General features: G+C 35.3%; 6 protein-coding genes and 2 long non-coding RNA genes across 11 annotated transcripts; 3 read left to right on the top strand and 5 right to left on the bottom strand.

Annotated features, from left to right (window-relative positions):
- Window positions 1-8,920: 8,920 nt before the first annotated feature.
- LOC119190146 lies at window positions 8,921-10,829 on the bottom strand. Its single transcript, XM_037441344.1, has 2 exons — window positions 10,560-10,829; window positions 8,921-10,452 (listed from the first exon to the last, which is right to left on the bottom strand). Exons 1-2 carry the CDS (start codon window positions 10,765-10,767, stop codon window positions 8,999-9,001), a joined length of 1,662 nt encoding a protein of 553 aa, XP_037297241.1. The 5' UTR covers window positions 10,768-10,829; the 3' UTR covers window positions 8,921-8,998.
- Window positions 10,830-13,399: 2,570 nt separating this feature from the next.
- LOC119190166 lies at window positions 13,400-16,432 on the top strand. Of its 2 annotated transcripts, XM_037441448.1 has the most exons (5): window positions 13,400-15,023; window positions 15,155-15,345; window positions 15,434-15,628; window positions 15,714-15,828; window positions 16,086-16,432. In XM_037441448.1, exons 2-5 carry the CDS (start codon window positions 15,160-15,162, stop codon window positions 16,319-16,321), a joined length of 732 nt encoding a protein of 243 aa, XP_037297345.1. In that variant the 5' UTR covers window positions 13,400-15,023; window positions 15,155-15,159; the 3' UTR covers window positions 16,322-16,432. The 2 variants fall into 2 exon arrangements, with proteins under 2 accessions (XP_037297345.1, XP_037297339.1); XM_037441442.1 differs by having other exon boundaries at window positions 13,400-15,345.
- A 197-nt stretch (window positions 16,433-16,629) lies between these two features.
- Window positions 16,630-25,053, bottom strand: LOC119190164 (putative nuclease HARBI1). Of its 2 annotated transcripts, XM_037441441.1 has the most exons (7): window positions 19,612-25,053; window positions 19,075-19,444; window positions 18,346-18,775; window positions 18,071-18,267; window positions 17,840-17,972; window positions 17,615-17,756; window positions 16,630-17,547 (listed from the first exon to the last, which is right to left on the bottom strand). In XM_037441441.1, exons 3-7 carry the CDS (start codon window positions 18,580-18,582, stop codon window positions 17,135-17,137), a joined length of 1,122 nt encoding a protein of 373 aa, XP_037297338.1. In that variant the 5' UTR covers window positions 18,583-18,775; window positions 19,075-19,444; window positions 19,612-25,053; the 3' UTR covers window positions 16,630-17,134. The 2 variants fall into 2 exon arrangements, with proteins under 2 accessions (XP_037297338.1, XP_037297334.1); XM_037441437.1 differs by having other exon boundaries at window positions 18,346-25,053.
- Window positions 25,054-42,703: 17,650 nt separating this feature from the next.
- LOC119190558 lies at window positions 42,704-43,103 on the top strand. Its single transcript, XR_005113007.1, has 2 exons — window positions 42,704-42,762; window positions 42,855-43,103. It is a non-coding gene; the product is annotated as an uncharacterized LOC119190558 (long non-coding RNA).
- A 428-nt stretch (window positions 43,104-43,531) lies between these two features.
- On the top strand, window positions 43,532-54,667 carry LOC119190231 (zinc finger MYM-type protein 1-like). Its single transcript, XM_037441637.1, has 2 exons — window positions 43,532-48,224; window positions 48,999-54,667. The coding sequence occupies exon 2, from the start codon at window positions 50,384-50,386 to the stop codon at window positions 51,302-51,304; it is 921 nt and encodes a 306-aa protein (XP_037297534.1). The 5' UTR covers window positions 43,532-48,224; window positions 48,999-50,383; the 3' UTR covers window positions 51,305-54,667.
- Window positions 50,946-63,446, bottom strand: LOC119190235. 2 transcript variants are annotated; one of them, XR_005112826.1, is made up of 3 exons: window positions 63,088-63,446; window positions 62,775-63,000; window positions 50,946-51,134 (listed from the first exon to the last, which is right to left on the bottom strand). It is a non-coding gene; the product is annotated as an uncharacterized LOC119190235 (long non-coding RNA). The 2 variants fall into 2 exon arrangements; XR_005112824.1 differs by having other exon boundaries at window positions 62,775-63,446.
- Window positions 63,447-71,445: 7,999 nt separating this feature from the next.
- Window positions 71,446-78,196, bottom strand: LOC119190354 (vicilin-like seed storage protein At2g18540). The gene is made up of 3 exons (XM_037442133.1): window positions 77,984-78,196; window positions 77,749-77,911; window positions 71,446-71,609 (listed from the first exon to the last, which is right to left on the bottom strand). The coding sequence occupies exons 1-3, from the start codon at window positions 78,194-78,196 to the stop codon at window positions 71,446-71,448; spliced, it is 540 nt and encodes a 179-aa protein (XP_037298030.1).
- On the bottom strand, window positions 76,500-79,523 carry LOC119190364. The gene is made up of 2 exons (XM_037442135.1): window positions 76,636-79,523; window positions 76,500-76,542 (listed from the first exon to the last, which is right to left on the bottom strand). Exon 1 carries the CDS (start codon window positions 79,521-79,523, stop codon window positions 78,231-78,233), a length of 1,293 nt encoding a protein of 430 aa, XP_037298032.1. The 3' UTR covers window positions 76,500-76,542; window positions 76,636-78,230.
- Between the last annotated feature and the right edge of the window lie 27,782 nt (window positions 79,524-107,305).

Consider the following 107,305-nt stretch of genomic DNA (forward strand, 5'->3'; position numbering starts at 1 on the left):
ACTTGTAACCAATGATACTTAATACGCGATTAATGGGTTCCTCGTCGCCAAATAGTGTATATTGTAGTGTTGTCGCCAAGTACCCAAACCGAGTTGCTGGTTAAAAACTGGGTACGCAGCGAAAATCTGATACTGTTGTAAGAATCCAGTAGATAATATATAAATTGTTAACCGGATATATAAAATATGAAGGTAGTTAATATTGAACAGATTGACAGATGACATTTGATAGTTTACTTCGCTCTGCCATGGTCAAGGCAGAGCTCAGTTGATCGCCAGTCGGCGCAGCGAATAGTCGTAGTTGCGAGCGATACAAATCTATTTGTATTTGGATTCGAGGACCTGAGTTAATCCTTTTAGCTCAGAAGTGGGATGTTTAAAAACCACGACTATTTCCTACTTAATTATTTTCACGCTTAGTGCATCCTATCTTAAGATTATTGTGTGTGCCGATAATGGACAACACTAGTAATGTTGGTACCAGTGTTGGCGCAGAAATTCGACGCTTAAACGTCGACATCACGGAAGGACACGAGGGGAATCGCGGAACAGTAGCAGAGAATCTACGTCAGACTCTAGAGAGAAACGTCGCAGAACAAGATCGCAGAATGGTAAGAACACGCTTGAAACTACGGACGCACGACCCAGTAGAAATCGCAGTAACCGTAATCGAAACCTATCAACGCTTGAACGGGGACATCAAGGAACCGTACCGAACCAAGATTTCGCACGAGATCGAGACATCATCGTCAGCGGGATGAGCGTGACGTCAGAAGCCGGTCTAGATCAGAACGTCGTTCGAGACCACGACGCCACTGCTCAAGAACGCGACCAAATGATAAGAATGTGAGTAATTCTGGTTCAAATAGTGATAAGACTCAGATGTTGCTGATTGAATTAATAAAATCAATGGCTAATAACCGCTCAGAGGGAAACAAATTCCCTATGCTAGGTAATGTAGTACCAGAATTTAATCCTATGACAAAAGGTCAAACTATTAACACTTGGATTAGTAAAGTCGAGGAGTGTGCACATTTATATAAGTGGGGCGAGGATCAAATAATCCATTATGCGCTACCCAAGCTAAGTGGTGTAGCTAAAACTTGGTATGAAACCCTCCCGTCTATGTCGTTTTCATGGCCCGAATGGAAAGTTAAATTAACGGAATCATTTCCATCAAGTGACGATTACGCAGAATTGCTCACAGAAATTTTAGGTAAAAAGGCAAAATACAACGATTCATTGGAATTGTATTATTATGAAAAAATCAACTTACTAAATCGATGCGAGATTAACGGTAAACGCGCTGTTGACTGTATTTTATATGGAATAGAAGATCGTAGTTTAAGGTTGGGAGCTAAGGCTACTAAATGTGAAGAACCGGAACAGATATTAAAATATTTCCAGTCTATTAAACAGCAATCGCGAGAATCTGATAATAGAATTAAAAGCAATCTTGATAAAAGAGTGGGGTTAAATGGTAACGGGCAAAATAATCCTACAACTACTTCGAGGGTAGTCAAGACGAATGATAGTCTGAAGCCTATTGTTTGTTTCAATTGTAACGAATCCGGTCATTATAGCTACAGGTGTGATAAGAAAATTTTGAAATGTAACATTTGCAAGAAAATCGGTCATTTAGCGGGAAACTGCCCAAAACTACTCAATAATGACAAATCCAGATTAGACGTAGATAAAGAAAAGACCGTTATGAAATTAGATTCTTTTGATACAAGTAATGACAAATATCTTATTGACTTGAAGCTGAATGACCAACCCATTCATGGATATGTAGACTTAGGAAGTCAGTGTACGCTGCTACGTCGTAGTGAAGCAGAAAGGTTAGGTATTCAGTGGTCGATAGGGCGGCTACCTACAATGCGGGGTATAGGAAATAACATTGTATTACCATTGGGCAGAGCTACAGTTAAGGTTGAAATCCAGAACATAATCGAGTCAGTTGACGTCTATATAGTTGATGATAGTGTAATTAAGTATTCTGTACTGATCGGTCATAGCTTTACCGAAAAACCGGGAATTACTATAATAAAACTAGTGATATCTTGAGGTTTGAACGAACATTGCCACCAAAGTTAAAACTTTTCCTGTCAGATGACTTTTCTATCGCGCCACGCAATACATCTATTATCAAAATAAGAAGCGATATTGATAATTATTCAGGAAGTGTATACGTAAATGGCTTCTTGCGTGGTTCCCCTGGCAAAGAGTACTACCTGATGCCTGGAGAATATAGTATAACGAATGGAATGTGTGCTTTATTAGTACAGAATGTTTGTGACTGTGTATTAAATTTTGAAAAAGGATCTTTAATGACACGTGCTTTAGTTACGGATAAATCTTTTGACATCAATATATTGGATTTCGACAGTAAAGACACCGATGAAATGTTAAACCACGGTGATCATTTATCTAATTGTGAAGTAAAACAGTTAAAAGAACTTCTTCAGAAATATAAAACGTGTTTTTCACATAATATGATGGATTTAGGATATACCAATATAGAAACGATGGAAATCGAACTTACTGACGATAGACCCGTTGTTTATAGGCCGTATAGGTTATCGTACCCGGAAAGGGAACTTGTCAGGTGTATGGTAAAGGAAATGCTCGACGCAGACATAATATGCGAGTCCAATTCCGCCTATGCTAGTCCAGTTCTATTGGTTAAGAAAAAGACTGGTGACAGGCGGCTTTGTGTTGATTATCGTACATTGAATAGTCGAACAAAAAAGCAGCATTTTCCTCTACCATTGATCGATGATCAGTTGGATCGTTTAGCCGGTAACTCATTATTTATTAGTTTAGACCTAGCGTCAGGATATTACCAAATACCTTTGGAGGAAGGCTCCCAAGACAAAACTGCTTTCGTAACACCTGACGGCCAATATCAATTTAAAAGGATGCCTTTTGGGTTAGCGAATGCACCTTCAGTGTTCCAAAGGTTGATGAACAAGATTTTGTCTAAAATTAAGTACGTGCTTGTATATATGGATGATGTTTTAATACCGGCACAAACATTTGAAGAAGGCCTTGAAAGATTAGATGAGGTTTTAAATAACCTTCGTGACGCAAATTTGACCCTCAAGCTAAATAAGTGCTTTTTCTTTTATAAAGAAATTGACTTTTGGGTTATGAAGTTAGTGGTACGGGTATACGACCCGGTTCTCGAAAAATATTCGCCGTATCAAATTTTCCAGTCCCAAAGAATGTTCACGAAGTTCGACGTTTCATTGGATTAGCCAGTTATTTTAGGCGATTTGTAAAAGACTTTTCCTTGATAGCGCGACCTCTGACTGATTTGTTGAGAAAGCACTTTACATGGGAATGGACAGATGAACATGATTTAGCGTTTGAGACTCTGAAAAGTAAACTAACAGAAAGACCATTACTCGCATTGTATGATGCAAAATTGGAAACCGAGTTGCATACAGATGCTTCGAAATACGGTATAGCGGGTATTCTAATGCAACGCAGCCTATGCGGACTTATAAGACCTGTGGCGTATTATAGTCGTAAGACTACCCCTGACGAACAAAAGTTGCATTCTTTTGATTTAGAAACTTTAGCAGTGGTAGCATCATTAAACAGATTTCGCGTGTACTTATTAGGCATTAGGTTTAAAATAATTACGGACTGCGGAGCGTTACGGACGACGTTGACAAAAAGGGATTTAATCCCCAGGATAGGTCGTTGGTGGATGCAGTTCCAGGAGTACGACTGTGAGATTGAATATAGACCCGGTTCAAGGATGTCTCATGTCGATGCACTTAGCCGTGCTCCTGTTGCTGAGTTCACCAAATTAAACAATGATCATGTGATAGACGTATTGACTGTGAATATTCAAGATTGGATTGCAACTGTTCAGAGTGATGATGACGAGATTAACAAGATTAAAGCCATTCTATTAGATACAAACACAAAGACTATTGTCGATGTTCATAAAAATTATCAGATAAAAGGTAATTATGTCTTTAAAATAACCGAAGATGGTTTGCGTTGGGTTGTTCCTAAACCCGTCCGGTAGCAGTTATTGAGGATGAACCACGATGACGTAGGCCATTTTGGGTATGATAAGACATTGAAAAGACTTAAAGCATCGTTTTGGTTCCCCAAGATGAGGAGGTTTACCAAAAAGTACGTAGCCGCATGTTTGCAATGTGCATACCATAAGATTCCTGGTGGGCCTAAAGAAGGACAATTACATCCAATCCCAAAACCAGATATACCATTTCACACATTGCATGCGGATCATTTGGGTCCATTTGTGCGTTCCCGTAGGGGCAACATGTATCTGTTAGTAATCATAGATGCATTTACGAAATTTATAAATTTGAAAGCAGTTAAAAATACAAAGACCGCTACCGCAATTCGTATTTTTGAGGAACATTTTAGTCTTTTTGGGGCACCTACTCGTCTAATTACTGATAGGGTACGTGTTTTACGAGTTTCAAATTTAAATCTTTTGTTGAAGCTATAGGCATTAAACATATTTTAAACGCCGTAGCAACCCCGAGGGCAAACGGACAAGTAGAGCGATATAATCGCACAATTTTGGATGCTTTAAGTACTAAATGTCATGAAAAGACGATAACACATGGGATGAGTGTATAGGTGAGGTTCAGTTAGGTTTGAATACATCCGTTAATAAAACTACGGGAAAAAGTCCTTCTGAATTATTATTTGGCTTCAAGATAATGAGTACATCGGAAAACAAGTTAAGTGACGTGATAAATATGACCATTGATCGCTTGAGTGGCAATGAATTGACGAATTTAAGAAATGATTCTGTTAATAGAATTGAAAAGGAACAGACAATTGCTAAAACTCGTTTTGATAAACATAGAAAATCACCGACAAAGTATTGTGAAGGTGATCTCGTTCGAGTCGAAAGAGTGACCTTTGATAAAGACAGGCTAGGTAAATCAAAAAAACTTATGCCTAAATTTCAAGGTCCGTATAGGATTGTAAAGGTACTACCTAATGATAGATATGTAGTGAAAGATACCCCATTAACAAAAAAGGTAACAAAGTATATGAAAACGTTGTTTCCTGTGACAAGATACATCCCTGGCTTAATTTTAAAGGACCTGAGAATATAAATGATTCTGATTCTGATAATAGCGATGAAAATGAAAAATGAATATTATGTTACTTAAAGTATTTAAGTAAACATGAAGAACTAAGTATTACGTTAATGTAATGAAAGCATTGTTCTGTATTATTAAATATTGTTAAGATGTCATTGTAAAGGTTTCATTAAAATTGGTTATTAAAATACGTCAAATTAATTTAATATAGTATGATACCAAGCGACATTATATAGATATAGGCTACGAGCAGACAGTGCCGAAACTGAAGTATATCCGTATGGGTATCGCACAGATGTTTGCAGATCGTGGCAGACTATACTCTATATTATATATTAATTATTATAATTGATGATAAATTGATGAACAACTGAAAATTACGAGCAGCCAGCGTTAACACGCAGATGGCCGCAGATCGTGAATTGTGAAGTGTGATTATTGAATAGAATTATGATTGAGATCAAATAGGATTGTGAGCAGTCAGTGCTTGCCGGCACAGATGACCGCAGATCACACCAGTTTAACTGATAGATGCAATCGCTTCACATAAGCTATGAGTGAGCAGTGCCGAAAAATGAAGCATGCCTGTAAAGATACCGGTAGGACACAGATGCTCGCAGATCATGGGAGACTATGTGAACAATTGACATTGAATCTTGACTTGATAGTTTAATGTATGATTTGTATACACTTTTTTTTTTTCTGTGACTAATTAGTAATAATAATTTAACATACGAATAAATATGATAAGAAACGTGACGGACAAGTGGGAGGACCCACCATGAATTAGGATGGCCGAGCTGTAAGAATCCAGTAGATAATATATAAATTGTTAACCGGATATATAAAATATGAAGGTAGTTAATATTGAACAGATTGACAGATGACATTTGATAGTTTACTTCGCTCTGCCATGGTCAAGGCAGAGCTCAGTTGATCGCCAGTCGGCGCAGCGAATAGTCGTAGTTGCGAGCGATACAAATCTATTTGTATTTGGATTCGAGGACCTGAGTTAATCCTTTTACTGTGTACTGGGCAGTGAGCGACAACAACTCGAATCTGATACTGGTTCACTTTACTGACTGGTGTCCTGGAGTAACTGAACTGATTCTGCTTTGTAGGAGGGAATTCTTCCGTATGTGGCCTCCAATACCTCCCCTTTAGCCACCCCTTACCTCACAACCGGTCTGACCCGGTCTCATTTTCTGAGTCTGGACATAACAGTTCCAGACCCTTCAGAGAGCCGCAGCTCCATCTGGTCTGGTGAACACTGATAGGCACTGCAATACTTTAATACTGATAATTCTGCTAGCAAGAATATAAATTAACTCACATTATTTATTGGTCCCTGTTTTCTCACACCGCTGCTCACAACCATAATAATAACAATAACAAGCGCTTCGCCATGAACTTGCTCACAGACCCTTTTTCAACTAACTTCGTTTCGGTCATCGGTGTTGCCAGGTCGATAAAAAAGGGATCTAAAACATATAAAATTTCGGATTCGCGACAAGTGTTCTGTGCGACAACGTGTTAGCAATGAAAGGCGCAATACGAGACTGACTATTTATTAAAAAAATCACAACCACCCGCCGTTACAATGTATGAGATATACCACAGGGTGACGCTATGGTTGGTAATGCAGCTGAGTATCAGCCCGAAGGTGTTATTCGGGCATAGTCAGCCTGAGCCGCTGCAAAAGCGCGGGCTACCAAGCATTGTCAAACGCCGGCGAGGAAAGTGCTTCCGCGCTTTGGCCTTCCCGGCGATCTCTAGTGCAGTATTTGGGTGTTTAGTGCCTGCCTTAAATATACATTTTCGAGTTCCTGGGTTACAGGAATATTTTGTTTCGTCGTAATTTATTATTTATTATATTCTCTGGTTTAACATTATTCAGTGAAATCTTTAAATTGTCAAAATAGGTAGTATAGTCTTGTACGCTTTTACTAGCGTGAGATTCTTTTATATTAGTTTTAGCACACAGTGACATCTTAAAAAGTTTGTAACACACTTCGGTTCTGGCATTTTATGGTTAAAAATTCCACTTAGTCCTTTTTTGACTTAATAATCATGAACTATTGACCTCAATTACAAGAAAGTTAGAGGATATCCATATTCTCTACAAAGTATTAAACAATTAGCATTTTTTTTTTCATCAGCTGGTGTCAGTGTAGTAGGACCACCAACATATTTAATTTTTTTTGTTTTACATTAATTAAAATTTTGCGGCGAGGTATTCCAATTTTTTTTTCGGCGTCATAATATGATGAAATATTTTGTTTTGTACGAGACTTGCGGCTATGTTCAGCATGGTCTCATCATAATCTTTATATTTTCGAGACTTGTCCATTCCCCTATAAACAAAAAGTAATACGTAAGTACCAAGTATTTGCCAAAATGCCTAACTTCGCCTCTTCGAATATCTCTAGTTAGATACTGTGTTATTTTCATCAAAACTAATAACAAACGAGCAAGCTATGAACGTTTTATAGAAGAAGTTAAAAACGAATCGGAAACATACATATCCAAAAGACTTACCTAAAAAGTTTTTTCCGCAACGAGCATTAACCAACCTGTCGCACTTTAGATTGCGAACGTAACTGTCATGTAAGCCTTTCAAGTGATACATTTATACATTTTACTGTTGTCTGTAATCTTGTAAGCCATCCACCCGCTGCCCTTAACTATAATTATGTTAGTGGCAAACTCACGTGTCCACACTGCGCTCGGGAGTTTGTTGCCAAAATCAGCTATATAAACCATCTCTGGACGCATATAGTTATATGTTGTTATGACTAACTTAATTAGTGTAATTGGATTATCCGTTCTAATTGAAATGAATAAATAAATCGACACCAAACTGACTAGAAGTCGAAATGGTCACCATATCAGAAATTCGGTCGGGGACAATAAAGATCATCATCATTTCTTATTCCAACAAAAGAAAGAACAAAAAGGAAATGTATTTTGTAGATAAGAAAATGAAGGTTGTGGAAAATTTTGAAAACTCTGTCTCTGTTGGCGACGCGTCGACCCCGTCAGCTGCGTGCAGCGACTGATCAAGAGTTCTGACCGCCCTAGGCTAATTATGAGGACGCGCCCCCGCCAGGTGTGTGTTACGGTCGGCCTAAAAAGTAGTATATTAGTTTTGACTTTGTTTACTAGTGTGGAAATTTTAACATGGTTCATACTACCTATAAAAGTTTTCAGATCGATGTGCAAGCGAAACTAACGTTGTTCTTTAATCTGCGTGATATTCAACCTTAGGGTGGCAAACCATTTTTTAGATGACCGTACATAAAGGCAAAGCACCTCACGCACTAAACGACCAAAATCATGACAAGTGACTGCAGGCTACCAAGTAGAAAACCAAATCCATGTCGTGTTTGGCCGCATGACTTGTATTGGCTTAATTTCTATAGACTACTTAGTTGTTGCGGCCATTGACCGTGAGCGTGGTCATCTAGTGTGTGAAGTTGCTTCGACTTTAAGTATAAGTATTTTTTAATTATTTAGACTTCTGTTGTTATCTTTAAAAAAGACGAGGCATCGTAATATTGAAACATTTTTGCAACTGATGAATGATTTATTTGAAAATTGTAGTAATTAAGTAATTACACAGGTCAACACGAATTTTGAGTCTGAGTTCTGTACCTCTGATTTTGATTACGTATGCCTAACTATAGAAAGAAAAAATATTTTTATCTTATAAAGTTTGCTTTTGTAGACACCAGGACGAAATTTAAAATTTCGTAGAAAAGCTCCTTTTTGTCAATTTCGATCATATTTAAAAGGAAAATATTTTATGAATTATATATTTTTATTGATTTTAATTATAAAATACGGTCTAAATTAACATAAAAATACAAGAAATGAATACAAAAAAAGCTTTAAAAATGAATACATTTGGTTTTTCTTGTGTAAAATTCCGAACTTTCTCGTATGAGCCTCCAAATGTAATCACCCATCATGTTCTCATTATATTGTCCTTGATATCGTTGTTCAAAGTTCATTATATCCTGGTGGAAGCGTTCCCCTTGCTCTTCTGAATATTCACCCAAGTTATTTTTGAATTTATCCAAGTGCGCATGTAGCATGTGTACTTTGAGTGACATTCTGCAACCCATGATTTCGAAGCTGTCAATCATATTAGAAATAAGCTCTTTGTAATTCTCATCCTTCTTGTTACCAAGGAACCCATGGATGACTGCCTTAAGGCTAAGCCACGCTTGTTTTTCATGAGTATTCAGGAGCTGTAGAAATGTTTCACTTGCCATTATTTTCTTTATTTGTGGACCGACGAAAATGCCAGCCTTAATTTTAGCCTCTGACAGTTTTGGAAAAAATGATTTTAAATATTGAAAGGCCTCAGAGTCTTGACGAAGTGCCTTTACGAACTGCTTCATGAGACCTAATTTTATATGCAGTGGAGGCATTAAAACACGGTCCGGCTCTACAATTGGTTTATTTTTGATATTATGTTGTCCGATTTGAAACTCGCTCCGTTGAGGCCATGAGTGCTGCTGGTAGTGAAGTGCATCGGCTCTACTATCCCATAAGCAAAGGTAACACGGATATTTAGTGTATCCCCCTTGCATTCCTACCAGAAAACCAACCATTTTGAAATCCCCTATCACGGGCCAGGCATACTGTTCATATTTTAAACGTTGGAGAAACATCTTAACGCTCTCGTAATTTTCTTTGAGCATTACAGAATGAGCCAGAGGAAGTGATGGAAATTTATTTCCATTATGGAGAAGTACTGCTTTCAAGCTTCTTGTAGATCTGTCGATGAAAAGACGCCATTCAGAAGAAATGCAAGGGATTCCTATTGCATCAAACAAACCTTTCACATCATTGCAGTAACAAAGTCCGTCTTCCTTCGTGAAAAATCCAGCAAATATTTCATGGCGCTTTCTTTGGTCACTTATTTTAACATTTTCCTTGAGCAAATTCCACTGTTTTAGCCGTGAAGCTAATATTTCTGCTTTAAGTTTAGGTAGGTTTAAATCTCTTACTAAGTCATTAAACTCTTCTGCATTAATGAAATGTGGCTCAACAGACGGTGACGCGATCACCAACTCGCTGTATTCGCTATTACTCGAAAACTGTGAAACCGGTAGCCTCTCTTGTGGACTAGATGGGACTGGAAAATTTTCACTATGTGGTACTGGAGCAGACGTTGATGGTAGATTTGGATATTGGATCTTCTTAGCATTTTTGCCAGTGCGACGCTTACGTGGATTAACAACACAAAAATAACAATCATGGATGTGATCGGTAGGCTCTCTCCATAATCTTGGTACTGCAAACTTCATCTTCCTTTTTTCTCCTCGGTACCATGCTGAAAAAAAAATAACATTAATTAACGATTGACACATTTTATGTATATTTTAAAAATATGTGTATAGATATATAAATGTTCCTTAAATGTAAGGAGTATTTCCTTACCTTCTAAAGTGGTTTTGCAATTATTACACGAGAAGTTAGGTGCCCATATTTTATCTTGACTTCGTACGGGCAAGTTAAAATAAGCTTCGTAGGCTTCACAAAGTGTCTTATTTGACAATAAACTAAACTTTTTGACTCTCACTTTAATGAATTCACCGCAAACATAGCAAAAAGAGTCCACGTCGTTTTTACACTTTTTCGATGACATTTTTAGGCCTCGCGATACGTAAAACACGTCAATCCTTTAGAACGCACACGCGCATACTGCCATGATACTCTGCTACCCCCTGCTTCACACCCTGAGCCCCCCCGCCCGTCTCTTGCGTCATAAATGGAACAGCTCTTCAAATAATCTGCTAAAACACAATATATTTAGTTTTCATTATATAGAGCACAAAAGCAAACTTTATTTATTTATTAATGGATTTTATGTTTACTTTTTGATATTATAATCAGGAAATATTCACTAAATAACAGACACAAAAAAAATTTTTTTTTTTTTGTTGACCTGTGTTATCAGCCTATACAAAAGTCCTTTGTCGTGCTTGAGCGTTTGCGAATCTTTCCAATCTCTTTTCAAATTTAATAGTTTGTAAAAATTCACTTTCTATATACATTAGCGAGAGCGCTACAAGTTTTTGCTAGCAGAGTGTGGAACGCAAGTAATTTTTTACTCTTTTGAGTGCTGAAAAAGACCTTTCGCCGCTGCAGTTGGTAACACTCATTGTCAAAAAAATTCTTAATATTATCTCCATATTCGGGAACATGCATGAAATATTAAAACTTTTTATTAACTAAAAAAAAAGGAACAGCCAACGTGACTCGCGGCCCACGCACCGCGCGCCGCCCGAGAGTCCCGCCCCACGCCTCTTGTACCCCCCCTTACATATTATTATTTTCGTGTCGCTAACATCCCCCACCCCAGTGTTGTTAGCAACACTCCTCATCTATTGGAATTCGAGCGACACGTGCCGTTGATCTAGTTAGTGTTCCCGTCTTCGTTTTAATTTGTACTGATCTTACTCGACCATCTTTGCTTGGGTATACCTCTCGTATGATTCCCCTTGACGCTGAGAAACTCGCCATTACTTGCTGAGATGTAAGTCGGAGTCGTTAAATTTTCCGATCTGTGGTAAGTTCGATGATGTCCCAATCAAAAAATGGTTTGGCGTGAGAGTTTCCAAGCTTTCGGGGTCTACAGAAACGTGTGTCAACGGTCGACTATTGACAAGATTTTCCACCTCCGCCAACAAAGTATTTAAAATTTCTTCCCGCGGAGCTCTTTCTTTGAGAATTACTCGTAGACTGGTCTTGACTTTGCTCCAACCGCTCTCCAACGTCCTTGACACTGCGAATGTCGGTTCCTGAACCGTGCGAACTGTAGTTATATTCAGCGGCTGCTAAATCGGCCGCTAGCCTTCGGTCGATAAACTCCACTTGTATGCGAGCCTTTTGTTCCGCAGCTTCCAGTTCTAATTTTCTCTTCTGTGCTAATAAAGCTGATGAAGACGATACTCGCGACCTGTGTGACGGCCGTGGTCGATTTTCCGCTCCTGATTTGAAGGTAGTTTCAGCTTTAATACTTTTAGCTCTCGTTCCAGGTTGCGCCATGTTGATGTTCACCTCGTCCATTCTTTCTAATTGCTCCATAGCTTCGCTAGGCTTTTCCTTATGTGTTATGCCGCGCGTTTTTACCATTTTCTGTGGCGGCGGTGTCCGGTACATTTATTCCATACAGATCCGATTCGAAGTGACCAATGTTGATTGTGCAGGTCGCACAAAAGGAAAAGGCGTTTTTAGCTTATTAAAAGGCGCATTTAATGTGTCATACATTTAAACAAAACACAGTACGGAGGTGCAAAGAGCGAACGGGTGCCACGGGTTGGCAAAACGGCGGCCCGCTTTCGACTAAAAAAAAAGGAACAGCCTACGTGACTCGCGGCCCACGCACCGCGCGCCGTGCGCCGCCCGGGAGTCCCGCCCCACGCCTCCTGTACCCCCCCTTACATATTATTATTTTCGTGTCGCTAACACAAATCTTTCATTTTAAACTCTTTATTTAATACATCTTTTATTTGCTTTACTAAACTATCATTCGATCCGAAGATCAAAACATCATCGACATACAGTAATAAATAAATCTGGACACTTAGTCCATTGAAAAGTTACATTTGGGGTAGCGTTTATTTAGAGGACGCAATTTTATTTTTTTGAAGTATAGGGGGGGTCAGTGTAAAGCTAAAACCAAGTTTGTGGGGTCCGCCAACCTTGTCCCACGGCCGCCATCTTGAAAATAGGGGTTGAAATGGTTTTTACGATGTATCTCTTAAACTATTTATCTGACAAAAAAAAATATTAACATTTTTTGTTGCAAATTAAATTCTCTACAACTTTATCGTCATTTTCAGAAGCTCCAGAGCCAGACTTTGATTTTGTGAACAATTGCTTCATCTGTGCCAAAGCGATTCAGGATCCAAGTAATTCGGATACAAGCCGACAACCGCGGGTTTGTGTTGTACGTAATGTGAGTACAAAAAAAAGTATTATGAACCTTATAAACACACGTTCTGATGACGTTATAATGGACATTGCTTAACATTGAATTTCTTAACATTTTCGCTTATAACTTTTTTATTTATAGTTCTACGACAAAAAGTTACTGAACCAAAGTTAGAGAGAATTTAATTTGCAACAAAAAATGTTCATAATTTTTTTTTGTCAGATAAATAGTTTAAGACATACATCGTAAAAACCATTTCAACCCCTATTTTCAAGATGGCGGCCGTGGGACAAGGTTGGCGACCCCACAAACTTGGTTTTAGCTTTACACTGACCCCCCCTACACTTCAAAAAAATAAAATTGCGTCCTCTAAAAAACGCAAGGTAAGGCCTAAAAAATGTAACATTTCAATAGACTAACTACCAGTACACTTTATATAGAGACAAGGGTTACACTTTGATCTTACAAAACCTTCTTTAAACATTACAGTATTAAATTTAGTATTCCAACATTTAGGAGAACTTTTAAGACCATAGAGTGATTTATTAAATTTTACAGTACTTTTGTTACCTGAATATACTCCTTCTGGTAAGCTAACATAAACATTTTCATTGATATTTCCATATAGAAATGCTCCAGTCACATCCATTTGTATTATTGGCTAATTAAGTTTAGTTGCAATTACTACAAAGAGCCTAACCGTTGACAATTTTGCAACAGGAGCATAACAGTCATTTAAGTCTAAAATACTGTCTTGTTCGAACCCTCTGGCCACTAACCTTGCTTTATATTTAGGAAAATATTGGTCATCCCTTTTAATTCTAAATACCCATTTGCTACTTACAACTTTTTGATTTTCCGGTACATCACATGTTTCCCAAGTATTATTTTCTTCTAGTGTTTGTATTTCTCTATCAATTGCTTCCTTCCACTTGGTACTGTCACTTCTCATCATGGCCTCTGCGTAAGTAATCGGTTCACGCTGTTCATTATGCACATTTTGACATTGATAGAAAACAGTTGGTTTCCATACCCGCTTGCTGGGTTCTCTTTGACCTGCCTCAATAACTGACTCTATTGAGCTGTCACTATCTTCACTTGGATTATATTCCGTTCCAGGCTCATCTGACATACTCACCATGGTTTCATTAACCTTCCTGTACCCGCGCTAAATAGTGTAACACCTGTACCCGCGCACGGTGTAACGGACCGAAACCTTAAAATCCGTAACTTTGATTTTTTTGGGAAAACCTATTGGAAACTTATATTGTATTTAAAGTTAGGGATATGTTTAATAAATTAAACCATTTTTTTTACAATTATTTGCATTTATTATTGTTGCACAGTCTTCAGAAACAGCCATTGAAAAACATTAGTTATTCTTACAAATTAAGATAAAATGAACCTAAATTAAAATTCTTCTTCAACATAACATAAAGATCTTCGTAAATCTTCTAGATAACAGCTGGTTTACTCTCCAAATCAATTTTAATTTCAATCTAAGACCAATCCGATTCCAATCTCAATAACGCTGTCACAATATTCGGTACTCTTGAAAGCAATGTTGTCAACATTGGATTGAAATTGAGATTGTCCCACGATTGTGTTTTGATGAGTGAAGTTAGTTACACACTAGTGTTGTTATACAAATTACAATAAACCGGTAAAACGTCTTTAATATGAAAAATCTTACAAATAACAAGTCAAATAAATTAAATATGATATGGATTATTTTATGATTGATGAACTTCCACGTTTCAATTCATTTTACCTGTGAATATTATTAAATTTATGATATTACCCATGACTCTGGCTGTATGCGATAGGATCGTGGCCACTACGCTATTTAGAAAAAGTGATCCTAAATGGTCTCCAATTTCAAAATACGAATTACGAATTATTGTTAGCGTTTAGAACATTCTACAGTTTGATTTTACAAATATTAACTATTTTAGTTTCAAGTGGTAAGTAAACTATTATTATGTGCTCTTTATACTTACAAAATTTAATATCAAAGTATTTTTTCTTTGAAATTTTTATATTAGTCGGTGCATTTAAAATATAGTGTTAAAGTGAATGATTTTTTTTTCTTCAGTGACAATGAATCGTCCAATTTACGCTCAGCTCGAAGGTTTAGTGGAATTCCTGGAGCAAAATCCAGGTATTGCTAAAGGGTTGTTACGGACTGCTCAAGCCAAAATCGAGACCAAAAGGAAATGGGCAACTGTAGCAACATCTTTAAATGCTCTTGGAGGAGCTGTTAAAGATGGTCAAGGATGGGCTAAGGTAACATTATCCATAATAAATCATTCTTAAATATGTATCTGCTATTTTTATGAAACAAATTAATTATAATATATTATGTATGTTTTAGTACTGGGCAGAGAAGAAATGTGCACTAAAGAAACACTGTGCACAGTATGCTGCTTCAGTTAGGCGCACTGGTGGTGGGTCGGCAGATAACTTGCCCACATTGTCTGCCATAGAAAAGAGATTGATGGCAGTAATGGGTGGCCATGAATTTGCTATTGGCGACAGACATTTAACAGTTAATCCATTCCCAGAATTGGTAACATAATATATATTAAAATGTTTTTGGTTTAATAATTTATAAAATATTTTTTTTATAATCAAAAATCACATTACTTTTTCAGGCAACCCCAGAAATAGCTACAGAACAAAATGAAGAAATACAGATATTTGAAAATATCCAACTATCCCCCATACCTACTACATCAGAGGGTGATGCAATGCAAGCAACATCCATAAGTAAGTATTATTTGTTGGGAATGCAAAACAAAATAAAAAAAACAATACATCAATCACACAAACCCTTATAAGTGTTTGAAAGATTTTTAAGTGTCCACACCCATAAACACTTATAAGAGTTACAAACCACTTAGGTGTTTTGGAGCCAATAATATTTTTGCGTATGGTAAGAACACTTGATCATTTGTTACTTAACTTGAATTTTGTAATGACTAAAGTTTTAGTAGACTGTAAATAATTATATTATTACATTTCAGTTCCACCGATAACACCTGCGCCAGTTCAGCCCACCACACAGCCACCACGTCGGCGTCGCTCTTCAATTCGGAGGCCTGTGGATGAGATGGAACGCTTCGCCAATATTGAAGAGCGACGCGTTGAAGCAGAAATGCTAACTGCGCGAAGTCTAGCTGAATTATCACAGCAAATGGGCAATATTGCCAATGCTTTATTAGCTATCTCTAATGCCATTTTAGAAATGGCTAGAAGATAAAAGGTGTCAGAGCCTTAACATTATTGTCCATTTATTTGTGAATGAAAGTAGTTTATATTTTGTAGTTTTAATATATTTTTTTTGTATGGGTTATATTTTTTGTTATGGGGTTAATCTAATGTAATAAATAAATAAAGTATATTTTAAGTTTTAGGAATATTTTAATTATTTGTTCATAATCAATAAATTATTTGACAATATTGACAATAATTATACTTTCATTTCTTAAGCCATTAAGTCAGTAATTCATTTATGAGAAGTTATACAAGAAACAGGAATTAAGTTAAAAAACATGCAATGTCAGGAATAGTAGCTAAGATAAAAGAAATTAACAAAATCAATTAAAAAGTAAATCTTATAAGTGTTAACTAGTTACAACATGAAGTTTTTATTTTTGCTATAAGAATAATGACAAATCAAGTCTCTCACATTTAAAACTAGTAATCTACATATATGCCTTATATTATACTTAATTGAAAATAATAACATTAAGACATTTAATATAAAAAAATCTCTCTAAACACAATGAAATGACAAAAATAAAAATAGTATGTTATCATTAATAAAACAATTAAACTTAAAAGGTATAGATAAAGTTGTTCCTTTTTAAATGGCACGTTTATCCTACTGTTCAACTACCTATAATATACCTATAGCATAAAAATGTGTGAGATTTAAGTATTCATTAATTACATTAATAGCTCTCAAAATACTATGTAATAAAAATAATTAAAATTTTCAACTGTACCTAATAACTAAAAATATTTAAAAATATCTAATCGCAGTTTTACCACCATCACTGATACTTCATGCTTACATTCTACGTGCCCACAACTGTTGAACTAAAACAGCTCTCTTTTCTATGCCTCGCCTTAGGTCAGCAGCTGCTGTACTAGCAGTTGAATGTTGAAATATTACATTAAGGTTGTCATGTCCATCATCTTCGGAATTCCCCTCAGGATATATTATTGTATTATCTAATTTGGTAATGCATATGTTATGCAAGACACAACAAGCATTGATAATTTTGGATGCTACATCGGGATGATAATGTAGAACCCTATGCCGTAATAAGCACCGCCATCTATTTTTAAGTACACCAATAGAACGCTCCACTGTATTTCGAGCATGGCAGTGCATCTTGGTGTAATACTCTTCCGGGGACCCTACAGGAGCATCCACTATAGGTGTCATCATATATTCCCGCTGTGCATATCCAGAATCACCTAAAAGTGGGTGCTAATTAAAATGTATTCATAATAAAATCTATGAACATTTCAAAATAATACTCACCTAATAAATATACATTTTCTCCATTACTGTTCAAATTGATTAAATGTTGTTTTACAGGATGCTGATTCCAAATAAAGCTGTCATGTGTAGCTCCTCCATAGGAAACATCTACAGACAAAATTTTTAAATCTGCATCACTTGTCTAAAAAAAAATATAAACAATAAAAGACACAAGTTTATTTATTAGAAAGTGAGAGAAAAAGATTCTTATTTTTATATACATACAATCATAACATTTTTGAAATGAAAATGTTTGCGATTAAAATATCTCTCTTCATTTTCTTTGGGTCTTATTATAGCTACATGTGTGCCATCAATACATCCTAAAATGGATGGAATATGATATTTTTCATAAAACCTTAAACAAAGAAAGTTATTATAGCTATTAAATGTCAATAATATATCATGTACAATAATATAAAGTTACCATAAAGGGTTAAAATAACTAGGTATTACCTCCTTTTTATTGCATCTCTTTCTTGGCGAGTTTGAGGAAATTTTATCCATTTATTTAGTACTAGTTGATGGTTAAGGGCTGCTGTTACATCTCGTATGGCGCGAGATACACATTGCTGCGACATTAGTGTCCCATATGTGCCACCAACTAATTTTTGGTAACTGCCTGTTGCATAAAATGATAATGCCACTAAAATCTGTAAGTTAAATAATAATATAAATGTTGAGTTGAGACGTAACTGCTACCATTTACTTAACGCAACGTATTTACTTACCTTAAACTTAGGCGATATATCACTTTTTCTTTTAGGCGTTGGCATAAAAGCCTTTAGATTTTGGTATATTTCTTGAAACAAATTTTTGCTAACTCTATAATTAGCTATAAATTCGTTTTCACACATAGAAAATGCTCGATCTGTGTATCGCATCATTCGACGGTCATTTCGCCTTTGTTTTAATTCACTTACATGTGATTTACGTATAATATGGTACATAATTGCTAATCTTGCCATTTTATAGACTTACTATTAAGTTAAAACCACTTAAAACGCAAAACAATTTCAAAAAAGTTACACTTTCGTTATTGGAAAAATCACAATCGCCAAACAATTTGTGCACAATATTAACGCAATATACTGCTGTCAAATTAAATCAAGAGTAGCGTTTTGTGTCTCGCCAATCCCGATCCCGATTCCATTTAGTTCCCTAAAATGGACACGCAATCTTAAACCAATTTGGCGCTAGTGTTGAACTCAAGAGTACGAAACGTTGAAATTCCAATATCTAGTGATTGGAATTGTAATCAAGAGTAAGCCAGCAGAACTAGGAATAATAAAATAAAATCTAATCCTCTTGAGATTCATTACTATAGCAATAGGAGCAAACCATAACCGCGTGTTCCAAACAAAAATATTTTTTGCAAGTAAGGCAGTTGTAACGCGTCTTACGGTTTTTTTTCGAACTACAAAAGCTACAACGACCTTGGCCTAAGTTGTTAGCGGTACCTGAAGATTCTGGACCGTCTAGTTTGCAGATTTCAGCACACCTTTGTCGTATCATTCTCGGTAAAGAAGTAGTTCCCGCCCATCTCCTCAACTGCGCGTCAAAGAGTTCATACGACAGCTTTTCCAGAAAAAATCTTCTTTCAATTTATTCCACTTTGTTTGAGAATCTTTCCCAAGGTAGGTACCTCGTTCATCCTCTAACTCACTCCCGGAGTCATCTTCTTGTTCGGTATCCGTATTTTCTTCTCTTACTTCAACGTGATCTTCCACCTCGCTGTCATTTTCATCCTCGTAATCTGTATCCTCTCCAGCTTCATCCAACATTAGTCTTATCTGCTCCTCATTCATTATCATGCCCATAAACGAAGCTCTAAAACAAAAATATTTTTTTTATTTCATATATAGCATAAATACTCTGAAATATCATTATAAAATAAAACTATGGTAAAAATGTATACGAGTAAACTTCTTTACAAAAAATATGCGAACTATAAAATAAATCTACGAAAATCATGAAAAATAAAAAATATTACTCACCAAAAATAATAACACGTGTACCCGCGCCGGTCTCTGGCACAGAATGACGCTCAGTTCACCCAAATGTGCCCCCCACTCAAGGTCACACGTCACGTCAATTTCAAGGTCGTATCAAATTAGGCAAGTACTAGAAAGTTCATTAAACTAGCATTAATCGTTCTTTATTTAAAATCGATAAATCATTCTGTCGGTCTCTCAGACAAACGCGCGGGTATAGGAAGGTTAAGATCAGTTGATGTATTTTCTGGTAAATTATGCAACTCATTAGTCTTGTTATCTTTTTCTTGAGAGTCATTCAATTTTATTTCGAGATCACAAGAATTTTGCTCATTTTCTAAAAAGACTATATCTCGCTTAATTTCGACACCATTCTTTTGTGGGAAGTATACTCTAAATACTTATAGTTTCTCCATACCCAACAATTACTCCTTTTTCACCTTTGCTATAACATTTCTTTATTTTTCTTTGGGAATGTGTGTGTACACTGGTGTTCCAAATGGTTTTAATTGATGAATGTCAAAATCGTTTCCACACCACACCTCATTGGGTGATTTTTCACCGTCTTTACTTCTTCCGGTTCTATTTAAAACATATACTGCGGTGTTCATAGCCTCAGCCCACAATGATTTTGGCAAATCCTTGCATGCATGGAGCATTGTTCGAGCGGCTTCAACTAACGTCCGATTCTCCCTTTCAGCCTTTCCGTTTTGTTCTGGGATGTAAGGTACACTTGTTTGTTGTAATATGCCGTGTTTAGTAAATATTTCTTGAACCTGCCTATTGATAAACTCTAGACCATTGTCAGATTTGAACATCTTTATTTTATTTCCAGTCACATTTTATGCTTTGTTCACAAAATCTTCGATACAATGCTTTATCTCGAACTTATTCTTGACAAAATATACCGATCTGTAGTTCGAAAAATCATCTTTGAAAACTACAAAATATTTCGATTCGCCGACCGACGCAACCTCCATAGGACCGCAGGTGTCAGCATGAATTAATTCGCACGTTTTCTTAGTAACGGTTTTACTAGTTCCAAATGGCAATCTATGTATTTTTCCTTCTAAACAACTCTCACATTTAGAAACTGGAGTTTGCTCCACGTCGATGTTATTCTTCAACAGTATTTTTATTACATATTCAAAATTTTGATGTGCTAATCTTTCGTGCCACTCTTGCATTGTAGTTTTAACTTTCTTAGCCACATTAGCCACTTTATTTTTATACCGTAACTCCAGGTAGTATGAATTTCCAACTCGATTAGCAATTGCACAAATTTTATTGTTTTTGTAAATTTACACGAGTATTCATCTGTCAACATGACATAACCTTTGTCTGACACACGGTTCACAGAGAATAGGTTTGTTTTTAATTCCGGGACGAATAACACTTTGTCCATGGTAGTACGAACCCATTCACTCCAGTCATATACCTCTACCGCCATCTGTCCATAACCCATGACACTAATTGCCGCACCATAACCAGCAATAACTGAATCTTGTTCGGTACTGGTAAATGATATAAATAATTCACGGTCACGGCACATGTGTGTTCACTGGCCCCTGTGTCCACTAACCACTGATATTGACAATGTTCTCTTAATGAGTTTGACACCACAAATGCGTTACTTTTCTTGTGTTCTTTGTTCTTCTTAAACCAGCACTTTGACTTGTAATGTCCAGTCTTTACACAATAATAGCACTTGTTATTTGTCTTTCAAAATTATTGTTATTACATTTACACTCGCTAAGAAAATGTCCAAACTTGTTACATTTAAAACACTTGATATTCTTTTTATCCTTAACAAGGAAAGCTGACGAGCTTGAAGACGAAGATTGTCCACTTTTCTCTTTTACTCTCTCTCTTCTTCTACTAGTAATCTTTCAACTAAATTATCCATTGTTTGTCTATCGTCTGGGACTGACTCCCATGCAGAAACAAAGTGTTTATATTCTTTTGGTAATGACATCAAAACTTTAGTGATAACAAAACTTTTCTGACACTTTTTCTCCCAACTGATTGAGTTGATTTTGTAGTTCTTGGATCTTAGATAAGAATGTTGACATCTCAACGCCTGTTTCATTTCATAACTAATGCAGTTTTATGTAGCGAAAATGTAGTTTTATTTATAGAAAAAAAGGTACAACTAGAACTGTTAATATTATAACCACCATAGTAGGCATAGAGCATAGAGTGAACACTTTATAAAGGAAATAAAAAAGGCTTGTTGCCAACTTAAAATAATAAAGGTGAAATTACATTGTATATTTCCAGCAAGGACATTATAATAACCTTATAAACGCTATAATTGAAGTGAACAGTGATAAACGGTAAAGAATAGTGATAGTGAATAAGGTAAAATTGTAATTGTTGTGTACTTATTTTTATCATAAGCTTTTGTAGTATTTATGTTTCGTATTTATTGTGTATTTAGATAGCGTTCGTTGTCAGCTTTAATTTGACATATAACACGTATCTGTGTGTTTTATGGTGAAATAAATACTCGCCAAAATTGCCAAATGCCATAGGACAATTAGCGTAGAAATTGGATCAATCGGTCGTGGCTCTCTTTACGGTATAGCCGGGACCCAGGTAAGTTGCGTGCGACGACGATGATTGGGGGCTCAAGAACTCAAGAAGCAAGACAATTCAAGACTGGAAATTCTGAGAAGAGTAAAGAGGGTGGGATGGCATAGGGCCTATAGGGTAGCATTTGGCACAGCACTTATTGTTTCTTATATACTGTTTCTTATTTGCCGTTTGCTTACACTACACTCCTACTAACATGTTTATATTAGTACAGCTTCTGAACCAAGGTTAATGAATCAATCTCATCTCATAGGCATCTACTTAACGCATTGAAAACTATTTTTTACAGAGCATCGCAAGTCCATCAAATTCGAACCTAATTGATTTAGATTTTTCTGCATTGGATCAAACAAATTGAGATCCCAATGTGACAACCAATCGCTCCGTTGGAGATATACGAGTATGTACTTGCTCACAAATTTTGTTTTCAGTTGCAGTTTATTTTTTACATGTAATATTTTGTCGAATGTATTGTAATTCATCTGAAGGTAATCACTAATCACAAAAATTACCTTCATCTTTTCGTAGATCTTCATAAAGGGTGCGAAATTCACTATATGTTAGAGAAGGAAACAATCTGAAACGCGAACAAAATAGCGTGGATTTTGAATCTCCAAAAAACGGAAACGATCCGGAAGAATTCGAAGAAAATTTCAACAAATGGACAAAATAAAACATGAATTGCCAAATATACCTTCAAATTCTGCAATTATTATGGATAACGCTGTATAACATTGAGTGCAGGAAGAAAGAAAGCCAACGATAGCAAACACAAAAGCTGCCATGCAGGCATAGCTGCAAAGACACACTGTGGAATGTGATCATTTCTTAACAATATGTGACCTGTTCAAGTTGATCAAGCAACATGGTTCTGAAAATGTTTACAAAATTGATGAAGTGTTAAAAGCTATGGGCTACGAAGTATTAAAAATTCCGCCGTACCACCCAAACCTGAACCCTATAAGTGTTGGGGATATCAAGGGACAACTCTCGAGTAATGAACTTGACAGTAATTTAGATAAGAAAACAACTGCACTAGAGAACTTATTCAACGAATTTCCTCTAAATAAATGGATAACATGTGATAGCCATGTCCAGAAAATTGAAAATGAGTACCGCGAACACGATCATAATATACTAGACGATGTTATGGATAATACTATAATAAATTTGCAAGATGATTCTTACTCGTCCAGCTGCACTGAAGGTGAAGATAATTCAAAAGAGATGGTTATCCATATTAGCGAAGAAGAAAACATACATTATAAAATAGAAGAATAAAAATAGTTTTTGCAACATTGCCCCATAAATTATCCGTGAATGAGGAATAATTGTACCAAAAATCTAGATATTGAAAAAAATAAAAACAAAAAACTAAAACTCAGTAACAGAATAAACAAATTTACATGGTAGTGACACCTAGCTGTACAACAAAGTTATGTTTTTGGCAACTCAAACATTTTGTAAATATATCTGCAGGCATATAATTTGTATTTAAATACTATATTTTAATCCAATTATTTTCAACTGCTGTTCCAAAAAAATGAAATCTGATATCTACATGCTTGCTTCTTTTATAGAATACAGAATGTTTAGTTAACAATTGTGCGATCTAGTTGTATAACAGTACAGGCAACTTTATTTTTACATTTTAATTCTAGTAACAATTTTTTAAGTAAATGGCTTTGTTTGATTAATTATTAAACATAAAATTTGAGTGGCAACACTTCTTGTAACACCAAGCGCCGGTGACGCTCGCCCTTCCCTCTTCTCTACCGGCATGGCGACGCACCGGGGCAGCGTGAATATTTACTTTATTGTTAATTACATTTGCTACTATAAATATACAGTCCATAAAATAAACCGTTGGTGTTTAATTAAACAGGCTTCCTTACTTTTTTTGCATATAGCCATACACTCAGCTTCTGTGTTTGACAAAGCTATTGTTAACAGATTTTTATATTCAAATGAAATTACACTACCATACATATTAAACAGAAATCCTGTATAAGATTTACGGTCGACACAATCTGATGCCCAATCAGCATCGGCATAACCTATCAAGTCTAAATCATCTTTATTTATTTATTTATTGTTTCGGATTACCAATAGACCGTGCACAGTAACAATATAAGCAAAAAAAAAATATATAAATTTAGGTATACAAACTAATAGCAATATATAGTGAGACTTCATTTTGTTCTTAAATGTATGATGTTTTTCATGAATATTTAACATATTTTAAACCAAAATGTTTGGTTTTTTGCAATTATTTTAAAAAACGTTTTGCATGCTTCCAATGTTTCATTATAAATAATTGTTATTCAACAGGCTAAGGTAGCAAACATTATAAAATATATCATCCAAGGGATAGTTTATATTTTACAATTAGTGTGACGTTTCTTGTAATTTGTTTAGGAAACTGTCCATGCCGTCATAGTTAACTAGTTGAGTACTACACAAAGATCTCAGCAAACTGAGTCATCGACGTTACAACTTTATCTTCATACACTCTGCTTAAGTTAATCCAAGTGTAACACGGTGTCTTAATATAAATACAAATAGGTGGCACAACCCTTGTCGATATCCGTCGTTCGACCCTATCGATCGGCGATATCGACAATAGCAGTGACACCACTAGTTATTATGCGTGGTCCGCTCACTTTCCGATCATCCTTCGTTGGGCGCCTACCTGTGTAAGTATGAAGTGACAAACTGTTGTTAATAATTGTGAGCTATGATTTTAAGTGTAATATATTAATTATGAGTGGATATAATGTTTGATTTTACTGCATTCCTTTCTGAGTCATTACAACTCAGAAGTGGGATAATTGCGAAAACAAATAGTTTTTGCATTATGACCCACACGCCAAAGAAAAAAATATAATAATATTAATTTACTGGCTTCTTTTCTTCTTCAATAAGTGAGTATACATAAAACAATGATAAGTGGTTTACATAATATTTGTAAGCAATTTAATGCAGCTTAGATGATAATTAATGAAATGAAAATAAGAATTGGTTACTAATAATCCTAATCAGATTACTTTATTATTTTTTTTACCTTCCGTTATGTTCGAATACCCACATATATTCTTACAGTGAATGCTTTGTTGCTAAAATATGTTATAAATGACTGAACAAAATACTAATGGATACAATGGAATGCTACGCATATAATATAACATTATGACATTGCTTATTATACTTAGTCTGGCCATAAATACTGTTACACTTAATTATAAAAAAATATTACATTTGAATTTCGAATCTGTCATTTTTATACGATTGTTCATTGTGTTTTCTCATTTTGGCGCCAATACATTGTAAAATATTTTGCGATATTAAAATGGTGTGGGGTGATAAAGAGAACCGAATCGCTGTGATAGCATTACACAAAGTAGGTATGGAGCCAAATGCAATTTTTAAAACTCTCCATACACTTGGTATTAGTAAAATGTTTGTGTACCGGGCTATTAATAGGTACAATGAGACCTCCTCTGTTTGTGACAGAAAAAGATCTGGCCGTCCACGTAGTGTTCGTACGAAAAAGGTGGTCAAAGCAGTAAGGGAAAGAATTCGAAGAAATCCTGTCCGAAAGCAAAAGATTTTATCTCGGGAAATGAAGATAGCACCTAGAACCATGTCGCGTATTTTAAAAGATGACTTAGGACTTGCAGCCTATAAGAGACGCACTGGCCATTTCTTAACTGATAATTTAAAGAAGAATAGGGTGGTAAAATCGAAACAACTACTGAAGCGGTACGCAAAGGGAGGTCACAGAAAAATTTTGTTTACGGATGAGAAAATTTTTACAATTGAGCAACATTTTAACAAACAAAATGACCGTATTTATGCTCAAAGCTCTAAGGAAGCTTCCCAATTAGTCGACAGAGTGCAACGTGGACATTATCCGACTTCAGTGATGGTTTGGTGGGGTGTTAGCTATGAAGGAGTGACTGAGCCATATTTTTGTGAAAAAGGTATCAAAACATCGGCACAAGTGTATCAAGATACCATTCTTGAGAAGGTAGTTAAGCCCCTTAACATCACCATGTTCAATAACCAAGTATGGTCCTTCCAGCAAGACTCGGCGCCGGGTCATAAAGCTCGGTCCACGCAGTCTTGGTTGGAATCGAACGTTTCGGACTTCATCAGAGCTGAAGACTGGCCGTCGTCTAGTCCCGATCTTAATCCGCTGGATTATGATTTGTGGTCAGTTTTAGAGAGTACAGCTTGCTCTAAACGCCATGATAATTTGAGTCCCTAAAACAATCTATACGATTGGCAGTGAAGAATTTTCCCATGGAAAGAGTGCGTGCTTCTATTGATAACTGGCCTCATCGTTTAAAGGACTGTATTGCAGCCAATGGAGACCACTTCGAATAAGCTTTTTATATTTTTAATTGTTTTATATTTATGTATTAAACTGACACACTGTAAAAGTAATAAATGTTATTTGCAGTTAACAATTTTCTTTTTTCTTTATTACAATATTTATGGCAAGACTAGGTAATGTCAGTGGATTCATTTATGTTCTTTTACCTTCTACCTATCGTGATAACTTGTTTATTTTAGATTTTTGTTATCGTATACCCAATACAATTGTAATTCGCTTTAAATAATTGAATGTGTGAGTTTCAGGCAATGAGCGATCAAAACAGACTGAGAACACCTAGATCGAGGCAATTGACTACGCCGCCTCGTGACTTCGATCGACAGCGGCGAGGGGAGCAAGCATCTCGCAGTCGTACGCGCTGCAGTCGTAGCCGCTACCGATCAAGAGGAAAGAAGACACGGAGCCGCAGCCATAGCCGCAACCGCAGCCGTAGCACTCCACGTGATCGTCGCCTCCATGAACATCGTGTCCGCCCGTGTAGCAGGCTACATGATCAGGAACGAGAATTATCGGAAAAAAGAAAACGTCTCGGGACATTGGAAGAAGAGATTCGTCACCGACGTACTCACACGGCTACACCCAAGCCATCGGGCTCAGGTTTGAACCAGCGAGGTATGTCTAAGGTTAATTCTAATCAAATTGATACGAGTGCGGTCAATGACTCAAATAATTGTAAGAAACGAAAAGTCGAGCCTTCTGAATTATTTGAGGAGTTTTTGAACATTTTAAAGGAGCGGCCAAGGAGTCGTGAAACATTTCCTATTCTTAATAACGTAATACCAGAATACAATCCGTTATCTAAAGAACAAACTATTAATATATGGCTTGACAAGGTAGATGAATGTGCCGAAATATATAGTTGGAGTGAAACACAGACAATTCACTATGCCCTGCCTAAACTTTCTGGACATGCTAAGACTTGGTACCAGGGATTGCCTTCGATTAAGCACTCATGGAGCGAATGGAAAACGATGCTGAAGGAATCTTTCCCAGCAACAGAAAATTACGCCGAGCTTTTGACAGAAATGCTTAATCGAAGGGCACGCCCTGGAGAGTCTTTAGAGTTATACTATTTTGCCAAGATAAATCTCTTAAACCGCTGTAAAATATTCGGAAAGCAAGCTGTAGATTGCTTAATATATGGGATAGACGATAGGGGTGTTCGAGTAGATGCTCAAGCGGCCAAGTTCGAAAAACCGGAGGATGTTCACGAATTCTTTAAAACTATTAAAAGTAATGCTAAGGAACAGTTCGATGATAAAAGATATAATAGCCGAGATTCATGCTTATCAAACAAAACTTTAACAACTAGCGTTTCAGGCAAAACTTATAACAAACCAAAGCCAATCACATGTTTTAATTGTCAGGAAACAGGACACCCAAGCTATAGGTGTCCGAAACCTTTAGTCAAGTGCACGAAATGCAATCTTATGGGCCACGTGTCTACTAATTGCACGAAAATAAGGGAATCTAACATTCCTACAAAGGATAAAAATGTTTTTAAGGTTTCATTTCACGACGACCCTAATGACAAGTATAAGATGGTAATAAATATTAACGGCAATCCGATTTCCTGTTTAGTAGATTTAGGTAGTGAGGCGACCTTGATACGCGAAAGCATTGCAAGGAACTTAGGTTTAAAATGGAATACTGTCAGTGGACCGTTTCTAAGGGGACTAGGCAATGTGCCCTATATGCCTGTGGGTAGTACCAGAGTTGATATAGAGGTTCAAAGAATTCTGGAGAAGGATGTAGAAGTATTTATAGTTGACGACCCATTAATTAGTTATGACTTATTACTTGGGCACAGCTTTACTGAACGACCTGATTTGCTGATTATTAAAACAACAACTGATTTGAAGTTTGAACGGGCTAACATTGCCGACCAGCTTAGGGTACCACTTTTATCATTAAATGAGACGACCATTAATATAGGCAGCATTGAATGTGTCCCAGTTAAATCTGTGAGCGACTTGAGTGGAAATATTTATGTAAACGGATCAGTTAGAGGCAATCTAAACAATGAATACTATCTATTGCCTGGGGAATACAATATTATGAATGGTTCATGTTCTCTACTAATTTATAATATTGGTCCTAAATCTGTAAGGTTCGAGAAGGATACTTTAATTACTCGGGCACGTTTTTTAGGATCTACCAAATATGTCTTTAGAGTATCAAATCATGTAGATACTTCGGAGAGCTTTAATAATAATATTAATTTTGGTATACAATTAACGGAATCTCAAAGGGAACAATGTAGGGCTTTGCTCACTGATTATAAGTGCTGTTTTTCTAGTGGTATGCATGATTTAGGCTTCACAAACGCAACAGAAATGGAAATTTGTCTTAAAGATAATACCCCAGTCGTATATAGGCCTTACCGTCTCCCTTACTCTGACCGAAAATTAGTCAAGAATATGATAGACGAAATGTTGGCGTTTGGAATTATACGGGAGTCGAATTCCCCATACGCAAGTCCAATTGTACTAGTACAAAAGAAGTCTGGGGAAAAACGACTTTGCGTTGACTACCGCACCCTTAATAATCGCACAAAAAGAGATCATTATCCCCTGCCTCGAATAGAGGATCTACTAGATCAATTATCAGGGCACTCCTTATTTACATCATTAGACTTAGCTTCCGGATATCACCAAATATCCATAGCGGAGGAGTCTCGTGAAATGACTGCATTCGTGACGCCCGATGGGCAGTACGAATATAATCGTATGCCTTTCGGGTTGGCAAATGCTCCAGCGATATTTCAGCGGACAATGCACAAAATTCTTAACAAGTCCAAAGCCGGGTATGTCATCATATATATGGACGATATTTTGATACCGTCAAAAACATTTGACGAGGGCTTAGACCGGTTGAGAGAAGTGCTAAAAATTTTAAAGGAAGCGGGGCTCACCTTAAAGATGGCTAAATGTAAGTTCTTTCAAGAAAAAATAGATTTCCTAGGCTTTGAAATCGATAGTGATGGCATAAGACCAGGGGCCCTGAAGATTAAAGCAGTTTCAGGGTTCCCTACGCCACGTAATCAACATGAAGTTAGAAGGTTCATCGGACTAGCCAGCTTCTTTAGGCGATTTGTTAAGGGGTTCGCATCAATTGTGCGACCCTTGACAAATCTTCTGAAGAAAGATGTGCCCTGGAAATGGGAACCAGATGAAGCCAATGCCTTTGAAATTATTAAAAAGCTCTTAATTAGTAGACCTATTTTAGCACTTTACGACCATAGTGCACACACACAGGTGCATACAGATGCAAGCAAATTTGGAGTAGCCGGAATCTTAATGCAACGAAAATATGACAACCCTTGGCGCCCTGTGGCATACTTTAGTCGTCAAACTACCATTGACGAGATGAAGTTACATTCATTCGAACTGGAAACATTGGCAGTTGTCAGTACATTAAATAAATTCCGTGTTTACCTTATCGGAATTAAATTTACAATTGTCACCGACTGTAATGCATTGCGCTCCACGTTCACAAAAAGGGACTTAGTGCCAAGAATATCACGATGGTGGATTCAATTCCTAGAGTTCGACTGCGATATCGAGTATCGTCCTGGTGAGAAGATGGCTCACGTGGACGCCCTCAGTAGAGGTCCAATTGAGGACGCATCTCCAGAACCGATACGTATACTCGATATCTTGACGGTGAACTCCGAAGATTGGATCGCTACCGTACAGTCCTCTGACGATGAGGTGAGGCGCATTAAAGAAATTCTAGAGGATCCTGAAACTCCAAAAATAGCGGCAGTCAACAGGGTATATAAGATTAAGAATGGGCGAGTTTTTCGCATTCTCAAGGATGATTCGCTAAGATGGTTGGTACCACGGGGAGTTCGTTGGCAGGTACTTAAATCAAACCATGATGACGTTGGCCATTTTGGTTTTGAGAAGACCCTGCAACGAGTACAATCATTATTTTGGTTCGCAAAGATGCGCAAATTCATAAAAAAAATACGTTGGAGCATGTCTTGAGTGCGCTCATCATAAGCTACCCTCAGGGGCAAAGGAGGGTCTACTTCACCCGATTCCGAAAATTGAAATCCCGTTTCACACATTACACGCGGATCACCTCGGTCCATTTCCTCGTACTAAACGCGGAAACACATATATATTGGTTATCGTCGACTCGTTCACGAAATACGTGAGCTTAAACCCCGTGCGCAGTACTAAAACAAAACAGAGTATTAAAGCTTTCAAAACCCTATTTAGTTATTTTGGTAGTCCTGCTCGTCTTATAACTGATAGGGGAACTAGTTTTACCAGCAACAAATTCAAAACCTTTATTAATTCTATTGGCACTAAACATATTCTTAATTCTGTGGCTACACCACGTGCTAACGGCCAAGTCGAGCGGTACAACCGCACAATTTTGGCCTCCCTTGGTTCAATGTCCCACGGAAGGGATAAAAATATATGGGACGAACTATTACCGGATGTGCAATTAGGCATAAACACCTCGGTCCACGAGATTACTCAGAAAACCCCAACGGAACTGCTATTTGGTAGGAAAGTCTTAAATCCAGCACAGGGCATACTAAATAACTTAGTCGATGACGTGGGGGCGATAGTAATAATAAAACAATACATGATATGAGATCTAAAGCTGGTGAATTAATTAGGAAAAATCAGGAAATTAATAAAAATAGGTACGATAAACATAGAAAACAGGGTAAGAAGTATGACGAAGGTGACTTGGTACGAATAATGAGAGCCATAGTTACAGCCCCTGGGCAATCGAAAAGTTAGAGGCAAAATGTCAGGGACCTTATAGAATTAAGAAGGTTTTACCAAATGATCGCTACGTTGTAGAAGACACTCCTTTAACTAGGAAGGGACAGAAGTACGAGAGCGTAATTGCCAGCGATAAAATATTCCCGTGGTTAAGCTATGATGCTCCAGCTTGCTCTTCGAACGAAACTAGCGATATCAGTGATAATGATTAGTATGAATTCACGTTAATACACAACTAATTATTGTTATTAAATCATGGATTATAAATATATATTACAAAAATAATACTTAGACAGTGATTATAATTTATATACCTACATAGAACTAAGTTACAATTGGGATAATGGAATTATTTAATGTAATACATCGAAGTCAGTTCGTGAAGTCAATACAGCAAATAATATAAATAAATAGCATTATTAAGACTAAAACTGAGCATATTAATATTTATTGTTGAGGCAGTTTACCTTTGAGTTTATGAGTGACAGATAAACTTATTATACATAGACGAAAAGTATTATTATTTAAGTATGTAAGCACGATTTAATAAGCAATATCGATAGAGAACTTAGATGAATAATTTTGAATATTTCAATAAAAAAAAAAAAATAATAATAATTAAAAGGCGTACTTTAGGCATTAATGGCATTCCGATTCGCGAACTAGAGACTAGCGAGGATGTCGTGTAGCGGGCAAGAGAGGCACTTCTGTATACGACCCAGGAGTGTTACGTAGCGGGCACGTGATAAGTGATTTGTCGCCCAAGAGTGTTACGTAGCGGGCATGAGAGGCATATGAACTTGCCGCCCAGGAGTGTTACGTAGCGGGCATGAGAGTTACACGAATCTTATGCCCATGAGTGTTACGTAGCGGGCATGAGAGGCATATGAACTTGCCGCCCAGGAGTGTTACGTAGCGGGTATGAGAGTTACACGAATCTTATGCCCATGAGTGTTACGTAGCGGGCATGAGAGGCATATGAACTTGCCGCCCAGGAGTGTTACGTAGCGGGCATGAGAGGTGCATGAATCTACCGCCCAGGAGTGTTGCGTAGCGGGCTTTAAAAGGTATACGAACGTGCCGCCCATGAGTGTTGCGCGACATCGCAGTTGTTGTCTGACAAGAGATGAAAGAAGTAATCCTTGTTCAGCACTACTATAATTAAGTAGTGATACAGGTTTAAATTGTTAGCTTTATTATACTGTAGGGTCTCTGTGATTATGTGTTAGATTATAATTAGCTATTATAATCACATTTATTTTTATTTTTCTTTGTAATATGTTTTGTTGTTGTACCTTAAGGCTACTACTCCCTAAACGAGGGACTCGTTTTGCGAAGGATGGCCGACTGTAACACGGTGTCTTAATATAAATACAAATAGGTGGCACAACCCTTGTCGATATCCGTCGTTCGACCCTATCGATCGGCGATATCGACAATAGCAGTGACACCACTAGTTATTATGCGTGGTCCGCTCACTTTCCGATCATCCTTCGTTGGGCGCCTACCTGTGTAAGTATGAAGTGACAAACTGTTGTTAATAATTGTGAGCTATGATTTTAAGTGTAATATATTAATTATGAGTGGATATAATGTTTGATTTTACTGCATTCCTTTCTGAGTCGTTACACAAGCTTCTTTGGCACTTTTTACGTTTCTCACGCGATGAGATACGCCGCAATTTGGCAGAATTTTGTCAATGCCTAAACCGATTTCTTCACGTAATCTTTGACTTGCAGCATATCACACTCCTCAGTGGCGCAATCTCAGAGATATTTGTGAATTGATGTCATCTTCATCGTAAATGTCCATGTTGAGTAATTCTCAATACCTTTTAGTTTCTCAAATTGAACAAGTACAAAGCCGGCCGCGTGATACATTTTGAGGTTATGTGTATCTTCTTGACAAACGATGCAATATACTTAGATATTGTTTATTTACTGCATAATAGAATCGCTCTGGGCCCAGTTCAGTTGGATGGCAGTAAAAATAATAAAGTATGTGGGCACATGCGGCCGAGACTTGTAGTGGCCAATGTTACTAAGGCGATTATTGGTATAGACTTTTTAAGCCATTTCAATTTGGTCGTAGATTATAAAAATAAACGCCTTATTGATACTACAACCTCATTGTCCACCCAAGTCTCGGTAGCAAAAGTTAATGTAAGCTTTGTTAAGGAATTGTGAATTATGTAAATATGTAAGTAATATTTAAGTAGCCCACAAGTATATTGGTTTTAAAACGAGAGTTCGGAAACTACTCTTGGATGGGTTGGCAGAATCTCGTCATTAGTTTCAGTTATGACAATATGATATATATGTAGATATATATAATATTATTTGTTTGTTCGTTTGTATGTATGTATGTACGTATTTATGTATGTGGGCATATTTATATGAAGTACCTTTTATATTTTTAATTGATTTCAGTGTTGTTTGTTAATGTTCTCTCCACTACCTTCTCTCGTTGTGTACACCTACCTCTTCAGTCTCTGCACCACCTAAAGGTTGACTGGTAGAGAATGCCTTCGACATTAAGTCCGCCTTTGTACTCTTTGTATATAAAGTGTAATAAATAAATAAAAAAATATATTTGGTCATAACGTTTTATTTAACAGCACGATAAAAAAAATGTGTGACTAAAAATATGGCCACAATTTGGCCATATTCACAGTACGATTATCGACACTTATATTTCTTTTTATTTACAAACATTTAAATAAAGGGCTTCGAGGTAATTAATCAGAGGATAATATGAAATTAGCTTTAACTGTGGAGTCAAGAGCGTTAAGATAAAAATTCATGCTGCTGCTGAGCATAACAATGTGCCAAGACGCACTCTAAGACGTTGTTTAGAAGAGTAAAAAAGAGACAATCTACTATGGGCACGAAACAACTTCTTAACTGTTGACATAAAAGATTTTGGCATCCCGTATTATTTGTTTGTGCAATGTGAGATATCCATTAACACAGCTTGTACATAGTAGATTTGGAGAACATTCTTTAATCAAAATAATATGCCAGCGCCAAATAGTGGCATGACGGTAGGGCGAAATTGGCTTTACCGGATATTTATTCTATTTTATTTTTATTTTATTCAAAAGGAACAGAAAACAGTTACACATTAAATAAGTAAAGGGTAAAATTACACATGTACTGCATTAATAAATATGTAACCAACAATACTGTTCACAGTTTAACAGAAAACTTTACAAAGAAGCAACAGACGTCTATAAGTCATAAGTATGAGAAAATCTCAAGCCTGCGATATTCAGTTTAAAATACATCAGTAAAAAGTAAGTTATAAATAGATTTTTAAAATTTTTGCTTTGTAAGTGAGAAAATAACACTGTGGAAATGTGTATTACATTAAAATTTGATATTAATCATGTCTTGAAATAAAAGATATGATTAATATCAAATTTTCTAGGCATAAATGTAAAGCAAAATTTAGAAACAGGTATTTCTGAATTGGATCAAACAAGTTATTTGGAAAGTATTTTAAAGAAATTCAATATGGAAAATTGTAAAGAAATGTCAACCCCTATGGACATCAATTTTAACACTAAAATATTTGCAAATGAAACTGTTCAAAAAGGTAAAAATATTAGAAGTTGTGCAGGCAAATAATAGGTTGCTTAATGTACGCAGCATCGGGTACAAGACCCGATCTTTGTTATCCAGTTTCTTTGCTAAGTAGATATCAATCAATCGCAAATAATGAGTTACTAACGCCCGAATACTGAAACGCTACTCAACCAACCAACTTGTCTGAGGCCTACTTAAATTTAACAGGCTACTTTATTTAAATGGCATTCTCAAACGTACATTAAAAGATTTTACGGAAAACTCAGTTGAGGAGCAGTTAATTTGCTATAGATTATAAAAAGTTTGTTTTCGTTTACATAATTTTAATAAAATGATATTTATGTGTCGTTTCACGCAGCATAATTTATGAAACATAAAAAAAAAATCAAATAACGTAATACGCAGTTTAATTAAAAATGATTTTTAATTATTAAATTCTCAACATTGATGTAGTAAATACTTTCCAACTTATTTATACTTGCCATTTGGCAGCATGATCAGTATTGACATTAGTCACTTTAGAAAAAAAAACTTCTGTATCTGTCAAATTTTCGTCAACAATTAAATCGTAGTGATTATTTTCTCTTTGTTAACAACATAATTCTTATTTCGTGTCTTACCACAGAAGTTTCTATTTTCTATAAATATAATCAATGGAGTCTGCAAATAACAAAACCCAAAAAAGGGGTTGAAATTATACCTAAATAGAAAAACAAGAACTGCTGGATATAGTGAAAAGTAAGTATTGGATTTATTTGGAGGCCCATCGAATTAAGAAAAAGGGCATTGCTCGATGCGGGCTGCTTCCGACATTCAATCTGGAAATTTTTGCGGGAGGCCTTTGTTCAGCAATGGATATCATGTGGCTGATAATGTTTTTTTTTTAAATAATTTTTAAAAATATATTTGTTTTATTGGCAGCTCTCGTGAGGAACACAAGCAGTGAGCTGTGGGCGATTAGCCGGCTGTGAAGTGAGAGGCCGTGGGTTCTCTTGTGTGATATATATATAATCAATCAATCAATCAATAATTTATTCAAGAAATAGACTTCTGCAGGCATCTATATATATGTACTATGTGTAGCAAAATGTCTGTAATAAAATTTTATATGTCTGATATATAAGAATTACAATTAAAAAATATAATAATTACAATAAAGTTTCTTCTTGCTTCTCTAATAAATATATCTTCATTCAGACATGTTGACTTTTAATAAAATTTATTTCCCTTAAAACTGTTACATACACACATAATAAAGCTAATCATCCCAGAAGGGGTAGGCAGAGGCACAACTAGTTCCATGATATGAGTACAATATTATGATGTACCATATTGTACTCATATCTATATATATGTACTATGTGTAGCAAAATGTCTGTAATGTAATGTTTATATCTCTGATATATAAGAATTACAATTAAAAAATATAATAATTACAATAAAGTTTCTTCTTGCTTCTCTAATAATTATTTCTTCATTCAGACATGTTGACTTTCAATAAAATTTATTTCCCTTAAAACTGTTACATACACACATAATAAAGCTAATCATCCTAGAAGGGGTAGGCAGAGGCACAACTAGTTCCATGATATAAGCACAGGCACAACTAGTGCCATGATATGAGTACACCATGATGTACCATAGGTTCCTACACATGAAAAATATCCTAGATGACCCTTTGATAGGTGCCTGTGGTAAAGAAACAAAGGGCAATAAATATCTGGTATTTCTTTTTATGACTGGCTAGGCTGGATCATCATTTAAATATCCAGTTTAAATCAATATGATGAATGAACATTGCTGAAATGACAATTCCTGAATTAAAAAGCATAATTTAGGACAATTCCTGAATTAATGAACATAAATACTCTTCGAAAGTGTCTAATTTCTCTCGATTTCTTCGATTGACGCTATATTCTTCTTCAGACAGTGATGATAGTGAAGAAAAAGACATTTTATTAAATCGAAAGAGAATATAATAACAACTAACACAACAATAAATATTTTAGCGTAAAGATTTGAGAGTAGTCGCAAGCACTCTCAAATTAATCTCAATTAACAGCCATATAAGGCGGGCCTTAAATAGCTGTCAAAGTTTAAGCAGGGTTTGTGAATACCGTTTGAATCAATAAGCGGACCTTAAACCTTCGTCGCCTTAAATTTAAGGTTAGGAAATAAGTGACGTTTCAGTATACCAATTTCAAAGATAACGAATGCTTAAATCCGTGAGGCCATCTTAAATATTTAAGTGGCGTTTGAGTATTCGGGCGTAAGTGCATTAAAGAGAATTTTAAGATATATTAAACATACATTAAATTACAAATTAGTTTTCAAATGTAAAGATATTCATTTACAAGGTTATTGTGATGCTGATTAGCCCTTTCCCTCCTTACGGTACTTAGAAGTACCTCCACATTTTTCGTCTAATAACTTAAGTACGAAATAACTTTATGTTAACAACAACTGACGTTCCTTTAGAGTACCGTTTCCGTAAGCCAATCACAGCGCGTTATTTGTATTACCGCGCGACATTGTCGAGAAATTTGAACAGCGAGTTACAACTGGTCGGACATTTTTTCACTTTACTGTGCGGTGTAATTGTAAAATGTTTATAAATAGAATATCATAGGTAAGTACTATTTTTTTTACTAATTACGTTGTTTATATCACGGAGTACATTTATAAAAGCTGGTATAACATATTATCACTTTATTTTATAAGAATATTTGATAAAAACTACCGTCTTACTTAAAAGTACCGTCAGGTGATTTTAGTCTAAAAAATCATGAACTTTGATAATACACATACTCGATGAAGTAGGTATTTTGGTTTATCAAACATTATTGTTTTTTCTTTTTATTATTTTTTCTGAGCTATTTTTTTATTGTTTTAGCCATTGAGATGGATATTACTAAGAATACTGCTCTAATTGAAGCCCTGCTATTAGAAGAGATTCCGGACTGTAACGAAGAGTCTGATGCAGGTGTGTCCGATGATGAAGTGGAAAATATTCAACTACCCTCACCAATAGACTTCGATGAGATTTTTGAAAGAGCTCTAGAAAATACTTTAGCCGAAGATCCGCCATCATCGCCTTCAAAACAAGTTGAACTGGAGTGCCCTGTAAATCAGGTACCACCATCACCAATACCTGGATCTAGTGTTCAGACTGATCTACCGTCTGCAAATACGTCCTCACACAGAACTAATCAGCGATTACCTGAACCAAACCGTAAATGGAAAAAGAAGGACCTAGATACAATTTTACCGGAATACGTTCTAGATACTGGAGTAATAGAAGCCTACTTTGCTCACTGTAACACCCCGACTGATATATTTTTAGTATTGATTGAAGATATTATTGATAATATTGTGTACCAAAGCAACCTTTATGCTACTCAGAGAGGCAAAGTATTGAACCTAAAAAAGGAGGAACTTCTAACATTTATAGATATGAACTTTTTTATGGGTTACAATACTCGTCCGGCGTGGAGAGACCATTACTCTTCGGCATCTGATCTCAACAATGCACTTCTCTGCAAAACAATGCCCAGAGACAGATTTGCTATTATTTTATCTCATCTGCATTGCAATGATAACTCCCAAATGCCTAGAGACTGCAAAGATAAGTTGTATAAAATTAGATTGATGATTGATGCACTCAATAAAAAATTTCAAGAGGTTTATAATGGTACTCGCCAACTGAGTGTAGATGAATCTATGATTAAATTTAAAGGTAGGTCTGTCTTGAAACAATATCTTCCTATGAAGCCCATAAAAAGGGGATACAAGTTGTGGTGTCTAGCTGACCAGAGAGGCTATATAAAGAAGTTTCAAATTTACCAAGGAAAGGACGAAGAACTGAACTCTAAATTTACCGGCTATGGCTTGGGAGAGAAAGTGGTTTTGGAGCTGACGGAACAAGATTGGGGTAAAGGGAAGATAGTTTACTTTGATAATTTTTTCTCGTCTGTTGCTTTGCTTGAGAAACTGAAAACTGAGAACACCTACGCCTGTGGAACTATCCGAAGTAATAGAAAAGGACTAGCCGGAAATATGATCGCTGATTCTCAAATGAAAAGGGGCGACAGTGATCATCGATTTTCAAATTTAATTGGATATTGGAAATGGAAGGATAACAAAGTGGTTCATTTAGTATCAAATTTTCATGGTAATGAATCGGCAACTGTGTTACGTAAAGAAAAAAATGGATCCAAGTCTACCATTACATGTCCTGTGGCTGTCAAAGATTATAATAGCTATATGGGCGGCGTAGATACAGCTGATCGTTTGAGAGCCCTTTACTGTATAGATCGCAAATCTCCGAAATGGTGGCACAGGTTGTTTTGGGGTCTTCTGGACATCGCATTTGTCAATTCATATGTCATTCATGGACTCATAATGAAACAAACCACTGTAAAAGATTTTCGACGCTCTGTTACTCAAGGCTTGATGACAATGAAAGATGTTAGTCAGAAAAGAAAGACTTCTACTGATAATACTGCGAAAGCTGGCCCTTCCAAAAGACGCAAATCTGAGTACTCTACTATAAAAGACGTTCGCTTGGGTAATAGAGGCATCCATTGGCCTACTTTCGTAGAAAATAGGGGAAGGTGTGAGGTTTGTAGTTTGAAAAAGATTCAGTCGAAACCTCATAGTTGTTCTCCTCAAATGTTCTCATTGCAACGTGTTTTTGTGTGTAAATGAAAAGAAAAATTGTTTTGCTGAATACCACGAGGTCAATTTGTAATTAAAAACCTATTTATTTAATTATAACTAAGTAAATATTGGATCTCATTATTTTTGTAGTTTCTATCATAGTTCCTAACATTGTAATAACACAAAGTTCCTGACAGTACTTTTAAGTCTAGGTCTTGGAAATAATACTTCTAGGTACAATAAAAATCTTAAAATAATCTGAGCGTTTCCTTTTACCTACCTTATTATGATAATAAAGTTGAAAAGCGGAAATTCGTCAAAAATCACTACCCCGGGTGGAAAGGGTTAGGCAGGTGATGTATTGGACAGAAAGTCCACCTCAGGTTATATGTTCAAGCTATCAAACTGTTTGATTCTGTGGTGTTCTAAAAAGCAAGCCTCAGTAAGTCTGTCTTCCACAGAATCGGAATATGAGTCAATGAGTGATGTATCTTGGCTCATAAATTTATTAGCTGATTTTAACTGTAAAAATATTTGCCCTGTTAATATATTTTGTGATGTGAGTGGCGATAGCCTACTTGGGTATGGAACGGACTGCCGAGACGAATGTCCGCAGGTTCAAATCCCAAGGGCACACACCTCTGACTTTTCTAAAAAAATCATGTGTGTATTCTTTGTGAATTAATCGTTCGCTTTAACGGTGAAGGAAAACATCGTGAGGAAACCTGCACATCTGAGAAGTTCTCTATAGGAATTTCGAAGGTGTGTGAAGTCTACCAATCCGCACTAGGCCAGCGTGGTGGACTAAGGCCTACTAAACCCTCTCAGTAGTTAGAGGAGGCCCGTGCTCAGCAGTGGGCAAGTATATTACAGGGCTGATATTATTATATTATTAATAATAAATGCAAATTCTGATACTATTAAAAATTGAAACATAGATATTCGCTACCATTTTGTTAAAGATCTTGTGAAAGAAAATAAAATATGTATTAAATATATTACGACCAACGGACAACCTGCAGATATGTTAACCAAGGTTTTAAGTAAGGAATTGATTGTGAAACATTTGAATGAATGTGGTGTAACAAATTTGAGTATAAATTAATGCTAAACTTTTATACAAATGTATCTCATAGAAAAATATTTGGTGTTGAGAAGGGGTGTTAAATTAATATGGCAACACAAATATTATTCTTAGGTTGGTAATATTGTTTAATTTTGCGGTTGGCTATATTGTTACTAAGAACGCTTTTTTCTTTTTTTTTTCTTCATGTAAAATGTGCGACACATATTAGTTAATAAAAAACTTAATAAACAGATAAAAAAAAGTTTTCATTCATTAGTTTGTAAAAGGCAAATACTGAGAACAAAAAACCTGTCATCACCAAAAAAGTACGGAGAAGAAATACGCAAGTCCACGTTGACTTTAGACTTTTTATCATCAAAAACCTATAGATATGTTAACGCCACTTATAAAAACTGTATTCCACATCCAAACCCCCTTGTAAAGTGGGATCAGCACTAGGGCATACAATCCGAAATTGCGAAATTTCGTAATTCCGGAATTTCGGAACAAATTTACCCATATTTCAACTCCAGAATTGAGAAACCCAATATCTATCTCCGATATTATTTTGATTTTTTTACGTCAGCCGACGCCAGTACACAAATCAGACTTGCACCGCACCCGCGCTTGCGTACTCGTTACTCTTTTTACAATTTGTCTTATTTACTTCAGTCGCCCGGAAACCTTCATAATGGTTACATCTACGCGGGAGCGCGCCGCAAAATGTAAATATTATTGACATTAAATCTAGTATTGTAAAAACCTACAACAGCAACAATAAAAAAGAAAAATCGTTACGGACTTTTTTAAGCCAAGTGAATCAATGGAAGTGATTATGTCTCGAAAGGTGGCACTGGATGGCACCTTTTGATTTTTTACGCAAAGCCAAGACCTACGACAATTAATTAAAAATTCTGGCTACGAGTTACTTAGGTCACCAAATACAATAGCAAGTATAGTATTAGCTCAAGCCGAAAAAATTAAAACAGACATGAAAATTAAAATATTAGAACTAAAGGCAACTGGCCATAGATTTACTTTGTCACCTGATGCATGGACCTCTATAAGAAATAAACGTTACATGAATATAATAAATTACATGGTAAAGGCTTTGGTGATTGTAATTTTTAGTCTTGGATTAGTTAAGATTACGGGAAGAATTCCAGCTTCGGCAGCATTTAATATATTGCAACATCATCTTGATCAATTCAATGTATCGTTAGAAGACGATACAATTAGCCAAACAACAGATCGAGCCAGTGTTATAGTGAAAATGGGCAATCATTGCAAAGGTTATCACCAGCTTTGTCTTGCTCACGGAATACAACTTGCAGTTTATTGATACACTTTACAAAACTTCAAAATAACAAGAACAAGCTACAGTGTCTATTCAACATGCCTCAGAAGATGCTTCCGGAAATGACAGTGATGATATTAATCGTGACCTCACAGACGAAAGTTGTTTTAAAATTTAAAACTGGGACAATACGGGCTGACACAACTTTGTACAAAGATATTATAATGACAGTTCGGCGTCTTGTTAACGCCCGAAATTAATAACCAATCCTAATCGAATGTCTGCTATCTAAGACTGATAATTCATTAGTTTTTATGGATAAAGCATGCCAATAACCTATCCATAGGTTGAGTAAGCTATCTCTAACAATAATCGATCTTTGAGAGGACGGATTACAGATCATAGATTACCCTCTGTTTGAAAATGACAGTTTACGCTCGCCAATACTACCCGTTTTGACATTTGATTTGATTGTTGTAAACAATCGCATTTTCCAATCGGACCAATTCCTCAGTTTACTCCATATGTTTTGAATATCGCTTACACTGATTTTAAGAGAAACGAAAAGGCAATGGAAATATCCATATTCTCTAGTGACAGTGACGACAGTGATTTGGAGGGACTAGCGATACTGATAGCGAAATTGAAAGTCGCGCTTCATCACGGGTAATGAAAAGCGTGAACTACATGCAGACCCTGGATGAGTTTGATTTCATGTTTAGATTAGGCTTTCGAAATCTGCTTGCCAATCATTGTTAGTTAAACTGATGCCGTATATCCGTGTTACTTCTATGTACAAGGTAAATAATTTTTGATATTATTTACAAAAAATACCGTACCTATCGAACTATTACATAGGTACTAACAAGGGGCAATTGCATCGTTTTTACAGGAACTATGGCGTTTCTCCATTCCGTCAACTTTTGCTGAGGAATAGGAAATATTTATATTATCTTTTTCAGGACATTTCATACATGGAAGCGTCGCTTCCCTGTGATTGAATTGACATTGCGTTTATCTTTACCTAAAGTTCAAGCAATAATAATTGCAACTGCAGTTTTGCACAATATTTGTCGGAATCACAGGTTAGAGAAAATTCCAATCGAAGTGGAGTTATCAACTCCTGATATTATTAATTATAGGGCACCGAGTTTACTGCGTACTTCATACTAAAAACTAAATCCTTTAAAGATTTATTAATATATTATGAACAATGTTATTAAACTTCAGTGTCAAAATATGTTAGCAACCACATTACTCACGTTCCTTTTCAAATAATTAAATAGTTTGTACCTTAAATATGACATGTACTAATTATTAATTATTTCTTTTGAGGGCTAAAATGCATAAAATATTTTTTTATTACTCCAAGTCTTATTTTTAGCATTTGGGAAAATATTTAAACGAATAGTTTGAATGGAAAATACAAAAAGCATTTTTTAATGAATGGAATATTCTGCATAGAATGGAATGGTCAGAAGGGAACGCATCTGGAAAGGATTGCCAGCGATCTATCGTTGAAGGCAAGCAAGGATAGGCGAGTTACGATATTGGCATGCCGATAGGAGAGCAATCGAAAGATAGTCGGCAATCTAAGATAGGTTTCAGTCTTGGATAGCAGATACATTATTAATTTCGGGCGTAAATCAGTACGAAAATCTCCACTTAAAGTTGACGCATTGCGTAGTTAGGTTGCCGCCATTGTTGCCACGATATTTTGAATTTGTTTTATTGCTGCCAACATTTCGTTTTTTAAAGTTTTTAGCCACAAATGATTTTTCTGATTTCACATCAAAAACTGTACTCATGAGTTAGTTTTAATAGCATCTGCACTAAACCTCATGCCTGAGTGTTCAATGGCCATGATCATTGGGCTAAACTTCTCCAGAGGTCCCGCCATGAGCAATGAGCTAATCCAATTTTTATTTTTTGTGCCGTTTCTACTAACTGTGTAACGTATACCGTCATAGACTCACTTGTTTCCAAGCGAATTTAAATTAGGGTCTTCAATAAGCTGATTTTACGCGCGTAAATGGGTGTCATCTAACAAAGACTAGCTTATTCCAAATACTTTTCACTGTGGTTTCGTCTTTGATGTAGACGTAAAGGGATGGATCAATAGTCAAGAATCATCTTTGCTCTGGCTTTTTTATCACTTTCTTAATGCATCTAGTTCCTATTCACTAGACAAGTCGACTCCTTCTACGATGAGAAACTTCTCGACTGCAAACGCTCAGTCACCATAATTTTCACGCCCCTTTAATTTTGGGACGTTAACAGAGAAATTTCCTGCCATTATGCTACACTTCACTATTTAAACTAATTATTTTATGGGGTCTAGGTCCATAACCTGTTACTTAATATAAAACTACTCATCGCGTGGTTTCGAGATAAAATTATACATATATTTTTATTTATCAATTATAGACTATTATATTATTAGGGATGACATTCTGTATCACATACAAAACGAATATTTTAGATATCCAATATTACACCCCCACTATAACTAAAATAACTTTAAAAATCTTAAACATTACACACTACTTGGATTAAACCCATGTTTTTATAAAATTATAATGCTTTTTAGCACACAAAGCCTTGGTGAAAACATCGGCTGGTATTTCAGACGTCTTTTTTATGGCCCTCGAGCACCTGGCGCCAAATTTCAGCAGCTTGTTCTCCGCCTGTATGGTGCAGGGCGTCTTCCCGGCGCATTGGAAAACCGGAAGCTCGTCCTGCTGAAAACTTATTGACATAATTTCTGTTGATAGTCCTAAATAAATAAATGTGAACTGGTTTTACATTGGAAGCATTCCAAACTATAAAAATAAATCAGATTTAAACACGTCCAAAAATGTTTTGTCTCAATATAGATGAGATGGAAAAGAGAAACGGTTTATATTGAGAAGATTAAAAAAGTTTTATGAGCGAATAGTCACTGGCTTAAATATAAACTCCGATTCGTTAGAGGAGGCAAATGAAAGTTGTTATGTTACTAACAGCCATGAATGGCAGCTGGAAAATATCTGTGGGATACTTATAGTAGCGTCCGTATCTGGCGAACAAAAATGGAATTTAGTAAAAAAGTGCCTAAAGTTAGCACACGAAACCGGTGTTTAAGTTGTGACACTAACTTGTGATGGCCCATCTTTCCATATCACCATGTTAAAAGAATTAGGATGCGATATTAGGCATAACCAAAAAAAAGTATCGTGAATACCTTAACAGTAGAATAATTCGTGTATTTCTTGACCCGTGTTATATGGTGAAACTTATTCGGAACACGTTTTGTGAATAGGAACATTTTTACAAATGAAGCCATGAAAATTAAATTTAACTTCATAGAATAATTAATTGATTTACAAGAAAGTGAAAGTTTACATTTACGCACCAAATATACGAAATCGCATTTTGGGACTTAGAAGGGCAGCGCAACAAAAATGAGTTTGCGTTACGTTATATTACGTTACGCCCCTGCTCACACATCGCTGCTTGTAAGCGACTTCTTGGCCAAAAACAACACACTAATGATACCGCAGCCACCGTACTCCCCAGATCTGGCCCCCTGTGACTTTTTCTTGTTCCCGAAACTGAAGAGGCCCATGAAAGGACGACGCTACGCCACGATTGACGAGATAAAGACGGCATCGAAGGAGGAGCTGAACAAGATACAAAAAAATGATTTTTTGAAGTGCTTCGAAGATTGGAAAAAACGTTGGCCACAAGTGTATAATATCCCAGGGGGATTACTTTGAAGAGGACAAAATAGATATTCACGTATAAATAAATATTTTTTGAAAATACACAAAATTCGCGATACTTTTTGAACGCACCTCGTATAATTTTTATTGATTGCTAAAGTGAAATTTAATTTGGAGTTTAATTTCCCGTTAGAGTTCAGGCTCCCATGTAACAACGCAAACTCTACAAATAGGAACTCAGAATTTGAATTAAATAGTGCCAACATCATAAATAATTTAAATACAGAAAAGGAGCGCTTCGAGGCAACGGTGAACCAAAAGCTTATATAATAAATTAACTTGTGGAAATTTAGACCCGCACTCAGTGAAACCTACCGTAACAATTGATCTCACCGAGGATGACTCACTATTTAATTATAATCAATCTAATGTACATAAATTGTCATAAAAAGATGATTAAATACATAAAATTAAGTAAATTTATTAAAAAAACAAGGAAGTTAGCCGAAACCAAAAACAGTTTGCCAAGAATATAGCACTAAGGAAGGAACTGTTATAACCCCCATATGATAAGAAAATAGATGAGGTTACAAAACCCTCTCTTCACAAAAGAACCCATGCAAGTGCTATGCACCATTTTGCATATATAAATACATAAGAACTAAGGATTCAGTGTTGCATGGTACCAAGGTATTTAAAGTAATTTGAAGTGCGAAAGCTGATCCTGTTGCTGTACATCTGTTGCTCAACATCATCGTCTTCATCATTATCAACTAAACGGAGCTGATCTTACTCCCATAATCCTCATGTTGGCGTTTCTGTGAGTGAATATTTGTTTCCCAAAACCGTAATTAAAAAGTGCAATCGAATTAATAGGCATGTGGCGTATCCGAACGCCACTCGGTATGCCTATGGACAAAAACTAAACGTGAGTATTGTCTACGAATAGGGAACTTACACACGGAACACGGAGTCCGTGTCTCTATACAAACAAATGTTAAAATAAACCATACAAGAAGACCGAATTTTTATTATTGTCAGCCTCAATACAGTGCTCGCAGAAAAACCTGCATCCAGCGATCCCAAAGGCATTATCGAAAATCAGAATTTCCTACACGTCGCAAACACATTGTTGCGTGAACCATACGCTAGAGGCTGCAGTGTTATTGTTTATTTTAAGCTTCCGGACACCGTTTGATAAATCTGCAACTTAGTTATATCACATGTAGAAGAAATAAAGGATATAAATGGCTCTATTAACTCTCTTCTCTAAACTATGGCTAATAAACCTGAAACAAGAGAGGAGACTCAGTGTCTCTAAGAGTGAAGAAGATTTTGGCAGAAATGTACGGGATATCCTTCTTGACATTATGCCATGTGGAATGCTTTGCAAGCAAGCTGGAAGGATATTTCACAGACAACCAATAAATTAATCGCTCCCATGCCGAGATTGACGAAAAAAGTAATCAAGTGCAAAGGGGGAAAATTTGATAAAAAAACAGTTAATTTTCTTTTTATCTTTTTTTTTCATCTGTTGTCAATATGTTTTAATGTTTCCTTGTGTTTAATATGGTACATGTATTAATATGATTATTAAACCACTTCTTTTTAATCTTTTGAACATGTTGAGTTTTATTTAATTTACCTGTATTAGATTAAGATATTTCTAATGAAATAAATAGATCTGTATCCGCCACAAAATCCCATTGCACCTTAAGCAGGGACAAGTACTGCCCCCTCGAACGTGCATTATGCACTTCCTATTCAATTCAAGTAACGGTCTCGAACGCAAAGTAATTTAAGTCTTATATTAAAAATTAGCTCAAATCGAAGAAGGACGATCAGTGATAGTGCTCACCAATCATCAGTGCTGGGTACCCAAGGAAACGAGCGCCGCTGCGAGTGCAGGTGAGTGGTAAATACAGTCCACACATTACCATCCATCGAAGGTCTAATAGTTTTCCTAAACAGTCATTACAGTGATAAAATATTGTTTTTTGACATAAATAAATTTATATACAATTGTAGATTTACATCGGTTAGACAGGGGCGTAGCTACCGCCGTATCTGCCGTACCAATTATACGGGGCCCCCGGGCCACGGGGGCCCCCAAAGTGTGTAAGGAAAAAGAAATAAAAACTTCCTAATTTATTTTATTTTACAAATGACAAAATTCTATAAAGCAATTACTTTTTATCCCGCCTTAAGCGTGCGTTCAAAAGTTGGCAACACTCTACATCGTTATGGCGGGCTGCGGGACTGCCCCGTTTTACTTACTTCATCTGCAACTCAGCGGGGAATCCCTCAATAATAAAATCGATATCGCGATGTACGTGTACGTACATACTCTACATTGGATGTTAAACCACGGAGTGCAGTGCAGTGTTTATTTACGCGTTTTATGTAATTGTGCATTACATTATCCCAGCGAGCAGATTATCCCAGCAGTGTTGAGAAAAGAAAAAGTAAACGAAAAAGGGAAGAGGTTATAAAAAAAGTGCCCAAAATTTCTTCATTTTTTCGGAGACAAGATACTGTGAGTGATTTAGATTGGAAAGGTAAGTACTACCCAACCCATTTATTCGGGGTCCGTAGTGATAAACAAGGAAATCTTTTAATTTCGGTCTGTCAATCTGTCCGTCACAAAAAGTGGTCTCCCCCCCCTCGATTTTCACAACTACTGGTCCAAAAATCTAAAAAAGATATTGGAGACTCCTTACTAATTAAACTTTTACATGAAATTGGTTTGGCAAAAATCTTAAAACGGATAAGGTTTAAAAATAAATGTCAAATTGTAAAATTAGTTCTTCGAAAAACCGAAGTACTTACTAATTTACACAAGTACTATTTTACACGACGCTAATGTGGATCTGCGTGGTTAGATACGCGTGGTTGGTTTATTATTTACCTGTAGCGAAGGGTGAATTTTGTTTTGTGGGTTCCGTGCCTCGAAACAAAAAAAAACAAAAACTGTAACTTATCTATAGGATCAATTTGTTTTGTTGTTTGTCTATCAGTCTGTATCGTATCGTAAATTGCCTGTTGAGAACTTCAGATGTGCAGACTCGCTTTCGGGTTGTTCTCGTTTTGTATGGCCACTACACTACGCGCTGCGTTCAAATAGCACGCAGGTGTAATGTAACGCACGGACGGACTGCAGGTGATTTTGTATCTACTCATACGAGCACAATCGGCGTAGAGTCTGTGTGCGTCTGAACTGAACACTCTCTAACTGTGACCCTTAATAAAGTTATTTATTTATATATAACTCTTTTTAGTTTAGTATCAAAGCATTCGTATTTATTTTTTAACGAATACTCGTTTATTTTTAGATTCTTCTGAAGCACGTTCTTCGTCAAATATCCATTCGGAAATAAAAGAAAGCCAAGCACATACTTCATCGGATGTCCATTCTGAAATTGAAGAACACCAAGTCAACGATTCTGATATATTTGAAGATTGTAATATAATTTCATCAGATAGAGGAAATTTTGGTGACAATTTATCTGAATGCGAACGAAAAATAATTTTTAAATTGGGTCCATTTAAACCACAAGGACCATTTCCAAAAGATTCAGAAAGTAACCGACCTTTTTCGGCCTATTATTATTCATATTTCAATCAGGCAGACATAAAACTTGTAAGACCATGGTTATGTTATTCTAACGTTTTAAACAAACCGTACTGTCACTTCTGTTGGTTATTAGCAGATCGTCAAAACAAATCGTACTCCTCTGCTTGGGTTAACGGTGTTTCGGTTAGAAGCAATTTTATGCAAACTATACTTGACCATGAAAAGTCACAGCAGCATATGAATGCCTCACTCTCTTATAATAATTGGTTGCAAGGAAATACCATCGATACTCTATTGCAAAGTGAAATCAATAGTAAAATTACATTCTGGAGAGATGTACTGCATCGTATAATTAATGTTATAATTACTTTAGCATCTTGTAATCTATCTTTGAGAGGGCATGATTCTGATTCTGGAAATTTTATGGCAATTTTACGTTTGCTATCTAACTATGATGCAACTTTAAAAGAACTTCTTCTAAAACCGAAAAGCGAAATAAATTATTTAAGCCCTACGATTCAAAACGAAATTATTAGTTTTAACAATATTATCTCAGAAATTAAAAAAGCTCCATTTCTGACAATAATTCTGGATACAACACAAGACTTGTCAAAAAACGACCAGCTTTCTGTAGTTTTTCGATATATCTCGGTTACAGAAAATGATGATAATGTGCCTAAAGAAATAAAAATCTGTGAGTCCTTTTTAGGATTTATAGCAGTAACCGATTGCAGTGCTGCAGGTCTGAAAACTGACATTTTAAATTTGACTAAAGAATATGGAATTGATTTGACTAAATGTAGAGGACAGGGTTACGATGGAGCAAATGTTATGTCGGGTGTTTATGGAGGATTACAAACCCTAATAATAGAGCATGCTCCAAATGCCGATTATGTTCATTGTGCTGCGCACGCTTTAAACTTAGTTTTAAACGATGATGCGAGACACGTTCGTGAAGTATCGACTTTTTTCGATAATTTAGAAAAAATATATACTTCTTTTGGCAATAGTATAAAACGCTGGGCTATGCTAAGTGACGATCCATCTGAAAAATATTTGATTACCCTTAAAAAGGTATGTCCAACCATATAGTCTTCTAGGAACGACGCTTTATTAGCGGTAAAGAATTTTTTTTTACTAATCATGAAAACTTTGTACCAACTAAATTTAATTTCAAATAAAAAAGATGAACGTGAAGAATGTAAAAATATAATTAATATTTTAGGGAGTTATGATTTCTTAGTGCTCGTTACATTTTTTTCTTCACTATTTGAAATTATTAATCCTATTTCTAAAGCTCTACAGCATGAAAATAATGACTTACAGAAATCTAGTATTTTATTAAGTAATCTTTTGAATAGACTGTGCCAATTAAGAAATCAGATTTCATTTAATGAGTCCAAAGATTTACCAAAAGAGTGGGGGGTAACAACTGTTTTTAAAAACAGTATGCGAAAGATAACGAAGCGTTTTTTTTATGAGTTTTCACAAGATGAGAGAATTTCCGACCCGGAATCCTATTTCAAAGTCAATGTATACTATTGCTGTTTAGATATATTAATTTCTCAAACTAAAGAAAAATTTCAGAGCCTTTGCGACCTGAGTAGTATGTTCGAAATATTACAACCGGAGAAACTCCTATCTTCTTCAAACGAAGAGATATTAATCGCTTCCGGAAAACTGTCGGTTAAATACAGTAAAGACATCTCAGTTAATCTTTGTGACCAATTAAAGGCTCTAAAAACATGCTTAAAATCTGAAATTCAAAAAATTTATTCCATGAAAGAACTCATTGAATTATTGCTAGTAAAATTCAATAGTCTTGCATCTAGTTTTCCCGAGGTAATCACAGCATGCTTTTTATTCTTGACCCTTCCAGTTACAACCGCAACTGCTGAAAGAAGTTTTTCAAAATTAAAACTGATAAAAAATTACTTAAGAACTTCGATGGGACAAGAACGGCTGTCAGACCTCTCACTATTGTCCATAGAGGTAGAAACTTTAGAAAAACTAAAATCATCATCAGCCATAAATGATTTAATAAATCAGTTTGCCGAAAAATAGGCAAGGAGAATGAATATTTAAAATTTGATTTTTATTTGTAAAATGGTTAAATTATGTTATGATAAATAAATATTTCTTTTCACAATATTTTTTTTCTTTTGTGAAAAATCTTTACCCCCAAACAATATAAGGGCCCCCAAAAATTTTTTTATACGGGGTCCCGCCAATGCACGCTACGCCACTGGTTAGAGACACTATGTATCTGTCAAAATTAGTTAAAGTGAACATTGCTATATTGTTTCATATTAATACAGTCATAAGTAGTATGACGAAGACCTCTAATACTACATGTTTTAGTAGTAGCACTACAAATATAAGTGTAGTAAATAATTTAAACAATTAATCATGACAACAGAGAAAGATTACTTAATATTAACTCATCAAAATATAAATAATTTCTCTGGCAAAATCCTTGACATATATTTGACGGCGCGTCTCATGAAAGTCAACGTCAAGAGTGACACCGTCAGTCACTCTAGCGGAGCGTCGTGACGACGGTAGCGAGGCCGACAATTTTTACTTGGCTTTTGGTGGTACAGAACGGCCAGCGCACTACGTTTGCGACGAATCGCTACAAAACGTGTTAATCAGTGTATCAGTGTATCAGTGTTATCATGAGTTCAGATGAAGGCCTTCCTGCGCTTTCATATTTTTTATAGAAAAGAATAATAAACATATTTTATGTTTTGAGAAGACAGGTTTAAAAGCTGATAGAATTGCATTTAGTTTTAGCAGCCGAGCATGCTTTAGTAAAAAATACTGCAAAGATTTTTGCCAGAGAGTATGAATGCTTGAATTTTTTGTGACTCCAAACTAATTCAAACATTCGAAAAGACAAATCAAAAGTGCTGTAAATAATCTAAATGGTAATGCTTTTTCTTACATGCAAGAAACCACTATATGTGGGTTGGAGGCACTTATTGGTTAACTGTACTTAGCTGGCCTCATCAAATCTAATTGTCAAAGATTGCAAGATCTTTGGAGAAATGATGGAACTGGCGTTGATATATTTCGTACCAACACATCACTGCAGAGATTCCAGTTTCTTCAAAATGCTATACGTTTTGATGACAAGCTCACAAGAGAGCAGTGTAAACAAGTAAATAATATGGCAGCCTTCAAAGCATTTTTGACCAGTATGTTCAATGCAGTATGTGCATTTCAATCACACGATCACACCTTTCCGCAATATAGTTGCCGTCGAATAGGACCGAGATTGCGGATACATTGATTCTGGGGAACACGATAGAAACTTAGCTGCAGGGGGTCCACCAGTATCAGCAAAATTTTGAAAGTGATCGATGAGAAAAAAGTTTGGGAACCTCTATAGTAAAGCAGGAGCAGGCACTACTAACGATGGTAATACGGCCCAGATTTTTCAGAAATAAAGCCACAACAGCGTGTATCACTGGAATTAATGAGCAACTCATAGAAAAAAATTATGTGATTCTTCAAACCATTGCACCTGAAGAGCGTATTGAGCTTACTATTTTTTTTTATTCTGAAATGAAGTCGCAGAACTATACGCTATATTATATATCTGGTATTATATGCCATCCAGTGTACACAGATTATCAATGAATGGAGCTGCTGACATAATTAAACATTTTAAGGTCATACCCATTGGGAAACTGTCAGAAGAAGCCGCAGAAGCACGTAACAAAGACTTCCGAAACCATAGAGTAAAACATTCCCGAAAAATAAATAGAATACCGACAAATGAGGATATCTTTCTTACATAATCTTTTTTTGTCGTCTGATCCAAAAATCACTAGCCTTAGATCACGCATGACAAAAAATGTTATGATTCTCTCTCCAAAAGCCAAAGAGCTAAAATTTATTAATTTAGAGAATAATTTAGAAAATTTACAATATACATAGTAGTGATAGTAAGTAGTTCTGGGATAAGCCATTTTTTAATTAAATTATTTATTGAATTTTTCTCTTAAATATTACTAGTAAGTTACCAATAAGCTTTAATAATTATCAAAAGTAGTTTAGTTTAAAGTTCTAAAGTTTCTAACTTAGACAGTTTTGATATACAAGCTATTAGAAACAAACAACTGCTTTTTTCAACCACATACCTGTGTGAAAAGGCATTCTCTACTCTTGTTTATACAAAAAACAAATACAGAAACAGATTACAAGTAGAATCTGATTTGAGATTACAGCTTAGTAGCAACATCAACCTGAATATCCCTGATTTGGTTGCAAAAAAGCAACACCAATCTTCACATATTTTTTTTTTTCATAATAAACAGTTAATAATAATAATAAATGTTTTATTTGCACAAACAAAATATAACAAATAGGAACACATAAATACTTAATTAAATTATTATTAGTATGTAATGTTAGTGCTTATAACTAATTTAAAACAAAACAATTGAAAAGGGGCCCCAAACTAGGCAATGCCTGTATATTGGGGACCAAAATATGAATATAATGTAATTTAAATAATGTTGTTCTCTACTTTTTTTAGTTATAATTACCTTCTGTATTTTTTTTTATCTGTAATACTTAACTAAAATAAATACCTAATCTGTTTTATTTGCTGTTAATTTTTTTGAAAAATTGGGGGCCCGTGAAAGCTGTGCTTGATTTCCTAAGGGTCCGTGGACTGAAAAAGGTTGGGAAATGCTGCTGTAGACTATACTGTGCTTGTGCCTCCTGTTAATTGTGCCTTCTGTGTTGTGTGTTGGACATTATAATTTATAAACTGTATGGAGTACTTTTCTTTTATACCATAGACACATATAAAAATAAGGTGTGCATTAATTGTCCACCAGTCACTGGTGATCATAACTAAAACCCCTATATAAGGAATTACTATTTATGGTGTTATAAAGTAAATGTTCAAACAAGACAGAAATCATTCCACAAAGAAGACTAAGCAAGTGAATACTTATTGCCCACAATGCCCTAATGAACCACATTTCCTCCTATCTTGTTTCAACGAGGAACATAACAGAATGTACCTTTTCTTTGGCCTCTCTGATACTTTACTCTCTAAATTATTATTTTTTAATAATTTTCTAAGCTGTATATGCCCAAAATGTAATTATTTCAAACAATAAAAAGTTTTTAGAATTTCAACCCAAGCTGAACATAGTTTTTTCGGGGCCTTGTCAGTTAATTATAATAGATAAAAACAAGCTAAAAGTGCTGGACAGCTCCATGAGATCATTTAAATTACATACTTATGGTGTCAGTCACCCGGGACTCACATGGTCTTAATAGGTACCATATCTGTCAAGCACCGGTGCCTGACATGGTAGGTTACGTTTTAAGAAATAGAGGACAGGATCAAAATACCTAGTCTTGCCATAAATATTGTAATAAAGAAAAAAGAAAATTGTTAACTGCAAATAACATTTATTACTTTTACAGTGTGTCAGTTTAATACATAAATATAAAACAATTAAAAATATAAAAAGCTTATTCGAAGTGGTCTCCATTGGCTGCAATACAGTCCTTTAAACGATGAGGCCAGTTATCAATAGAAGCACGCACTCTTTCCATGGGAAAATTCTTCACTGCCAATCGTATAGATTGTTTTAGGGACTCCAAATTATCATGGCGTTTAGAGCAAGCTGTACTCTCTAAAACTGACCACAAATCATAATCCAGCGGATTAAGATCGGGACTAGACGACGGCCAGTCTTCAGCTCTGATGAAGTCCGAAACGTTCGATTCCAACCAAGACTGCGTGGACCGAGCTTTATGACCCGGCGCCGAGTCTTGCTGGAAGGACCATACTTGGTTATTGAACATGGTGATGTTAAGGGGCTTAACTACCTTCTCAAGAATGGTATCTTGATACACTTGTGCCGATGTTTTGATACCTTTTTCACAAAAATATGGCTCAGTCACTCCTTCATAGCTAACACCCCACCAAACCATCACTGAAGTCGGATAATGTCCACGTTGCACTCTGTCGACTAATTGGGAAGCTTCCTTAGAGCTTTGAGCATAAATACGGTCATTTTGTTTGTTAAAATGTTGCTCAATTGTAAAAATTTTCTCATCCGTAAACAAAATTTTTCTGTGACCTCCCTTTGCGTACCGCTTCAGTAGTTGTTTCGATTTTACCACCCTATTCTTCTTTAAATTATCAGTTAAGAAATGGCCAGTGCGTCTCTTATAGGCTGCAAGTCCTAAGTCATCTTTTAAAATACGCGACATGGTTCTAGGTGCTATCTTCATTTCCCGAGATAAAATCTTTTGCTTTCGGACAGGATTTCTTCGAATTCTTTCCCTTACTGCTTTGACCACCTTTTTCGTACGAACACTACGTGGACGGCCAGATCTTTTTCTGTCACAAACAGAGGAGGTCTCATTGTACCTATTAATAGCCCGGTACACAAACATTTTACTAATACCAAGTGTATGGAGAGTTTTAAAAATTGCATTTGGCTCCATACCTACTTTGTGTAATGCTATCACAGCGATTCGGTTCTCTTTATCACCCCACACCATTTTAATATCGCAAAATATTTTACAATGTATTGGCGCCAAAATGAGAAAACACAATGAACAATCGTATAAAAATGACAGATTCGAAATTCAAATGTAATATTTTTTTATAATTAAGTGTAACAGTATTTATGGCCAGACTAAGTATATTAAAATTGTGCCAGGAAAATCAATGAAGGGACCATGTGGGGAGACGCGAAAATAAAAATGTACAAATAGAATAACAGAAACCCAGCGACAAGAAACTTTTGATTTTTATTGGACCTTAGGGGATCTGCATAGACAACTAGAATTTATATTGCGACATACTTCAGTTATTAAACCAAGATATGCTTACAAAATTCACAACAGTAATCACAGACGTAATATTTAAGAGTATGTAAAAAATATATTAAGGCCACCTTGGATATATTTGATCACCCTATTAGAACTGTTATAGAAACAAGTCAACCAACGGGATCATTGGAGCTGGATCAACATGGCAAACACAACAACCGTCATACTGTAGATCCAGCCATTAACCCTTTCCCTCCTTACGGTTCTTAGAAGTACCTCCACATTTTTCGTCTAATAACTTAAGTACGAAATAACTTTATGTTAAGGTGGTAGCTCAAGGTCTATTTTCATACATTTTGTTTCGGCTTTAATCTGGGTAACTAAACAAGTATTGGCAAGTAAAGAATTTAATATGACGAAATTTTAAAGGCAGAAATATCCATGATTATTAATTATTTTTACATTTTTCTTTCAACTGCGAGAACTAATCACTAACTAGACGTGAATTTAAATTCTTTACTTGCCAATACTTGTTTAGTTACCCAGATTAAAGCCGAAACAAAATGTATGAAAATGGACCTTGAGCTACCACCTTAACAACAACTGACGTTCCTTTAGAGTACCGTTTCCGTAAGCCAATCACAGCGCGTTATTTGTATTACCGCGCGACATTGTCGAGAAATTTGAACAGCGAGTTACAACTGGTCGGACATTTTTTCACTTTACTGTGCGGTGTAATTGTAAAATGTTTATAAATAGAATATCATGGGTAAGTACTATTTTTTTTTACTAATTACGTTGTTTATATCACGGAGTACATTTATAAAAGCTGGTATAACATATTATCACTTTATTTTATAAGAATATTTGATAAAAACTGATGAGGACTTAAAAGTACCGTCAGGTGATTTTAGTCTAAAAAATCATGAACTTTGATAATACACATACTCGATGAAGTAAGGTAAAGTCACTAATGCTAGACAGTGCCCTAAAGGATGACACCTACGAAAAAATGTGCTTGTATTAAAAACAATTTTACTAAAATGACTCTTATTACAATATTATAGGACACCTATCACCATCTATGAATTATTCCCAAAAACTCTTCAGTTTCTAAACGAAATTTTCAAATGTCATCAGTCGTTGTCAATCATGTAACGGAGTGAGCTCGCGTTTCGCAATTTCTTATTTTTTAGGTTAAGGACGCCGAAATTTGGAGGTAAGTTTTTAATCGATATTTATTAAAAAAAATACTTTTTACTCATTTGTCAACGTATCAATGATAAGTTGCGATAATGATAATCGTGCTTTTCTTGTGTTTGCTAATATTTTTCCGACAAATTATGATATGTCTACTATAAGTTCCAAAAATAATGAATATCTAATAGATGACAAGCATGTCATCCATTGGGGTTTCAAGATATTAAACTCGTATGTTCGGTTCGGTACGATTTTGAACTCTATTCTCAATGAAAAGATTACTGTAGAGATATCAACAATTTTGGATCACTTTAACTAAAGGTAGACATAGTGTCTATTATTGGGGTATACGTGATGTCAATTATTGGTTCTATTGTTCCAGACTGATAATTATGCCGCCAATAAAAGGACAAATGTTTCGTTATTCTGAGGCTAGTATGGAAGCTGCTGTTCAAGAATGCAGACGAGGAGTTCCGACGTCAACTGCGGCAAAAAAATTTGGGATACCTAGGGTAACTCTGCTGAATAAATTAAAGGGTAAGACACCAATGAAACGAAAAATGGGAAGAACATGCTACATCTCAGATGATACTGAAGCTTTGCTTGTAAATTGGGCTAAAGCAATGGTGAAACAAGGATTCCCAATAGGCAAAGAAAATTTACAAGATAGTGTGAAAAAAATTGTTGATGATTTGAATTTAGAAACTCCTTTTAAAGATGGAAGGCCTGGTAAAAGATGGTACAGCAGTTTTTTAAAACGGCACCCAGACCTCATCCCTAGACAGCCTCAAAATTTAACTTCATCCAGAGCTTCAGTCACAACGTCACAGTTAAAGAATTGGTTTAACGAAGTCAGCACCTATCTTGAAGAAAACAATTACACAAATATTTTGGTTGAACCTCATCGAATTTTTAATATGGATGAGACTGCATTTTTTTTGAATCCGAAAGGGAACAAGGTACTAGCAGCTAAAGGCGAAAAATCGGTGTACCAGCAAGTTAACTCGGACGAAAAAGAATGTTTCACAGTTCTTTTAGGTGGTAATGCTGCTGGTCAAGTTCTACCGCCCATGGTTATTTTTAAGTATTTAAGAATACCAAGAGAATTAAGCTTGTCTGTTCCTGTAACTTGGGGTATTGGACGGTCCGACAGTGGTTGGATGACGATGGAGACATTTTTTAATATATCTGCAATATATTTGATAAATGGTTGAATGACAATGGTATTCAAAAACCAGTCATACTTTTTATGGATGGGCACACATCACACATATCATTCCACGTGAGCAAGTATTGTTCGGAAAATGGGATAATCCTAATTGCTCTCTTTCCTAATGCCACTCATCTCTTACAGCCCATGGATGTAGCTATTTTCAGAAGCTTAAAGGGCGCCTGGAAAACTGCTGTGCAGTCTTGGCGTTTAGAGCACATTGATTCCCCAATTTTGAGAAAAACTCATTTTTGTCCTTTGCTAAACAAAGTACTTAAAGACACATTATCACCTGAAATGTTTCAAAACGGGTTTCGTAAGTGTGGACTCTCACCCTGGAATCCTGATGAAGTGTGCGGTGCACCAGAACAACCAACAGATGAATTCATGGCATTACGAAAAATTACGAAAATTAAAGAACTGGAAATGGGCCTTAAATTCCTGGACAAATATATTGCTTCAGAAAAAATTGACGAAAATATTGGATTGTTTCAATTTTATAAAAAGATTGAAGACCTACTAACAAAAACTAAAGAAGTCTTACCACCAACTGAAAATATCTCTACCTTGAATAATTCTACATCAGAACGAGGCAGTACAACTCAAATATTACCACCGCTTAATACAGTCCCGAGTTGCGATCCATTGACAATGCCATCTACATCACAAGCTACAACTTTGGATTTTCCGTTCCAATATTTACCCCTAAATGAAGACCCTAAAACTCCCTGCAAAGAAGTCTATGAAAGCACTACTCAAAATCTCGAAGGCACAATAAACACAGGATCATTGATAGAACCACCTATATCAAGTCATTATAGGCCACAAGAAAGTTGTTCAAAGAATTCAGATAATATGATAATACCTAGTCCATTTAAAAGAGCATTGTTTTGGCCAACTCCTAAACAAAACTCAAAAGGAAGAAAGAAAGAAAAAGTGCCATCTGTTGTATCATCTTTGGAATGGCAAAGATACCATGAAAACAAACTGAAGAAAAAGACTGAATTAGAGAATGAGAAAAAAAGAAGAGCTGAGGAAAGGAAAAAAAAGAAAGAAGAGACTGAAAAGGCACGAAAACTTAAGACTGATAAGAAGTTATTAAAGAAAAGTAAAAATATTTTAAAAAACAAACTTAAAAAGACTGACTATGATAGCTCAACTACTGAAGAAGAGTGGGTAGAATCTGGAGATAGTGTGAATGATATTTCTGATGAAGTCACTGATGAGGAAAACGAAGAAGAAAGAAATGAGAAAGAAAGGAATGAGGAAGAAAGAAATAAGGAAGAAAGTAGAATTAAGCAAGGTGACTATGTTATCGTTAAGTTTCCTGGCAAAAAGAGATATTACAAATATGCTTGTATTGTCCAAAAAGTAACTAAAACAGAAATTGAAGTTATGGCAATGGTAGCATGTGATGAGTCTAAAACAGTATTCAAAGAAAATGATAGGGATATCAGTGCTATAATTAAATCTCAAATAATTGAAGTCCTTGATGTACCAAATATGATTATAACTGGTGATAGAATAAAGTACAAATTTGATAGTGCCTTAGAAGTTGATGGATAAGTAATTATTATCTAAGTTAATTAATTAAGTATATCAAGCACACTGATGCCCTTAAAACTCCAACTGCATTAATTAAATATTAGGTATGTCAACTATTAGTGCATTTGACTGTCTACTTATGGTGATTGTCTTTTTGTGATGTTATCTAGTAGTACTTAAGACAATATAATAAAAATAATTAATAATAATTTAAGTATGTTGATTATTGAAAATTTTATTACTTAAGATAATTCTCTAAGATACACTGCGTTCATATAAACAGCTGTAATTGTTTTGTTTTAATAAATATATAATTAATATGTCTATATAAACAGTGTTTTCATTAAAGTGTCGAGCATTAGTGACTTTACCTTAGGTATTTTGGTTTATCAAACATTATTGTTTTTTCTTTTTTTTATTTTTTCTGAGCTATTTTTTTATTGTTTTAGCCATTGAGATGGATATTACTAAGAATACTGTTCTAATTGAAGCCCTGCTATTAGAAGAGATTCCGGACTGTAACGAAGAGTCTGATGCAGGTGTGTCCGATGATGAAGTGGAAAATATTCAACTACCCTCACCAATAGGCTTCGATGAGATTTTTCTTCTAATTTTTCTTCGATGCCATTACATGTCCTGTGGCTGTCAAAGATTATAATAGCTATATGGGCGGCGTAGATACAGCTGATCGTTTGAGAGCCCTTTACTGTATAGATCGCAAATCTCCGAAATGGTGGCACAGGTTGTTTTGGGGTCTTCTGGACATCGCATTTGTCAATTCATATGTCATTCATGGACTCATAATGAAACAAACCACTGTAAAAGATTTTCGACGCTCTGTTACTCAAGGCTTGATGACAATGAAAGATGTTAGTCAGAAAAGAAAGACTTCTACTGATAATACTGCGAAAGCTGGCCCTTCCAAAAGACGCAAATCTGAGTACTCTACTATAAAAGACGTTCGCTTGGGTAATAGAGGCATCCATTGGCCTACTTTCGTAGAAAATAGGGGAAGGTGTGAGGTTTGTAGATTGAAAAAGATTCAGTCGAAACCTCATAGTAAATGTTCTCATTGCAACGTGTTTTTGTGTGTAAATGAAAAGAAAAATTGTTTTGCTGAATACCACAAGGTCAATTTGTAATTAATAACCTATTTATTTAATTATAACTAAGTAAATATTGGATCTCATTATTTTTGTAGTTTCTATCATAGTTCCTAACATTGTAATAACACAAAGTTCCTGACGGTACTTTTAAGTCTAGGTCTTGGAAATAATACTTCTAGGTACAATAAAAATCTTAAAATAATCTGAGCGTTTCCTTTTACTTACCTTATTATGATAATAAAGTTGAAAAGCGGAAATTCGTCAAAAATCACTACCCCGGGTGGAAAGGGTTAAAAAGGGTTTCAGGAAACACTTTGATTTCACTAAAAATTTAAAGTCTTTTTTGAGATTATGTAACTGAATGCTAATCAAAGGTCTATCGAGCCCAACTTACATATTATATTATAATATTATAATATATTTACATAAGAAAATTGTAGTAATAGATATGTCAAGTCAACAGAACAGGAAAAAAATAGGACACAAAAACCTAATAGCACTGACTAATCTGCTTACAGATAGTGTTAAAGGCATAGTCGGGGTGCACTTGATCAAGGCACACAAAGTAGGTGTTACTTTAAAAAAAAACTGCTGCAGCTAATAACTTTTAAAAAATGGAAGAATTCTTCATTAAAAATAAAATGAAAGCATTAATTCCCTCTTATTTAACTGAAAGAATGGGAGTCATCAAGTTTGTTCCCACAGACTTAATTAATGAAGAAATATATGAAAATATTGTCTCTGATGTAGAAGTTACTTCAATAAGAAGATATATGAGAAAAGTAGAAGGCAAATTAGTCCCAATCAACATGGTATGTGTTTCTTTTGCATCCAGTAAAATTATTCAGATACCAGGTCAATTGAGAATAGTGAGATAATAAAGTACAAGGCATGACTTGTTATAAAAGAATGTTCACAAAAACCTGGTAAAGAATATACAGAAGTTCTTTCCCCGATGGTAAGACATGTTTCTTAAAGATATTTATTTGCCTTGACTGTTAAGTATGACTTAGATATATGTCAAATGGATGCTGTGTCAGCATTCCTTCAAGGAGACAGAAGTGGAGATTTACATGAAGCAACATAGTGATATTAACATCAAGCAGATATAGTGAACACGGACATTTGTGGACCTATGGAAAGTATGTCTATAGGCAGCTCAAAATATTTTTTATTCTCTAATGATGATTATAGTCGTATTTCATTCGTTTTTTTTTAGATATAAAAATAAGGCTTGTAGATGTTTTTAAGAATTTAAAGCCCAAATGGAAAATTAAACAAATAAGACCATAAAAATATTCAAAAGTGATAATGGGCTAGAATATTGCAATAAAGAATCTGACAAATATTTGAGTAGTACTGGAGTAATTCATCAGAAATCTAATCTCTATATGGCACAACAAAACGGTGTGTGTGCACGATTAATTGCATAATAGTTAAAAAAGCAAGATGTTTGCTTTTCAATGCAAACTTAAACAAAAAGTGGGAAGATGTATCACTACATGAAATAAAAGCGTACTTTGGTGTGCTAATATTGCTGGGCTTTAATCCACTTCGCGACGACCAATTATATTGGTCCACTGATCCTTTTTAAAAACAATACGGAAATTAGTGGTTTTTCCACTCAAAAAATTTATGAAGATTACTGAAAACTTACATTTACGGAATAACGCAGAGGAACCACCAAGAACTTCGGCCAATCTTGAAAAATTATATAAATTGCGAATTCTGATTGATACCTTGAACAACGTTTTTCAAAAACATATCGCAAATTCCAGTAGGCAATCCGTAGTTGAGTGCATGGGCAAATTTAAGGGGCGAAGGTGTCTCAAACATCAACAATCTTACAAAACGTCTTGTCGAAATCCGAATGCTGTTGTGTCCTATGGGGATGGACATTACGAATCTTTCATTACAAATTAGTATTCTAAAATTCCCTTTAATTATTTACAATACTGTCTTATGCGTACCTACTGACATCATCAATTAATTTTATATAGTTATGTACTAAATATAATCAGCATAATTTAATTTAGCTTCGCCACAATAATTGAAATACATTGTCCAAAAACATTGATACATTATATTTCTCTTTGCATTGATATATCGATATATATTTGACAACTTTTCTCCATCATTCGTAACGTGACGTCTCCGGTCTCGGAGCATTTTTTTTTTATTTATTTCGTCCATGGATACAAGTCTTTCAGACGCATACATAAATTATTTTACCTACTAAATTAGATAAACAAACAGTTCTTAGTTATAAAATACAAATATAAATTTTGATACAAATTACAATTAAATTTTCTTAATAGTACGACTAATGTAGATAGACAAAGCTTTATACATTTGAGTATAGGATAATATACAGTCTGCCAAAAAAAAATGGTTGTCCTAAATAACCGGCGAAGTTATGCTATTTAGGGCGGGCACTTTTGTCCTAATTTTTAGTTTCTTAACTCCTTATTAATAAACACAAACACCTTATAACACCACATCAAACTAATTGGGACACTATAAGGAGTGTACTCATAAACGAAGCCTATAAAAAATATAATTAAAAACCACAAAACTGCAAAATCAACTTTATTATGGTTGAACATTAAATTTTCTATAAAAAACAGGTTATAACTCTTTTTATGTGGCAAATGTTTAAAGTACTTGTTTATTAAAATATTCGTCCCCTCTCACATCGTTCGTTTCTATAATCTTTTTAATTTCTATGTCTTCAATAGCGCAACTATTTATATTTTAAATATCTTCTCTCACATTTTCCCTCTCTGCAATCTTCTTGATTTGTTATTTTTTAAAAATACGATTAATATCCTCTCTATCGTCTTCCGACAATGATATTTGATCAAACATAGCTTGTTCCCAAATTTCGTCAACAGATTGTTTTACCTCATATTTATCTTCGTCAAAATACGTTATGTCAGAGTCATCATCAGGGATACCGACTATGTCGCTATCATTATGTATACTCATGTCAATGTCTATAGTGTCTTCAGCTCAGAACAATGACAAGCATAGAAGTAACACTATGACATTTGAGTGTACTCTGTCTTAGACAGCAAGAAATTTAATTGTGTTGCGAACCCTTCTGATATCTTATCGATATCGATAGATGCTTTGTCTATCGGCTATGGTAAATTCGCAGACCTGCTAAAATAAACACTTTTCGGTCAGTCAACTACAAACCGTTGCAAATTGCTATTTTAGATAAAGGCTAAAAAATGATATCAAAATCCTGATTTGGTATTCAAGTACCAAAAGAAGTCTGGGTATATAAAAGCACTCGTTAAGAAGCTGTTAAATTACAATAAATTATAGAACTACCGGCTTTCTACGAGCTAAATTTTGTCCAATTTTCATTCGTTATTTACAGCAGTTTCTATGCCTTCCGAAACGTCATTCAAACAAAAATGGTCAAGCATTTAGATTATTAAATTAAGAAAATGTTAGAAATTTCGAAGGAATGGAAACCGCTGTAAGTAACAAACAAGAAATCGGCCGGAATTTCGTTTAGGAGAAAGCCAGTACGCCTTCTGTTCTTTCCTGACTTTCTCAGGGATTAAAAGATACCCAAGAGGTGTGATTTGACAGAAGCTACTAAAATGAGACAGTAAAATTAAAACACAGCGGTATCATTCATGTCACATATGTTTGATAACTTATTTCAATGTTAATAAAACTTTGTCGAAATGCTTAGAGCAAACACGGTGCTGTTTTTCCAATGCCACTTGCGATGAGCTAAGGCAACGATCCCATAGTGCCTCATAGCATCATCTGTGGAGAATCTGCAATGAAACACGTTGTATGAAACACACTATGAAAATCAGATAGTTTCCTCGACCCCAGCCTTCGCGCACGGTTTCCAAGTGGCTTTTACCACTACATAACCACCATATATTGAAAGTAAAACGCAATTTATGCAAAATGGTAAACTACAATATACTAACATCTATGTTATCGACAGAATATGCAGAACAACACTATTGAACACGACTACGTAAATTGGTAAAAATGAAAAATACTTAATAATTACTGTATCGAATGGCCAACAGCGGATTATAATATGACTACAGCATAATAAAGATTAATTAATAATACTTTTTGCACTTATGTACAGGGCTTAAGCAAATATATTAGGTTTTTTGTTTACTCACCGATGGAAGCTGATGATTTCAGTCTCATTTTCTTTACGAGAAGAATGAGATTTACACCCCACAATAACGCAGGCCATTACTTGTTCGTAGGGCTATATTATACTTAAACAGCACTGTGTATTTATTAAAATTAACAACTAAAATATTACAAAACATGTAGCCACTTTTGAAAAGCACGCGCTGAAGTATAACGTAACTAAATTGTGTGGGCGCGTTTGTGACATTGTTTTAAGGTTGGCAAGTTGGAACATTTGACATTTTATTTGCTTTTAATTCGGTATCATAAAGAGGACCAAAGGTAACCATTTGACAATTTTTAAAGTGTACGCAAGCCGACCTTAGCAACATAATATTTGTCTCGTTCTTTTCAACGGTTTTGGCCTATTTGAAAAAAAAGGATAAGTATATGAGGGTAATTTAGATTCCTTCTATGCTTGTTCTTGTTCTGAGGTCTTCAGTAGTTGACGAAATATGACGTGACATTTTGATATTTTAGCATGTTTATCATCTTTTTTATTTTCCTTCTCATTCTTGTTTAATGTTTTTTTAGGCTGTGTGTCTCCTTCCAACTTTGCACTGATATCAGTGATCAGTCACTGTAATACTTTTCCCAGGTTGGACACATCGTTTTATTTTGTATTTTTATTTTTTAGTAAAAAATCTTCCATTTTCAAGAAACTGTTGGCAGCTCCTGTTGTTTTTAAGGATACACCAGTTTTTAAAACATTTATTCTGTGTACTCCAATTATACCTTTGACATTGTCACAAAACAAATTTGTTAGTGTAATAGGTTTCTATTCCCCACTTTTTCATTTTCAGTCGACTCAACATAAACTATATATTCAGAAGTACCATTTTCCAGGAAAAGTCTGTCTTAGGCTTTATGAAAATTTTATATTTATCCTGAGGATCACTGTTGGTAATTTTGGCATATTTTCTTTTCTTGATATCTCCAGAGTCCCCACCATTATTGGGAGGATCCATTGTGGGATAATTTATTTACAAAAGTATATTACAATGAATTTATACAATATTAACTAGCAAATAATAAAATAAAACTCTTAAGGTGGTAGCTCAAGGTCCATTTTCATACATTTTGTTTCGGCTTTAATCTGGGTAACTAAACAAGTATTGGCAAGTAAAGAATTTAAATTCACGTCTAGTTAGTGATTAGTTCTCGCAGTTGAAAGAAAAATGTAAAAATAATTAATAATCATGGATATTTCTGCCTTTAAAATTTCGTCATATTAAATTTTAAAGGCCGAAATATCCATGATTATTAATTATGTTTACGATTTTCTTTCAACTGCGAGAACTAATCACTAACTAGACGTGAATTTAAATTCTTTACTTGCCAATACTTGTTTAGTTACCCAGATTAAAGCCGAAACAAAATGTATGAAAATGGACCTTGAGCTACCACCTTAAGCGAAGTTAAAAATTGTCGCCTTATTTGACTTCCCGCCAAAAAATCCGTCTCGGAGCAAAGCTCGGAATGTTGCCGCTATTAGTAATTCATCTAAGTTAATTAATTTTAAAAATCGTAACACTGCTATTGCCTTATTATTATGTGGAAGACGGGCTCAATGGATTCGTCTCCAGAGCCATAATAAATAAATAAAAAATATTATTGTCACATTTGTGAATAGCCATTTTGACAATTTGTATTTGTATTTTATTACAATTATGGAGTCAATGTGGAATCTATTAAAATACCATGGAAGTAAAGTGGATTTATATATTTCTGCGAATCCCGAGAAAGTTTGAGAAGTACTAAAATGTTGTTTTTGTGTCATCGATCTTTCTTAGCGAGTTTGAAATAGTTTTTGAGTGTTTCATGTTTAGTTATTGTGTATGTGTTTTGGACAACACATTTTTTATAACTGGAGTCGTCACGTATAATTCAATACTAGAATGTCTTCGTTAGTCGAAATGGAGGTTATGTTGGAAAATCAGTGTTTAGTGATGCATCAGTAATGTTTTCCTTTTGGTGCTTAGGCCAATAAAAGCAGTTTTGTTTTATTGACTAAAGAGATTTCACCATCTCGTTATCTTTTACATGAAATGTAAAACCATGACGCTTTAGTATCATTTTATAATACTCCCAACAGAGGTTTAGAACACATTTAAACACAATGTTTTCATACTACATGACACCAGAAACTTAATTATTAAGTACTATTGCTGTTAAAATCTCAATAATGGAAGTTAATATACATCTTCTGAAATGTTTCCTTGTTTGTACCCAATGCTAGTGGCACACTGGTTTTTTGTTGCACAAAAATAGGATTGTTGTTGTGTTAAAAGGCTTGGGAAATTTGTTTCTTGTGTGGCATTCATATTATCAGTCCAAGAAGTAAAGTCAGGAGGCACTATTCCACTTGTAGGGGTGTAGTTGGCTTTTTGCAATTACAAGCATTCTAGTTGAAGGACAGCTTTGATAACAATGTAGGTAAGAGAATGTAAAAATCGCCCTTTCACCTATAGGCTATTAACCCTTAAATGCATGATTTTTCCTTTTTAAATAAAATAAATTGAAACAAGTAGTTAATTAAATATAGATTAAGGGAAAAATAAAGAAAAAATTTTTTTTTTCCAAAAAGTATATTTTTATAAAAAAAACCTTATTGATGTAGATCTACATCAGTATGCATTACAGTTCGTATTAATAATCTAGTTTATATACTATTTCTATTTTACGACTGTCTTCGAATTAGGCTTACTGTATTGAATGAAAATCTTTGAAACAGTTATTTCTCTGATTTAGACACAACGGTACATTACATTTGGCACACGACCATTGTGTGGTGCCCTTACAATTGGGCATCTTGCACCGTAATCGATTGGCAAATACAGGCCAATGTTCAAACCCATCTACGCGCACATCTTTTGACGGAAGCGGATGTTGCGGACCTTTTGGCTTTTTTATTTGTAGCTCGCGTTCTAGAGAGGAAGTACTGGGTCGTCCTCTTTTACTTCCACCAGACATACCTATATTGCACAGTGTGTCAGCCAAACAATTGCGAAACTCCCCAAGATTAGGCAGTTGCTTTTTTGACACACCTTTAGCAATTAGATTGGTTTTCAGAAGGACCCATGAGTTTATTGTCGTGAGGTCCAGTAGGTGATAAAACAACCGTAGGTACCATTTCCGGCTCTTTACTCGAATCCGATAGCGTCCTAAGAAACTGTCCATCAGGTCGACGCCGCCCATATGCATATTGTACTCTTGCACAATTTTGGGACAAGGAATGTCAATTTTTTGTTTAGCCCTCTTGTCGTATCTTGATACTTTGCTAACAGGCTCGGCGCCAACGTAAGTTGATAATAGAGTGACTACTTTATTGTCTTTCCACGCAGTGGCCGAAAAGTCTACTCCATCTGAATGAGAAACGCGTTCCTCATATGTACCTCTCGGAACAGAAGTTTTCATTAGTTCCTTTTTGTCAGGGAGTCGACAATTCGGTAGCCTATTTTGCTGAATAGTTCCGACACATTGTATACCCTGTTTATTCAAGTAATGTACCAAAGGCAGGGATGTGTAAAAAATTATCGAAAAAATACAATATGATTGTTCATCCTTGGTATAGCTCTCGCCAAACGTATAACGACGTTATTTGTTATTCCGAGATCAGGCTCATCGGCTGGTTTGTCTTTGTTTTCTTCTTGTCCAGAATAGACCTCAAATCTGTAAGCATATCCCATGAGATTACAGAGAACATAAAGCTTGTAACCCCACTTGTGAGGCTTATTTGGTAAATATTGCTTTAGAAAATGTGCAATTTTCGTTGAACACATCTGTTCATCTATAGAAAGTCGTTGGTCTATTGCAACTGATGAAAATGTCGTATTTAGCTGTTCTATCACAGGCCGAATCTTATGGAGGCGATCGTGATCGGAATGGTCCCGCGGAAGATGTTCATTGTTATCGTTGAAATGCAAGTAGCTCCTAATCATCTCAAACCGATTTACCGGCATTACGCTCTTTACAGGATCGTACATAAACTTGGAATGCCAGTATGAGCGTACACTAGGGAATGCTCCACTGACATAAATAAAAAGAATTCCTATGAATTTTTTTAGCTCCCCAACACTAATGTTGAAAGATACTGAAGGGTTTTTTTGTACTGCATATAAATTGGTTTCATCAACAATTTTTTGAAGAAACTCTGGTGTGAAGTAGTGCAAAAAACATTTATATGGTGTATCGAGTTCAGTTATAGCAGAGTCTGTTGTGCTTGGTTGGTGAATTAATTTTGATTCGTCATACATCAAACTGTCTTTTTTCCAAATGAGTTTCCTTTTATCAAATTCTACATAACTCGCTTGACCTTCTTGCATGGGTAATGAAAAAATAACTTCACTCGATGGGCCAGGCAAATCTTGAACTAGTGGTGGATCACTATAGGTAGGATCTTCATGATCCTCTGCCTCCTCGTCCTCCAATTCTCGAATCATTTCTCTTGCATTCTCAAAAAAGGTTTCCTCATCTTCACTGTCATCTTCCAAGCCATCCTCAGAAATATTTCCGTCTTCTAAAGCCGCCAGAAGTTGTTCAATATCTCTATCTGCCACTCTACGGGACATTCTGTAAAAATAATTATAAAATTCGAATCAATAAATTACGTATCTATAACAAATAAGTCAAAAAAGAAAAAAATATATTATACGTATAGTAAAACTATTTCTTATCGATTTTGCATATTGATGTGTTTCTACATCACAATTATTCCGCAGATATTTACAAAAACTGTTATTGTATTCTAAAAAAAAAAAACGTAATGTGTTCATCTTACCTTTATCCTCTCGTAAATCACTTTTTGCACAAAATAATACTATTTAGTATTCACTAAATAAAATTACAATTTTACCGCCAAAGTGTGTATTTGAAAGTGGCGCGCCAAGATGTCAAATTTAGACAAGCAAAAAAGTGAACTGTCATATCATGAAAGTATGCGTTCAAAAACTAAGATAGATATTTTTAGCACCTATTAAAAGTAAAACATACTGTGTTCGAATTACCGTTTAGAAATTATGTACGGAAGAAAACACTGATGTAAATATACATCATCATGCATTTAAGGGTTAAAGCTGTCCTTTGATTTTTTTTTTGGATTCAGACCCTGCAATTAACACTGGGGGAAAACAGCGAATGGGAAACTAGATTCCCCTGGCTTGGCGACTGCAGGGTCCTGGAGGAAAGTGGGAAAGAAGTGTGGGGCAAGGATAAGGAACCATCTTAGGATGGGCAGAGGGGAAAGGGAAGAGAAATATTCACGAGTCCCTCATAGGCTTCAATTTGTACTTACAACCAGGAGGTATACACACTGAACTGTGTGCTTAGGGATGAGGCAAATGAAACTCCATTTATAGGCATGCATTCAGGGTGAAGATCGATCACACAAGAATAGCCTCGGGGGGAATGACTATATGTTGTGTTTGCATAGTTAATACATTAACAGAAAAACCACAACTTATACAATTTGAATTTTTTTATGGTGCAATTAACCCTTAAATGGACGATTTTTGTTTCACGTTTTTAAAAAATATATTTGTGTCCTAGATTACTGTCTAGGAAAAATGAGTAAAAAAAATCGAGACATGAATTTACTATACTTTGTTTTGCAATAATGCGAGTGTTGTTTATAAACTACATTACGCATTCATTGAGATTTTGCAAGTATGGGTAAAGTAAGAGTGGATATTGTTTTTGAAATGTATTTATTTATTCTTCATTATGATATTTATAAAAACAATTGCTTTTTTTCGTATCACATAAAGATACACAACATTTTTGGCACATTTTGAATGTAAAGCCTGAACATTTTGGGAATTTGCACCTCTGCTGCTTATCCAGCCAAACTGCCCATGTCATTACATGTCTGATCCAATCTGACGTCTTTCAAAGGAATTGCTTGAGCTGGTTCTTAGGAACTTCTTCATTACAAGTTCTCTTTGTATTGTGCTCCCACTAGGTCGACCACGTTTAGCGCCATTTGCAGGTAGACCCAATTTGCAGAGGGTTTCAGCAAGTTCTAGTCTGAATGTACCCAAATTGAGAAGTTGATCATTTCCTTTTATATTATTTACCTTCTTGAACATAACCCATGAATTTATAACTGTGAGGTCCAGGAAATGATAAAATAAGCGCATGGTCCACTAGCGGCTCTTCATTGTGATGTGATAACGACCTATAAATGAAGCTAATAAGTCCACGCCTCCCATGTGGGCATTGTACTCCTTGATGACTTTGGGGCATGGAATAGCAACTCTCTCTTTCTTCGATTTATCAAAGCGTGTGACTGTGGTTGGTGGTTCTGCTCCTACGTAAGTGGAAAGAAGGTTAACGGGCTTGTTATCTTTCCACACAACAGCAAATATATACTTTACAATAAACAATATATTCTCTCAAAAAATGAAATAAAAATGTCCATATGCTTAATTTTTGGTTTATAATATTTTGCCTATGCCAGTCTTATGTGCGTTGTCCAAGCCTTGCCTGAGTTCAACTTGCAACTGGCATAACCACATGGCTTCTTGGGTCATTGACGACATCGCCATATGGTGTACATGGCGATACCGTGCCTCTGCTGTGAAATGCGCTATAGTTTACTGTTTACATGAATTCTCAGATATGCAGCCATTCTGAAATATAACGGCAAAACTTGTGCATGACCTTCAATCTAGTAGTTCACTGGGCTAGTCAACACCACAGTATCTATTTATTTCCCTTGAGTTGGTTCTTGGACTTGATTCCTTGAAGGTATCTTAGAATTCTTTTTATCCTAAGCCAATGTTGAGCACCTGCATTGTTGCAGTATTGGCTGAACTTATTGACGACAAATCTAATATCAGGACGAATGAGCTTGCCAAGTAAATAAGACACCTAACCGCCTCTCTGTATGGAATATTAGCATTGATACCTTCAGGGTTTTTCAAATTTTTCATTTACCTCCATTGGTGTGCGAACTGATTTGCAGTCAGACATGCTAAAATGCTCTCAGACTCATATATTAGATTTTCGCAAAGTTTCATCAAAAGGTATATTATTTTGTAGCAACCACAGCTTTACATCAGCAACCTCTGTTCGCTGGTTGGTGCCTTATTAACGACTACCGAGTGATATAGGGTATTGTTCATTACAATAATGGGATGCTTGGTTAAATTAGCAATTAATTTTTCAGTAACCCATTTCATAAAGTTTGCTTTATTCATTTCGGAATGATAATCTACATTTTTGTTTGTGCTACTGGAAATTAGAAGTGCATTGGGAACAAACCCCTTTTCACTACCAGCAGGCACAATAATATATAATTTGCCTTTTGATATATTGTGTCACACTACACTAGTATCAATGGATTGCCGGTGTATATATCTTTCAACCAAATAAATAATTTGTTTTTGTAATTCTGTAAGTAGATTTCTATCACGCATTATATTTTTTAAATATTGCCCCCGCTTTGCTGCTATATTAGGTGTCTCCATTAGCGCTGATCTGCCGGTTTTACATACAGTTAGGTGTAATACTGTCCCAAAGGTACCAGAAATTTGTAAAGATCACAATAAATATAAAATTAGTTTATTTTCTTATTGTAGTATAATATACTTATAGCAAAAATTAAACAAAATATTAATTTCGAAAGTATGTGAGTGACTGCTACAGTGTGTTATTACATATTATGGTTGTCTGTGGTTCTATATGGATTGTGTGTACGTTAACTACTAGTTAAACTTGCTCATGTTGCATTGTATTATTTTAAGTGTGTCACCACTTCGTGCACTAGATCACTGAGTGATACATTTATCGTTATCTATGAGGTGTGTTATGATATAAGGATCAGTGTCGAGGTGGTGGTTCATGTTTCTGCCAGGCGGAGGTATATCAAGGTCTAGCACGAGTTCCCCAATAATGCCAGCCCTGACATATACACGGAAGCGATTCTGAAATGAATCGTTCTTTGTTTTATGTGTTATGGTCGCGGTGTGCCCACCAGTGCTCATTGTGGACATTACTGCATCCCACGCATGAGAACATGCATTCGTCTGACCATAAAATGTTCATATATTTTGAATCAATTTATACGTATGACTGTAATATAAATTAGTTACCCGAAGTATACTCTCTGACTTTGGTGTCTGGAGGTCCTCATTAACATATATGACGTAATGTATGCTGTGAAAACACAATCTGTCGTTCTTTCAACAAATAAAGATAATATTATGGTTTTATAAATATATACCAAGTCCATAGCGTCATAGTGCTTCAGGTATATATCTGGCATATTAAGATTCAAATTAGAATGTGGCATAGGTTCAAATATATAACAAATTAATTATTAGATGGTTATTATCATAACTAGACGATAAAATATTTGTACTTAAATATGTTAATAATTTTTTTATTAACTTAAGTGATAAACCTCAATTAAATAATAGCGCAAATATATGCTTAATTTTAAGCTTCCAATCACCAATAAAAAAGCCTTCGTTACCCATTATTGCAATTATTCTTTGTTCAGTTGCAGAAAAAAACGGCTTCTCGAAATCATCGCCATCTCTACGTTACCTAACCATCTTTTTCTGCTAGTTTTTTTTTCTTACCGCTGACATTTTATCCTTCCAATACTTAATCTTAGCCGTATGGAAGCGAAAGAGTCGAATTTTCGAGTGACTAATTTTATGATTGCTTGATATGGATAGGAAACATAATTTCCAAAATGCCTGTAGTTTTACAGAATGAAACAAGCAAATGGTTACCAAAAACAATTTAACATTTATTTCAATATTTTTTTCCATTTTTAACATTATAATAAACGTTCGAATTGTTTGCCGCCGGCATTAATACAAACACGCACTCGCGTTCAAAAACAACGTTTTATTCACAGCCTGAGTGATTTGTTGTCTAATCTCATCCAACGTAGGTTTTGAGTAGACCCTGTCTCTAAGATAACTTCAATAGAAGAACCCTTGGTTTAGGTATTCTCGCGGGACGCATTTGATGAGCTGGGCAACCATAATTTTGAAATCACATGTTTTGTAAATCACTTGTGGTAACGTCCTCCAATAATTCTGGTATTTCATTTTGTAAAAAGTTCAAATAACTATTGCCATTAAAGTTTCTTGGTAACTCAGGGCCGAATCATTTTTCCATATAATACGTCCGTCTAAAGGTTAACCTTGAATTGATATTGAGATTTGTTTTGTCTCATTAGGTGCGGATTTTCATTGCTCCAGCTATGTAGGTTGTGAACATTTAAATACTTATCTTTCTTGCAGGCTGTACCATAAAACTTTGTCTAAGAATTGGGGAATTTTCCTGCGGTTTCGCTGTTTTACACAAAATGCGACGCGTAGTGGATAGTCCCGTGACAATAACGTCTGCACATGCCTGTAGTGATGGGTGAAGTCTGTGTCAATTGAGAATTCGATGTGTTTTTGGAATTGCTGTAGCTGTTAATTTGGCACGTACCGAGGTATTTGAATCATTTTCTACTTCTTTGAGAACTTCTTCATCGCCTTCCGATCTAGGCCTTCCCGTAGCGCTCTCTTTGCTTCCTTTTAGAGATCATAGAGCCGCCGCTCTTGGTCTTTATACTCGACTTCGGATGCGGCGGCGGCGATGCCTTTCGTATCAATGGCGCGCAGCCACGCACGACGATCGCAACTGCACTAACTCCGCCGTATCTATCAACCAATTCTTTAAACGTATGTATTATTCCGTTGATAGGACTGTTGATGGACTTGGACGAGATTTACTTTCAGGGAATTTCGATTTGAACGACTCATTGTGTTCATCAGTGTGCGGTTTGAATAGTATATTAATTCTTAAGAGTTCATGAGACGTAAGAAACTTTTTATCCATATCTTCTCTGTTTGGGTAATACGCGACGCTGTATCTCCAAATCTACTTGAAGTACACCCGCGAGGACTGTCAAAGCGCCCTATTAACAGTGCTATACGCCTTGCGCAAGAATATTAATTATTTTCTGTTAAACGATTTTCTTCATTTAGAAACCCATTTGTGAAATTTGAAGTGTTTTTTGGTTATCCGGAGCTGATTCCCATGCAGTTATGAAATGATCCAGGTTACTACCTCATCAGTTATATTTTGCTCCAATTTATTTAGACGGAGCCATAAATTTTCGATTTCTGTTATAATAGTGGATAAAGGTTTATTCCCGTTTTTGAAGTTCTAAATTACATACATACATACATACATAACATCACGCATTTTATCCCCGAAGGGGTATGCAGAGGCGCAACTAGGGCACCCACTTTTCGCCAAGTATGTTCCGTCCCCTGATGTGATAGGGGGCGAACCTATCGCCATATCGGGCACAAATTCCAGACTCCGGGCTGATACTGAGCAGAAAAACCCAAATATCACTTTGCCCGACCCGGGATTCGAACCCAGGACCTCAGAGCGCTATTGTACCGGACATGCAATACAACTACGCCACCGAGGCAGTCGAAGTTATATATTTCTTGCAATAATGTAGATTTATTTCTTTCCTCAGAGCTTTCCAATATCTGACATAATTTACTGAACATTTCTCAAGCTGTCCTGCATCACGCTATGTGTCCTTTTAATTTACGGTAGATGGAGTTAATTATTAATTTTTGTACCTTGGCATCTTTAACGTCGTAGTCACTGATTTTCACCTTGCTTTTTGTTTGCGACATCACTTCCTGTAATTTTAAGGCTTTGATATACATATATTTCGAATTTCCATAGCAGGACGCTCTCACTGTTAGTTAATTTTTCTATTTTTAATTCGTCCGCCATCTTTTCATGTACATGGAGACGCTTCGTGGTAGTTTCTTTCGTAATATTACTTACTTTTTTGAATGGCCTGGGGAACTGGGCCCATAACCTGTTGGTCCCAATATTTTGTAATAGAAGAGGGAAAGGAGATACAGCTACGTTTTTCTTTACCATAGATAAATTGACACTTTTACTTCTGTACTTCGATTTAATAGTTACCTGCACAGATTTGTCACCATATACTTTGTCAGTACTAGACTTGAATGTGAGAAGTACGCAGCTTTGTTTCAGAGACAGCCATACGAGAGGTACTGGAATTAACTTCATAATCATCACAGCCTATAATATGAGAAGTACTATGCCCGGCTTTACAACTATCTAAAACATTTACACTCTTTACAGCAGACTCGGAGAGTTTCATTTATTATTGATAATCTTTTTCTTTTTATAGGAAACATTCTCTCTTGTGGAGGCATATTTCGTTTCTGGCACTGAAATATATAAGGCACATAAATTATTACACTTTCAGCAATATTTATATTTTTTACTTTATAACAACGACGTGAATAATATATGCATATTACCTGTTATGATCTCATAGTTTTGATTGATCATCATTCTCCAATCCTACAAATAAATGAGTTCAATATTATTATCATGTAACAAACATGATAGTTATAGGATTGAGTAGTTTTTTTTTTATCGATATCTAGGATTTCTTCCTGTTCTATTGTTCCGCAATTAATACCTATGTATGTTATGTGACACACAACATTTCTGTATAATTTGAGCACATTTTAATGGCTTGTAATGAAGAGTTCTGTTCTTATTCGATTTTACAGTCTCCCAAATTTGTTCTCAATTACAACTCTAGCTTCCATGTGCTTTGTGTTGTAATTGGAGTCTGAAGAGTTGGGTGCAGCATCTAAAATTGGAGTCATCAACCATGGTCGTTGTGGATATCCATTGTCCCCTAAAATAAAGTAGTATTAAGTATATTTTGTTTAATTCTGCTTAATATTTAGAGCATAATGTGTTGAAAATATGTTATCACATTATTGTAAGTAATAAAAATGATTAAGGTAAAGTCACTAATGCTCGACACTTTAATGAAAACACTGTTTATATAGACATATTAATTATATATTTATTAAAACAAAACAATTACAGCTGTTTATATGAACGCAGTGTATCTTAGAGAATTATCTTAAGTAATAAAATTTTCAATAATCAACATACTTAAATTATTATTAATTATTTTTATTATATTGTCTTAAGTACTACTAGATAACATCACAAAAAAAGACAATCACCATAAGTAGACAGTCAAATGCACTAATAGTTGACATACCTAATATTTAATTAATGCAGTTGGAGTTTTAAGGGCATCAGTGTGCTTGATATACTTAATTAATTAACTTAGATAATAATTACTTATCCATCAACTTCTAAGGCACTATCAAATTTGTACTTTATTCTATCACCAGTTATAATCATATTTGGTACATCAAGGACTTCAATTATTTGAGATTTAATTATAGCACTGATATCCCTATCATTTTCTTTGAATACTGTTTTAGACTCATCACATGCTACTATTGCCATAACTTCAATTTCTGTTTTAGTTACTTTTTGGACAATACAAGCATATTTGTAATATCTCTTTTTGACAGGAAACTTAACGATAACATAGTCACCTTGCTTAATTCTACTTTCTTCCTTATTTCTTTCTTCCTCATTCCTTTCTTTCTCGTTTCTTTCTTCTTCGTTTTCCTCATCAGTGACTTCATCAGAAATATCATTCACACTATCTCCAGATTCTACCCACTCTTCTTCAGTAGTTGAGCTATCATAGTCAGTCTATTTAAGTTTGTTTTTTAAAATATTTTTACTTTTCTTTAATAACTTCTTATCAGTCTTAAGTTTTCGTGCCTTTTCAGTCTCTTCTTTCTTTTTTTTCCTTTCCTCAGCTCTTCTTTTTTTCTCATTCTCTAATTCAGTCTTTTTCTTCAGTTTGTTTTCATGGTATCTTTGCCATTCCAAAGATGATACAACAGATGGCACTTTTTCTTTCTTTCTTCCTTTTGAGTTTTGTTTAGGAGTTGGCCAAAACAATGCTCTTTTAAATGGACTAGGTATTATCATATTATCTGAATTCTTTGAACAACTTTCTTGTGGCCTATAAATGACTTGATATAGGTGGTTCTATCAATGATCCTGTGTTTATTGTGCCTTCGAGATTTTGAGTAGTGCTTTCATAGACTTCTTTGCAGGGAGTTTTAGGGTCTTCATTTAGGGGTAAATATTGGAACGGAAAATCCAAAGTTGTAGCTTGTGATGTAGATGGCATTGTCAATGGATCGCAACTCGGGACTGTATTAAGCGGTGGTAATATTTGAGTTGTACTGCCTCGTTCTGATGTAGAATTATTCAAGGTAGAGATAATTTCAGTTGGTGGTAAGACTTCTTTAGTTTTTGTTAGTAGGTCTTCAATCTTTTTATAAAATTGAAACAATCCAATATTTTCGTCAATTTTTTCTGAAGCAATATATTTGTCCAGGAATTTAAGGCCCATTTCCAGTTCTTTAATTTTCGTAATTTTTCGTAATGCCATGAATTCATCTGTTGGTTGTTCTGGTGCACCGCACACTTCATCAGGATTCCAGGGTGAGAGTCCACACTTACGAAACCCGTTTTGAAACATTTCAGGTGATAATGTGTCTTTAAGTACTTTGTTTAGCAAAGGACAAAAATGAGTTTTTCTCAAAATTGGGGAATCAATGTGCTCTAAACGCCAAGACTGCACAGCAGTTTTCCAGGCGCCCTTTAAGCTTCTGAAAATAGCTACATCCATGGGCTGTAAGAGATGAGTGGCATTAGGAAAGAGAGCAATTAGGATTATCCCATTTTCCGAACAATACTTGCTCACGTGGAATGATATGTGTGATGTGTGCCCATCCATAAAAAGTATGACTGGTTTTTGAATACCATTGTCATTCAACCATTTATCAAATATATTGCAGATATATTCAAAAAATGTCTCCATCGTCATCCAACCACTGTCGGACCGTCCAATACCCCAAGTTACAGGAACAGACAAGCTTAATTCTCTTGGCATTCTTAAATACTTAAAAATAACCATGGGCGGTAGAACTTCACCAGCAGCATTACCACCTAAAAGAACTGTGAAACATTCTTTTTCGTCCGAGTTAACTTGCTGGTACACCGATTTTTCGCCTTTAGCTGCTAGTACCTTGTTCCCTTTCGGATTCAAAAATGCAGTCTCATCCATATTAAAAATTCGATGAGGTTCAACCAAAATATTTGTGTAATTGTTTTCTTCAAGATAGGTGCTGACTTCGTTAAACCAATTCTTTAACTGTGACGTTGTGACTGAAGCTCTGGATGAAGTTAAATTTTGAGGCTGTCTAGGGATGAGGTCTGGGTGCCGTTTTAAAAACTGCTGTACCATCTTTTACCAGGCCTTCCATCTTTAAAAGGAGTTTCTAAATTCAAATCATCAACAATTTTTTTCACACTATCTTGTAAATTTTCTTTTGCCTATTGGGAATCCTTGTTTCACCATTGCTTTAGCCCAATTTACAAGCAAAGCTTCAGTATCATCTGAGATGTAGCATGTTCTTCCCATTTTTCGTTTCATTGGTGTCTTACCCTTTAATTTATTCAGCAGAGTTACCCTAGGTATCCCAAATTTTTTGCCGCAGTTGACGTCGGAACTCCTCGTCTGCATTCTTGAACAGCAGCTTCCATACTAGCCTCAGAATAACGAAACATTTGTCCTTTTATTGGCGGCATAATTATCAGTCTGGAACAATAGAACCAATAATTGACATCACGTATACCCCAATAATAGACACTATGTCTACCTTTAGTTAAAGTGATCCAAAATTGTTGATATCTCTACAGTAATCTTTTCATTGAGAATAGAGTTCAAAATCGTACCGAACCGAACATACGAGTTTAATATCTTGAAACCCCAATGGATGACATGCTTGTCATCTATTAGATATTCATTATTTTTGGAACTAATAGTAGACATATCATAATTTGTCGGAAAAATATTAGCAAACACAAGAAAAGCACGATTATCATTATCGCAACTTATCATTGATACGTTGACAAATGAGTAAAAAGTATTTTTTTTAATAAATATCGATTAAAAACTTACCTTCAAATTTCGGCGTCCTTAACCTAAAAAATAAGAAATTGCGAAACGCGAGCTCACTCCGTTACATGATTGACAACGACTGATGACATTTGAAAATTTCGTTTAGAAACTGTTAAGAGTTTTTGGGAATAATTCATAGATGGTGATGGGTGTCCTATAATATTGTAATAAGAGTCATTTTAGTAAAATTGTTTTTAATACAAGCACATTTTTTCGTAGGTGTCATCCTTTAGGGCACTGTCTACAATTAGTGACTTTACCTTACCTAAAAGCCAACTGTTTCCTCATTTTGGTGCAATCTGCATGGAGTGGTTTTTACGTCAGTTTTCCTAAATAAATTTGTCATAATTTACACCTCCAAATTTCGCATTTACATTTATAATTCTGTATTCATCATCACACATCTACAAACAATAATAGGTAATTTAGTGATTGTGACAAATCGGCTACCAATAGAAAGGTGTTCAAACAATTTTTATTTTACATTAAGTGAATGTTAGTGTTTATGGCAATGCTACCAATGTTCCTCTGCTTTACGTGGTGCAGATATTGTAAAATGACTGCAATCAATGCACCGAATAATCACAAGCACGTGATATTTAGTAAAAAATCTGAAACAAATAAATATTGTATGGTATTGTAACCTATATAACATTGTGGTTAAAATATTGTAACACCACTTATTCCAATTTTATTTTATTATAAAACCAACCTTTGACTTATTAGTTGTCTAACAGTCGGTGTGTCAGGAAACCGTATATATTTGTGTATAATATTTTTGTGTGTCAGATACTTACTTACTTCAATATAGACACTGCACATTTTTTGCGATACTCTTTTGATACTCCCACGGGTCACACTGTAAGAAGATCCCGTTGCAAATAAAAGTAGTGCTGTGAAGACCTAGAATAAAACGCAATATTTATACTAAGTTTGTAGAATAGAAATAAATAAGCAAATCTATATACATGTAGGGGCTCGGCAATAAAAAAAACTTTTTTTTTTCGAACCAGAGAGAATGAATGAGTTTATGGCTATTGCGTTCAGAAATGCTATCTTTTTATTATTTTATTTTTTTTGTTATTCCTACAACTCGGCCGTCCTGCTAATCAGTCTGACCTCAGACTGAGTAAAAAAAACAACGCTTGACACTTAAATTTACATCTAAAGTTTCCATTTAAACTATTGACAAACATAAATACTCTAATCCACACCTATCCACCTTATAATTCCACTCTTACATATTCAGAACTTAATCTTTTGAAACACAAATTTATATTTACCCAAAACTTGGATTGAATTAACAAAGCTTTCCATGTTATTGTTAAATACCAATGATCTTAATTACACAACAATAACAAGCATATCATGATTACAGCCTCATTAGCTACCCATACACAGAACAATTATTTCCTCTTAAATAATTAAACCTAACTGTGCTAAACGGTTGACATGTTACAAACATTATCAGCTTTATAACAAACAAGTTACATGTTTTACATGTTACACAATACTTAGTTATTGTTACTCTGTAATAAATATGATCACCATATGTGATACTACAAAAATCAATATAAAAGTAACATACAAAATACAAACCGAAACTGTCACAAAGTGAATACCTTGTTGGTCTAGTACAATATTGGTTTAGTTCGTGACTAAATAACTAATGAATATGTGAGAATATTGTTTTTTTTTAAATAACAAAAAAAACAAGGTTCAGTTAAATTAAGGCCATCTTTTCATACAATCTGCAGCTGATGTAGTTTTGATAAGTCCCTCCTTACCTCTATCTATCTTCTCTACCTCGTATCTATCCTTTCCCAATTCCATAGTAACTCGATATGGTCCAAAAAATTTTGGTTTTAACTTCAGGGCATTTCCAAACTGAGTTCTTTGTATAGCTACAATATCACCCTGCTTATACTTCTCAGCTTCCTTTCGTTTCTGATTGTATGTTCTTTTGTTCTCTTCTTGAATCTTTAATATTTGTGTCTTAGCTTCTTTTCTTAATTCATCCCTTTTGTCCATGAAATCAGCTGTGCTCTCTTCTTCTAGAAATTCTAATATCTGCATATCTTCTTTTATTCTTAGTTTAACCCCAATTAACAATTCAAAGAGTGACGTGTTGATGGAACGCTGATATGTACTGTTTAAGACTCTTTGAAGTTTACTAACATATTTGTACCAATGACCAGGTTCTTCTATACACATCTTTGTTAATGTGGAAATAATAATACGATTCATCCTCTCTACTTGACCATTTCTACGAGGAATCCCAGTAGTAATAGTGATGTGTTCAATTTCCTCATTCTGGCAATATTCTTGAAATTCATTGCCAGTGAAAGCTGTTCCTCTGTCGGTTATAATCCTCTGCGGATTACCATAGTCTTTCTGATGTAACTTCATCTTATCTACAGTCTCCTTCGCTGTCACTGTCTTCACAGGATAGATCCAGACAAACTTAGTATACCCATCGATTATGGTGAGTATGTAATTATACATTTACTTGTTTGCATGTAAAGGTCCTAAATGGTCACAGTCTAGAGTGTCGAGTGGTCGCTCTCCTTTGTCTATCGGGTGTAATACTTCCTCTTTTCCAGATTTTCTGCAGGCTAACAAGCATGGTACACACATTGTAATCACTTTTTCAATTTTTCTGTCTAAGTTACTGATGTAGTATTCGTTCTCAATAATATCTTTCACCTTTTTTTTTTCAAAATGACCTATTCCATGAGCTCTCTTAATAATCTCCATATCCATAGTTTCTGCTATAACCAATTTCTTTTGTATACCTTTGTAGATGACATCATTTTCTACAAAATAATCTTCATAATCATTATTTTTAAGAATTTCTCTTATAGCCCTCAAATTGTCATCTTCTTGTGCCTTCTTTATCCTAGTGTTCAACTCAATGTCAACAAAACATATGTTCCTTCTTAGTGCATCAACGTGGGGCATCTTATCACCAGCTCTGTGATATTCTACCGAATAATTGAAGTCTTGCAAGTACAGAATCCATCGCGCTACTTTAGCGGGTACGTCTTTCTTATTTAAAGTCTTCTGGTATGCTTCGCAGTCCGTCACTATCTTAAAATGTATTCCAATGAGGTATCTCCGGAATTTTTTGACACCTTCAATAACTGCCAAAGCTTCTATAGCTCATAGCTGCTGCACTTTTGTTGTAGTTCTGTAGTTTTCCTGCTCATGTAGTGCACTGGATGTAAATTGCCACTGTTAGGATCTTTTTGCATTAAAACAGCTGCATAGCCATATTTGGAGGCATCTGAGTGTAATTCTGTCTCCATTTCAACATCAAATATTTTTAAAACAGGTTCACAACATAATTTTAACTTCAGTTTTTCGAAAGATCGTTGATGCATATCTCCAAAATAGAATTCACCTTTCTTTAGTAAATGAGTTAATGGTTTTGCAATTAGAGCATATTTTTTTATGAATTTTCTAAAATATGAGGTCAGTCCTATAAAGCTATGTACTTCTTTCAAGCTTTTAGGTATTGGAAAATTCATGACCGCCTTTGTCTTTTATAGAAGGTTTGACCGTTCCATTGGAAATATAATGTCCTAAATATTCTACTGACCTTTGTAACAATTGTGATTTCTTCCAGTTTATTTCCAGCCCATAATCCCCAGCCACCCTCAATACATCCCTAAGTCGTGCTATTCCATCTTCCTCATTCTCTGAAAGTATAATTAAATCATCAATGAATATCAGAAGGAATCCTTTTCTTATTAGATCGGCAAATATGGTGTTGATGTATCTTGTGAAATACTTTGGACAGATGGAAAGACAAAATGGAGCCTTCAAAAACTCATATTGACCTTCAGGGTTACTCGTCACAAAGGCTGTATATTTCACAGACTCTTCTTCAATTGGCAAATGAAAAAATCCATTCTTCAGATTTAAAGTACTAAAATTTTTTACCTTGCATTATTTATCTATATGATCTTGAATGATTGGTAATGGATATTCATCTTTCACCATTTTCTGATTGATTCTCCTGTAATCTACACACACCCTAGTACTTCCATCCTTCTTCTTTACCAGTACTAGCGGACTTGCATATTCAGAATAACTCGGACGAATAATACCATTAGATAACCACTCACCAATCTGCTGGTTTACACCTTCTCTTCAGCTATTGCCAGCCTTCTGGGTGGCTGTGTCACAGGAATATCATCTTTTAGTACTATTTTCAGCTTAATTGGTGCTTCTTTAATTTTATGAGGCTTGTAGTTATTTATATCTTGCACACATGGATTGTTATCAGTAAGACTGGAAGATAAACAAATAGAATGTTGATATGATTCATCATGACTGAGGTCTTACTTCAACTGAACCTTTGTCAATAACAGTGATAGTATTAACTGAAAATGATTGACCCAAAATGACATTGTATGGAATCGTATTCGTAAGAACTATATAAAAGTTAATTCTGTATTTGTGATGATCAATAACCAAGTCCGTATCAAATTTGCCCACTGAAAATACCTGACAAGACCCCAAACCGGTTAACAATATTTTGCCAGGTTGGTATTCACAATTCAACTTCGTAAAGAGCTCAAATGTTATTAAGTTTAAATCGCTACCTGTATCAATTAAGCCGTTCACTATAAACTCGTTTATTCTAACACATTTTACACTTTTATTAATTACTGAACCGTGATTGTTTACGTTCAGCATGTTTTGATGTTAACACGACACTGACAGCTGTCACCGTCGCACGCGTAGTGAAGGAACATCGAACGACGATCCGGACGCTTGAACTTCACGTCGCTGCCGCCGCCGCATGCACCTCGATTATGTGATATGGCCGCCATCTCACATTCTTTACCGATATGCCCGAATTCGTTGCATTTAAAGCACTTAATTCCGCGTGAACATGAACTTGCCACATGCCCTTGCTCACCACACTTATAGCACCGTTTAACTACAGATTTCACTTCGGGCTCCTGCGTCCTCGGCCTCACCGATTTATCGCGTAGTTTGGCGTCCTTCTTGGTCTTTTCTTTAAAATTCTCATACAGGTTTAACTTTTCTCGTAGAACTGGATAAGTGGTCACACCGTAAAACATTATTTTGTTCGACTCGTAATCGTGTATTCCGTCTATGATATACTGGATAGACACATAGTGGGGAGACTTAGCCCTTTTCCCGAGATCCTTCATTACTAACATATATTGATAATATGTCTCATTAGGCTACTTCTTTCTTCTACTCATCATCTCATGCATCTGCTTACTATTTACCGTCTCCGGGAATTCTTTAATCAGGGCAGCCTTCAGCTCATCGAACGTTTTTAAAGGTTTCTCCGTTCTCAACCACAATTCCGCCGTGCCAGATAAGCATCGTCGAGCGATAATTAATTTTTGTTGTTGGTTCCAACCAAATATTTCAGCATTGTCATCCAAGTCCTGTACCCACTTTGCCGAAGAATAGGTTACGTCGTCTCTGGTAAATTTCGGTATCGAGTCCATCACTAATGGATTGTAGGACTTGCCAACGTCATTTTTATTCTCCGCCACCGTAAATGATCACAATCTTTATCGCAATTATAATTTTATATGTCGTCGTTCACCGATCGCAATGCGTATTTTTCCGTCGTCGTCTTCGTTATTAGTAGTGCCAAAACCCCACGTTATCCCGGACGAGAATTTGTAGGGGCTTGGCAATAATAAAAACTTCTTGGGTAATAATTTCTTCTTTTATTTCTCCATCAAGCGCACACCACCGCCGCGTCGTCGTTTTTTTTTTCGAACCACAGAGAATGAAAGAGTTTATGGCTATTGCGTTCAGAAATTCTATCTTTTTATTATTATTTTTTTTTTGTTTATTCCTACATACATATTCTAAATGCGATATAATATATACGTACGCATACCTTTACTTCCAATGTAACTCGTTAAGAAGATTTTAAATTATTTAAGCGTCATTAACTTATGGCACAAAAATTTAAACACTTTTGGGAAGGCGATATCTTTTTCTAAATTCAGTGTCCGTGAAATTATTTAGTGGATTATAAGCACTTGCGGGCCCTTGCACGAAGATTAGAAGTGTTATTACATTCATTTTGTGCCCCAGCACTAGTAAGCGTCCTCCGAGCAAAAAAAAGCGTGCCACCATTTTTTTTCAACACCACAAGTACACCAACACAAATTTCTAATATAATAACGTGTTACAATTTACTGTCACTGTAAAAGCCTATGTAAATAACTTCATCTCCGCGTATGTGAAAAGTTAATCGTTCGCTATGTCAAACGTGAAAAATTTGTAACTCGCACTCGCAAAAGTACCGTTTACATGCGTTAATTTGCTCGCTCGTTTATATAGTCGATTGTCACTATCGACAGAGTAACATTAACAAATCTTGCACTCGGAAATTATGTTTCACATTTTTGACACTACTTTTTGAGACTTCCCCGCCCTCACACCCACCACTACAACTCCTGTAAGCCAGGATCAGCAGTGGCACGCATTTTATGACACCGAGCAGTGAAGCTCGGCAAGTCTCAGGGAAAACTAATATGTCATTATCCCGCAACGAAATTAATCAAATAGAAAGATAGGGAGGAGTTGGAAATATTGATTGTCCACTTCCCTCCAGAGCAATGCGGGTGACAAAATCATGATGTAAGGAGGCGATTTAACCTCAAGGATAGGGACGTTTACAACTAGATAAGCTAGTTATAAAGCACCACGGATAAAATTAAATGAAAGGGTGTTATCACATGAGCTGTTAGATTTGATTACAATAGGCATGGCAAAAACGCCGGAAAGCACGGAAATTCCGTCTAGTCTCAACAAGGTCCATGGAGTATACAACCCCAGATGTTATTTGCATACTGTTTAACATGATGTTGCGCTCTTCATGCCAGAGACCACACTCCCAAAGTACGTGATGAGCAGATTGTTTAACTTCGTAACTAGGTGTAGAGCATGGGCACGCAGGAGAATCAACCAGCCTAAATGAGAACAGTTTACCCTTAAAATTACCATGGCCGGTAAGGAATTGCGATACACAGTAATCTATTTCTAGCCAAGTGTTAAAACGCTCTTTTTACAGTAAACATTATAATATTAGAAAAATAATTACAGAATACAATTTTAGACATTTTTTGACAACGTCCTACCAAAAAGAATAATAGAATAGTCGCCGCGTGACATGTCTTCTCTTCTGCCAGCCTGCGCGCGCAGCCGAATACTTCCGGAAACGCCTGATGTCATCGGCTAGGATAGCGGCGCGTAACACAAGTTTTAATTAGGCGATCCCGAACGTACGGAAAGTATTTATATAAATGACGCTCTTTCGAAGACGAGTCCCACCTACATTGCCATTCATTTAATAACTCATTGTGTACATCAGTGTGCGGTTTAAATAGTCTATCGATTCTTAAGAGCTCGCGAGACGTAAGAAACTTTTTATCCATATCCTCTCTGGTTGAGTAATACATAGCGGCGCGACGCTGTACCTCCAAATCGACTGGGAGTACACCCGCGAGGACAGGCAAAGCTTCTGTACTAACAGTTCTATACGTCTTGCACAAAAATATTAACGCCAATCGTTGACTCTGGAGCAGTTTCCTACGCACAGCACCGATAGTTACCCTATCGGCCCATACAGGTGATCCGTATGTAATGCAAGCTAAGTAAGTCGCTCCATAAATGATTTTGATGGTTACAACGTAATAGGTCTATACGACTTGGGATCATCGGGAGCCTTGTCGCCACTTTTAGGTATTATTCGAATGAAACCGGAGCGCCATATTTGCGGAAATATACCTTCAACAATACATCGGTTAAAGACAGATAGTAACGAATCTCCGGCTAATTTACACGCTTCTTTAATCATCTTGTTAGACACTTTATCCTCGCTGGAGGCTTTGTTTAACGGCAGAGATGCAACAATGGTAATAAATTCATCTAATGTCGCAAGGTTTGAGACTGGAGAGTTTGGTAATTCCGCGGCCCACATTCTAATTTGGTTGTGATAATTGTTGTCATTAATAATATCATCTGGTATAAGTGAATGCAACAGTGCTTCCGGAGTCTCTTCAATACCAGTCGTATTATAAAATTTAATATTATCGATGTAAGATAAATGAATTGGTCTATTTGCTTTAAACTCTTGGTATAAAGGAGACCACGGGCCCTCCTTATATGACCGGGCGGCGATTTTATGCAATAAATTACCTTTCGATTTTTGTACTGCTGCTCTATAATGCAACCTGGCAATTTTAAGTTCATTAAAAGCAGATGTGTAAGTTTCACCTGTGACACAACGCTTTTTAAGCCTATTAAACCTCCTGCGCGCCCTACGAAAAATTCGGCGTAGGTGGACTAGATATACGTTCCACCAATCACATCTACGAGTATTAGTAATTGAACCTCGACCGATAGCAACATTTGCACAGTATGTGAACGTGGCCGACATAAGTTCAGGGCATGTTTCAGGTGAGAGATCATTGCGAGTAAAATCTCTGGCATGTCTAGCAAATAAAGAGCTAAAAAAGTCCCAGTTTGCCCCTTTACTTTTTTTTATCTAATATCATAGTTGTTATGAATAAAACCTTGTGTCAATCTAGGCAAGAAGTCGTACACAATCAGGCGATGGTCACTTCACGACGCATCCGACAGGACACGCCACCTATCAAGTCGAACGTCTCCACTAGAAAATGTGACGTCAATCAAAGACTCGCCCGTAGGACTACAGTAAGTTTGGTGGTGCATCGGAAGTATTGTGAATACCAAGACTCATCTCTGCGATGAAATCTTCGATGGAGCAATGCCGATCGGTATCGGTGGATCGATATTTGCCATACCAAAGAGTAGGTGACGCATTAACGTCAGCGCCTATAATTACTTTACGACCTGCAAGTGATCGTAAAACCTGGCGGAGATGGTGTATATGTGGTCCTACCGGGTCCGAGTATTGAAAGTAACAAACAGCTCACTTTGAAAACCTTACAGCTCGGATTTGAAACCTCCGCGACTGCACAGTGTGACGTCATGAGATTACGCACTGAAGTTACAGTGAAATTAGAGTTCGCTACATAAATGCCAGCTCGCGAGCTGCTATCAAGCTGTACGACTCTGATACGCAATCGAGCGTGTTGATATTGTTCCTGTAAGTACAACGTCCAGTTTATAATCCCGAACTAACGTATCTAATTCCGACGTCGCCACCCTATCGCTGTGGAGATTTAATTGCCCGATAATAAAATTATCCATATTAAATTTATTTAATAATTAGTTGATAAAATGAGGGTTTCTAATTTATGTTTGTATGACGGACATTCCTGAGACCAACAGCGATGGTCGTGGGGTTTCTTAAAACGTTTGCAAGTTGCGTATACGGGCTTAAAATCACGATTGTCCCTATGTGGACAAGCCTTGGTTTCATGTGCCTCGGCACAAACGGCACAAGTTGGTGTTTTAATGGTGCAGCACTTATGCACATGCCCGTATTGTTGGCAATTGAGGCAGCGGACTATCTCGAAGTCATCAATAAACCTGCAAGTTGCCCAATCTATAAATGGTTTGTCTTTGGTCGCAACTAGATGTTTTCTCACTTCCGAATCAATTTCCACGCCTATCCATTTACGTCCGTGTTCCAAACTACGTCGCCGTACGATTTTTACGGATTTAAGGAAATCGTCCTCCTTAATTGGCATTTCATCCTTAATATTTTGCCGATACAAAGCTGTTAAAAACGGTTTGTCTTCCATTGAGGATGGGACATCTTTAATTAAAATTCGCGGACGTCGACCTTTTGGTTTCTCTAAACGTAAACCCGTTGATTTTAACGCATCCACCGACTGGAGTTTGTTAATCTGACGTTCGTTCGCAACGCGAAGTACAACGCCAGCTTTCGCTATTTTTTTAACGCCTACGATTTGAAACACGTCGCTAGGTTTAATTGCATTAAACAGGGCCTGTTTCGTGGCAGACGATGATGTAAGATCAGCTGTCCGCTCGCTAGTCGGGTAAGCCACTACGCACGGGAGTGGCGCGCGAGGCTCCATTGCCGGGGCTTGTTTTGGCAGACGGAGCTTAACGGTACTCGCGTGTCATTTTGCCATTCGCTTTGGGCGGAGTAGTACGGGGACAATTCTTAATACCTTCTAGTTCTCGTTTCGCATTGGCTAACTTGGTTTCGTTGCACGATGATTTTAGGGCCAACATCGAAACGATTGCCGTGATGCGCTGAGTAAAATCCATTATTGCAGACTTATTCGCGACGTTCATACGCGAACCCTGATCATTCACGAGTTCTTTTATTTTGGACAAATAATTTGCGGCCTCCGATACCAAATCGCAATAATTACCCTCATTTGCAATGTTAACGTCGGACCTAGGCGAAACCGTATTTTTTTCGGATCGATGTATTTCAGGTGAAACATTTAATGACGGCGATATTTCGCTAAAAAGTAGCTTGAGTTTTGCGGAAGAAGGCGACCTCGATATTAAACCGCTGTTACGAAAAAAGTTTGGACCCTGATCAGGCGGTTCGTCGTTATTATTTGGCATGTTAAAATGAGTTTAACGCTATGAAAAATACTAAGGTAAATGGCAAATACACGGAATAGAAATACTTATTACCTTTACGGCAACCGGCCTAGTACCCTCACAATAAAAATAAGTCTTAATAGCATCAGCACTGATCTTCAGCCCAGAGTGCTCTATTGACATTATCATGGGACCGAATCTTTCAGCAAGTCCTGCCAACAACAGCGAGCCGATTCATTCATCATTTATTTCAAAGTCGGTTCCCTTCAACTTTTGAGCCGTTTCCACAAGCTGGTTAACGTAGCTGGTCATACTATCACAACTCTTCAAACGTATTGATATTAGGTTTCTCAGGAGAGTGATCTTGCGTGTATAAACGGAATCGTCGAACAATGATTTGAGTTTGTTCCACACAGCTTGTACTGTGGTTTCGGTCTTGATGTGGACAAATAGCGATGGATCAATAGTCATGATCATTTTTGCCCTCGCCTTCTTATCGTCTGAATCAGATAGCTCCGTTGAGCTGGTCACATCCACGCCTTGCAAAATCATTAAGTTTTCGACAGCAAACGCTCAATCGTCATAATTTTCTTTTCCTTTCAATTTAGGAACGTTCACAGCGTAGTTTCCCGACATAAAAATGTCGGGACATAATCGAGACTTTACTAGAAATCTAGAAATATTTCGTCTGTGTTCTTTTTCCTAGCTGCCATCATTTCGTGTATAGTTTTCCTATCGATAAAATCTTTAAATTCTTAGCAATGCCGCTTTCAGGTTATCCCAACTCTTTTAAATGGTTTTTCCGATTTTAACCACAAACCTGCAGTTCCCGTTAGGGATCTTATAGCTACAATTAGTCTGCAGGGGCGGCGACCAATGAAACAACTGGTATCAATTAGGGATTGCAATCCGGTCCGGCGGATCCGGTAATCCGGCGGATCCGGTACGTTTTCGTTGCCTACCGGATCCAACAATATCACCGGATCCGGTGGCCGGTTCCGATATATTAAGAAAAACGTAATTTCTCTTATAAAAACGTGCGAAAGTACTAAAAACTTAAGAAAGAAATGAGCGCTTATGAAACTGAAGGAGATAGAGGAAAATACTTGTCTCTAATATATGACTTTTTGACTTTAGTGAAACCAACCAGTGTTGAAGCTGAAAGGGCTTTTTCGGCCGCTGGTTATATTTGCAGTTCCTTGAGAAGTAGGCTAAAGGTTGATACTATTAATACAATTTGTTTTCTAAGAGCGTTTTTCCAATAAGAAAAGTGATCTGTGCTGTAATGAATGCATGGGTATACTATCCATAAGCTGTTGATTTTGAAAATTTTAATTTGGATTATAGAAGAATATGATGTTGATTTAATTTAGTTTTTATGAACGGGTTTAACTTAATTTAAACCATAAATAATTCACTGTTGTTTGTAATCTTTGAGACTGATTATTATATAATAACTGACTGATAATAATTATAATTATAAATAAATAAGAGTTGATTTTCGCACAAAATCGTTTCTATATTTTCCCCGTAGATTATTCCTTATAATATGCCATGAAAATACCAATTCGGATCCGGCCGGATTCTCGTGATTCCGGCTGAATCCGGCCGGATTTAAGTTTGTACCGGATTGCAATCCTTAGTATCAATATATGTATATCAATGATATCTTGAGCTCATCTACCCACTGACGACGACGACTTGTTGTGGCCATTGAATTTCTAAATCAGGTTCTTCGCGTGCAATATGACTTGATCTTTACCGATGAAGCTGCCGAGTCATCGTTTTCGTCGTAGTTACGCTGGCGGCTTTTTCGGCGATCCTTGTCATGACCCCCCATATGCCCCATGACAGATTTTACATGTTTGATAACTAATTATAAAATATATATGGCTTGTTTTTATTGTGTACTGAAAATAGCGCTTCCATTGTGTGGTTCTATGAAAAGGTAATATGTATGTACGCGATGTAAGAGTTGTATGTATGCGGTACCCTATTTCAAATTCTATGTGTAATATCATGTTTGTTACCATTGCGTTTACCGAATTGGAAATTATTTTTTATAAATTTATACTGGAATAAAAGAACAATTATTTAAAATGTCGATATATATTCTGTGTGGCGGGCGACGGTCTCCGAACGTGCTGATTAAATTACTTTTCGCCTCGGTCCAGCTGTTAATCTGGCCTTTTATCCCTTGCCACCAAGTTGCGGCGTCTTTAGTGAACAGCATTGACATACATTTAATTGTGTTGGCGTCCGACACTTTGCAACAGCCAATGTAGCTTTTCACACTCTCTATGAACAAGGTCACTCCATCGTTGAACCGCTAAACGTAGTTATTACATCACTATACGCATGACACAACACTACAGTCTGTCATTGGAAATGCAGAGAATGGCCGCTATCGCATTTATCTCCTATTTTATAATTTATTATAAAGACATTTATGTATTAGTGAAAATAATAAATACAATATTAACAATACAAGTGTTTGACAATAAGTACTTACATAACAGTTTGGCGACGAGAACGGATTTCCGTGCAAACACCGCGAGTCGAAACTGGTTAAAACCAGTTAGTGCGTACGTGGCCAAGTGGCGTCCTACCTATTTTCCTGGTATCCAGGGGCTCCTGTCCCGTGTTGATAGCTCGCTTCACACCTTCCTTGACCCTATATACGGTAAAAATAATAATGGAAGCACAAATATCCCAAATGTTTGCACAAATGTTAGAAACCATGCGGGGCATGTAACAACCAGAAAATCTGCAACAAGCATTATTTAATCAAAGTACGAATAAGGTGAGTGCCATTACGCTACAACAATACGATGAAGCCACTGAATAATTTTCAAGCTACTTACAAAGATTGCAAAACTATATTACCTTTAAAGGAGAGACAGACTTAACTACAAAAATACAAATATTCCTAAACAATATTGGGCCAAAGTACTACCAAGTATTAAGGAATATTACCGCACCTGAAAAACCAGTCATAATTTTTCGTGATTTTGAGGGTTCTGCACTCGTGTGGGAATTCAAAATTCATTTATTACCTAGTTTGCGAGCAGTACACACAGTATACACGCTTTGAACGCACTGGCGCGCCGTGCACGCAACTCGAAAGCGAAGAGCCGCTGAAGATTGTACACAATGATGAGAGCGGTGTCATTTTCTTGAGAGAATCCTCGATATATCGAGCTTTGTTGATCAATTCTACGATGTCTTGCACCGCATCTCCCGATAATCGTGATACAGGAGACCATAGATAATATCTAGTTGCATGCTTTCTGTTTATGTGCATGGCTATTTTGCGATCGTGGCACGCAGATGAGCTACAAACACCTCTGACAGTTCGGAGTCTTGTTCGAACGCGAATATGTATCGAAAAATTTTGTTAGCTAGACTTGCAATGTCGTACATGCTCCGAAGACGAAAGAGCGTATCCCTCAATGTAATAGACGTCCTCTCTCCTCTAAACCAAATAGCCGCCTCCCCCTTCTAAAGCATGGTGAGACCCCGGAGAGCGTGTTCGTCGCTTACAGTTACGCATTCTTTATATATAGATCTAGCGTCCATAAAGGCTTCTTACACCTTTGAGTCTCACTTCGATAGTTAGTTACCTAGCTACCTCCGCGAAGTTACCGGGCTGGCCGGCGGAACCTATCGCGTTTGACGTCGGGCAGACAGACTTCGGTTGAAGGTGAGTGTCGCCAACAAGTTCTCAATAAGCTGGCGATTTGACTGAGCTTGAGACCGGGCGAAAACCGCAAACATCGTCTCCAGCCGGTCTTCATACGACGAGTTCAGCCTGTCACCGCTCTCCGCATCCGTTGAATGTCTATCCCGGTAGGTTGTAGGCATTTTCTGAATTCGCACAAACAGTCACAAATAAGTGGTTTAGTCACACTGTAATAATTAATAACGTAAGTTTTTAGCACAGCACATTGGTAAGCTCCCTTATTTGTGTATTGGCACTCCTTTCTTTTTTTTATCGTAGAATAAGATAAACCTTCAGATCGTATTTTCTTCGCAATATATACTTTCGAAAAGGTTCTGGTTTCATCCAACGTTTTCTGTTCCGAGTAGCATCGAATACTCCTTTTAATAAAAGCCCCAAAGAGATATTACAAATTAATGTGCATCAGATATTGGCAATATCTGTGCAATTATAACGTCGCCGTTTTCAAGTTGAACTGCTTCGTCAATATTATGATCGTCTCTATAGAATCGCATAACATTTTCTAAGTTCTCATCCATGTTATTCGCCCATTATCCTCCAAATAATTCTTCTGGTTGTTGTCTATATCTTACTTAATTTGGGAAATTATATATATTATATTATTAATTAAGGGGTAGATATGCCATTTGAACGTACGAACTGAAATTATAAGACGAATTTGTTCCAATTGGAACGTTTGCATGGCTAGCACTAATTGCCTTATTTATTTTGTTTGTGCGGTTTATTTACTTCATTTGTTTAACGTAACTCATTGATGTCCACAACGTGTAGGTGGGCAATTCTCTGAACTACAAAAAAACAGGTTTTTTGTCAGATAATGTATGTTTTTTGGTCATTTTTAATTATATCAATATTTCATATTGTACTTATACTAGTTTTCTACTAAGGCCTATTCATATTTTTTTATATAATATTATAATATTCCAGTAAAAAAAAATCAAACATGCAAAATCTCATTCATATGGCGCGTCCACACGTCCAACTTACGATTTTAATATTTTATAATAAAAAATATACAATACTTTAATTAATTCAAAGTAGTTGAATCGATACTTAAACTATGCGCCCGTGATTTACCGTTTATAGTGGATTAATTAGTAAAACCAATCGTATTTACAGAAGTTTAAAAATGTCCAGACGTATTTGCATAATTTCTATGGCTCATGCTTTCGCCAAGTACCTGCAATAACTGTGAAGACATATCGGCCGAAATGTTTCGGCATATCTTCGGTGATAGATGCCGCCGTGCTTGAGTGAAGTAAGAATGTTCCTATGTAACGTAAATAGTGAATTATACACGATAATATCAACGAATCTGGCTTTTGTAAAGGTACGTTTTCTAATTTTTATGATCGTATTTTATTTAATTTATATTAACACAATACTCTCTATAAAATAGCACCGAGAATCGAAACAGTTTTAAAATTCTTTAATGTATTTGTTACTTGTGAATTCTGATAAAATTAGACGGGAGATGCATTTTAGTGCTTAAATCACATTTAGCTGGGTCTAATTATTCTGGATTTCTCTGGCGAATTTACGTCAGATGAATTAGACAGGGGCCAGCTAAATTAGAATTTTAAACAGGATTAGGTTTTTTACTTTATAAAAATTGAAATATTATCATTTCATATACCATGAAACGGTTAGCAGAAAAACAAGATATAATTGGATTAAGACTATCGAAAATTTATGTAAAGAAAAGCAAGAGAAAGACTGACTTAAATATCTTAGGCATAAGGCTGATAAAAAGCAACTCAGTATTTCAAAAATATCACCAAGAAAACAGAATTCAAAGAAAAAGATAGAGATAAAATTCCAAGGCTTACTATTTAAGGAAAAGGGAACAGAAGAAAACGGCTCAATTGCTAGCTTCTAATACTCCTCTTGAAAGTACATGTGGATCTGATGTTGAACGCTTCTAAGAAAATAAGGATAATATTTTTTTGCCATCACATTTAATTATATCTGACGAGACATATATTCCTAAACTTGGATCACTCGTTAATTAAAAGTAGACAAGATTCATCTTATCCGAATTTAGCGCAGCGTCTATTAACTGTTCGCAAGTTGAGCTGTTGCGGGAATTCTTACTTAGACGAAGCTATTTTATGTCCTCATGATACTTATCCAGGTTTTTATATACTGCCCCCTCATAATATTAGTGTGTATGTGGTACCATTAGCTGAATCTACAAAGGAACTTAGCTTATTACGATAACTAGATTGCCCGAATATTCTTTAAGAAAACGGTTATGATGCGTCTGTACCTCCAGAATCAAATAAAATCTGTGTTAAAATATTGACTGATATTGAAGTTTAGCCTGCTAATATCACGTTCACAGATAATACACTAAAAAAATAGAAACTTAGAAAAAGATGCCAAGCCAAAAAAAAAATTGGAAAAGAAAATGCTACGACAGATGACTTGGTTTGCCAAATTATAATAATGAAACATTTGAATTTTGATGAAAAATTTCGAATATTGGCTTATAGCGAGACGTCTTTGATAATCATGCTTTGAACATTTTTAATTGGTTGAATATTATAATTAAATTGCAACAAAGTTGCTACCTTAATAATGATTATTTCAATAATATGTTTTTATATTTCTACCAAAAGTTATCTAATAGCCCCGAAGTGAAATCGTTCTTATGTGATTGTGATGATAATATTTAAGAGGACCTAATTTTCTTAAACATGTTTAGGAAATTAGCGTGAGTCAGTCTTAGAAATATAATATAGTACATCTAATATAATGCTCAGAAGAATACTTGCCTCATTATATTTTAATAAAAAAAATTAAGCTCAATTGATTATGTTTATGATAAATTTATGATTATGATAAACTTATTGATTTATTTAGTTATTTTATAGAACATAGAGAAAGTGTCTGTTAAAGAAACTGATTACTATTTGCAGGTTTTCATTTGATGTTTATTTTAAACTTTAAACCAAGTTATTAATAATTATAATATTTATAATTATTGATAACTTATTGTAATCTTTTGATTATAGAGGACAAAAGTATGACATTGTAATTTTTATCATGGTTTTACAAATTTAAATATGCTACCATTCTCATTCACCTGTCTTGATCTCATTTATCTGATAATTTAAATTTTCAATGAGCTATATTTCTTCGTCTAATTGACCAATTTAAGGGCCTTTACCGTTATTATATTTCTTTAAATTATGTTTTTAATATGAACCAAGCAAATCATTCAAATATTTAAAAAAAAAATGAGCCAGGTTAATGATGCCAAAACCTTGTTTTTCGGAGAATTGCCCAGGTGTGCGTACATGTATATTTTTCATTTGAATTATTGGGATATGGTATATTTACTTTTTGAAAACGATCTTATTGAAGTTAGGGTCTAAGACTGTAGACAATATTTCCGATAGCAATAATTTATGGAAAACACATTTAAAATAAGTTTCGCTGAAAGACCATGTAAATAAAACTCATTTTTTGTTATTTCAGTGATATGATTTATTTGTATTCATTACAATTTTACGCACAAGGTCGGTGAGCGACGGCGCCCTTGCCTGCATCCTGGTGTATCCACCGACGGAAAGAGCTCTATTATCATAATAATATTTTAACATATTGACTACGATGCCAAAACAATAATATTAACACGGAAGCAGAACGCCAGTGCGGCCGACACATATGAGGTGGGTTAAGTATGAAACAATCCGTATTACACAAATGCACCCATATTATTGAGATAGAAATTACAGATTGTATTAAATTGGATTGTAATTTTTTTAAATTCATTGCTTGCTACATGTGTAGTAGCAAAAGTAACAGTAACATAAACGAATATGATGGCAAGTTGTAACATGTTACAACAAACCCCGAGTTATTTTTATTATCTATTTTAATAATTCTTAAATAGTTTCTTTCCATCAAACCTAACGTTTTTATAGTTTCAAATCCTAGAAATGGTATGCATTCAGTATCTATAACATAGAACGATAATTTAACCTTGTTACCATTAACCAATTCACCATTTAGTTTTATTCTACCTATACATTGTATTTTAGTACCATCAGAATTATACAATTTTTACTACTTTAATTTATAATATGTCTCAATTTTAAACTTATAATTTTCTTTAAAGGCAACACATTACAGGCTGAACCTGTATCTAATTTGAAATTATTACTTTTCTGGTTATTTTTTAATGTCTCACACAGCTCATTATTTTTATTACATACACTGTGTGCTTTTAACATACCTAATTGATAATCAGTACTTACTTTATCTTGTTGATCAAATATGGCACTCACTTTTGTTTTACACATTTTACCATAATGTCCCATTATAACATTTTTTTACATTTAACTTTATATGATTGACACTTAAAGCCATGTACATATCCACATCGTTGACACATTTCCTTTGTAATAGGTAGCTGCTTACTTTAGAAGTCTGCATTCTTTACATTTTTCCCTATGAAGTCTCCCTGCTTCTTAAATGTTGTATTATTATGTTTCTCATTTTTATTAGTCTTGACAACTGCCGCGCTTGTTTTGTTCTCAAACCTTTTCATTTGCTGTTGTGTCGTTTCAGCCATTTTGCACATAACACATTTAGTAAAGTCTAATTTTTGCTCTTTCAATAATCTTTATCTTAATGCTTTTTCACTAATGCCTCTTATAATTTGGTCTCTTTCTTATCAAATATGCAAATGCATATAATCCGGTCTCTACCTATTGCTATTTAACACTGTTACAATAAGCCCCTCGCTCCCTTACTACTACTACCTGTAATGGCAACTTCTATGTTCAACGCATACTGGCTCAATTTCGTTGATTTACTGTTTGCACTCTTGCAAGTCTAGGAGCAAATGAGCGTAGTGCTTCCTTTCACTGAATAATGTCTTAAGAAATTCTCTCAACTATTGCCGGTTGGTAAATTCTTTGATGGAGCAAGAGATTTCGATTTCTTTTCCTCTTAACTGGCAGAAGATATATTGATATAGGTGGATTCCCTTATAATTTTCTCTATTTCGGCTGGTGACAAGTTTATATTTTTACTCGTAATTTTACGTTTTACAAGTCTCCAAATGAGCGATTTAAATCACAGCGGTGAGAAGGCAGACGGAGCAACTAATGTCCATATCGTTCAAGAAGCTTACAAACTTCATAAATTAGTTTCGGTTTATATTTCTGTACCAGACAAGTAATTCAACCTTTGTGAAATAATTTTCAAATTCAATATTATTTTCTATGAGCCACTGCTGTATTTTATTTATAAAAATATGAATTGTGTTAATACCTTTGTTCAATGTTTATTAGTTATAAGTTACTATTATGTTTTATTTTTATAAAGGTCATCTGAAGTATTACTGTTTGTTAGTCAGATTATATATACTCTATGAATGTTGTGTATACCTGTAAGTTGCATGCATATCAGTGTCAACACGCAATATTTTTAATTACATTCAAGGATATGTATGCTGTTGGTTTACCTTATTAAATAAATAAATAAATTGTAGATGGTTTATTAACTTGCACAGGAACTTGTATTATTCATGACAATTACACTTGGTTCGGTTAAATTGGATGTGAGTTCTGCCATTTACTACTTGTTGAAATTATGTAAATTCATGTCATGATGATAGTCAGCCATTTTAGATTTCTTACTATACAATAAAAGTGCATTTAGCACGAAACCTCTCAGAACCAGCATGTACAATGATGTACCCTTTTCTCGTAGAAATTCTTTCTACGTATTGATGGTCCTGACCATGACTTCTTGGGTTTATAATTTTGGTGAGCATCTATCTGCACGTTTGGAAGAAATGTATCTTAAAAATGTGTTCTCCAAAATGCAATATCAAATCTTTCAATAACCAATGATCGCTCATTCTTATTTCAATTAAACTCATAACCATTAGTATGCAATATGTGACGTAACGTTTCACGGGAGCCAGCAAACACAAAAGATTCCCTTAGACCAACCAGTAAATAAGCATTGCAAAGTAGGGACTTGGTTTTTAACTAAGTATAATTTAATTTTAGCAATAAATAACTTTTTATTTTTTCTTGTCAGTCACCATCTAAATCTTAATGATGCGTTCCAAACATAGAACCGGTCAACGTTTACAAGAAATGTGCAAAAAAAAAAAACGTAATGTTTTGGTATATTATTGTATATGGTATTTGGTAATTGGTTTTACTATGTTTTATTAATATTCAGTGGTTATAATTTGAATTTTGTTTTCTTTATAGCCATGTCTATTACTTTTTTAAAAGCTATTATGGAACATTTTATTTCCACAATTTTATCATCTCCGACCAAACCATCAGGTGTTGCACCTATAAATGGGTAATGCTCATCAATGAAAAGCGCACAAGGGTTAAGACTACGAGCCTTGTTTGCTGCTGCAGCAACAATGGATTTCACTCGGAACAAAAACATCTAATTTTGCACCAGCTTCATTGTACTTCCAGTTATGGGTTTTTCTTTAGTACAGTTTTAATCATTACAAAGTCTATGATCGCTATAACCATGCGCTATTGAATTAACAATATCTTTGTGAAGAGAATTCAAAGATAGATTTTTGGATGTTTTAGAGCTGTTGTGACATTTTATTGATTTTACACTCACTTTTCGCATGCTCATAATTTTTTCATTCGTAAGTGTCTTTCTGTGAGGCAGGATATATTTTGTGTCTTTCGTTACAGCACGAAGTTTACAGAAGTTTGGCAATGTGTCATTTCTGCATTCAATTTTTTTCAACGGTATGATTGTTGTATGGGTGGTTTGCTTCCATAACTTTGGCGTAAGTCGAGGAATCCCCATCACCAATCATTATCGCAAATATTATTCCAAAAAATTCTTTCGAGACTTTGAAAACCTCACGGAGAATATCTGCTTCCATAGCACTAAAATACCGCCTGTAGGTCTTGTAACACTTATGCTCATTTGGGTCATTGCATGCCGTTTCTCTTCGGCCTGAGCACGTCGTACAATATTTATTCTTCACGGCCATGTAGAGAACTTTTCTAAACCTTTTGCCTATAATTGCTGCTGCTGTCCCTGAATTAGCTCGAAAATTATTTCCGTAGGATCTTGAGCACCAAGCTCTATCAAAATATACATCGACAAGAGCATATCCGTCTTTTATACGACCTTCTTCAATTGATGCTTGTTTTTCGTGTTTTGCAGCATCTTCCATTAATTCGGCGGCGGTTTTCTCCCAGTTACCATAAACATTATTTTGTAGCAGATAATAATTCTTCAAACTGGGAAAACCCACTTCCTATCGCTACTACATGAGAAGTAGCAGCGATATTTAGATTAATCATAACTGTATTTTCAAGATTCTCAGAATCAAGTACTATCGTATTTTGGCACATATTACATTTAAACTTAAATTTTGAAAGCAATCAGTTACGTTTTTCACTAATTAGTTGAAAATATCCAGTTTTAAAGCCAAATAATCGGAATGGTGGGCTTTATTTTGCAACTGGAGCATTCAATAATTTATATCTACCATACGTCGTCCTTTGACGGGCTGCTAGTGTTCTACCAACGAGGTGCTATTCAATTCTTCTATTTTTCTGATATAAATAAATAAAAAAATAAGTATACTTTAGGGTTTCGTGACTAATGAATTTGTTATACTTGTTCGGGTTTTATTTTAATGTTAAACACTTTTAACAAAAAATAAAACCTGAACATGGTAGCAGAGCGTGGTTTCGTGGATGAGCTGCGTTGATGAATTTATTTAATAGCAAAAGTGGAATTCAGTAACAACATAAATTTTTTGCAGAATTTTGCTAATTTAGAAAACTTGGTATATAGATTAAAACAATTGAAAATTGATTTAGATGAGAATATGATAGAAAATTCTAACATCACTTTCACCTGACTATGAAACATGTATGGCTGCATGGAAATCGATATTGAATTGGAAGAAACAAGAAGAAAGAAGAATTGAAGCAGAGGTTATTAAAATAATATGAGAAGCATACCAGTATGGAACAACAAGAAGCTGTGGTATTTCAGGCATCACATATTAAAAAGAACAAACAATTATTTAAAGTTGGTAGTAGCAGTAACAGTAAAGTAAAATGTTTTAATTGTAACAAACCAGGTCACAAAAGTAATACCGAGTCATACCGAGAAAAACTGTTTTTTAGGAACAAAGACACAAATATAAAACCTGTAGCCTTTCTAGGATATAGTTGCAACATTGAGAAAAATATTTGTGAGTTTGTTGTAGACACTGGTTGTACGTCTCACATGGTGAGTGATAAAAGTTTTTTAGAAAACATTAAATGTAAAGAAACCGAACTGTGTTTGGCAAAGAAAAATATAACAATGACAGCTTCGTGTAGTGGCAATGTTGTTGGTAAGAATTGTATATTTAAAAATGTTTTGTGTGTTCCTAACTTGTCTCAGAATTTGTTCTCTATTTCAGCTGCTACTAAAGAGGGTGATGTAGTTATCTTTACTGAAAATAGTATTGAAATTAAAAAAGGAAATTATGTAGCCTTAAAAGGAAAAAAAGACCAAACAGGTTTGTATAAAATAGATATTCTTAGAGACAATGGGATGTCATTATTTACAAAGAAACAAGAAACATGTAATGAGTGGCATATAAAAATGGGACATTGCAGTAATGGTGCTCTAAAAAAGTGAAGATGGCTGACGGTATATCACTTGATGAAAAAGAAATAAATAATGTCATTGATAAATGTGAAGTATGTATCCAAGCGAAGCAGGTAAGAAAGTCATTTAGTACTAAAAGAGAGCGAGCAACAAGAAAGCTCGAAATTATACATAGTGATATATGTGGACCATTGGATTGTGACACATGGGATGATATGAAGTACGTGTTGCCAATACTTGATGATTTTAGTCATTTTACTAAAGTATACCTACTAAAACATAAAAATGAAGTAAGCGAGCATTTGAAGCATTGCATTAATGAAGCGGAAAGGGAAACTATTAATAAAGTTTCTATTTTACGATGTGATAATGGTGGTGAATACACAGGAAAAGAATTTAAATCATGGTGCTGTAAAAAAGGTATTAAATTGGATTATAGTATACCATATAGTCCACAATTAAATGGGAACGCTGAAAGGTTAAATCGAACCATAATGGAAAAAGCTAGATCACTCTTATTTGAGTCTGGAATGCAAAAAGAAATGTGGGGTGAAGCAGTTCGCACAGCAACATATTTAGTAAATAGATTACCCAGAGAAGAATCATTAGTAACTCCATATGAAGCATGGACTGATAAGAGACCTAATTTTTCCAACATCCAGGTATTGGTCCAAAAGCCTTCATCAAAGTTTTGAGATCTACTAAGAAATTAGATTCAAGAACAGAAGAGTATATCATTATTGGATATTACAAAACAGGATATAGGTTGTTTGATAAAATAAAAAGAAAAGTTATTTATGCTCGTGATGTTATATTTAAAAATAATATGGCCGAAATAAATACATATAAAACTGTATACATAAATATATATAAAGAAGATTGTCAAGAAGAGCATGATGAAGAAGAATTTCTCTCTCCAGATGAAACTGGTAGTTCCAGCGATTCTCAAACTGTTGACATACATACCAAACCCTTAAATAAAATTTATAAAACATAAAATGTCATTAGTTAAAAAAAATATTAATTGTCTACCTGTATTAAAACTATTTTTTTTTAAAGTTTTCTGATCGTCGTTATATGTGTTGTTAATACAATAACATTAACAAGTTTGATTTGTATCAATAAGAAGTAGGGTATGTTTTGTGATTTAAAAGATGTAAAGTTTCGGAAATTAGGAGAGGGTGTTAAAAAAATAAATAGGTTTTGGTTTTAATTTCCGAATTTAAAAAAGGGAATATAATGTCTTTTGATGGAAATACTCTCTGGTTCCTTTGACTTAAAATAAAGTGGTTGTACGTTTTCATTTATTCTACAAAATAAATTTATAATTACTTTTTAAAAGTGTTTAACATTAAAATAAAACCCGAACAATATTTACTCATTCATATTATTTTGTGTAAGTCATCATCATATTCTGGAAGTTGTTTTTTACATTTTGTCGTATTTAAAGTCACGCTGAAAAAGTATAAGTTGGTACCTTATTAAATCTTCATGTTTTATGCAAAGTTATTTTAATATGAAACAATCCGTTTAGACATTTATTTTGGCCCGTCTTCGGAATTTTTTATGATCGAGAAAATTTAATCACATCGTGTAAAAACATTAGCAGACCTTTTAGACAATATCTTTAGGTATATTGTGTATTTTTTGAAGAGTCTTATTTAACAGTAAATACCTAATAACTTTGATCTTGCAAACCATTGCTTCGCCGTTACGCCCTCGGTGACTCGCCTTAAGTAGCTATTTTAGCATGGCTTCTATAGCTTTAGTTATTACAAAAACATATCATGATTGCATGCATATTATTTTGTCTAACAAACAAGCCCAAGAGCATAGTTACGCTTTAGATGTAATTAAACAAGCCTCATTAACTTCTTTCGTCGATAGAGGTGGATTGAAATACGTTTCCAAATTGGTATACGAAATTATAGTTTATGCCGAAATAATATTTTTGACATTAACAGTTAAATCGTGTAATAAAGTACAGAAGAATAAAATTATACTTATGATTTGTCAATATTTTTATGAAAAATTACATACCCTAATCGACCCGCCACATCCCGTTAGTTCTATTAATTGTGAAAGTAGACATGAAATTGAACTTATAAAACAAATATTTAAATCTCAGGCTGATTTCTTATGGAAAACATATAATGTTAAAAATTGTAGGCAAAAACCAGGGCCTAAGACAAAAATTTAATAAAACCGTATTATTTAATCATGTTTGAAGTTAAATGTGTTGCAATCTAAGAGTTCTATGATTATATAGAGCGGAAATTGGAAAGATTGTCATACAAAAATTTTGCCTTCGTGCGATGGTTCCTCAATCTACAGTGAAGTAGCAAAAAAACAATGTAAATTTTTTCGGTAATAAGTTTTCGTGCAAAAATTTGGCCCTGATGTCCGGTCTATAATTAACTGTACAGTTTAATGTCTAGTAGCAAATAGCAATAAATATTATATATTGGTTACCCATTGTGTTTTATTTCCTAAAATGTTGGTTACAGATTTAGAAATCTTTTATAGATAAAAGCTTCCGTATTTTCTACTACTGCTTGTCTTGCTTCACCTGTCCTGTGGACGACCCGTCGTGTATGTTCATGTTGCGCTACCGCAAAAATGAGCACTACTCTGTAACTCTTTGAACTAAGTTAATACTATTAGTTTACACGTTATACCCGGGCCTCTACCTACGGAAATACTCAAAAGAAAATTCTATCGCATTTATAATTAAAACGGTAAGTCTAATCTATACAATAAATAATTTTGTCCTATATTTTAATGTTTCATTGTCACCATATGAGACAAGGACACAGTTACCAAAAAGTATTCTCGCTCGAGATTGTTTTTCCGGCATCAGTCAGCGCTCCAGGTGTACGTAGTACATATTAACTCCGTGGTGCTGAATTAATAAAAATAAACAAATATTCTCTATAGAGTCGTTGTGACTGGTTGTGACAAGTGATCATAAGTGACATAAATTGGTAGACAGCTCGATAATTCAAAATTGAAAACTTCTTATTTATAAGCATTTTATATACTATTATTACTTGACAAGGGCAAAATCAGTGATGATAAATAATTATCAGAGGAAGCCATAAACGAAGAAAACTTTCTGAGGAAACTTGATAAATGTGTTTACACAACGAGAAACAGTAAGTATTTACAAATTATAAGTAGTAGTTCGAGTATAAAATTGTTTTAAGTATTTTATTTTTTTAGATCTAACATAATTACATTTGTACAAATTATTCTATACACTTAAGTCACCCATAACTGGAAATTAATGATAACACGAATGTATGAGAGTGTGTTTATAATTTAAAGAAATTAAAGTTATGATTTCTTCGTTTAGGTCCTCCCCGCGACCGACCAGAATGCAGCCAACGCAAAGAAGTAACATTACCGAACGGTTGTACAGATGGAACAAGAAAAAAATACTTAGTGACTAATACAGAGTTAAGGTTGTCGGGAATAAAGGAAACATTACTAGAATTGGTACATTTATTATAAAACAAATCCAACAAGCTAGCTGTATTTGTGCTCTTTCTATTCCCAACAATCATATCAAATCAATGTTGGTCAATAATATAATTGTTTTTCTTTCAACTTATTATAAAAATAAATTATAATATGTTTATTTTGTTGTTAACTAATAGGTAACTATTAGCTTTAATATGTCTTAATTATTATAATGATAGTTGACTAGGTTTATAAAAGCCATTCCTAAGTCCTTGTTTGTTCCAAATCAATGCTAGAAAATAAGTATAAATTGTTTTTGTTTATTTTTAGTTTAATATCAAAATATTTTTTTAATATTAAACTGTTTTTTTTTTTCAATTGTTTAATGGTTCAATATATTAGCTGTAACATGTAGCTCTTTATGAGTGGCACCTTGTTCTATAATATCTCGGCATCTAAGGCACAGGATACCCTAGTTCAGATGCCAAGGTTCCACGACTTTGTAAATTTCGGAAGTGTTACAATAAACATTTTTATTAATAATAATTAATTTTTTTTATTATTATTAATAAAAAAATATTATTATTTATTATTATTAATAAAAATATCATCTTTTTGTTTTTTTGTTTGTTTGTTGCCGCCGCGAACCTTCTTTGCACGCTCATGCGACGCGAGTAAATGCACTTTTCCTTCTGCAGTCATC

The sequence above is a fragment of the Manduca sexta genome, chromosome 4 (genome assembly GCF_014839805.1).
Source record: "Manduca sexta isolate Smith_Timp_Sample1 chromosome 4, JHU_Msex_v1.0, whole genome shotgun sequence".
Classification (NCBI taxonomy): domain Eukaryota; kingdom Metazoa; phylum Arthropoda; class Insecta; order Lepidoptera; family Sphingidae; genus Manduca; species Manduca sexta.

Excerpts from the sequence above, each read along its gene's own strand:
- LOC119190354 (XM_037442133.1), bottom strand. The coding sequence starts at position 78,196 with ATGATAATACCTAGTCCATTTAAAAGAGCATTGTTTTGGCCAACTCCT. Across the intron at positions 77,912-77,983 it reads AGAAAGAAGAGACTGAAAAG|ACTGACTATGATAGCTCAAC; the intron begins GCACGAAAACTT and ends AAACTTAAATAG. Across the intron at positions 71,610-77,748 it reads AGAAAGTAGAATTAAGCAAG|GAGCAGAACCACCAACCACA; the intron begins GTGACTATGTTA and ends CCACTTACGTAG.
- LOC119190164 (XM_037441441.1), bottom strand. The coding sequence starts at position 18,582 with ATGGCAAGATTAGCAATTATGTACCATATTATACGTAAATCACATGTA. Across the intron at positions 18,268-18,345 it reads ATATATCGCCTAAGTTTAAG|ATTTTAGTGGCATTATCATT; the intron begins GTAAGTAAATAC and ends TTTAACTTACAG. Across the intron at positions 17,973-18,070 it reads AGAGATGCAATAAAAAGGAG|GTTTTATGAAAAATATCATA; the intron begins GTAATACCTAGT and ends TCTTTGTTTAAG.
- LOC119190166 (XM_037441442.1), top strand. The coding sequence starts at position 15,136 with ATGATTTTTTTTTCTTCAGTGACAATGAATCGTCCAATTTACGCTCAG. Across the intron at positions 15,629-15,713 it reads TTAATCCATTCCCAGAATTG|GCAACCCCAGAAATAGCTAC; the intron begins GTAACATAATAT and ends TTACTTTTTCAG. Across the intron at positions 15,829-16,085 it reads AATGCAAGCAACATCCATAA|TTCCACCGATAACACCTGCG; the intron begins GTAAGTATTATT and ends ATTACATTTCAG.
- LOC119190231 (XM_037441637.1), top strand. The coding sequence starts at position 50,384 with ATGAAAACTTTGTACCAACTAAATTTAATTTCAAATAAAAAAGATGAA.
- LOC119190364 (XM_037442135.1), bottom strand. The coding sequence starts at position 79,523 with ATGGTACAGCAGTTTTTAAAACGGCACCCAGACCTCATCCCTAGACAG.
- LOC119190146 (XM_037441344.1), bottom strand. The coding sequence starts at position 10,767 with ATGTCATCGAAAAAGTGTAAAAACGACGTGGACTCTTTTTGCTATGTT. Across the intron at positions 10,453-10,559 it reads TTGCAAAACCACTTTAGAAG|CATGGTACCGAGGAGAAAAA; the intron begins GTAAGGAAATAC and ends TTTTTTTTTCAG.